Below are 144,179 nucleotides of genomic sequence, written 5' to 3' on the forward strand. Positions count from 1 at the left end.
GTTCTCCTTCTCTCCACTTTGTTTTGCTACCGTCTGTTGCATTGAAGCTTTACTTGCATCAAGGGTGACAAGTGAGTCCATAATTTGAGGACAAGCCCTTGCAAGACCTACATAAAGAAAACGATTAGATCAGAGAAGTAGAAAATGTAATGGGAGATATGACTTTGCAAGACTCATATCCTTCGAAAGACTACAGGAGTAAAAGTCATAAGAAATTGAAGGACGTTCATTGAAAACGAAGAGCAATCGTATTGCAGGAATGCAAAAGTGCGATACTCGATAGCACCAACTGGTTGCTTAAATAGGCAAAGCATATTTCACCATACAACGAGGCATGAAAGGTAAGATGAACCTTGAATTTCTGAACCAAATATTCGCAATTCAATACAGTATCTACGTGAAGAATCAACGACAACAATTCTGCTGCTAGCCTCTAATGAACGCCCTGGACCAGCAAATCCATCTTCATTCCTTCCAAGCTATGCTTAAATTCTCTATAGTCTATTGATCACCTTATTCTGAGCAAGAAAATTTACACAAATGTCTACAACCCCTTTCGCCACACGTTGCGTCTCTTACTTATTGCGTTACGATACACTTGGGGATTTGGCCCCTCAAGATTAACTATTTGTATGCAGTCGAAGAAGTCGTCAATTTGGATCATGCCTGCAGCTATAGTCTTTAGGAGTCACAAAAACAGTGTGCATAATCAATTTTCTACAAATTCAGAAACAGACTCACCCGCTATAGCTTGAAACACTTCGTTAAAACAGTTGAATCTCCAATCTTCACGGATCATGAAGACTCGCCAACTGTCGCTAGGATTGCACGTCAGAATCCAGTAAGGACTTCTGACGACTCAGGCCACAGACCCTGCAAACAAAGTAACGACAAATTGAACCGCATTTCCTCCATCGAATCTGACATGGGCTTGTTGCATGTAGGGAATAAATAGTCACAAAGAACAAAATGAGAGGCATCGACGTGGACAAACCAAACGTGGCATGCAAAAATGCCTTAAATAATTTGTTCACAATTAGGATTTTTGGCTTTGCCAAAACTCAAGGGTTGCATCATTTCATGTGTTTAAGAGGTGGGGACCTTGTGGGGACAAGGACACATGTCATCCTTCCATGTTTTTGTATCCCTAAAAAAGGGGAACCCATTCTGGCTGCCAAGGTCTAGAGGCCATGGGATAAAATAGGATGGGAATGGGAAAAGGTGGTCCCAAGTGGTCCCATGCATGTTTCTATCCTATTCCCATCCCACCATGTGCTAACAAAAAAAGAAATAGGGATGGGTTTAGGAGGAAGAGGACACATGGCATCATTTCATGTGTTTAAGAGGTGGGACCTTGTGGGGACAAGGACAAATGTCATCCTTTCATGTTCTTGAATCCCTAAAAAAGGGGAACCAAGGGTCTTGGTCCACTCCCATTCTAAATCCATCCTAGACCACTTGGTGTAGTAATGATGACAAAAATATTCCCATCCTAAACCCATGCTAGCCCCATCCATGTGCTAAGGCCCAAGAATATTGTATTCCCAAATGGGATACACAATCTCATCAACCTCTACCATGATGCCCAGAGGAGGGGTGGGACATGAACAGGAACCTTCATATACTTCTGCTTTTCATCTTGCACGGCTCTATCTCTGGAAGTCTTGTCCATCTATCCCGAGTTCTTGAAACTGCTATACACAGAGTAATTCACACGCAGCCTGGAATCTCCAATATCAGAGGAGGTAAACAGTAGTACCAGATAGCAGCAAAGAGGGCTTGCAAAACCCGCGTCAAGGCTCGAGGAGAACAAAAAAGTTTAAAACAAAAATAAAGATTTATAGATAGGCGAAACAGCAGCAGCAAACAAGGCTTATAAGCAGTCACTCGAGTATTTACACCAAGAAACAGAGAGTGACGAGTCTATCAGGGAGCGAACTAGAAGAACAAAACGGTGCAGATTCCAGCGAGGAAAAACCCTGAACTGCACTCACACACCCCTTGGGAAGAAGCAAGACATTTGCGAAATCGAGCAGCGTGAAGAGAGCATCACGTCAGGAGGATCTCGTGACTGAAAGCAGAGGTCAGCCGTACAACAAGCGGGAGCAAGGACAGCAGTCCGACTGAGGTAGGACCCTGAGCGCACACACAAATATGTATGTATATATTCATGTCTTGAAAGCTGTGTGGGAAGGTTTGTCACTGCTGGTGTCTTAGCCGATAACAATGTATTACTGGTCTGTTTGCATTTCTCTGATTTTCACTAAAATTTTTCAAGGGTTGACTTCTGTTTGCAGATAGCAATAGGCAGGTGGTGGGAAGATGTTTGCAAGGGTCAACTTCTGTTTGCAGGTAGAGAGGCCGTTGGAAAGTGGCAGCATGGATTGTTGAGCTGACTGATCCTGTTGGCTTCTGTTGATAGTGCTGCCAGTCAACCACAATTGAGCATCACTTTATTTTCACAAAATGAAGCTCCCTTACAGAAAGCCTATGTGATTGCAGAATGTGGCAAGTAATCAGGAAAAGGGAAATTGGTGGGATTGCCCCGCAGGCATCTATGAACGTCTTGCAAAAGAGAAGGGTCCAAAGCATTGAACTGTCTAGCCGCAAGGAGATTGTCAGTGCCCACAAGGGTGGTGTGAACAGTCTTCAGGTCTGGAATGTTTGAGACTTAGCATCTAATTGTGCACTTAAAATGCGAAATTCTATGTAAGAGAAAGTTAGTTGTCTGCAAAATGTACTTTCAATCCTGCTAAAAATACTTTAGAGATATTTAGTGGGGAATCAGATTCTTTTAGGGTTGATTTTCTGGCTTTTGCACACATACACAAAAGATGCAAGCTGGCAGAATTCATGATTATGTCATCTAATGAGAACAACTGCATTTTCCAAACATCTTTGACAGCCCTGCTTGAAAAGGGCTTTAAACTAAGGGCCTGCTGCATATGTTGGGTTTCCTTTAACGTAGTTTGTTTTCATTTGATGAAGGCTGAGTTCCTTGAAGGTGTTGTAGATTGAGCAACTGTGGTGTTTGGGGCCTGCCTTAGACTTCAAAGACTGAGACAGTAAGCATGTTGCTCCATGTTGATTGGACCCAACTTTTACAGCGCTTGATTCTCTAGACGGAACACTGAGTGAAGGCCTCCAAGCTTTGACTTTATTTTTGATAGAGAACTTTTGGGCTGCCAAAGGGCAGGGCGCTTCCAACACTTGTAGCAAAGCATTGGGTATCTGCTGGCTCCTCGTCGCATGCTGCTCCATGTCCCTAGACGGAGCATCGAGTCAAGGCCTCTAAGCTTTGACTTCATTGTGATAGAGAACTTTCGAGCTGCCTAAGGGCAGGGCACTTCTGACACTTATAGCAAGCATTGGAATTTGCTGGTTCCTTGTCATTGACAAGAGCGATAGCTACTAGAGTGAAAGCAGGAAATACAACTCTCCCCACAGCTGAAGACATCCATGCATCTGATTTCCAACTTTTACAATATATTATTAGATGTTGGGAAACAAAATGTTGTCCTTCCATCTTTCTTGACAAGGGAACATACCTACTCTTAAGTACCAATAATTCGAGTTCGTCAGGACCTTGGATTCTTGCACTGTTTGATGTTAAAGAGACAGATTCAGGAAAGGGTTCAGCTTTAGTAGGGGCAGCCATTGCTGCTCCTTGTGAAGATATGTACCTGTCAACGATGTTCCTGGCCAGGGAAGGGAACCCATCTACAACAGACGTGAGATGGATACGATTAAAAAACAGTGAAGATCACATAGTGAAGGAAACAAGACAGCACATCACTCTCTCTCTTTCACACACACACACACACACACACACACACACACACACGCATGCAGCTTATGTGAGGCACGAGGACAACTTATCAAAGTAAACAAAGACAGCATATCGTGCGTGCTCACGGACATACTTCTTCCTAGATAAAGAACCCCCGCCCCCCACCCCCAAAATCGGCCAGCCCCCTCCCCTCCCCGCCCTCTCCTTTCCCCTGCTTCCCCACAAAATTGAAAAAGTTATGCACATACATACATATATCAGTTTCTCATCTCTTTCATCCTCTCATTCACTAAAGGTTTATTTGTTGGAAGGTTTTATTGTTTATACTAGTAGTGATGATTCATCTTGGCATTATGATACACCATTGTTAAATGCTCGGCAACTACCATGGTGTATCATCTTGTCCTCTTCTTGTACCATGGTGTATCATCTTGTCCTCATCCTCTATTTCACTTGTTTGGGTTTGGAAATCTTGTTTTCTCTTGGCTTTAAACTGTGTATATTTGTTTCTAGTTCAAGATCATGCTAGGTGCTTTTTGTTTCAACTTGAAGATTACATAAGGTGCCCTTAGTCTTGCATACTAGATGCCTCTTTAATGTGGTCTCTTTGTCATAGATCAACATCCTTCTTATAGTGTACATATTCTCGTCTGGTCTATGTTATATCTTGCATACCATTTTTTGGTCCTTTGGGGGGGGGGGGGAGGGGGAGAGAGAGAGAGAGAGAGAGAGAGAGAGAGAGAGAGAGAGAGTTTATTAAAGTCTGCTAAAGGCTGATGGGTCTATGAGATTGATAGAAAACTTGATACAATGAGCAAAAGGGTGGAGCTACTAAGCAGCATCCTAGAGAAAACTGTGTAGACATAGTCAATGATATCATCATACATGTCATCATAGTTATATACATCCATCCTTGGCATCATCATCCTTATGGAAATGCAGTCTGATCCAATAAAATACGGTATAGTGCATAAGAAAACGTCAAGATACGCCCGATGACGGACTAGGCAGTGTAGGCAAGAAGCCCATGATAGATTGTTGTCTACTATCTGGATGAGTAGTCCGTTGTGCCCTCCTACTGGCAACTACTTGACCCCTGACGAGTAACCCGGTCGGCTGTACCCCAGGTCTAAAAAAAAAAGACATGTCAGTGAGTGTGATTTGTGTGTCTGTCCTCTGTCAAGTGTGCCGCATCTTGGTCTCTCCTGCCTTCTGTAGCCGGGGAGCAACATGCTCTGACTGGAATAACTCAGTGATCATACTCTAGGACATAGTTAGGTCCATACGTGTACATACGTTTTTTCCGTACTCCATCTGTACGTCATCCCGTATGGCCTTCCGCATGAGTTTTTTTTGGTTGGTTGGGTGGCTTTTTGTTGTTGTTGTTGTTGTTGTTTTGGTGGGGTTGTTGTTGTGGGTTTTTTGTGTGGGGGGAAGGGGATCGATTTTGTGCCTGGCCAAAACCTTGGAAAACACATTTTTTGGCACTATTCTAATCCGTATGCTGCTAATCCGTACTTCGTACACTATTGGCTGACTTTGGCTGTGGTTGGCCTCAAGGATGGTCTCAAGGAGGATGAGGAGGAGTAGGAGGATGGCACTGATGCAGATGATGATGATAAGGCTCAGCTTCATAACTACAGGGCAGGTTTACCACCTACAATCAGAGCCTTTGTCGCCATCCTGCCAAATACCAAAATATAGGGCTTTTTGAATTCAGCTTCGGCAGCAGTACTTATAGATATGAAGGATCCACCCTCTATCTCAAAGGCACAGGCAAAAACATATGAGAAGATAGCTTCGGTGCCACCTCGCTTGGAAAAGAAGAATTCAGCACCTCCACCTTTTCTACGGAACTTTCAACAAAAGAGGCCCGTGGGAGACCAAAAACCTCACAAGGGTAGAAGCTGCTTCTCACGTGAGCAGATTGAGAACTTCTGGAAGAAAGGCAAGAGTTTTCGATTTGGAAAAGAGGGGTATGTGGCTGCTAAGTGCCCAGAAAGGCCTACAGGTCCAAGGGAGCAGAGAAGACCACAAGAGCTGCCTTGGGGTATTTCCAAATGTCATGTGCATGGATCGTATTTGATGTGTGCTTAGGTGCACAGGCCTAGCTTTGATAGCCTAGAGAGGGCAAGCAATTCTCAGGTTGGGTTGCAAGGGCAACGGACGAGTTAGGGTTCCATCTATTTTTAGCGGCACTGGGCTAGAGCCTTTGTAAGGGGCCCAAGGGTTCAATTTTCATTCACACAAGTCAAAGCAAGTCTAGCTCTTCCTTGTTGGTCTGGATCCTAGATTGTGTTGCTGACGCGCACTTGCTTTCTAGCGTGGCGCGGATTCCCAACGCAGTCTTGAGGTCCTATGGGGGCCTTCTAAGTGGTATGGGATGCTAGGAGGTTGTGGACTGGTTGGATGTAGATGTTTGTGCTAGCAGCCCAACTTGTTGCTTGGGGGGATGATTGGAATCTACGGGTCCTAGACCTGTGAGCATCATGAGTGGGTGGTGAGCATGTCTGCGCCTCTCTTTGTGGCTCTATGATCAGTTAATTGTGCTTGTGTGCAGGTCCGGATTCCCAGGAGCGATTGTGGACGTGTCACCAATGTTTTCGGGAGAGTGGCCGATCCAGAAGCCAGAGAACTTTGCCTCTCTTGGGGTAAAGTGAGGGATGGGAATGTGTTGATTCTCTTTGATGCAGTGGCTACATATAATTTCATTTCTGAAGAGCTAGTCTAATGGCTTGGGATTAATAATAAGAGTTGGGAAGAGCTTTGGATGCAGATCAAATGTTTCAAGGAGGTGCCGTTCTTGTCACTCCTATCATTGGAAAGCTTCAAATCCATGCGCATGACTATGTAGATCAGGATAACTTCTATGTTTCACCCCTAAAGCAACATGATATAGTGTTGGATATTCCATGGTTTCACTGGAAGAGGGTGCATTATATGATGCCACAGAGAACTTTAGTGTTTACCCATAGGGATAGAGAGCATCGGATTGTTGCAAAAAGAAGAGGGGAGACTATTCCCGTTGTATCACATGCCTTTGTTGCTAAATCAAGAAAGTGTGCAATTTTTGCATACATGATTTTTATCAAGGATAAAGAAATAGATATAAATTCTGATTTGAGTTCTTTAGATAAGGATAAATTTCATTTCTTGAGGGTTTTGAAGACTTTTTGTGATATCCTTCCAGTGGAATCTCCACCTGAGCGACTAGAGGACCATATTATTGAACTCATTCAAGGGATTGAGCCACCTAAACAGGCCACCCTATAGAGTGAGTTGAACCTAGAGGGAGGAGATAATGATAGAGGTGCAGGATTTACCGTCGAAGGGGCTGATTCAGCCCAGTATGAAGTCCAACTCAGAATTGTGGACTACCAGCCTCAACCCGACCAGGTTTGTTGGCCTTATAAAACTGCAGACAACAAGCTATGGACAGAAACATGACCTGAGTAGCTACTCTAACCTCGATTATATTGTAGTGAAAGCAAGGTATATGCTCCAATTGACTCTCATCTGTGTGATGAACCTCGAACACCAGGTCCATGGCCTCAAAGAAGAAGTTTGCAACTGCCCTCCATGCTATTTTGTAGGAGCTTGCCACTGCTTGGATGCGCCACACAAGTATCTTGCCCATGCATGCAACAATTAGCAGGTAGAACCAATCTGATTGGACCAAGGCATGCAGCCAATGGTTCCCTTGTAGCTATGTTCTGGTCGCCAATAGAATTCGAGAGACTATCAGCCCCCCAAACCTTAGTCCCCATGAGGTCTTCTGCCAACAGCCCCATCAGCACTTTACGGGCACCTTCTTCGATGATATCATTGTTTTCTTTCACTTAATGGAAGAGCTTAAGCAGCATTTGGCCATTGTATTCCGGGAATTACGAAATCCCAAGCTCTATGCAAATAGTAAGAAGAGTGAATTCTTTCTGGAAGAGATCCACTATCTTGGTCGTATCATTTCTAAGAATGGGATACAAATGGATCGTGCTAAAATACAAGCCATTCGAGAGATTCATACATGAAGTATGGAGTTTTCCGGGACTTTGTCCCTACTACCTTTGATTTATCACTCCCTTTGCTGATATTGCTGCTCCGCTTCATGATTTGACCGAGAAGAATGCAGCCTTTAGATGGGGAGAGCGGCAAAAGACAGCATTAAACACTCTCAAGGGGAAGTGAACCACGGATCAGATACTTGTCGTCCCTGATGTGCATAAGCCCCTTGAATATGGACTGTGATGCATGTGGAGAGTATATTGAGGCTGCTCTTCATTAAGATGGTCACATGGTGGCCTTTGAAAGCCCAGAGATTGCGAGATGCAGAAAGGCATATGGGGATTTATGAGAGAATTACTAGCTGCAGCGCATGCCTTACCCACTTGGAAGCACTATCTTTTGGGAGCTGATTTTACAGTTAAGACAAATCATGAAATTCTCAAGTATTTCTTAACACAAAGTAAGCTCTCAGAGAAGCACATGAGATGGTCAGATTTGCTGTCCATGTTTCATTTTCAGATTGTTTATACACCCGGAGCTTAGAGTAGAGTGGCAGATGCCTTGTCCCAAAGACCTCAGCTCAATAATGTTACCATTGCCTATCTCCGGGAGGAGATGAAAGAGCAATATGCCAATGATCCAGACTTTGGAGACATAAGATAACACATGCAAGAGGGGCAGTCTACCAGTCAATACTCCATGAAAGATGGGTATTTGATGAGGGATGACTGCTTATGCATTACCAGAGACATGAGAGACATGAGAGAGAAAATCATGGAGGAAGGTCATGCATCTCCGTATGCAAGACATCGAGGTATTGCCTGCTACTACACAAGCTCTGAAAAGATATTTCTACTGGCCAGGCATATGTTGCGACATTCATAAATCTCCGTGACAGACAAAAGACACCATGTCTTTTGATGCCTCTTTTGATCTGCCAAGATCAAAGATAGGAAATGATGGGATATGGACTGTTATTGACAGATTCAGCAAACAGGCACATTTCATTCCTGTCCGGAAGACTATCAGAGCAGATCATATGACTAGGATATTTCTGGCACAAGTCTTCAAACACCATGGTTACCCAAATCCATAGTTGGTAATCAAGATCCCAAGATGGCCAGTGTATTCTGGAGAGCTTTAATTGACAACATGGGAACTCAGCTGAAATTTTCTTCTTCTTTTCAGCCCCAGACATAAGGGCAAAGTGAGATAGCTAACTAAAATATATTGAAATCGAGGTCCCTCGAAACCACATTATGCAAAACAGCTTGCACTTTGTATTGGACGACTCAATTTTCCTTATTGATAACTTATTCTACAAGTCAAAATTAGTAATTCATAAAAGATCAACCCATTTGATAGCATGTCAAAAAATGATCATATAAACTTTTTTGCTAATAATAAGAAGCTAGATGATAATGATCTAGGCATTTACAAGTTCAAAAGGTAAAATGTTATTGTCTGTGAGAATATTTGGAGCATTGAAAATGGCAAAACTTCTCAACTTGCGATCAACATTGATGATCAAGGAAAATGGTATGAGAAAGATGAAGGGACTGGCTGTTTCTTTGTGAATGTAGCCCCCACTGGGTGAACCACATATATCGGTGTCTCTCTTTCTCTTCCATTCTATGTGCATTTGCTTTTGTGTATTTATGCATTCTACTTCTCACATTGTTTCTCCGTTATCGTGTTGTTGCTAACACAACTGGTATCAAAGCATTTATTTGAGCAAAGTCCATTGACTAATTTGGAACAAGGTTCTTGGTTTGAGGGGGATAAATTACAGAAGAATGCAAGTCCAAAATCGAGAGTTCAATGACAAGAACTACCAGCATGAGAAGATGCAAGTTGAGGATTATTTTATACTGGAAGGATCTTTTTTTACCATTAGGGAGGATAGCAAAGAAGCTTGCAAGTATGGCAGCTAAAGACTAGGAGGTTCTTGATAGAAAGGTACTAGGAACGATATGACTGTGTTGGTAGCGCCAATGGCTTTCAACGTCCTTGATCAAAAGACAACAAACAACTTGATGAGCACTTTGGATACATTGTATGAAAAAACATCAGCTTCTAACAAGGTATTTCTTATAAAGCATTTATTTAATTTGAAGATGTCAAAAGGTGGGCTCGTAGCTCATCATTTGAATCGCTTCATTACAAATGCAAGCCAACTAAGGTTTGTAGGAGTGAACTTTGATAATGAGGTTTGAGCTCTCTTGATTTTGTGCCTCATTGCCAAAAAGGTGGGATGGCTTTGTCATGGCTGTGAAAAATTCTGTTTCTAGGTCAAACACTTTAAATTTTGATGGTAACTGTTTGTGTTCTCCTTAGCGAGGAAATGCGACAAAAAACCATAGGTGGAACATCAGGTAATACTTTGACAGGGGAAGACAGAGAGAGAGGAGAGAGCCCTGGAAATTATGACACGTTGAGAAGAAGCAGATCCAAATCCAAAAAGAATCTGGATTGCTAGCATTGTGGGTAGAAAGGACACCTGAAGAAAGATTATTGGGTGCAAAAGAAAAATGAAGGAGATGGAGAATACAGAGGAAGCAAACATAGCAGATACGGTGTGACAAGATACCTTAATTCTTTCATTGGATAATAGTATTGATGCATGGGTAGTAGACTCAGGGGTTTCATTTCATGCTATACCTCATAGGAAATATTTTTAAGACTATGTTCAAGCGATTTTGGTTAAGTTTATTTAGGTGATGATGAAGCATGTAAGGTTGTTGGAGTGGACAAGGTGCTGATTGAATTGCAAAATGGAAACCGATGGTTGGTGAAGGAGGTAAGGCATGTTCTTGATTTAAGAAGAAACTTAATTTTAGTAGAGCGATTGGATGATGAAGGTTGCACAACCACATTTACAGGAAACTTGTGGAAGTGCACTAAAGGATCAATGGTACTAGCAAAGGAGACAAGATAGGTATGCTGTACTTATATAATGGTAAGCTCACGCCTCTATTGCTTTAGCTTCTACATGAGCAGATACTTGGACATATGAGTGAGAAGGGGATGTAGATTCTTTACTCAAGAAAATTGTTGTCAAATTTAAAGCAGGTTGATTTGGATTTTTGTGAGAACTTTTTTTATGGAATACAAAAGAGAGTTAGATTTCTCAAGTTGGGAAACAAAAGAAGAGAGAAAAGTTAGAGCTTATGCACACAGATGTATGGGGTCCTGACTCCTACTGATGTATCATCTCTTGGTCATTCTCACTATTATGTTACTTTTATTAACAGTGCAACTACAAAAACTTGGGTTTGGTGGTTTTCACTTTTATGGTACTTTTATTGATGATGTAATTAGAAAAACTTGGGTTTATTGCAATTCAAAGAAAACCTTCTGTCTTTGAAATTTTTAAGAAATGGAAAGCTTTGGTTGAAAGAAAGAAAGAAAGAAAGAAAGTCTATTAACGTCCACTGGAGACCAAAAGGTCTATGGGACAGCAAGAAACCCTCTAGTACATCTGCTTTATGGAGGGCACATGGCAGCTCCCAAGCAGTGCAAAAAGCAACCCCATATTATTTAGAGTACCTACATGATAATTTGGTAGAGTAAACAGCCATACATCAGTTTAAGAATGAGAGTCTTTTGGTTTTGATTTAAACTCTTTGATTAGTGCTACACCTTCACGGTAAACTGCCCATTTTCCATCCTTTCTGACAGCCCTGACTTTAGCTAATTCAATTGCCTTAATCTTGAGTTGAGCTTGTGTAAGCTCCTCTGCTATCCATACTTTGGTGCCCTTCAACTTGTAAGATTGTTGAAGAAGCTTGATCCGCCTATCTTTTGACTTCAGAGTAAGGATTGCATGACCTCTATAGTACAAAATAGAAGCTGGCTTGGAGTCATCATCATCTTGCTCATCATCATTCACCCATTCAATGTTGGGCAAGCTTGCTTTGATCTTTGTCAATATTTCACTATATGTGTCCTCCTCTTTGTACCAATCTTCTGGGAGCCCCTCTATTCTAATCTTCAAAGCATTATCATATCTACCTTCGTGTTCTTTAATCTCTGCTTGAAGTTCAGACTTACTTGCTTTGTTGTCCACTTCCACAATCACTTCCTTCTTAGCAGTTTGTACTTCAGTGTGAACAAGATCTTTGACTGTAGAGACTAGTTGTGGGGTAGGGGGGGAATCCTTACAAGATTTTACAGCCTCATCAATTATTGTCTGCTTACCAGGCCCTTCCAGAATGTGAAGTCGGGCCTTTACTTCTGCCAGCTCCAATCGTTGTTAGAATTATAGATATAATTCAGCAGTGACCAATGTAATTTAATAAGCTAGTGAGGGGCACTTTTCCCTCTTTAAGAGGTTTTTCCCCCTAACCGCAGTTAGTCCACTAACTATGGTTAGTGACTACTAAGGTTTTGTCACTAGGACAAAACCTCTTTTTCAGTTGTACTCTTACACTCTTCTATTGCAACTAAGCTTTCAAGCTTTCAGCTCTCAGCTCACTCTCTTGCTCTCTCTCTCCCCAAATCTTACATTTGGTATCAGAGCGGGTTCAAGAGCTCCGTGCTCCCTGCTCCCTTTAGCTCTCTCTCTCTCTCCCTCCAGCTCCAGCCCAACATCTCCCTGCTCCAATCGCTCGTTGTCCGTACTGATCTGTCGTATCTGCGATGTCCGTACTGATTGTGATCGTTCGTACTTGTGTTGATCGTCCGTACCTGTTGCTACCGTACAGCTCATGCAGCACCTTCTGTACTATACATCGTCGTCTGTACGTTCGTCGTACATCTGTAACAGTAAAGCCGTACAGTAGGTCGTCGGCCGTACCGCACGTGTGGTCGCCATCCATACAATCTTGCGTCAGTTCCGTACAACCAATCGAAGCTACTTCGCACGACCGTACAGCTGTAGTGCCTGCCCCATACGTACCTGCATTGACGCCCGTACCAGCACACCTGCAGTCTCGTCGCCGTACAGCTGCCCTGTAGGGAACTCCCCTACAACGTACAGCTCCTGCAGCTAGTCCATATAGTTCGCCGTACGGTCCTGCTTCCATGCATTTCGCCATAAGTATCTGCACCGTACACCTCCACTACGCTGTACATCCTGGATCTGCTTGTCCGTACATCAGTACGTGCTCATCCGCACGTGTGGCAGATCTGTACCTGCTCATCCGTACTCTATCGTACAATCACCGTATCAACAGATCTGGTGGTATTTGTGTAGACATTTGCAGTCTTTTGCAGTCATTTGGGTATTTTCGGGTTCATAGTTGCTTGTGAACAGACATTGCAGGCAGATTCAGAGGTTTAGCCCAAAAATTTGGGGCTTTCTGCTGAATTTGCAAAATTTGGGGGTTTTGCTGCTTTTGCCCCTTTCCGGTTGCAATTTCAACCTCGAAACTTGGGGCTTTCAGTTTTGCAGTACAATTTCTTGCAGAAATTTGGGGATTTTGTGATTACACTGCAATTTCGCAGTGAAATGTGGGGCTTTTGCAGACAGAGTGCAATTCTTGCAACATTTGGGGCTTTTGATCAATTTGCCCCTTTCTGGTTGCAATTTCAGGCCTATTTTGGGGCTTTTGTGTTGGGAGAGCAATTTTGGAGATTTCAGTTCATACTGCCTTTCTTGAAGTGTTTTGCAGCACTTTTGGCAGATTCTGGAGAGTTTTTGATGCTTGGACAGATTTCTGACAGTGCAAGTGCAGAAATCTGAGTTGCATTTACAGCTAGTGCTTGGCTGTGTTTTTTGGGAGTTGTGCATTTCATTCCCAGTAAGGGAATTCAGTTTTGTATCTGCTAAAAACTCTTTCTCAGATATGGCCCAACAAAATTAGAATGATTTCCCGTTCGGTGGTCTTTCACAGGAAGACAAGTTGGATGGTACCAACTACTTCCTATGGAGTTTTATGGTATGCAATATTCTGATTTCTCGCAATTTATGGGATTATGTGAATGGGGATGAGATCCGACCAGCAGGTATGGCACCTAATACCCCTCCCCAGCAAGGAGGTGGAAGAGGTCGTGCACAGGGTGCAGCTGCAGGACAAGTTGTTGGTGCAGCTATAGCCGCTACTCCAGAGCAGAAGAGATGGGATTCACGGGATGCCTTAGCTTTGTCATGCATCTCTCTTTCAGTGAAAAGATTTATCATTCCGCATATCTGGTCGTGTAAGACCTCGAAGGCAGCGTGGGATATCTTAGAAAGCATGTATGCAGCCCGGAATGATGCAAGGGTATCTTTCTTGAAAAGAGAGTTAAGTAATACACATATGGAAGAGGGTGACTTGCAAATACATGCCTACAGTGATTCAAATTGGGCTGGTGATTATGACACTAGGCAGTCCACTAGTGGCAATTGTTTCTTTTTGGGTAAAGCTTGCATTTCCTGGCTGAGCAAGAAACAATCTATAGTGGCTACCTCATCATGTGAAGCTGAGTACAGGGCAGCTTTCACAGCAACAGTTGAATGTGTCTGGCTGCGTCGTCTATTTGCTGATCTTCATTTGTCATTGGAGGGTCCTTCTCCAATTCTCACTGATAGTCAGAGTGCCATTGCAGTGGCAAAGAATCCAGTGTTTCATGCTTGCACGAAGCACATTGAGGCTCACTATCATTACGTTAGAGAGAAGTTGCATGCAGGAGAGATCAGCATGATCTTTGTGTCCACACATGACAATGTTGCAGATATTTTCACCAAAGCACTTCCACGTGAAAAGTTCGAGGCATTTCACAGTGCCCTGAACTTATATCCGTTTGGTGATTAATCATCCTTGTACATGACATTGGCACTGCAGGGGGGTGTTAGAATTATAGATATAATTCAGCAGTGACCAATTTAATAAGCTAGTTAGGGGCACTTTTCCCTCTTTAAGAGGTTTTCCCCCCTAACCGCAGTTAGTCCACTAACTATGGTTAGTGACTACTAAGGTTTTGTCACTAGGAAAAAACCTTATCTCACTCTTTTTTAGTTGTACTCTTACACTCTTCTATTGCAACTAAGCTTTCAAGCTTTCAGCTCTCAGCTCACTCTCTTGCTCTCTCTCTCCCCAAATCTTACAATCGTAGCTCTCTCACTACCTGCTGTAGATAAAAAATTTGATCCTGCTGTCTGAGGATGGGTCGTTTTGAGCCTTCTTGTTGGTAATTTCGTGCATATGGAGAGGGTGTCATAGCTGCAATTGTAGAGTATTGAGTCCTGATGGATGTTGAAGGAGTTGAGGGCGATTTGGAGGAGAGGGTAGGCCAGTCCATAATTGGTTGTATGTTGAGCCCCCTAGCTTAACCTAACCCCCGGGTTGGGTTGGGGGTTTAGCCCAACACGAGGTTAGGAAGGACTAGGACTAGGTACGGACGGGACGAAGGTACAGATGGGTTGTACGGTACGGGGAGAGGCTGAGCGACTGTATGGAGAGGCTGAGCGGTTGGTTGTACGGACGTACGGATGGAGAAGCCGAGCGGTTGGTTGTACGGACGTACGGATGGAGAAGCCGAGCGGTTGTACGGAGGTACGGACCGAGAGGTTGAGCGGTACGGAGGTATAGATGTGATAGAGAGAGAGAGAGAGAGAGAGAGAGAGAGAGAGAGAGAGAGAGAGAGAGAGAGAGAGAGAGAGAGAGAGAGAGAGAGAGAGAGAGAGGCTGAGCGGGTGAGTGAGGGGGGGGCTGAGGTAGAGAGGCTGAGCAAAGGGGAGGCGGAGCGGGTGAGGGGTGGTTGAGGCGGAGAGGATGAGCAGAGGGGCTAGCGGGAGAGGCTGAGCGGAGGGGCTAGCGTAGGAGACACAGAGAGAGAGAGAGAGAGAGAGAGAGAGAGAGAGATATGAAAGAGTTGAAGGGTCTTAGGTAAAGGAGGCGAATTTTATAGTTACTATCCATACAATGAAATTCAGACAACTCCAAGAACACCACAAGTAAATCCGATGGTAGAGAGCGGATGAATAGAACAATTTGGAGCATGCAAGGGGCATGAGACTACACGCAGGTTTGCCCTTACAACATTGGGCTAAAGTAGTGAATATAGATGTTTACTTTTGATAAGGAAATGAGAACAAAGCTTGAGGCAAAATAGAAAAAGTGCGTCTTTATTGGATATGGAGGTAGTGATTTTGGTTATCATCTATGGGATTATGAAAGTAAAAAAATCATTAGGAACAAAGATGTTGTATTCAATGAAAACTATTATATATAAAGATCACTTGTAGAAAAGGAATAGAGATGTCGTATTCAATGAGACTGTTATGTATAAAGATCACTTGGAAAAAAGGAAGAAAGAAAATATAGACACAGAATACACAACTCTTGATGAAATCATAGGAGATGAAGTCCCAAAGGTTGTAAAAAATGAGAATGTGTAGAAGTAGTAGCAACAAGAACCTCAAACACCAAGTACACTTAGAAGGTCTACGAGGGTAAGTAGCCCACTTGAATAATTTTCTCCTTTTTTCAATTATGTTAAATTGACTAGATTCCAAAAAGGAGCAGGAGCGAGGCATGAAAGAGGAAATGAACTCTTTGCTATAAAACCTGTTGGAAAGGTCACCTCCCCATCTGTAAGCCCCCAAATGAGGAGAGCATTGGGGGGGTGAACCTAGGGTTTGAGTGTCTGTCACATGGGCATCTGATTGGATGCCATGTGGGCAAGAATCATAGAGATGGTGGGTACCTGGAGCTAGGATGGATCTGCAGTAGCAAAAGCCGAAGCAGTAGCCAGCACAAGGAACCCGTACGGCGCAGGACACGTGGCCGGGAAGAGGGCCTGGCAGAGGCACAGACATTGCAGGGAGTGCAGGCCCAGATCTGCAGCAGGAAAAGTGGCTTTCAGTGGGCAGGAAACAGGCCTTTTATAGGCTGGATGTATGCCTTGAAAGGAGGGCCAAAGGGCCCTGGAAGTTTGGGCCAGAAAGCCCTGGGTTGTGTGCCTTATAGGGCTGGACCAGCCACAGACTGGTCGGCCAGTCTGTACCAGGCTGGTCGGTTTTTATCAGCCCCCCCCTGGGGCCTATATAAAGAGGCCATTCAGGCCTCATTTCATCATCATCTGGAGCAGCAATTCCACCAGCAGAAGGAGCAGCAGCAGGGCTACCTTTGGGCCTACAGTCAGGAGGAGAAAGAAGTATCTTGTGCTGCAGACTTAGCTTGCAGGAAGCTGCCCACCTAGACTGGTTTCCAGACAGCAAGGTGGAGAAGATCATTCTAGACGGAAAGTCTACTCACGCTCGAGGTGGAGCACGCGGACTCTAGTCTAGAGATAGCCAGCAGATAGGAGAAGGACTTTGTGGTAAGATCAGAGGACCACACCATTGGTGGGACTCTGGATCTGTCTCTCTTGTATTGTGTCCATAGTTGTGGACGGAAATATATTATTTGGTGGTTTCTCTATCTAGTTTGGTTCATTGTCTATTGATGAGTCTGCACACCTATTGAATGCACATAAGTAAAGAAGTTTGTGATTCCACACCCACACCGCACACTGTGTGAGCTCTTGGGCATTATTTCCGCGCATTATTTCCGCTGCGTGTACCCTCTGTTGGGTCATTTCTAACAAAACCAAACTTGAGATTTGGTTCGCTTGCCTATGGGAAAAATAGCATTGCAAATTAAACGGGTTTCCAGGGTGAAGGAAGAAGATGGACAAGCCCCAAATTTTGAGCACTTCGAAAATCAGGGTTTCTCAGAGCCTACCATGTGGCAGCTCACAACAGAGAGCAGACGAAAATTTCTCTCTTGTTGTTAAAATGACTTCAATCAAAACTATATTGAGTCTTGTGGATATACATTACTTGCATCTTCAACAATTAGATGTGAGGATAGCTTTTCTTTATGGGGATTTGGAGGAAGAGACTTTTATGCAGCAGCCACATGGATATAAGGTCAAAAGTGCACTCTCACTAGCAATAGAGATTGTTAGAAAACATGGACCGAGATGCTCAAGGAAATAAAAGCCAATTGTTCACTAATAAAGTCACTTAGCTTTTCTAGCTTTTCATTTTCAGAAAAGTGTAAATCAAACAATTTGACTTTGAGCGCAATACAAGAGTGCTTGTCACATGCTCCATAGAGTCGATCGAAGTCATTCTAAGCTATCTTCGATGACATAACTCCCACCACCAAATGAATGAATTTGAGATGAAGGTTTAGAGAAATGATGGCCAATGCTTGCTTTCAATGTTTAGAGCAGCAACTCAGATGGTCTACTTGGGAAAGCAAACCACTAGCCAAATTTGGTTGTGTCTAAGTAGAGTCCTAGACATACTATCAAACTAGTTTGCTATAGAGATAAAGCTTGTGCCTTGAGCCAAGGCAAGTGTGTGAGGTTTTTTGCACCACCAACATGTTGCACAAGCACCTCTTTGAAGATGTGGCTGTTTTAAATGGGCACCAAGCCCTTTTCTCTATATTAATACAAGTGGTTGGTTATCTCATACATTGCTTGCTCTCATTTTGTCATTGTGCTTTCACCTCTCCATACGATGCTATCCATGTTTGTACAATCTTGTTTGTTTGACACTCATTTTTCTACATATTAGGCATCATTAGGAAATGTGTGCCAAGTAGACCCTGAGCACAAGAGAGGGCATCTTCATTAATCGAAAGAAAAGGTGAGATCTAGAATAGCTCTAAAGAATCATTGGATTCATCAACTACTTTGATTGATCCAACAATAGATTGATTGATGACCAGAAGCAATGACCAACTTTGATGGCCAAATTTGATACCCCAACTTTGATGAGAAGACTTTGGCCACTAGATGTCAAGCATCCAAGACTATAGCTACCAAATTAGGAGCATAGGTCCATGGAAATCCAAAGGGATCCGAGATTTGGTTGCCATGATCAAAGATAAGGAGCATATTCAAATGTTGTTGGTTTGCTATTTGTGTGAAGCCCAACTGCCAGCTTTGAATTTCTCATCTCATAAAATTTGGTTCTATAGCATTTGTTCACATGCCAAATGAGTTGCAAATAAGAGGAAAGTTTGATGCCAAGTAACAAAACCGATATTTATAGGATATAGTGATGAAAACAAACCCTATCAGCTTATCCACACAGCAAGAAGGCAGCAGCAGAAATCAGCAGCCTAGAAGAAGAGAGGAGTGAGGCTGCTCCCGCTGCCCCCCTCCCGATTCCTCCTCCTTCCCGCTCCCCCTCTCCACCTCTTCCCTCTACCTCCTCCGCTACCTCTCCGTTCCCCCCTCCCTGTCTCCCATCGCCTACCTTCCCCGTCTCCCCCCGCCTCGTCTTCCCGCGCTGCCCCCTCCGCCTCCCCTCTCTGCTTCCCCATTCCCCCCCCTCCCCCTCCCTGTTGCTTCTTCTGCCTCCCCCGCTGCCCCTCCCCGCCTCCTTCCGCCGCCTCTACCTCCTCCTCTTGCCGCTTCCCCCCACCTCTTCCGCCGCCTCCCCCCACCTCCCTGCTGCCCCTCCCCCCGTCGCCTCTATCTCCTCCCCCTGCCGCCTTCTCCCGCCTCCTTCCACCCCTACCTCCTCCCCCCTCGCCACCTTCCCCCCTTTCTCCACCTCTACCACCTCCCTTAGTTTTAGAAGATGATGGAGTCCCCAGGATCATAGTGGTGGTTGAGAGCCTAGAGTCCCTCCCAAAGTTGATCTTTCTCGAGACCCTTGAAGGGGGCACACTTCGGCAGAGGGTGGAGATTTTTGGATTACCAAACCAGTGTCTTTGGTGCAGACAGATGGGTCACCTTGCTAGAGATTGCCCTAGTGGCCTCCCTCGTGTGCCCCCTCCCCCCTCCGTAGAGTACATAGAGTCAGCAGGCTCGGGCCTAGCATTCTTAGGCAAGAGTAGCAGGAGTCTTAGACTCCTTGGGTTAACCCCTCAGAAGGGGATTGGACCCAAGTTAAAAAGAAAAAGAACCCAAGCAAGTAGGCCCGCAAGCGTCGCAGGCAAAGGGCCAATTGCAGAGAGAGGGATAGGATTGACTGAGAGGCCCCCGAAGGAGGAATAGCAGGAGCCACCTACTCCAACGGCAGGGGCCACCGCCCATTTAGATGGTCCTCCAGCTTCGGAGGTTTAGCCTCCGATTCCACCCTTGCAGCAGCAGTGAGTCCCAGGAGCTCCAGATGCAGCGATGGCGGAAGCCGCAGACGCTAGCCCGATGGGGGCCGCAGAGGAGCCGATCCAGAGTCCCGGCGAGCCTGACTAGCAGGGGGGCCCTGTGGTCCTTGTCCCTCCTCCTCCCCCTCCTCCCCCTCCCCCCCCAAACCCTTCCCCCTCTTCTTCTTCACTTCCCCCTCCCCCTTTAGGGTTTCCCCCATCCCGTCCCCCCCCCTCAGCCCCTCCTTCTTTAGTCACCGTCACCACCCGCCCCCCTCCCTCTATCCCCCCCGTCCCCACCACTCCCTCTCCTACTGTCGCCCTCCACTTCAGCAGCAGGTTCTTTCGCTTCGGCACCCCTAACCAGCTGGCAAGGGAACGATGACGCCCCCTTCTACCTCCTCATGGCAGCAGTAAGCCCGTTTAGGGAGGGATCTTGAGGGACGAGGCTCGTCTTCCCAGTCAGCGGCCCTTAACCTCCAGCCTGGGTATCCCTTACCACGGGACTTCTGGAGGTTAGGATCCTGGAACTACTTGGAGGTTCCAGACTCTTATCCTCTACCTTTGGAGGTAACGCTCATGGTCCTTCAGCCTCGAAAGGGGGGTTTGATCAGTGGAATGGGATCTCCAACACACCCCGTTTGGAGATTTCAGTTTGCCTCCACAGGGGTGGAGAAATGATCCTCGGAGGTGTTTGATGCTATTTTTGGGAATCATATTACACTCTTGATGGATGAGTGGATGGGGCCACATGGACTAGACCTTTGGTACGCCCATGGTGCGGAGGTGAACTTTCAGTTGAGCTTCACGTGCGAGGAGTCGGTGTGTGGTTTGGCGACTGGAGTTATCAGATTGTCGCTAGGGATAAAAGTGGAGCAGGCACACCTTTGGCCCCTTCAGAAGCGTGCGGAGCTGTTCGGGGTGGAAGCGTCCTTCATGATGAAGTGGGCACGGAAGATCGGTATTGAGCCGGTATCCACACTAGTATGACGACACACAGACACTGACTACTGGCCCTCTAAACCCCCGGCAAAATCACACAAAGCAGTCTTTCTGGGACTGGCACCCACTCACAGGAGAGCCTTGTTCCTGACTCCCCCGCCCTCATGAGTTGGACCATAGTGAGTTGGACTCCATGACCGTGTTCGTAGCCAGCCACAATATCTGATACTCCAGCAGGCGTTGCAAAGGGCAGTGATAGGACGGATAGTGGACATCCTTATGATTCAAGAACACATGTTTTCAGCTTCAGACATTAGACGACGCCATCACCTTCTCCCAGGGAGAGGTCTAGAGGAGTGGTCCCCTGCGGTAGGACGGAGTGGAGGGGTCTGCATTTGAGTCTCATAGACTCTGGTCCCAAAGGTCTACGACTAGGGCGAGCTCATTCCAGGATGGGCAGCTTGGATGGGAGTTCGGACGGGAGAGTCTAGGATCGGGATCTTGAACGTGTATGCCCCAGCATGCAGATAGCACCGCCCGGCCTTTTGAGGAGGCTGTCAGAGTGTCTTCCGGATGTGGACTCCTGGATTGTTGGAGGTGACTTCAACAACTTGGAGTTTGGGGAAGACAAGCAGGGTGGAGCCTCTTTTTGTGAGATGCCAGCAGTAGAGCGTAGCACGTGGAAGTAGTTCATTTTCATGGTTAGTGGCAGAGACCCGTGGGGAGAGCTAGATTTCAGCAGGACACCTTGCAGTCTTCTCTTCTTCTTTGGACAGAGGAGACATGATGGATTGCTAGAGAGACTACACCGTTTCTATGTTGGGGATTGGGCACTACACAGGGGCGGATCTACAGGGATTTTGGCAGGTACCATGATATCAGACCACTCTCCAGTGGTACTTCACTTGGATCAGTCCCGCCGAGGTCTCCCCCAGAAGGGGGTCCGCATTTCAGAGGACCTCCTGCAAGATGAGGAGATTCAACAGGTCATGGCAGGGATTTGGAAGCAGTCAGAGACGGCACCTTGTGAGGGTTGGGCTACGTGGGTGGCCGATGCGATTCAGAGGAGCAATGAGGAGCTGTAGGCTCATGCCCTTCGACGAAGCAGTATCCTTCAGGATCGAGAGCGGGCTTTGAGGAGAGACCTTGCCTTCATCGAGAGGCTTAGGGAGCAGGACCTAGTGTCTCAGTGGCTTAGTGACAGATTCGAGAGTGCTCATCTTGAGCTCCAAGACACGGAGATGCGGCGGGCTGAGTTCTGTCATCATTCCTCACGGGCCCGATGGGTGCAGCAGGGGGACAGGATGATGACGAAGTAGTTCTTTCAGACCACCGGGCCCCGATCGGTAGGCACACAGCTACAGCATCTTCGGGACTCTCAGGGCATCATGCACACTGACCTGCAGGAGAATCTGGACATGACCACAGGTTTCTACAGCCAGCTCTTTCAGATGGAGAGGATGACCCCAGTTGGTCTTGTGGCCTAAGAGCTAGTTTGGGATCACATTCCGCTAGTAGTCTCACAGACTTGAGGAGTCTTTCACAAATGAGGAGCTCTGGGAAGCCCTCAAGGCTCTCTCGACTCAAAAGTGCCCGGGTGAGGATGGCTTGACTCCGGCCTTCTTCTGGAACTTTTGGAGATTATCTCCACCCCTTTCCATCTAGCTTGGCAGGAGATTTTTGACACAGGCCTTCTCGCTCAGTCTTTGAGCAGGGGCTGGATTTGTTTAATCCCGAAAGGGGGAGATAGGTCAGACATCCGACAGTGGAGACTGATCACTCTGCTTGATACTGCATACAAGATCCTCGCCAAGGTCTTGAGTTTGCGGCTACAGCCCCACCTTACCGACATCATCCATGACACACAGACTGGGTTTGTCTACGAGCGTAGCATCCTAAACAACATCTTCACGTTCTGGGAGGCAGTGGATTGGTCCAGAGAGGAGTCATAGCCATTGGGCGTCCTTCTCTTGGACTTTGAGAAGGCCTACAACAGGGTGGAGTGGTCTTTCTTGGAGGGCACTATGAGGAGATTGGGTTTCTCAGACAGATGGGTCAAAGGAGTTTCAACGCTATATGCAAGGAGCTCTAGCCAGATGCTTATCGGAGGACACACAGGCGAGGCCTTTCCTCTCTCTCGCTCAGTCCGCCAGGGCTGCCCACTTGCTCCCTTCCTCTTCTTGTTTGTGGCGGAGGCTTTGGGCTACTATTTGAGATCACATGTGGCGGGTCTCACAGGGCTGAAGCTCCCAATCAGACATGAGGAGGAGCTACTTGACTCGGAGTTTGCAAACGACACGGCCTTGTATTTGAGGGCACCACAGCGAGTCTAGAGAGAGTTAGGGGTGCCTTGGCTATTTATTGTGAGGCCTCGGGGACATGGATCAACTGGCCGAATTCTTCACAGGCTTTGAGGAGAGGGGGAGTGACTTTGGCTTCAGATAGATATTGCGGGGCGGGATAGCAAGATACCTCGAATGCACATTACAGCAGAGCAGCAGATTGCCTCGGTCCTTGAGGGTGTTTGGCACAAGCTTCTCTATTGGAGCTCGGCCAAACTCTCCTTAGCAGGTTGCGCCTTAGTGGCAAACGAGGTCCTTCTTGCCACGGCCTGGTATATCGCCTCCTATTGGTGCTTTCACAGAGGTTGCATTGGGCAGCTCCGACAGTTGGTACGGAACCTCCTTTGGGCAAGTTCAGATGGCATGAGGAACACTAGGGCCCGAGTAGCTTGGCAGACAGTGATCATAGGCTTGGGTGTCATTGAACGGGAGATGCAGAGTAGGGCTCTTTTGGGCAAGTTGGTGGTTCGTGGCCTCACCCCAGGGGTAGAGCCTTGGAAGCTCCTCTTACAGCGAGGGCTTCTGAGGAACACCCCACGCACTGGGGACATTGGCAGCCTTCACATCGATGGATCTTCTCAAAGGCCCCCCTTACGGGGAAGGGCTCCCCCTGATGAGGAGTCCCCACATGGTATGGCAGAGACTGGCAGGGGGTCTCATCCGTGCTCTGCGCAGATGCAGAGAGGAGTTTGAGCGCCAGTCCCTTATGTGGCACCCAGAGATCAGAGATCAGGAGGGCCGTATGCTCGGACAACGGACTCACATTGGTTGGGCACAATGGGACAGTGGTCCAGCAGGGTCCTTAAGCCGCTGGAATAAACTACCTATGGAGACAGAGGCGAGGCTTGATGCCCTAGTGCATCTGCGAGGGGCAGGGCAGCGGATGGGCGAGATTGACTTAGCCATTTCGGAGTCCTGGTGGGAAGGACTTCACGTTTGGAGAGACAGCAGATGGTTGGGGTAGTTTTCCCGTACTAGTGTTCCCTTGAGGATGTTGATGCAGCGCGATAGCATGCACCCCGGCTTCTTCCGTGTAGGACCCGGAGGCTTACTTCAGCCACTCACTGAGAGTGACCCTGAGATGGATGGGAGTCTTGATGAGATACCACTGGCAGATGATCAGAGTGGTGGGCCGTTTGTGGAAGAAGTGGCACATTGACCCTCCCAGTATTTTAGAGCAGGATGCCTCTAGATGGCGCCTATGGCTATGGGAGGGTAGACCCCTGAGGGAGTCTTGATGAGATACCACTGGCAGATGATCAGAGTGGTGGGCCGTTTGTGGAAGAAGTGGCACATTGACCCTCCCAGTATTTTAGAGCAGGATGCCTCTAGATGGCACCTATGGCTATGGGAGGGTAGACCCCAGTGGGATCCGGGAGAGTGGTTCTGGCCCTCCAGGGATGGCCTAGCTGAGTAGGTGGATGAGGTGCCCTTCTTTTCCTACAGCATATGGATTGGCAGGAGGCTTCAGATGGACTTGTCGAGGTGGACCCCTTCGAGGGAGAGACATTGGGTGACCTAGAGAGTGCCCCGGGATGTGTGATCTAGGTTTTGGACACGGTTGTGGTCCAACTTGGGGCCGAGGAAGATCTCTTACTTCTTCTGGCTGGCCGCCCACGGAGGCTTGCCCATCGGACCGTGGTTGTAGCTGATGCGAGTGGACGGGCAGTGCCATTGTTGCTCCGATGGTGCCCTGGAGACTATCCCGCATTGCCTGTGGAGCTGTCGTAGCGCAGCGAGGATCTGGATGGGAGCCCTCAGGATCATGCCACGTATGCAGAGTCTTCATAGAGACTACACCTGGGGGATGGTGGCTTGGTTGATAGAGGGAGGACACGTGTTTCAAATTGATGGGATCTCCCCAGCCTACCGGATACAGGGTCAGAGCATCCAGAGGATCGCACTCCACAAGGACAGTCTAGCTCCTCCTCCTCCTAAGGAGGACAGTGTCTGAGAGGTGGTAGCCAGCATCACGGCTTGGAACATTTGGGTGGCTCGCTGCAGTCTTGTGATGGGTGAGCACCTGGTTCCACCCGCAGCTATCCTAGTTGCCATATGGCAGGATATCATTTACACTCTATGGTCCACCTGGGAGCGCGGGACTGCAGGCTCCAGGGCGACTATCGAGAGGCGTGCTTGTTTCTGCAAGGCTTGGCCTGCAGGTGTTTTCTACATCTTGACTCTGCGAGGGATTCACTGGCTGTATAGTCCCCCCACTTGGCTGTTAGCTCAGTTTCAGAGATCCCCTAGGCAGTGAGCTGGGTTTCTTTGGAACAGGTCGGTTTTTCTTTCAGCCTTTTCCCGGTTTTTTTCATACTCAGCACCTTCGGGGCTGTTGTCTTGTATGAAATTCTTTCAAGCATTAGTAGAAGGTTCCTTTCTTTGGGGGAAAAAAAACAAAACAAACCCTATCAGCTATGCAGTCCAAAGGCAGTTCATTATTTTTCATGATGTCATTATTGATGAGAATAGTTGTTATTATGATAAAACAAATGTTATCCAAATGCCTATTTAAAATCCTTAGAATCCTTTTGTGAGGTTTCATATGAGATGCCTACCATAGTGAGCAATCCATGATGACTCATCAACCACCAACTTATGCTCCAATTAGTCACATTCTAATACTTGCAATGAGACCAAAGAAAGGTAGATAATTATGCATATTGTTAAGGTTGATGTAGACTTTGCAGAGAGTCCTTCTAAAAAGCAATCAGCTAGTGAAAGGAGAGTCCCGAACATAAATGTTATGTGGCTACTATCATAAAATGGCTTGAATAACGTCAGTTTAAGATTGAGAGACTTTGGGTTTTGATTTCAAATCCCTAATCATGCTTGCCCATCCAGGGGTACACGGAATACAAAATCACAGGCCTCAAGAAGGAAATGCCACAGCTTGAATGGGATGAAATAATATAAACAATATCACTCAAAAGGGAACGCAAGTGCCGTTTAGTTCAGAGAGAGGGCAACAAGAGTTAAGATTCTCATACCAACACACGAGTTGAAGGGTACAAGGATTTGGATATTTGAGGAGCTCACTCCGACCTAGCTCAAACAAAGGAACTCCGAACTCGCTAAAGTCAAGGAAGTACGTAAAGCGGGTGAATGGGCGGTCTACTGTATACCTCTCATCCCCAAGGCAGCCATCTTGCAATCCCCCTCTGCGTAAGATCATCTTATTGTGTGATGTGGTTTCCTTCTCTTTGCGACATGTCTCAGATTTCTATGCTCTATTGATGTTGCTGCTAGCATTAGGAACTAGCAGCAATAGGAACTATTTCTTGCTCGATTGAGCTCACTTGATTGATGATCATATCCTTTCCATGGAGACAAGTATTGGTGCTAGTGGAGATGCATTACACATTTGTGTACGGCCTTTGCAATGATTTCTTGCTTTCCCTACTTTCCATATCCTGCACTTTTCTCCCAAGGGCTGCAAGCTGAAGCGTGAGCTCTTTGATTACTCGTTGCAAGTAGTAAATGTGTTCTTGTGGGTTTGTGTGTGTGTGTGTGTGAGAGAGAGAGAGAGAGAGAGAGAGAGAGAGAGAGAGAGAGAAGAAGAAGAAGAAGAAAGAAATTTATCAGAGTCTTCGAAAGACCGATGGGTCTATGAGACTGAAAGAAAACCTGATACAAATCACAGTAAGGGTGGAGCTACTAAAAGGAGCATCATCACCCGTGCTGAATCCTAATTCTGATCATACATAATCAAATACCTCTGAGTATGACAATGAACAGAAAAAAGACTGGAGCGGAACGGAATCCTCCGTATGTCATGTTGCCCTGGCTGGTGCATAGCTGGTGATGGGACGCTGGCATCCGTCAAGGGGTCCTGTGCATCTCGGTCTCCTGGAGGAGGCTCGACGCAAGACCAGAGCCACCGTGACTCCCGTGGGACGCATCCCGGGTCTAAACAATGACGGGAGGTCCCCCAGAGTGATTTGTGTGTCCCCTTGATGTCTCGTGTGTCGTGCTGCGGTCGTTGGGTCAGGGTCTCTGTCACGTCTACAGCTAGAGATTGGACGATCAATGTCACTTGCTGGGAAGAACTTTGTGATCCTGCTCTGAGAGGTGTCTGATGGTGTGGCCAAGCCCCGTCGCCTGAGTAAGTACTCTCTGTGTCTGACCCCCTCATGAATGAAGGCCGCGAGGCATCTCTGATCTGGGTAGGCGAGGAATTTGGAAAGGAGCCCGGAGCCGTCTCTAAAGAGACAGTGGTAGCAACCTCGGATCTCGTAGTACACTGGGCACTTGAAAATAAAATGCTCCTCCGACTCAACCTCTTGATAGTCGCACAATATGCATATGCGATGCTCCCTAGGGATCCCCTCTACTCTGTCGCTCTCTATGCGGAGGCGGTGTGATGATACCCAAAACTGTCTGATGGAGATCCGTAGTGAGTGAGGCACATGAAGCTCAGTGTACCCCGGTGGTGTGATGAATCCCTCCTCCGAAATATGAAGACAATAATCTCTGTAGAAACTCAGCTTCACTGGAAGCTCCCTTGGCTCGAACCAGGTCCTAAAGCTGTGTAGCTACAGGAGAGAGAGAGAGAGAAAGAAAGAAAGTTTATTGAAGTCTACTAAAGACCGATGGGTCTATGAGACTGATAGAAAACCTGATACAATGAGCAAAGGGGTGGAGCTACTAAGCGAGCATCCTAATCCATGCTAGAAAACTGTGTAGACATAGTCAATGCCATCATCATCCATATCGCCATAGTCATCATCATCATAACTGTAGGTCATCTTTTGGTGGTTCTAGTGATGCCCTATAGGCCATGGTATGTGCCTTGTAGGCATAAGTGTAGGCACTTATAGTGTTAGTGCCTTCTATGCCACATAGGACACCTAGTCCTATGTGACACCTAGGACACTTAGTCCTAGGCCTAGATACAAGTACTTTGTACTTGTGTTTAGGAACCTTATCTATCTATCTAAGTTTGACGTGACTTCTACATCGGCTTCGTCCTGTACCTGCTCTCTCTCTCTCTCTCTCTCTCTCTCTCTCTCTCTTCGTTCCGCATCTACATTGGTATCAGAGCAGGTTTTGCTCTAGCCTTCCAGCTCTCCTCAGCCCCGAGCCTCCATTGCTCATTGGAGATTTTTTGGCCCCGCTGGTCGACAAGCAGGCGTCGTACAGTCCGTTCCTTCCGTACAGATCTGAGTACCTTCCAGCCTGTTCGAGGCCCTTCAGCGCTATCTGCTCTGTACTCTGCGTAGTTGCTGTACTGCACGTCCGTGCACTTCGTCGTACCTGCGTCGTACCTACGCCGTACTGCACGTAGCCGTTGCATCGTTGTATTGAAGTCGTGCATTGCCGTACGATGTACTGAAATCGTACACCCGTACCCACCGTTCGCCGTACGTACGGTGCAGTGATAGATCCGTCGTACTTTCGTACCGCACGTCATTTCGTACCTTCGTCGTACAAGGTACCTACGCCGTACGACTGTACCTGCGTAGGAGTACAAGGTACTTTCACCGTACCTTTAGTCGTCAGTAGTTTGTACCAGCTTACCGTACTACGTATCTTCAGTGGTATTCCGTACAGCTTCATCTGGGTATTCCATACAGATTTACCACAGGTTCTGTACTTATTTTAGCATTGGCTGGAATCAGGTCCTTGGTCTCACTGCAGTCATCTACAGAGATTTGCAGATTTGGGGCTTTTGCAGGACATTGGAAAATTTGGGGTTTTCATTTGCTTTCACCTCCTTTAATTGCAATTTCTTGCAAGAAATTGGAGTTTTGGGATTTGTTGTGCAACACTTGTTTAGATTGCAGTACATTGGGTCAGATTGCAGGACATTCAGTTACATTTGCAGGACATTGAGTCAGATTTGCATACATTGGGTCACATTTGCAAAATTTCAGCAAAATTTGGGGCTTTTCTGAATTTGCCCTCTTTTTGGCCTATTTGCCCTCAATAAATTTGGGGCTTTTGCCAAATTTGCTGTCTTTGCAGTGAACATTGCCTGTCACAATCACATTTGGGTCAGATCTGCATTTGCCCTTTGATTTGGCTCAGAAATTTGCAGATATTTGCTGTCATTTTTGGGACAGCCAGCTTTTTGCAGTCTTTGCAGTGAACATTGCCTGTCACAATCACATTTGGGTCAGATCTGCATTTGCCCTTTGATTTGGCTCAGAAATTTGCAGATATTTGCTGTCATTTTTGGGACAGCCAGCTTTTTGCAGTGATAGCCTTGAGGCTTTTGGGTTTTCAGGTCTTTTACAGGTTATCACAGTTGCTATGGCTGGGAGCAATCAAGATTTATTTGGAGTTCTTCGTGAAGATGATAAGTTGGATGGCACCAACTATCCGATGTGGTCTTATCTCATGAAACATATTCTTGTTGCAAAGCATTTGTGGAATATTGTTTCTGGGGCTGATCTGAGGCCAGCCAATGCTACAATGGTTGTTTCTACTGCTGGTCCTTCTGCTGGTGGTACTCCTCCTGATGCCTCTTCCTCTAGCACTCTTGCTGCTGCTCTTCCAACTCAAGAACAGTCAAGATGGGATGCAAGAGATGCAAATGCACATTCATGCATTGCTTTATCATGCAAGAGAATCATTATTCCACACATCCGGTCTTGCAGGACAGCAAAGGATGCTTGGGATAAATTGGCTTCTCTATATCAGATTCGCAATGAAGCTCGTGTTGCATATTTGAGAAGGCAATTACAGGAAGTGAATATGAATGAAGGTGAGTCAATGGATGCATATTTGACAAAGGTCAAGGACCTCATGGAACAGCTTGCCAACATTGATGAGGTGGTGCTAAATTCACAGCTTGTCAGTACTACATTGAATGGACTACCAGATACATATCAAGGGTTTGCTACAACCCTTCGATTAGTGGCCATGGGTAATCCAGACCACTATTCTTTTGATCAGCTAGTTACTTTGCTTTTGCAGGAAGAGCAAAGTAGAGCTAACAGACAAGCCATTATTCCTGATCATGCATTTGCTTCACAGCAGACAGGAACAGGCAAGGCTTCCAAGCCTATGGGCAAGCCAAAATCTGCGCACAGCAGCTGCAACTCCTCCACGCATAGTAGCTGCAATTCCTCCCATGCATCTAAAAATACAGCAGATAAAGGAAAGAAGAAAAGATGCAACTATTGTCGCAAGCCTAGACATGACATTTCAGAATGTAGGAAGCGCATTGCTTCGGAGAAAAAGAAAGCAGGATTGACAGTTAATGCCTCACATGCCATTGAATCCCATGAGCCAGCAGATGCTTCACATGCACATGCTCTTCAAGATGATTGGGCATGGGCTGTCCATTGCTCATTTGATCCCTCCAAAGCTGATGCACTCTTTACTGCTAATGATGCTCAGTCTTGGTACTTTGATAGTGGTGCTTCCAAGCATGTCACATCTTGCAGACAGTTGTTTCATTCTCTAACTGATGCACCTCGAGGGGGGACTGTTCCATGTGCCAATAATGCTTCATATGCTGTAAAAGGAGTTGGAGATGTGCTGCTCACATCCATTTCCAGCCATCCTGTCACTCTGACAAATGTTCTTTTTGTGCCTGGCATTGAAGTCAACTTGATTTCAATTTCAGCAATTGCTACTTCAGGTTTCAGAGTAATTTTTGATGGCTACAGATGCCTAGTATATGATCTTCGTGATGACAATGCCATAGTTCTCATTGGCACTTTGCAAAAAGGGCTTTATCACCTTGATCATCATTCTACTGCACTTTCTACTGAAGCATTAGCTATTTCAGATTCACAGCTTGCTGAAACTCATCTTTGGCATGAGAGAATGGGCCATCTCAATTATAGAGCTCTTGCAAAGCTACATTTACAGCAGATGGCAAATGATGTACCTCAGACTCACACACTTTATAAACATGTGTGTGAGGGTTGTCTTTTGGGTAAGATGCATCGATTTCCTTTTCAAAAGAATTGTCCAAAACTCTCACAAAGGAAATTGCAGCTAGTACACAGTGATGTCTGTGGCCCAATAAGGACGAATGCCATTGGAGGATACAAGTATTTCATGACTCTCGTTGATGATTTCACAAGGTATTGCTTGGTATATCCTTTAAAGGCCAAATCTGAAGTTTTCTTATGCTTTCAGAGATGGCTGAATATGGTTGAGAATGAATCAGGATGCAAGCTTGTCACCCTCAACACAGATAGGGGGGGTGAGTATATGTCAAAGGAGTTTGATGCATTTCTATCCTCACGGGGCATTATTCACTCATGCACTACTCCTTACACTCCTCAGTAGAATCCTGTTTCTGAAAGGAAAAACAGGTCCACAATGGAGATGGCCAGATGCATGCTTAAGGCTTGGTTTTCAGAATAGTCCTATAGAACCCACTCTTTATTTCCGTGGGAGTGGATCAGATTTTTTAGTGCTGATTTTATATGTGGATGATATGCTTCTCACGGGCCCAGATACTCAGCAAATTGCAGCTTTCAAGGCTGATTTGGAGCAGATTTTTGACATGTCAGACATGGGACAGCTCCATTATTATTTGGGCATTCAGTTTGCTCATGTTGAGGGGGGTATCATGATGTCTCAATCCAAGTATATTGGACAGCTCCTTGATCGTTTTCAGTTTGAGGATTGCAAGCCAATCTCTACTCCAGTGGACCCTGGCTTCAAATTCTCAGCTCATGATGGGAGCCCACCATGTGATATCACTCTTTATCAGTAGGCTGTTGGATGCCTTATTTATTTATGTCACACCAGACCTGACTTGCAGTATGCAGTATCTCAGCTCAGCAGATTCATGCACATGCCCAGTTCACAACATTGGCAGGCAGTGAAGAGAGTCTTTAGATATCTCAGAGGCACTCAGGATTCAGGCCTCTTCTATGGTGATCAGGGTTCACTTACCATGCATGCTTACACGGATAGTGACTGGGCAGGATGTTCCGACACCAGAGTGTCACATACTAGCAAGAAGCAACCGACAGTTGCCACGTCTAGTTGTGAGGCTGAGTACAGGGCAGCCTTCACCGCTACAATAGAGTGTGTTTGGCTTCGACAGTTACTTACAGATCTTGGTATTACAGATGTAATAAGATCTGATACCATACAATACAATGCAGCACACATGTATTAACGTTTTGGGGAGGCCTTGTGGGCCTATAAGACAAGGTACAATGAAAGTAATTCATTCAAACCGCTATGGGCTGAGGCAAAGGGCTCGCTAAGGCCCTTGCTGAGTGCTACACTAAGAAACTCAAAACTAGTACTCAAAACACAAAAACTCGGCAATCCTAAGATGACAAGTGATGGGATCAGGTGTCATCTATCTCTGCATCTGGTGAGCCATATTGAGAGTGACACCTCGACTCTGGTGATCCCCTCAAAGTAATGCTGAGATGGGCTGGACCTTCATCGTGCATGCTGTAGTCATCCTCTCCATCGTATGTGGTCTCTGTGTCTTTGGCTCTGCAACTTCACGTCTTCTCTTCCCGTTGATCCACACTGCCCTCATATCAGCTAGCTCCTCCTCCACTCTGCCATGTCTTGGGGCTGACTCAAATGCGTAGAAATCTGTGACATATCACCGTGCTCGATCTATTTTGTGTGTGTGTGTGCGTGCGTGCGTGCAACAATCCTTCTTTGATTGCTTGCAGATGCGCTGCATAGATCATGATGTATATCTAGCATACACTGAGATTTTCAGCTGATGTAATTTTGGCTGCCTCGTTTTGAGGTTGCTACTCTTGTAATATAATCAATCAAAAGTTTTCACTTAAAAAAAATGTGTGTGAGAGAGAGAGAGAGAGAGAGAGAGAGAGAGAGAGAGGTCCCCCATGTTGTAGTGTTGGAATCTTTTGACAGGTGGATGCAATAGATTCAAGATATCTCCTGGCAGGAGCATCGGATGGTTCTGTTGCTGTTTATGATACTCAACAAGCCTCCTGCCATGAGCAGAGTTTGCAGACTTGGAAGCATGAAGCTCTGTTTTCAGTTGACAAAAGAGTGCAAGATGGGCATGCATATTCTGTCTCATGCGTGCACTGGTATCCCATTGATACTGGGATTTTTGTCACAGGCTCCTTTGATCACCTTGTAAATGTCTGGGACACAAACACCACAAAGGTGGATGTCTCTTTAAGACTTCTGTTGTGTCACTGCAGTGAAGTGACCTTTTAAGATTCCTATTGAGTTTTCTTTAATGGTATCGTAGTCTTTTCTGCTACTTTGCTGGCTCTAGGTCTTTAACCTAAGATAGATTCTGTCCAGGTTGAACTACAGTTTCATATGTCTCAGAAGGTTTATGCTATTGCAATGTCAGCAGTAGCAACCACACACATGTTAGTTGCAACTGGAACAGAGGATTTCAGGGTCAGATTGTGTGATATATCATCTGGGGCATTTACACATACACTCACAGGACATAGAGGTATGTCAGAAAGTGCCTTCAATTTTACACAGGGACCTCAACTGTGTACCTAGTATTTAAAATTGATATGAACCTGTTGGCAGATAGTGTGCGGGCTGTGCATTGGTCTGCTACAAACGAATGGGTTCTTGTTACTGGTGGCTGTGATGGAGCCATTCGCTTCTGGGATATCAGGAGAACAGGTTGTTACCGTGTATTGGATCAGCATAGCTCACAGATTGGTCGCCGTCCACCTGTCTTGAAGCGCAGCTCTGAAATTTTGGAAAGAGTTGAGTGTTCGATGCTAGATCTTCTCATTTTGCTGATCAGGCTTACCTCAACGCTTCACTGGCTCTAGCTTTCTTCTTTCCATGGCTATGCTACTTTTCCCTGTCTTCTCCTCATTTCTTTGTTTGTTCTGTCAAATTATTCTTTAATTTTCCTTTATAGTAGGAATACTGAGAGTTTGTTTCCTGCTGTACGCACATTTTTAGAGTTGATTAATAAAAGACACTTTCGTGCATTTCCCAAATGTGCACGCTACCTAAGTGCACACAGAACATTGACAATGTCAGAGTAAAGTTTCAACTGAAATAATCACAGAACCCAAAGGAATGTCTGGGGCGACAGAATATCATATTTTTTATGCACTGTAATACTGCAACTGCACAAATTCTGGTGTGTGTTATTGGTTTGTGGTTATAAATGTGAATGCATCACATGATGGACTTCTCTCAAAATCAGGTGACACTAGGGGGATATAGTCCCCTTGTTAGGAAATATAGGTTGGAAGCAGCCTGCTCCAGCCTCTCACCCCTCAAGGGCTCCCTATCATAAATCATTATAAATGAGATTATATTTGAGTGGAGATGGAGGGGAGAGCAAAAATGTGGAGCAATGCTGAATTGAATTTGCAAGAATGAAGCACAACTCGGAAGAATGAAGTCCCTGCTTTGCATGATGGAGTTTCTGGTTTCAACCTTATGAATGACTATCATGAGATTGAAACTGCACATTGTGTTGTGTTTTTAAAGATGACTTTGGGCATGTTCTTGGATTCGTCGACCAATGTCAACCCTCTTGATCTTAATTAAGGGCCTTGACCGACAGTCGAAGCGCCTTAATTATGGCCAAGTCTCTCCAACCGAAGTTGGCTACATCTTGGTTAACCGAGTTAACCCTCTTGGCATAAGCCAAGTCTCGTTGACCAAAGTCAACACTCTTTGACTGAAGTCACCGTTGTGGTTCTTTGGTTAACCGTAGTTAACCATCTTGGCCTAAGCCAAGTCTGGTTGGCTTAATGGGAGTTAAGTATCTTTGACTGTAGTCAATACTTTGACTATTAAAGATAACTTTTTGAACATAATCAAATAAATGAAGAACACTTTAATTATGATCAAATAATTGGTCAACTAGACTTTGACTTGGAGTATTTACAACCTGTTGACATCCCCTCGTGTATTTAGTTGACGTCAAGTGAAAAGCTTTCTTGTAAATATCCAAAAGCGGTGGATGATTAGACAACATGTCTTCATCCACCCACTTGGCATCCAATGCCGAATAGTTCTTGAATTTTACAAGGTACCTGTAAAATTCCTTGCCTTGGGGGCCTTTGCATGCAGTATGATACACAATTTGTTTTGGCCGAAGGACCTTCTCCAGCTCTGCACCTCCGGTGGATCCTCTGTTATTGTTTGTAGGCTCCGGTCCTTGATCTTTCTTTAGAAGACTCACAACCTCCAATGCACTGGCAATGCTAATCTCTATGCAACCTCATTAATCTCATCTGTAACCCTAAAAGGGCCATAATACCTGGGAGATAATTTTGCATACATTTTTTCTTTGCCGATTAGCTTGCGGAGCCTAGCTTTTTCGAACTTTAAAGACACCCAACCCCTCGCTTGAGATCTAATTGTCTCCCGTGCTTATGTGTTGCCTTCTTATGCTTTTCTTGAGACCTTTCTATAGCTGTCCGGACTTGGCTGAAAGCTGTCTGAAGGTCTTTGACAAACTGATCAACTGCAAAAATCTCATCTTTGGTCCTCAGGAGAGGTGGTAGAATCACCTTGCCATAGATGACCTCAAAAGGGGCTTCCTTGTGGAGTTGTGAACATCATTGTTATATGCAAACTTTACCAATGGTAGGTACTTTTCTCAGTTTGAGCTTTGGTTAGCCCCGTAGCATTTCAGTTAATCCAACACTGTAGAATTTGCTACTTCACTTTGACCACCGGTCTAGTGATGAAAAGAAGAAGAAAATTTCAGATTCGCCCCCATATTATCAAAAAGGGCTCTCTAGAATTGCTTGGTCATTCTGGGATCGTGGTCACTGACAATGGACCTAGGCATACTGAAACCGGCCTCTAATCACTCAAAGGGCAGTGGAACTAAACCTTTAATCACTTCAGCACTTATTTACAGCTCACAAAGCATATATCACAACCATTAACCATTGCATGATCACCATTTGGCATTTACCCATTTGTTCACAAACAAAATCACTGAAAAAGGAATGGAGGCTAGAATGCCTCTGCTCAACAAACATAGACAAGTGCACCCGATTGGCCCAAACACCGTGGCGCCCCCTTCGGTATTTCTTTATATTTCACAGTGAAATGATTACAAGTTGCATCTGGGAGACCTTCCCTGCAATTGAGCACGCAGCTCCAATTCACTGAGCCTTCGCAAGGCTTTCAAGCATAGAACACCATCACATAAGTGCGCTTAACCCATAGGCTCAATCGAAAGGCATTCTCTTTTCCGAGTGCAATTCCATTGGCTGTCCAGATGCAATCACACTTACTGCACCCCAGCTGCACTCTCTTTGAGTGGTTTCCAGATGGCATTCACAAAGCTTTTCAAAGCTCCAAAATAAAATCAGCAAAGTACCCAACCAAAGAATGACTCATGTAGCATTGCCTGGGCACCTGTGAACCAAGAAAGAGATGGCACATGAGGCCAACCAATAGCTTATGGCAAAAAGAAATTGCAGCAGCAAAATCACAACTCAACAAGCCTTGAAAACTTGAATCAAGTCCTCAATCGCCAAGAGGACATAGTAGCCAATGCCCAATTGCATTCTCAGCCAAAGAGGAGTGCAAAGGCATAAAGAAAGAGCATTTACAAGAGCCGACCAGCAAGAATTTCATTGAAAAATGCGAAAAGAAGCACTTCTATTGCGAAGAAGTGGGAGTTCTTGGGCTTAAAAGAAGCGTGCTTCAGAGAGGAATGCATTGAGAAGGTTTTGGAGAAGTTTCATCACCGTAAAGTCCTCCAAAACTGAGAAAAACCAGTCAACCAGTGCGTGGGACCACTCGAAATTCAACAGAAAGCTGTAGCTTTGCAAGAGGAGAGGCTCAGGAGGCTGTAGAAGCAAAAAGGTCTATAAAAAGCCACTTTTGCAAATTCGACCAGCAAAAGAAGTGCTCATCTCTACCCGTTCTACCAGACGCACGGAGGGAAAAGCATATCACTACGAAGGGGAGACAGAGGGGAAGCCATCGGGCAAAACGGAAGTCGAGGAATTCAAATGGGTGAGGAGTTATGAAGAAAAACGGAATTCCTGAAGGAGGCTAAAAAACCAGTCCAAAATCTCAACAAAGGGAGAAGATGAGAGAGAAAACCACACGTGAAGTTTAGAAGGCCCAGGAAGGTCCAGGAATGGCAAAGGAGCATGTAGAAGGCACTAGAGCCACCTGGAACTCTAGGGGGGCCACTGAAGGTACATGGCTCTCTAGGGGGCCCATTAAAATAAAAAATAAAGTCCATTGCAATACTTTCCCATGGCGCTTGGGGCACGGGAAGAGGCATAAGTAGGCCAGGTGCCTTCTTCCTGTCATATTTGACCTTTTGATAGATGAGGCATTCAGTAACAAACTGATGTATATCTTTTTGCATCACTGGCCAAAAGAAATACCTCTCTAAAGACTGATTGGTAGCTGCAATTCCTCTATGTCCAGCATATGGAGGTGCATGGCATTCCTCCAAAATCTTTTCTCTCATCTCTTGGGTAATGCATAAGTAGTTATCTTTCATTAGATACCGATCTTTCGGGAATAGTGACTGGTCGACTGCTCCTCTTGTACTTGCTGCAAAATCTAACCAAAAACCAAAATCTGCGTCAATTGCATATTGCTCTCTCATGTCTTCCAAACCCCTAGCTACATTGTTACCTGGGGTCTTCGAGACAGCATCTACCACTCTGTTTTGAGCTCCCGGAGTATGTACGATTTGGAAATGATACATTGACAACCATTTATTTCATGTGCTTCTCAGAGAGCTTAGTCTGAGTCAAGAAATATCTCAGACTTTGGTGATCAGTCTTTACTATAAAGTCTATACCCAAAAGATAATGCTTCCATATACATGAATCACAGCCAACAACTCTTTCTCGTAGATTCCCAAATATCTCTCGGCATCTCGAAGTCTCCGGCTCTTGTAAGCCACTACATGACCATTCTGGTGCAATGTAACTCTACATAGTCATCACAATCCACATCAAAGGGCTGATACAAATCAGAAACTATCAGAATTGACTCTGTGGTTAGCTTCTCTTTGAGTGTAATGAATGCTTTCTTCTGTGAAGTACTCCATCTGAAAGGTGCATTTTCCTTGGTTAAATCTTAAAGTGAAGCGGCTATATCCGCAAAGTGCTTGATAAATCTTCTGTAGTATGAACATAGGCCTAGGAAACTATGGACTTCATGCACAATTTTCAGCTCTGGCCATTCCTGAATGGCTTGGATCTAATCTTTACCGGATCCACCCGTATTCCATCTTTGAATATCATACTACCCCAAATAGTGGATCTCTTCTAGAAAGAATTCACTTTTTTTGCTGTTTGCATAGAGTTGGGGATTTCATAGCTCTTGGAAAACAGTGGCAAGATACTCTTTATGCTCTTCTTCGGACTTAGAGAAGACAATGATGTCATTGAAGAAGGTACGTGTGAATTGTCTATAAAGACGGAAGACAGGATCCATCATCTTGTTGAAGGTAGCCGGGGCATTCACTAACCCAAAAGGCATAACTAGATACTCGTACAGCCCAAAAGAGTGTGAAACGCTGTCTTGTGCACGTCCTGTGGCTGTATCTGGTGATAACCACTCTTTAAGTCTATCCTGCTGAAAACTGAGGCTCCAATAAGTTGGTCCAGCACATCATCGATGCACAGAATGGGGAATTTATTCTTGATGGTCATCTTGTTTAGTGCGTGATAGTCAATGCACATGCGAAATGAAACACCTTTCTTCTGCACAAGAAGCATAGGGGAGCAAAATGGAGAGGAACTGGGCTGAATCAACCCTTTGGACAAGGTGTCCTGCACTTGGACCATGATTTCTTCTTGTTGAGTTGTACTAACTTTGTATGGGGCCTATTAGGTGGCTCATTGTTGCTAGGAATAAGCTCTATGCGATGGTCTTCAGGTCTCCTAGGGGGTAACTCCCCTGGTAAAGCATCAGAAAAACAATCTTTAAAGTGTACAAGAACCTGAAATTTATCTTTATTTGCCTCATTCATTTCAGCATGAGTTTCAACATCTCTTTCTTTTATTAAAATTATATACTCTGAAATTGCATATTTTATTGCTTTTCCACTGAAATGCTAGATGCAATGGGGATGGTCTCCCCTGTATTCGTGGCAACCACACATTGCGTTTTCCCCCTATGTACAAACTCAAGCACTCTTTCAGGAAGGGTTAGCTCACTACCTTGCGATGAAAACAAGGCATTCCCAAAACTACATCATGATGTTTAAGTAGGGAGATGAAGAAATCCTCCTGATCCACATAGTTCTGTACATGAAGACAGAGCTTCCCTATCAAGGGAGTAACTGGCACAGGGTCTGTTGGAGGTCAACATCTCATGTCACCTTAGAGAGAGAGGGCCTTGATTGTGGGTGTGCCCGCCCAGTGAGTGAGGCTAGGGTAGAGAGTGAGGGCCTCTGTTGTGGGTGTGCCCATCCCCGTGAGAGTAGGTTAGTCTGGCCTTTGAGTGCCTCATGTGATGCCATGCAGGCCATGGAGGTACCCCGGGAGGGTGCAGGTTTGTGTGAGCAGGTGTGTCTCACCTTGCTGCCCTTAGGCGCCTTCTATGAGCCCCTATTTGTGGGCTGTAGAGCAGTGGGTGGGCCGACCTGCAGGTCGCCTGCAGGTCGGCCACCTTGGCTAGCTCTAGCCCTTGTTTTGGGGAGGTGTGTGCCCTCATTTAGGGCCTGGACAGCCCTATATAGCAGGCTGTAGGTGTCGGCCCCTAGGGCAGAGGGTCGGCCCTCATGAGCTGGCTGGTTGGTGCCCCGGGAGCACGAGGGAATGGATGACTGCTCCACTACCCTGCTCCTCAAGTGATGCTGTGGGCTGGCTCTGCACCTATGCTAGGCTCCACAAGATGCACTGTTGGAAGGAATGTTTGAGCTCCAGAAGATGGGAAATGAGGGGAGAGGGGAGGCACAATATATAGCCCAGCCCCCCCCCCCCCCCCCCCCCCAATCGGCCAGCATAGGCTGTTGAGCTGTATGTTCCGAGCTCTCGAGCAGCCCGTTGTTTCGGTGGTTTTCCCCGCAGTTGTAGCGGGGTTTTCTCCAGAGATCACTCGTAGTTCTCTTGTGCCTTTCTCTCTCCTTTCTCTCCTTCTATGTGTGTGTGTGTGTGTGTGTGTGTGTGTGTGTGTGTGAGGCGTGCTCTCTCTCTCTCTCTGTCTGTTTAGCTCATTTCCACTGCACTTCTCAGAGGGTCCTCACAGAACATGTGGTTAGCATCAAGGGATGTGCCCAGCTCTTCCATCTTTATCTCCAGCTTAGGGCTTCATCTTCCGAGATGAAGTTGTTTGTAGCCCCTAGATCAAACAATATGAGTGCTTGCTGGTCTCTTATCTTGCCCCAAGAAAGCAACAACTCTCTTTCCTCTGGATTTGTCATTTTGCCCAAAACATCTGGAATTCCTCCAGCCATTGGCTTTTGCTGTCTTGGTGGCTTTCTCTGTTCGTTAGAACCCGAAGGTTTCTCGGGGCATTAGGCAGCCACATGCCCTTCTTTTTCACACCTGAAACATTTCCCCTCGTGAAAAATGCTCGGGGGAAAACTGAGGTTTACCTTTGAAAGGTTTTGATGCTTAGTTTCTCCTCGGCTTCTAAGGCTGAGATTCCCTTTTTTGAGCCTTGGGAAACTTCTTTTTCTCAGACTCAGGTGTGGCTGGATTTTTTCTTATCTGCTGTCCCGGCAAGAAGAGAAGGCACTGTGGTGGGATTTTGCATACGCATTAAGCTTACCACAGTGGCTGCATGCATAATGTCTTGTATGCCCTTATGTTGCTGGGTATTAACCATATCCTGTATCTTTGGAGTGAGACCAGACCTGTATTTTCTTACCCAGGTCCTCTTTGAGACCTTCTTGAAGGGAGTAATCTGCAAGTATGCATCCCAAAATTTCTGATTATAGGCCTCTACTGTATCTCCTGCATTTATATGCAAACTGTCCCAGGCAACAAGGAAATGGTCCCTGAATTGCTTAGGCATGAACTATTTGTAAAAGGCTTTTTTGAAGCCTTTCCACTTCCTTGGAGCAGTACCAGCTGTGGTCTGTGTGCTCCACCATGCACTAGCGGTCGTTGTCAGTGTCAATTAACCATGCTCAGCTTGGAGGACTCAAAAAATCTTCATGTGCCAAAAGCTGCATCAAACTGCCTAATGAACTGCATGCCTAACCATACTGGCCAAGCAAACCTGACCGAATTCCCACCTCCTTTGAATTCCTTGGTCTTTGCTTTCTTAGATGACTTCTTCTTTTTCTTATGCTTAGGCTTCGATGACCTAGAAGAAGAAGACGATGATGAGGATGAAGAGGTAGAGCTGGAAGCAGCAGAAGAACTTGAAGAGCCATGGTAAGGTGCCTTTTTCTTCTTGGAAGGTGTACTCTCTTCCTAGCTACCTGCTTTCCTCTTTTTGCTGTCCTCATTTCAAGGTTTCTTACCCTTTTTGGAAATATCATCTGCAAGAAGAACATGAACTGTATTCAAGGTTTTCCCACCTTCTTTGAATTCCTTGGTCTTTGCTTTCTTAGATGACTTCTTCTTCTTCTTATGCATGGGCTTTGATGACCCAGAAGAAGAAGACAATGATGAGGATGAAGAGGTAGAGCTGGAAGAAGAAGAAGAACTTGAAGAACCATGGTAAGGTGCCTTTTTCTTCTTGGAAGGTGTACTCTTCCTAGCTACCTGCTTTCCTCTTTTTGCTGTCCTCATTTCAAGGTTTCTTACTCTTCTTGGAAATATCATCTGCAAGAAGAACATGAACTATATTCAAGGTTTTCTTTTTGGCTATCACTTTCTGGTTGGCTCCAGAAGATACTCTCTGCTGCTCTTCCTCTGCATGAGGATTTATGAGCCTGTGAAACAATGGATCCCTCCTAGCTTCCATAAGCTGTGCCAGTAATGTCTGTAGGTTGCCTCAGTCTTTGACTGCACACTCTGCTCTTGCATGACCTGGTCATCCCTGGCACTCTCCTCATGGGAGGGCATGGCATCCTGCTGTGAAGCCATTCTCTGCAAACTTAACCTGAAATTTTTAAATTCTCACACAGAGTGTATGTAACCAATTTACTCAGCCTGCCTTTTTAAAATGAAAAATACCTCAACAAGAGGTGTATTGCATTCACAACTTAGTCTAGACTGGTCACGCTATAACCTCAAAACTGTGTGCCCCTTTTCTAATAACACTTAGAATGCATCTGGTGCCTTTTTTTTTCTGCACAAGGCATGCATTTCCTTTACTTCTGCAAATCTTTGACTTACTGATGTCTTCGGCTGTTTTCTGACAGGCAGAAACTGTTTGTGAGAGGTAACCCCCTTTTTTTTTTGGGTGGGTGGGGTAATTGGCTGGCTAACTGGTTACAGTTTGGTTATGCTAACCAGATTGGTCTGGTTGAGCCAGACTAACTTGACCTTTAACACCAAGGTTAAGCACCCTTGCTACTTGTGGTAGAGGATTCCCATCGACGGGGAAGCTCCTATTATGCCAGCAACATACTGCCACGTGTACTATGCACTGCCATGTCATCAACTGTGTGTCAGGTCGCCATGTCATCTGCTAGCACAAGGAGTTCCATGGCTGTGCGACGTCTCTACATCCTGAAATTCATCGCTGTTGCCAAGATATTGACGTGTGATGCCCGTGCTCATGGTTGCATGTAATCACGCAGAATACAAGCCAAATACCCCATGAAGAAAAATTTTCACGCTTCGATTTGTAATCACGTCGTTGGTACTCTATTGCCCTTGTTCAGAGCATTGCCTGGCCAAAAGTGAATTCCCAGAGATTCTTCACGTATCTTGTGGTCAAATTGCCCACATAAGCGATTTCTTCAACGAGATGTTCCCTTCCTGGTCGGTTCACGTATGTTGAATCTTCGACCATCACTACGCTAGAAAGGTAGTGAGACCTAGGATTTGATACCAATGAAATTCTCTCTCGAGAAATTGAAACCATTACTCCACACACAACCTTCATAATTCAGCATATCATTTTTCATTTCAATCTCTCTCTCTCTCTCTCTCTCTCTCTCTCTCTCTCTCTCTCTCTCCCCCTTGGTTTGATGATGAGTGTGAGAGATGCAAGCCCACCTCACATGGGAGCGAGCCTTGGGTCAATTGACGTCATATGAGGCACAATGGATCTTTCAACGGTTGATACAGTGCAAGAGACAAGAGCCTTCCTCACACACAGGATGGATGAGATCATCAGATCATTTCGAGGAGGAGACTCGACCATTGGATGGGGACTTCTTTCGGAGGGGAAGCCACCCATTCCCATTACGGATCTGGGAGTATGGCACACTTATGCATGCTCCCTAAATGATGTCCCGAGGCAAACACCGCCAAACATGGCCTCTATGCCCAAGCCCACTACCTGCCATCTATTCACTACACAGAATGTGCGGGTTGCACTTCGCCGGCTCCACAACTTGAAAGCACAAGATCATGAGGGCCTACAGATAGAGCATTTCACACATTGGCAGGAGGGTCTAGCCCCGATTCTTGCACAGATGTTTAACCTTGTAGTTTGTCATGGCTTCCCACTAGCATGGAGCACCACCAGTATCGTACCGATACACAAAGAAGGAGACCTCATGGACACTTGGAACTACCGCACCCTCATGATTGGCCACACATTGGCCAAGATCTATGGATCGGTACTAGAGAGGGAGATCAGCAGTCATACAGAGGCATGGGCAGCGAGATCTAGGGCAGGCAGGATTCAGGATGCAGCACTCTACTCTAAACCACATTTTCACTCTGAGGGTTGTCATTAAGGAGGCGAGGTCCAGACATCAGAAAGTCTACACATGTTTCGTAGACTTTCTGAAGGGGGAGTGAAGGGGGAAGAAGAGCAAGAGAGTGAGAGTGAGAGAGAGACACTTAAGTGCGGGTGTGAAAGAATGATGAGCCACACCACAAACTCACTTGTGTTTTATTAGGATTAGGTTTACCCTATGACTGTCTTAAGACAGTCATAGGTGTCCTATCTTTTAATGAAGGGTTGGCAATGTGCCTTTACCCCAACAACCTCCCACCTAAAGGCCAATGTGCCTAAAGGGGAGAAAAGAATAAAAATTACAGCAATATACAGTTACTGTATACAAGACCATAAAGTAAGAATGGTCTCATCCTAATCCCATGATGTGGCGGCAATGTGCAAACCGCTCTGTAGGCAAGCTCTTAGTGAGCAAATCTGCAGGATTATCATCAGTATGCACTTTCACAAGCTCAAGTCGCTTGTCTTCCAGTACCTCCCTGATGAAATGATATTTCACTTCTATGTGCTTGGTCTTCTGATGAAAGACCGGATTCTTTGCCAACATGATAGCACTCTGACTATCACAATGCAAAACTGGCATATCTCCTGTAATGCCCAAATCTCCCACCAGCCGAGTAAGCCATATTGCTTCCTTGCAGGCCTCAGTGGCTGCAACATATTCAGCTTCTGTGGTTGACAGTGCAACGCATTTCTGCAACGGAGACACCCATGATATAGCACCTCCTGCAAATGTGAAAATATAACCGGTAGTAGACTTCCGGTTATCTGCATTTCCTGCATAGTCTGAATCTGTAAAACCATGCACCAATGCATCCTGCCTACCATAGCATATGCACAAGTCTTTGATACCTTTGAGATACCTCAAGACACCTTTCACTGCTTCCCAGTGCCGCTTGCCTGGATTTGCCATGTACCTGCTGATGACTCCCACCGCAAAAGCAATATCCGGACGAGTGGCAACCATGGCATACATCAAAGATCCAACTGCAGATGCATACGGAACCTTGGCCATTTCAGCCTTATCATCATCTGATCTGGGGCTGTCCTTACTACTGAGTTTTAAATGTGGAGGCAACGGGGTACTAATGGACTTCCCTCCCTCCATTTTAAACCTCTGCAGTACTTTGTCAATGTACTCTTTCTGTGACAGAAACAAAAGTCCCTTGGACCTGTCACGAGTAATACGCATGCCAAGAATATGATTTGCATCACCCAAGTCTTTCATGTCAAAAGACTTATGCAGTTGTTTCTTCAAAGCACTAATCTCATGCTGAGATTTACTGGCAATAAGCATGTCATCCACATATAGAATGAGCAGCATCAAACTGCCATCCTTTGCCCGTTTGGTGTACAAGCAATGATCGGTCTCACACCTATGATACCCTTGGGACTGCATGAAGGCATCAAACTTCTTGTACCATTCCCTTGGCGCCTGCTTGAGTCCATACAAGCTCCTCTTGAGCTTACACACAAGCTGCTCTTTCCCTTTAACAGCATATCCCTCTGGCTGACTCATATAGATCTCATCATGGAGATCTCCATGAAGAAAGGCTGTCTTCACATCCATCTGACATAAATCCATGTCGTCATGAGCAACAAGAGCCAACACTGCTCTCAAAGTAGTCATCTTGACTACAGGGGAAAAGATCTCATCAAAGTCAATGCCCTTCTCCTGCTTAAATCCCTTGGCAACCAATCTGGCCCTATACCTAGGTAAAGCATTTGAATCCACTTTGACTTTGTAAACCCACTTGCATGGCAAAACCTTTCTGCCTGCAGGTAACTGCACCAAGTCCCATGTATCATTCTGAAGTAGGGAGTCCATTTCTGACTGCATGGCTTTCTCCCACTTCTTTTTCTCTGTTCTTCCCATAGCTTCCTTGAAGCTGGAAGGCTCACCACAATCTGTCAGCATGATAAAATCAGCCACATTATTGGCTCCTGGAACAAACCTGGCAGGAGGCCGTTGTGCACGGGTGCTCCTCCTAACAAAATGTTCCGGATTAGGCTGCTGTCCAGCCTGTTCTTCATGCATGACGGGTGGCTGTACCACCATATCTGGCTGATCTACAGCCCCATCTGTTGGCATATCCAGTGGTGCATCATTGGCAAAATTATCTGGCTGATTTTCAGCCTGTATACCCTCTTGAACAGGGTTATCTGCAGCAGCCTGCTGCTGCATATAAATGGGCATTCTTTGCTGTCCAACATCATCATAAATAACCCTCCTGTATTCCACAGGTGCACGGGTTCCTTGTGTACACTATCTTCTTTAAAGATGACATCATTGCTGCGTATAATCTTCCGTTTAACGGGATCCCATAACCTGTACCCCATTTCACCTTCGTCACCATAACCCATAAAGATGCATCTGATAGACTTTGGATCCAGTTTGGTGCGTAGTTCTTTGCGTACATGAGCAAAGCACTTGCAGCCAAATACACGTAAGTGCTTATATGAAGATGGCTTGCCAGACCACACCTCCTCTGGCACTTTCAACTCCAAAGCCTTGTTTGGCGACCTGTTAATAATGTGAACTGCTGTTTGCACGGCTTCTGCCCAAAAGCCATGGGGTAATGCAGCATAAGACAACATACATCGAACCTTCTCCTGAATAGTTTGATTCATATGCTCACTTGCACCATTTTGAGATGCATTATGAGGGGCTGTGAGTTCCTGTTTGATGCCCTTAGCTTGGCAAAACTGCACAAAAGCATGTGACACATACTCACCCCCATTATCGGATCTGAGGCATTTCAGCCTGCGACCTGTCCGATTCTCAACCTGAACGACAAACTTCTTGAAAGCATCTAAGGCATCTCCCTTATGCTTCAAGAAATAGACCCACACCTTACGTGTGGCATCATCAATGAAAGTAATAAAATATTTTGCACCCCCTAGTGATAACTGTGGCATCTCACACAAATCAGTGTGCACTAGATCAAGTGGTGCTCTATTCTGGGGAGTTCTCCTCTTATGAGGAGTGACAGAGTGCTTGCCAAATATACAATGATCACAAGTAGGCAAATCTGAAAAAGAAAGAGGCGGCAGATAACCCAAACGTGACAGTTCTTGCATTCCTTTAACAGACATGTGTCCCAACCGGCTATGCCACAATGAAACCTTTGGCAGCTCGGTTATGGCAACAACATGATTACCCACACTGGAAACATAAAGAGGGTACAAGGTATCACTCTTAAACCCTCAGCCACTACAGTCTGGCCATCAGTAATCACCCATTTGGAATCCCCAAATGTGGTGTGGTAACCACTGTCATCCAATAAGCCAGTGCTAATCAGATTTTTCTTGATTTGCGGCACATGGCGAACACCATCAAGCATAAATGACCGTCCATCAGGAAATACTATCTGTATACTGCCAATCCCTGCAATCTGACATGCATAGTTGTTCCCAAGATGAACAACTCCATGAGTACCTGTGTAGGAAGTAAACCACTTCCTATGAGGAGTAACATGAAAAGAGGCACCTGAATCCAAGAGCCAGGTGTGCATGTCATGGCCATCAATAACCAAAGCATGTGCTATTACAGCAGAAGAGCATAAAACATCATGTATGTCACTGTCACTGTCCTCTGCTGCAACATTCACTGCATCCAAGTCATCTGCCTTGGCCTTGCCTTTGCCTTTGCTTGCATTTCCTGCATCCTTTGTTTCAGCCTTCTTGGCTTTCTGATCCCGTATGAACTTGAAGCACTTAGACTTCACATGTCCCTTCTTGCCACAATAAAAGCATTCAATGTCCTTTTTGCCACGGGACTGACTGCGGGATTTGGACTTACTAGCAGATCTCCCCTTCTGCTGAGTCCTGCCTCTGTCCTGTACCTGCAAAGCATTTGAAGACTTGCTGCCCGCATTATTCTTCCTGCTCATCTCCTCCATAAGGAGGGAGCTCTCTACATCAGCATAAATAAGAGTGGCATTCGAGTTTGACAGGGTGGTCTTGAAAGTGTCCCAACTCTCGGGGAGGGTACACAGCAAGAAAGTAGCCTTGAACTCCTCATCAAGGTTCAACCCCTGTGCAATCAGCTGTGTAAAGATGGCATTGAACTCACTCAAGTGTGAGGTCATAGCTGTACCTTCCTTCATGCGAAGATCGACCAGCTTCTTCAGCCAATAAATCTTACTGGCTGAGCTCTTTTGGGCATACAATTCTTCTAGTCTTTGCCATAGACCATAAGAGGTCTTTTCAGCCTGTACATTGAACACAAGAGTGTCTGAAATAGTGAGCATGATAGCTGCCCTCGCGGACAAATCAAGCTCTTCCCAGTCATCAGCTGCCATGCCAGATGGCTTGACACCCTTCACCCTTATGGGCTTAGCAATCTTCTTTAACAGAAGTACATTCAAGCACTGTTCTGCCCATAATGCATAGTTGTGTGCTCCTTCCAGTTTCTTTATGTTCAGAATTGAAGAATCACTTCCCCCTGATGCCATATCAGATGAGGAAAGTACCTGACTCCCTGGAAGTAAAAAGACTGAATAAAAATTCGGATTTCTCAGAAAAACCTGCTCTATTCAAGAGCCAGAAGCACTCTCAATGGTGCTGTTTTTACTGTCAGGAAAATCTGCAGCAAAACAGTAAATGACCCTGCAAATACTGTACCTTCTGACACACTGTACTGTGCTCAAAGAGGCATAAAAACAGTAATTTCAGACTGCTGCAGCTGCTCAACAAGTGCTTAACAGTGCATAATCATCTGACAAACCACAAACACTGCTGTAAACACTGCTGTACTGACTGTACTGATCACTTCTCCCACCTCAGATGAGGTATTGCACCGAGTTAAATTGCAGAAACCACTTGGCAAACTCCCAAAAAAAAATGACACTTCAGCCTGTCACAAAACCTGCAACAGTAAATGGGATAAATCCCAAGCAATCACCCTTATACCAAGGGGAGAAAATGCATCTGAAGATCTCTGTCGGTAACCCAAGTGCTATCAAACAAAGTCTGGGCAAAAGCCCCTTGATCTGACACCTGAATCAAGTGGAGAACACCTCAACACTGAGGTAGCATGCAATATGAGAATCTCTCTGACACTTTTACCTGACAATGTGCAATGCATAGACTGCCCCTGTGTACTCAGTAACAACACAAATCACAACGGATAAACACCAAGAAGAAAATCTTTTGAGCACTGTCAACGATGGGCAGTTAGGGACCGAGTAAACTCGATGCGCCCTGAACAAGCGTGGCTCAACTGAGATTTTCAAAGTGCGTACAAAGAATGTGACTTGCAACAAATGTCACCAAATGCACTGCGGAAACAAAGCAAATGTGTGCTCCCTGGCTACACACTGCCTCAAGGCATATACTGCAAACACGTCCAGGCAAAAGCCCTTTGAAATGGTCACCCAAAACTGAGAATTGCACTCAGTAAATGCATAGAAGCTTCTGCAAAACAAGCATCTAACCTTCCTGAAAGACAAGTAACTGCGCAAACACCACCACTGTGGCACAAGTCACCTCAAGCGTGAGTGACACGAGAGTACCTGCTGTACCTCAACAAATGCACAGTATACAGCTGAAATGCTTCAGGAATGCATTAGGAATGCTTCATGTACTGCGCGTACATGCATGTATCATGCACAAAACAGAGTGCTTCAGCACTATTCCTCTTCCAAAAAAAAATTTGTGTGCCTGCTGTACTTTTCTGTACCTGCAGAGTACCTGCTGTACTTTCTGTCCCTGCAGTAGGCACGCTTCCCCAAAAAAAGACTGTCGAGTCTTTTCAGCGAAAAAAAAATCGAATGCCCTGATGGAACTCCCTGCAGGTGTGGTGAAGGCGTCGTCCGTACAGTTGTACGGCAGTCCGTACGACTGTACGGCAGTCCGTACGACTGCCTTGAAGTAGCTGCGCCGCTGCGCGACGCTGCTTAGCAGCTATGCAGCTGCGCTGCAACTGTAGCAGCTGCTGTGCAGCTGATGCAGCTCCGCCCTGCTGCGTACAGCAGCTGATGTACAGCCGCGACTCGCGTCGTCGCCCGTGCCCACGCCACAGCCTGCGCCCACGCCCGCGCCCGTGACCACGCCCCAGCCCGCGCCTGCGCTGTCGCCCTGCAGCCCGCCTTCACCCTGATCTGCTGCGCCGCCTGCACACTGGTCTGCTGCCCTGCAGGCGAAATGCGCCGCCGCAGTCCGTCCGTACGACTGTACGGACGACGTACGGTCGTACGGCGCTGTCCGTACGTCCGTACGGAAAGGGTAGACTAGGGAGTTCAGGGAATGGGTAGACTAGGGAGTGGAGGGGAATGGCTCTAATACCAGTTGAAGGGGGAGTGAAGGGGGAAGAAGAGCAAGAGAGTGAGAGTGAGAGAGAGACACTCAAGTGCGGGTGTGAAAGAATGATGAGCCACACCACAAACTCACTTGTGTTTTATTAGGATTAGGTTTACCCTATGACTGTCTTAAGACAGTCATAGGTGTCCTATCTTTTAATGAAGGGTTGGCAATGTGCCTTTACCCCAACACTTTCGACACTGTCCCACGATCCCGTATGATCAGGAGAGTACAGGAGATGCCGATTCTAGAGATGCTGATCTGGGGTGTGATGAGCTTATATGAGTCAGTCAGAGGTAAGGTCCATGCTTCAGGCTGTCTATCGGATTGGGTTGAGAGCACAATTGGGGTGAAGCAGGGCTGCCTTCTCTTACCGACTCTCTTTGGACTCTATATCGATGAGATCACATCCTTCATAGATGGCTTGCGAGGGTTCATTACTGGGTGATCTCCTCATATAGATATTGTTATACGTTGATGATATAGTCCTTATATCCTCTTCAGCGGACGGGCTGCAGAGAGATCTGGAGGCCTTAGAGGTGTTCTACAGAGAGAGAGACCTGATGGTTAACCTTGGGAAAAGTAACAGTGATTCGCCGACTTAGTTTCACTTATTGTGGCAAGCCAATGGAGATAGTGCAGTCGTACACATATTTGGGAGCAGTCTTCATAGGACCCATCTTCACGATGACCCATGCAGCCCAGGCACGGCTCACATGAGGGCATAGTGCTTTGGTTGGACTAGACGACAGTGCTTCTAGGCGCACTTTCAGGATCCAGTGATGAAGGGTTGGCTTTTTGACACACTGGTGCGACCGACTGCCATGTATGTAGCACCCTTCTGGGGATGTGATCTCCTGAGGACAGACTGGAAGTGTTTCGAGCAGCTACAAGTGACGATGGGATCCAGGATGATCCGATGTAAGCCCTTAGTCCCACATGAGATAGTATAGGCAGAGTTCGCCATGACACTGCTCCAGGTTGATGCCATCTTTTAGACAGTGATTTTCATCCATAGAGTCTGGGACTTACCCCACTAGAGACTTCCAAGGTTGGTCCTAGAGTCATCTAGACGGCTAGTAGAGAGCTGGGCAGACACATGGTATGCATGCATATCTACATGGCTTGCCAGGCATGGTATCTAGATGGACAGGCTTCCCCCCTTTCAGTATAGCATGGATGTGCCTCTTGAGTCGATCCCACGAGATGAGATCAACCGTATCATACGGTTAGACCTCCTCCAGCTTCATTCATCCTGGACTTGGGGGGGGGGGGAGGGCCAAGAGCTCCCCACCAAGACCATTGAGGATTGCCATTGGTCAGATGCGGGTTTCGTCCCATCAATTGAGGATCGAGACAGGGAGAGCAGCAGGTATATCTAGAGAGCAGCGGGTTTGCATGCTATGTACGCCAGGGGCGGTTAATACAGAGGAGCATTTTCTTTGTGTTGCCGAACTTACTATGAGATCTGGGGGCGTTACCACTGTCTCTACCTGGAGGGGAATTGGTGTCAGCTCTTTATCATGAGTGATCCATTTTCTACCGCGACCACTTCTTGAGAGTATCAGAGGAGGGATTCATCATCAGATCCCAGTATCTCGACGACAGAGGAGTTTCCCATGCATTGAGGATTGCCATTGGTCAGATGCGGGTTTCGTCCCATCAATTGAGGATCGAGACAGGGAGAGCGGCAGGTATACCTAGAGAGCAGCGGGTTTGCATGCTATGTACGCCGGGGGCGGTTAATATAGAGGAGCATTTTCTTTGTGTTGCCGAATTTACTATGAGATCCGAGGGTGAGGAGAATGGCGTCGGCTCTCTATCACGAGTGATCCATTTTCATGACCAGATCTGTATCGGGCTCTTTCTGATGGAGATGCGTCGGCACAGGGAGACACTACTGCAACAGATCAGAGTGCAACAGGGGATGGCCAGACCACCATAGGACATAGAGGATGACCAGGCACAGCGACGCGTCACAGACTTCTGTACATTTGAGTTAGCAGGACACAATGGTGGACTGGAGGAGGAGCTAGTCGGCATGAGAGCAAGTCTGGATTAGCAGCCGACACGGTACCACTGAGAGAGGGACACAGAGACCACATGCGCGATAGAGAGTCACAATACACTCTAATGAGGTCTGACCTATCACAACTTTCCTAAGGAGGGACCGATAGAGATGAGGGGTCACTCTAGACATAGCTTAGAGAAAGAGGAGACCGTGTCCCCCACCGTAGTGTGAGACAGCTCGACAGACACAAATACGAGATATCTTCGCAACCCACCAAAGAGCCATCACTGTGCTAGGCTTCGGTTTTTGATTTTGTTTATGAGTCCCAGCTCCGAGTTTGACTTGTTTTTCAGGCTGTACCTAATATTGGATAGATTGCTCCGGTCCACTATGCTATTGCAGTTGACTATTTCTATTCATGATTATGATTTTGTTAGCATAGATTAGTACTTAGCAAGGGCCCTAGCGCGCGCTTTACTTCAGCCCACTGAGGCTTGTCTGAGTTCACTTTTCTATATACCTTTGTCCCATAGGCCCACGAGGTCTCCCATGGACATTAATACATCTCTCTCTCTCTCTCTCTCTCTCTCTCTCTCTCTCTCTCTCTCTCTCTGTGTCTCTCTCTGTCTTTGTCTCTATCTCTCTCTCTCACTCAAATCTGGTTTGATTATGCACGCACACTTTATGACATCCCAAATCAGCCAGTCCCTAACCTCTCACACATGCCTCATTCCACATCCTGCACCCTCTTCACTAGAGGAGGGGTATGGCTGAGCGAAGGATCATGAGGGGCTATGCACTGAGTTCATTGCATATGGGATTAGCCCACGAGGCCTCCCATGGACATTAATACATCTGTATGTGTGTGTGTGTGTGTGTCTCTCTCTCTCTCTCTCTCTGTCTTTGTCTCTATCTCTCTCTCTCACTCAAATCTGGTTTGATTATGCACGCACACTTTATGACATCCCAAATCAGCCAGTCCCTAACCTCTCACACATGCCTCGTCCCACATCCTACACCCTCTTCACTAGAGGAGGGGTAAAGGATGCCGTAATGAAACTTCATAATGGCCGATTGAAGGATCATGAGGGGCCATGCACTGAGTTCATTGCATATGGGATTAACCTCCTAGCCCCGATCTTAGCAAAGCTTTTTAATGAAGCGGTTTGTTTGGGATTTCCACACACTTGGACCATTAACACTATCTCACCTATCCACAAGGCAGGGGATCCCATGAGCCCAGAGAACTATAGGACCATTATGATTGGACGTGTCATGTCCAAGATTTATGCATTAGTACTTGACTCCGAGGTTAGCAGACTTGCAAAGTGTCAAGGACTTAGAGCAGCAGGACAGGCTGGATTCCGGCATGATCATGGAACCATGGACCACATTCTCACGCTCAGATGTATCATCGAGGAGGCGATGTCACGGAAACAGAGGGTTTATTGTTGCTTTGTTGATTTTCGCAAGGCATTTGACACGGTTCCAAGAGCCCGCCTCATAGGGCGCCTACAGGACTTGGGTTATGACCAGGAGATCATTTGGGCTGTCGTGGCACTTAACGAAAGAGTTTTTGGCAGAGTTCGGGCATGATCCGGGTGGACAGACGAGATCATGAGCACCATCGGGGTCAAACAAGGGTGTCCTTTGTCGCCTACCTTGTTTGGCCTCTACATTGATGAGCTTGAGACAGTGATGCAGACACAGGGGGGTGTAGGTTGCTCTCTTGCGGGCGCGCTGATCCAGATTTTGCTCTCTTGTCTTCCTCAGCAGAGGGGCTTCAAAGACACCTAGACGCACTATAGTCCTTTTGTAATCTCATGATTTGAAGGTCAACCTGGGTCATACCATGGTCATGATCTTCAATACATCTCGAGCCATCATGCGTCAGGAGCAGTTCACATTTGCGAGGTCATCGGTTGAGATAGTTTTATCATACACTTATCTTGGGGTTATCTTCTCTGGACCCAGCTTCACTATGAGACCTGTGATGCAGGCACGCTTGAGTAGAGGATATGCTTCATTGGCTAGACTAGAGAGAGAGTGCTTCCGCTGGCACTTTTAGGATCCACGCACCAAGGGGTTGCTTTTTGACTCCTTGGCTCGTCCAGCGGGGATGTACGGCAGTCCTTGTTGGAGGCGAGACTTGTCGGATACAGAGTGGGCCCGTGTGGAGCGGCTACAGGTTCTCTTGTTATCATGGATGATTCGTGGTAAGTCATCCATTTCTCACCAGATCATTCAGGCTAAGTTTGGATCACCCTCTTTACAGCTAGATGCTGCATTTCAGGTCATCACATATCTGTACCGAGTTAGGGAATATGGGGATTATACCTCGGGGCGTAGCAGGCTACCATGGATAGCTCTATCCTCTTCTATGGCACTTACGGCAAGAGGAGACCAGAGGTGCTGGTATGCACGTACAGACAGATGGTTTGAGCGATTGGGGCTTCACATGGATAGACTACCTTTCTTCTAGTATAGCATGGATGCTCCGTTGTCTCCCCTCTTATCACACGAGGTCAACCAGGTTATTGGTGAGGATCTTCTACAGCTACACACATTTCGGACCTGGTTGGGACCGAGTGAACTTTCAGTGAAGCTTAGCTTCTACAGAGATCACTTCTTACATATCACAGCGGAGGGTTTCATTGACCCACCAAGATACACACAGATTCACCTACCCCACTCGTTGAGGATCTCTCTTGGGCAGTTCCGGGTCTCTTCACACAGAGTCCGCATCGAGAGCGGCAGAGCAAAGCGACTACCTAGGGAGAGGGGCATATGCACACTGTGTGACATGCAGGAGGTTGAGACAGAGGAGCATTTCATCTTTAGGTGTCCTGTGTACTATGAGATCCGAGGACGTTTCCACTGCCTCTTCAGGGATAGTTACAAGATTTTGGCCTGTTTCCTCTCCTACCCAGACCAGCGGTGTTTGGCAGGTTTCATTCATGAGAAGGCACTTAGACACTGGGAGAGGATACTTCGAGCACGGAGACAGGAGGAGACTTCTTCCTCGGTTGATCCCTCTCAGAGCTCTATCACGGAGTTCTTTCAGATAGATCACATGGACCCCCACGAGATGAGGCCTTGACATTACCGTGACCCGGAGCCTGTGACCCGACAGCTTAGACAGCGGGTCGACACACATATCACACTCAGGGACATCCCCTCCTTTAGAGTCGGAGCCCGACCGACGGGGGTCACAGTAGCCCTGGTTAGACGCAGAGCTACGACTAAGAGACGTGCCAGGACCGCACCTTTGAGTGGCCGACAACACTCTATTTCTGACTTCATGCCTCCACTGCTCCATCCATGCTGATATCTTGCTGTTGTTGATGATGATGATGATACTGATGATGATGCTGAGACTGATATATAGTCGACCATCGACATGACTATGTTGTACTTAGGACTTGGTACTGTTATTCTGCATTTTTGCATTTTGCATTGGTATGGATGCCCGTTTAGTAGCTTCACTACCACAGCTTGTTGTATTAGGATTTTCACTGTCTCATAGACCAATTGGTCTTTCGAAGACTTTAATAAACTTTCTTTCTTTCTTTCTTTCTCTCGTAGTCGCCCATCCATTGCCGCTAGCCTGCAGCGCTGCCTAGCTCCCGCAACATGTCTAACAGTAGGGGGCGTCTTCCAACCCAGCCTCAAGTTGAGCTTGGTCACGCGGTTGATCTCCGGATCGCTCGCTGCGCTCCATAACGCTTGGGTTTTCGACCCCTCTTGATGCCCGCAACAATTAATTGAAGCGCATAACCATGGCACCCATTAATTGTTAGCGCTTTGCATGCAATTAATAATGTGTGGACTAATCCTAGTCATTGTGGGCGTCCCCACCAAGCAAACATGTGCACATAACATAGAACAATTTCTCTAGTCGACTGAGGTCAACCCTCTTGATCATAATTAAGGGACTTGACCGACAGTCGAAGCGCCTTAATTATGGCCAAGTCTCTCCAACTGAAGTTGGCACATCTTGGTTAACCGAGGTTAACCCTCTTGGTGTAGGCCAAGTCTAGTTGACCGAAGTCAACACTTTCTGATCGAAGTCAGTGCTATGGTTCTTTGGTTAATCGTAGTTAACCATCTTGGCCTAAGCCAAGTCTTCTTAATCAGGGTTAGTAGGCTTACTTAACTAGAGTTAAGTATCTTTGACCGTAGTCAATACTTTGACCAATAAAGATAACTTTTTGAACATAATTAAATAAATGAAGAACTCTTTAATTATGATAAAATAAATGGTCAACGGGAACTTTGACTTGGGAGTATCTACAACTTGGTGACAGCTACCTCATGCCTAGGAGCAAGTTTCATTGTTTATTTGCTGAGGTGGCAACCATTCTTTTCCCTCCCCCTCATCATTGCAGAGGTCATTGTCACTGCGTTATGCAAAGGATGCCAGGAAATGTTGAAGTTGTTTAGTCATCCCTTTGCTATTACAAGTACTTTTATAAAAGATGATTTGGTCTTCTTTTATGTTTCAAGTATATGTTTTTCACAATCTCATTTATCCTTCTAGTTCTTCAGCACATCACAGCTCTTTGGGTTTTTCATAACAGGAAATTTCTGCAAGAAAACAGAGTGTTCCAGAGCTAAATGAGCCAACGTTACAAAGGAGACCCCCTCCTACTGGTTTATTAAACCAATCATCATTGTCAAGCCACTCCATTGCGACAAAGCATAGAAGACCAAAGCAGGCAATGGGGACTTCCACAGTTCCAGATCTTAGGATTGCGCACTATGGGTCTGTGACAGGACTTCAAACAACATCAGATGGTTTTTATTTGCTGAGTGCAGGTATTTACTTGTGGGTCCTTCGTATCACTGAGTTCTGATAACCCCTGTGTCAATTAAGGCCAGTTGCCTTAAAAGATTAAAGATAACTAACACAGAAAAATGTTCTGCTCTGTAATAGAAGGACAATTACTATGTAGTAGTTTATTTCCATACTTTGTGGTTTTGCAGGAACTGATTCCAGGGTCCGGCTCTGGGATATGGAATCTGGTTGTAATACTCTCATAAATTACCCTTCAACACGCATCCGTGGAAACAAGGGCACACAAATGGCTCTGCCTCCTGATTCCTCCCTCCTTTTTGCGCCTTCAGGAAACATCATTGTGGTAAATTTAGGAACAATTCGTTGCTTCATGCTCCATATTGACACCTAGTTTGTTGCCGAAAATAATTTGAAACTTGTGTGGCATGTGAGATTCAAAGGTAATGATGGCTGGGTTGGTTTGCCTGAAGGTCTGCAGAGGATTGTGTTCTTTTGTTAGAAAATTTTATGGCTTATGACTGAGAAAGGGCATCTTGAATTCTGGCTCTGATGAAGTTTGTGCAAATTGCTTGTAGGTTTATGATGTTTGGACTGGGCAGTCTTTCTCACCATTGCGAGGCCACTATGATATAGTGAATTGCTGTGCTTTTCAGCCTCAAGGACAGGTAGTGTTGCATCTTTGAATTGGGATATGCTAAGTTGCTAGGAAGAATGTTATAATATTGAGTTTTTCCACACTACATCTCTTTGAAATACAACTTGGTTGATGCATCTGAAATGCAAACTCCATCGTTAACTGCAGCAGCAACTACATTCTCAAGTGCAAGTCTTTGTTTCTTTCAGGAACTCTATAGTGGAAGCAATGATAGGAAGATTTTGGTCTGGGATCCTAAATCCTATACAGATGCTGAAGAGCTGGTATACACCAAATGCTCTCTCTCGTCTTCTCTTGCATGAATTTATATTGTGGTTTACACACACATGCAATTTCAATTCTTCCTTTTTCCCAATGAAAGTCTTATATTAAGAGGGCAATCTCTCCATTCACGGGAAAAAATAGTCCTCCTAGAGTAGCAGCCTTGAAAGATCCCTGCATAATATAATCCAAAGCTTGCTCCTGCTCCTCCGAGCTGCTCCGAGCTCCCCCCTCCCCACCATAGCCCCCCCCTTGCCTCTGCTTCTCCCCCCGCCTGCGTTCCTTCTACCCCTCCTCTCCCGCCTTCACTCCTTCCCCCTGTCATACTTTCTCATTCTCACACCTTTCTTCCAGCTTCCCTCCTCGCGGGTCTGGCCACTCTATCGTCTGGCTGTGCTGGCGTTCTCAGCCTGCCTGGATGTGTGGTGGTGCCCAAGGCACTTGCTAATGCGTCTTAGGCCCCCAACAGACCTCTGCGCAGGCTCCCTGGTTTCCCCTCCTTGATCGCGACAGCTCGTGGATGCTGGTGGTTTTGCAGATTGGCCACGTCTCCTTCAGTTTGTTGAGTGCAGATTAGAGGCCGCTCTAGGGACGCATGGGTTGGATAGGCGGCTAAGGGTTGCCCATGCGCCTCTATGTAGCCGCTGATCTCCCTCTCCAAAACTGACCCATAAATCTTGGCCAATGTGTGGCCAATCATAAGGGTGTGGTAGTTCCTAGTGTCCATGGGATCTCTTGCTTTATGTATCAGCACAATGGTGGTAGTGCTCCAAGTAGGAGGGAAGCCATGGCATACAGTGTGGTTGAACATCCGTGCTAAAATCGGAGCTAGGACCTCCTGCCCATGTGCGAAGTGCTTAGTCCATAGTCCCTCATGATCCTGAGCTTTGCTAGTGTCCATGGGATCTCTTGCTTTATGTATCGGCACAATGGTGGTAGTGCTCCAAGTAGGTGGGAAGCCACAACATACATCGTGGTTGAACATCCGTGCTAAAACTGGAGCTAGGACCTCTTGCCCATGTGCGAAGTGCTTAGTCCGTAGTCCCTCGTGATCCTTAGCTTTTTGGTTACGAAGCCGACGGAGTGCAGCCTATACATTTGGTGCAGTGAACAAATGACAAGTAGTGGGCCTGGGCATAGAGGACATATTGGGTGGTGCTTGCATTCATAGAGTGAGCTCACATATGTGTGCCAGACATTTGGATCCATGATGGGAATAGGCGGCTTCCCCTCAGATAGAAGCCCCCATCCAATGACATGATCTCCCCCTTGAAACGATCGGATCACCTCATTCATCCTATGTGTGAGGAAAGCCCGCCTCTTATGTCACCACAATGTAAATATCCTAAGTCAAAGTACAGTTGATCATTTATTTGATCATAATTAAAGAGTTTTATATGTGTTAATTATGGTCAAAGAGTTCTTTTAATGGTCAAAGGATCACTACGGTCAAAGATACTTGACTCTAGTCAAGTAGACCTGACTTCGGTTGGGGAGACTTGGTTTATTACCAAGAGGGTTAACTGCGGTTGACCAGAGAACCACAGAGCTGACTACGGTCAGAGAGTGTTGACTTCGGTCAATGAGACTTGGCATGCGCGAAGAGGGTTAACCACGGTTAACCAAGATGTGTCAACTTCAGTTGGAGAGGCTTGGCTATAATTAAGGCACCTCGACCCTTGGTCAAAGCTCCTTAATTATGATCAAGAGTGTTGACTCCGGTCAACCAGAGAATAAATATATATTTTTATATTTATTAGGTGTGCACATGTATTTAGTGGGGATGCCCACCGTGGCTAGAATTAGTTCACAGTGTGTTATTTGCATGCAAAGCGCTAACAATTAATGGATGCCATGGTGGCGCGCTTTAATTAATTGTTGCAGGTACTAGGAAGAGTTATTTTTCCTAAGTGCTATGGAGCCTAACAAGCATCTAGGAGGCGGTTCGTGTGACCAAGTGCTTTGAAGACTCCAGAATGGCCCTCAGTGGCATGTAATAGGACTTAGTCTAGATTTTAGACAAGTGGCATGTTGCCAATTTGAAATGAGCTTGAAGCTCTTGTAAGGATTCATTCACGTTGGGATTTAATGTATTAGACAGCTCTACGTTGAACTCTTGTAACAGATTCTCTCTAAAAAAAAACCTGACAGGACGGGACCCCAGAGATCGTGTGTGATAAATGGTTTTTCCAGCACTTGAGGGAAACTCCTACGGGAGTCCACTTGACATGAACGGTGAAGGAAAGTCGAGGGCTTAGACAAAAAATTTATATAGAAGCAGTCAATCGGATTGACAGAGTCAGATAACGCAATGTGGCGATGGCCGGCGATGGGGAGCTCCAGCGTTGGGTGATCTTTACGCACAAATCCTGCGCTATATGACGAGCTAGCGACGCGTTCACGCACAGGTTCACTGTTTGACCGACGGTCTCGACTCTCCAGAAGGCTGGCTGATGGTCAAATTGAGGCGGTGCGACACGCGATGCACATCAGTCAGCCAAGGTTTGGAACCTTAGGCTGATGTGCCGCAGAAGGACACGTGGTAGAAGGATCTGACATGTGGCACTGATGTGGCAGCCAGCAGGTCCAGACGTGCGATGATGACGTGGTGCTGATGTGGCAGCCAGCAGGTCCACACGTGCGATGATGACGTTGCAGCGCATGCAGTTGATGTGGCCTTGACACGTGGTAGGTGCTGATGTGGCAGGGCTGACAGGAAGCTGATGTGGCAGCCAGTGCAGATGCTGACGTGGCACTAACATGTGGCAGACAAATGGCTAACCCGTGGTTAGTGTAACTCTGGTTAGTTGTTAAAGGTCTAGTTAGTTGGCCCAACCAAACCAGACCAGGTTTGACTAGCTAAGTGTGGGTGTAGTTAAACAGACTATAGCTGGTTAATCAGACCACAGTGGGTTAAGGCCGAGTTGGTAGCCAACCAAACCAGACCAGAACAGAACCAGTCTGGTCAGTTTGACCAGACAGTAACCATCCAGGCAGACTAGAGCCAGTTAGTCTGGTTAGAGTAACCAGTCAGTTACTTCATCTGGTTACTGTTCCCCAAAAAAAAAAAGGGACAGTTGCAGAGACTGTTTCTGCTAGCAGATTTCACCTGCCTGTGAGACTTTTACTGTTAGAAAAGCAGCAGAAAAGCAGAGAACAGAGATTTGCAGAAAAAGAGTATGCATGCCTTTGAGCAGTGAAAAGAGGAAAAAACAGATGCTTTTTAAAGTCATTTGCAGTAGCCAGAAAAGGGGCAATATAGTTGTTGATGCTTTGGCAACTGTGTGGGTATATGCCTTGAATTGACAGCCAGTACTGGCATAGATTGTGAATGCAAGACACCTCTTGTTGAGGTAAATTTTCTCTTCGAAAAGCGAAGGCAGTGTGCATCAGTTGCATACACAGTGTGTGTGTGAGAAATTTGCAGATCTCAGACGAGTTGTAAGAAAATGGCTCAATCACCTATCCAGTGGGATTCACAAGATAGGGATGCGCATCCAAATCAGAGAAGTGTGCAACAAAGTCAGCAAGAATTTGAGCAGATGGTACGCACTCGTATACAAGAGATGGAAAATCTCAGAAAGGATCCAAGGGCTAAGCATTTGTTTCAAGCAGAAGCTATGCCTAATGCAGTATATGACGTGCCAATGCCAGAGGCACACTCTCGTGTACAGCCAGAGAAAGAGAGATCTCATAGGGGACAGTCTCATAGCAGGAAGAGATCGAGGCATCATCATCAATCTCCTAGTCCATCACCGTCTACCTCGATCTCGACTTCTGTATCTTCTTCTTTATCAAATAAACCATCAAGGAAAAGAAGAAAACACAAGAAGTCTAGGAAGAGAAACTCTTCCAGAGAGACCAAGGAGAGGAAGGTAAATCTGTCAAGTTTATGACCTACAATGGATAGTATGGTCATATAGACAAAGCATTGCAGTTCATCAGGCAATTTGATACTGCATTCGGTACAGACAAGTTTTCAGAATCCTCCAAGTTAAGAATGGTCATTTTGCACTTGACACCGACATCTAGTGCATGGTGGAGTGCACAGACCACAGATGGGTCAGCCCCAAAGAAGTGGAAGGACTTCAAGAAAGCCTTCTACCAGCAGTTTATGCCTAAATAGTTTAGAGACCATGTTCTTCAAGATTGGGACAGTTTGCATATGGATCAGGAGATACAGTGGATGTGTACAACCAAAAGTTTTAGGATGCTTATTTGCAGGTTGCACCTTTCAAAAAGATCTCCAAAGGAACCCAAATGAGAAAGTACAGAGCAGGTCTCAGTCAAAGAATCCAGGCAGTAGTGAATGCTTTGGGGGCAAAGAACATTCAAGACCGTATGCATTCAGCTTCAGTAGCTAGTCTTGTGCCGTTACAAGATCCATCCATGGTACTATCCTTGCATGCAGGACGTGCCGAAAGAAAGAAAACTGATTTTTCAAAATCAGAAAAGAAAGAGTACCCCAAGGTTGAAAAGAAAGGGTTTTAGCCTTAGAAGCCGAGGGGTACTTAGTTTTCAAAGACTTATAAAGGCAAATCTCCATTCATCCTTGAATAGATAGCTGAATTCCGTAGAGATGGGAAATGCTTCAAGTGCGGCAAAGAGGGCATGTGGCTGCTCAGTGCCCGGAAAATCCTTCAACTTCGAAGGGAAAAGAGGCAGAGAAGCCACGAGGACCGCAAAAGCCAATGGCAGGAGGAATTCTTGACATATTGGGTCATGTTTCAAACCCTGAAGAACGAGAATTGCTGCTATCATGGGGCAAAGTCAGAGACCAGCAAGCGCTAATTTTATTCGATCCAGGGGCTATTGATAATTTCATATAAGAGGACCTAGCCCTGAGGCTGGGAATAAAGACGGAGGACTTGGGCAGGGCTTTGGATGCCGATCAGATGTTTTGTGGGAATCTTGTGCCAGTCTTTCTCTTGATAGGGAAGCTCCGTCTTCATGTACAGAGTTATGTGGATCAGGAAGACTTCTTCATTTCTCCACTAAAACATCATGATGTAGTCTTGGGAATGCCTTGGTTTCATGGCAAGGCAGTGAAGTTGACTCTTCCTAAAAGAGTGCTGGAGTTTGTGCATAGGGGGAAAAATCAGCGTTTAGTTGCTAGGAATAAAGGGGAGACTATCCCCATTGTATCTGATGTTACATGTGGTAAAGCAATAAAGTCTGCAATTTCTGCGTACATGGATATGCATGCTGAAATGAATGATGTAGACAAAAATAAGTTTCAGTTTCTTGTAAACTTTAAAGATTGCTTTTCCTATGCTTTGCCAGGGGAGTTATCCCCAGAGAGACCAGAAGATCATCAGATAGAGTTAATGCCTGGTAGTGAGCCACCCAATAGGCCCCCATACGGAGTTAGTGCGACTCAGAGAGAGGAGATTATGGCTCAGGTACAGGACTTGCTGTCCAAAGGGTTGATTTAGCCCAGCTCGTCTCCTTTTTGTTCGCCTGTATTGCTAGTACAAAAGAAAGATGGCTCATTCCGTATGTGCGTCAATTACCACGCACTGAACAAAATGACCATCAAGAATAGATCCCTATTCCGCGCATTGATGATGTGCTGGATCAGTTAAATGGAGCTTCAGTTTTCAACAGGATAGACTTAAAAAGTGGCTATCACCAAGTGAGGATACAGGAGCACAAGACATCGTTCCGCACTACATTCGGGTTGTATGGATACTTAATGATGCCTTTTGGGTTGACAAATGCTCCAGCCACATTCAATAGAATGATGGATCACATCTTCCGAAAGTACAAGCATTTCACGGGTACTTTCTTTGATGATATTTTAGTCTTTTCAAAGACAGAAGAAGAGCACAAGGAATATCTTGCTATAGTGTTTCAAGAGCTGAGAAATCATCAGCTCTATGCAAACAGCAAGAAAAGTGAATTCTTCCTGGAAGAAATTCATTATGTGGGGCATATAATATCCAAGAATGGGATACAGATGGATCCAGCAAAGATCCGTGCCATTTAGGAATGGCCAGAGCTGAAAACTGTGCGTGAAGTTCGAAGTTTCCTAGGCGTGTGTTCTTACTACAGAAGGTTTATCAAGCATTTTGCTGATATCGCAGCTCCATTACATGACCTTACTAAGAAAAATGCAGCCTTCACGTGGGGAATATCACAGAAGAAAGCATTCAATACACTCAAGGAGAAGTTGACTACAGAGCCTATTCTTGTAGTCCCGGATCTTTATCAACCTTTTGATGTTGATTGCGATGCTTGTGCAGAATGTGTTGGGGCTGCATTACATCAGAATGAACATGTAGTAGCTTACGAGAGCCGAAGATTGCGTGATGCTGATAGATATCTGGGAATCTATGAGAAAGAGTTATTGGCTGTAATTCATGCCATCCATACATGGAAGCACTATCTTTTGGGTGCAGATTTTACTGTTAAAACAGATCACCAAAGTCTGAGATACTTTTTGACTCAGACCAAGCTTTCCGAGAAGGATATGAAATGGGCAAACATGCTGTCAATGTATCATTTTCAGATTGTCCATACCCCAGGAATTCGGAACAGAGTGGCAAATGCCTTGTCCCGAAGACCCCAGGTCAATAATGTGACTATTGCTTATCATCAGGACCTAGAAGGCATGAGGGAGCAATATGCTAGTGATGCAGATTCTGGTGAGATTTTACAGCAAATGCAAGAGGGGCAATCCACTAGTCACTATTCCCTAAAAGTTGGGTATCTAATGAAAGATGATTGCCTATGCATCACCCAAGAGATGAGGAAAAAGATTTTGGAGGAATGCCATGCACCTCCCTATGCTGGACACAGAGGAATTACAGCCACAACTCTAGCACTAGAGAGGTATTTCTTTTGGCCAGGGATGCGGAAAGATATACATCAGTTTGTTACTGAATGCCTTACGTGTCAGAAAGTGAAGTATGATAGACGGAAGGCACCTGGCCTACTTATGCCTCTTCCCGTGCCTCAGGCACCATGGGAAAGTATTACAATGGACTTTATTTTTGATTTTCCAAGATCAAAGTCAAGAAATGATGGGATTTGGACTATCATTGATAGATTCAGCAAGCAAGGTTTGCAAAACCATAAAGGCAGATCATATGGCTAAGCTTTTCATGGCATAGATCTTTAAGCACCATGGTATGCCCGAGTCCATTGTTAGTGATCAAGATCCCAAAATGACCAGTTTATTCTGGACGGCTTTATTTGATAACATGGGGACGAATCTGAATTTTTCTTCTTCTTTCCATCCCCAGACAGATGGTCAAAGTGAAGTAGGAAATTCTACAGCATTAGATATGTTGAAATGCTATGTGGGTGACCAAGGTTCAGAGTGGGAAAAGTACCTACCATTGGTAGAGTTTGCTTACAATAATACAGTACACAGCTCTATAGGGAAAGCCCCCTTTGAGGTCATTTATGGAAAGGTGATTTTGCCACCTATATTGAGGGCCAAAGATGAAATATTTGCAGCTGATCAGTCCGGACAGCAATCGAAAGGTCTCAAAAGAAACATAAAAGAGCTGCAGATAAGCATAGGAGACAGTTAGATCTCAAGGAAGGGGATTGGGTACTTTTGAAGTTTGAAAAAGCTAGGCTCTACAAGTTGAAAGGCAAACAAAAAGTGTATGCAAAGTTATCTCCCAGATACTATGGCCCTTTCAGGGTTACAAAAAGAATAAATGAGGTTGCATACAGGTTAGCATTGCTAGGGCATTGGAGGATTCACAATGCATTCCATGTGAGTCGTCTAAAGAAATTCCAAGGATCAGAGCCTACAGAACCAGTATCAGAGGATCCACCAGAAGTGGATGAACTGGAGGAGGTCCTTCAGCCAGAATAGATTGTGTACCATACTGTATGCAAAGGCCCTCAGGGCAAGGAGTTTTACAGGTATCTTGTAAAATTCAAGAATTATACGGCATTAGATGCCAAGTGGATGGACGAAGACATGTTATCCGATCATCCACATCTTTTGGATGTTTACAAGGAAGCTTTTCAGTTGAGGTCAACTGAATAGAAGCCAAGGGGATGTCACCACAATGTAAATATCCTAAGTCAAAGTACAGTTGACCATTTATTTGATCATAATTAAAGAGTTTCATATGTGTTAATTATGGTCAAAGAGTTCTTTTAGTGGTCAAAGGATTGACTACGGTCAAAGATACTTGACTCTAGTCAAGTAAACCTGACTTCGATCGGGGAGACTTGGTTTATTATCAAGAGGGTTAACTGCGGTTAACCATGGTTTATTATCAAGAGGGTTAACTGCGGTTAACCAGAGAACCACAGAGCTGACTACGGTCAGAGAGTGTTGACTTCGGTCAACGAGACTTGGCATTCGCCAAGAGGGTTAACCACGGTTAACCAAGATGTGCCAACTTCGGTTGGAGAGACTTGGCTATAACTAAGGCGCCTCGACCCTTGGTCAAAGCTCCTTAATTATGATCAAGAGTGTTGACTCCGGTCAACCAGAGAATAAATATATATTTTTATATTTATTAGGTGTGCACATGTATTCAGTGGGGATGCCCACTGTGACTAGAATTAGTTCACAGTGTGTTATTTGCATGCAAAGCGCTAACAATTAATGGGTGCCATGGTGGTGCGCTTTAATTAATTGTTGCAGGTACTAGGAAGAGTCATTTTTCCTAAGCGCTATGGAGCCTAACAAGCATCTAGGAGGCAGTTCGTGTGACCAAGTGCTTTGAAGACTCCAGAATGGCCCTTAGTGGCATGTAATAGGACTTAGTCTAGATTTTAGACAAGTGGCATGTTGCCAATTTGAAATGAGCTTGAAGCTCTTGTAAGGATTCATTCACGTTGGGATTTTATGTATCAGACAGCTCTACGCTGAACTCTTGTAACAGATTCTCTCTTCAAAAAATAAAATACCTTCGGGGGGGTCCAGCCCGACATGTTGTCTTGGGCCCTAGCAGTGTTGAGAGAGAGAGAGAGAGAGCTCTACTGAGTATTTCTGCAGTAAATTTTGAGCGTGAGGATCTATAGAGAGAGAGAGCTAGTGAATTGCATCTTATGGCGTGTTAGTCGCTGTGAGATCTGCTACGCCACGTGTGTGGTCAAATGACCCAAGGCTCGCTCACATTTAAGGTGAGATCTCAACTCTCTACACTCGTGATCAAACCAATAAATTTTGATGCATCTTCCCAGCTGGGGCATGTGTTGAAGATCGGGTCGTAGGAAAGGTTTTGGTAGCAGCATCTTGTAGCACCGAAACAAGGGTGTTTGAGGCACGCGCAAGGTTTGCATCATCTCCAAGTAAATCCGGGAGCTCACGGGCGAAGTGGCTCACACAGACTGGTGGATCAAGAGCACGGTCAAAATGGATTTGGACATAGAATATTAACATCTATGAAAGACCGAGGGGTCTAAGAGACTGAAATAATCAGAGGGACCACTAAACAGGCACCCACGTCCAAGGCTGGTTTCTCATACGAGAAAATAAATACTTCTCGTTGTCGCTGCATGAAAGAGAACCCCAATGCAAAGGACGAAGACGGAGATCCTTGGCCATCAGCCACCTGATCAACTATCCATCCCAGTGATGGGACCTATGTATGGTCTCTGTGGGACCAAGTCCACTGGTCGGCTGAGCATAGACAAGATGAGTTCGTCTGACAGTGGCTCTAAAATTTGAGAGTTTGGCATTGTTAAGGAAGGAAATCAATAATGGAATGTTCTTGGTGCTCAGCACGACCGGTTTACTATCCATGTTCCTCCCTCCTATGTGATCGATGGGAGGTAGCTCGTAGTCTCACAAGTGCTAAGTGTGAAGGGATGTGTGGAAGTAGAACTGAAGTGTATTGCAGCAAGCCATACAACTAAAATGAAAGTACAAGCTTATGAAGGCTAGAGCAAGGGAGCAAAATTGTGACAACAAGAGAGTACAACTAAAGTGTATGGCAGCAAGCCGCAGAATTGAAGTGAAAGTAAAGCCGATGAAGGCAACCCTAAACCCTAGTCTAGTCAACTCATGTTGTAAGAGTTCACTTAGTTGAAAGTGAAATAATAATGACTAGAACTAACTACGATTAGCCTACAAAGTTATACCAACTAAACTTAACAAAGCCCCCTCCATGGTATGGGTGAAGTAGTCTAGAAACATTTCAGAGATACCTAGAATTAATGCCATGGTTGCACATGTTAATCCAAAAGGATATAGCAACCTCTAGAAGTACAAGGATGGCAGGATCATGTAACAAATGGAATCAAGTGTAAAGCTTGCCAAAAAGCTTCAAACTTGGGTCGTGGAAGTGCCTCGGTGAAGATATCTGCCAAATCAACTTGTGTCGGAACATAAGACAAGTGAATATCCCCTGCTGACAGTCTCTCTCTGACATAATGATAATGAAATGTCGATGTGCTTAGTGTGTGCATGAAACTAGATTGTACACAATCTGACTGTTAGTGTAGATAGTGGTGGGATATGTCTAACCATTATCAAGTTTCCGTAGCCAGATGCATTCCACCATGGCTGTAAAAGTTGTCCTGTACTCAGCTTCACAGCGAGAAGTAGCAACTTTAGGCTGGTTTTGCTGAACCAAGAGATGCATGAAACTTAAGCATTAAACATTTGCGACTATACGACACCCTAGTGTCATAGCCCAGTCACTACCTGTAACGGCATGTAGAGTAAGTGAAGTGTTGCCATCATAAAGAAGTTGTACATATGAATTTTTTATATACCCCTTGAAAGAGTCGGGATATTTTATCCAGGTTGTAGGTGATCTTGGGCACTGGGTATAGTACAAGATGTTTTGCAATGATATACTTGTTGACTAATTGCCATTATATTATGATAGAAGGATGTGACTTGCAAAGAGTATTGGAATGTCACATGTACCCTTGCACTAGGGTGCATTGTGACACACTAAGTTCATCATCAAGTGCTTCACGTTACACGTACAGCAGTAGATCCCTATTTGGGTGATTTTGTTATATGCCGTTGCCCCATTGTGAGGTAGGCCTAGCCCAGGGACAAGTCAGGCACTAGCTATGTAGGTCCATTCCGAGTCTTCGGTTTAGTCTAAGTTGTCTAGGGTGGCAGGCCTTTATGTCAGCCTTAGCTGACCATACTAGCTCGGACCAGGTCAGACCAGTTGGCCTGACCAGGTCGGCTGTTAGGCTGACCAACCTGGTCGGTTGAGCTGACCACCTGGCCAGGCCCTATAAAAGGGGCCTCAGCCCCCCATTCCATTCATTCAGTTCCTGGTCCCGCTCTCCAGCCAGCTGCCATTCCAGCCTTCTGCCACGTGATACCAGCCCTGCTTCTTGCTGCGAATCTCCATGTCCTTCGGTGCAATTTTGGACATCAGCAAGTGGAGGCCTTTAGTCAGTCCTTTAGGCATTTAGTCATGCAAGTCAGTCATTTAGGAAATTTTGCCAGCATTTGTAAATCATGAATAAAACATGTGTACAGTAGAGATCGTGTGTATCCTTGGTGCTTGAGTTCTCTATTTGCATACAGCTATTCAGTACGCTTTGGCACAGGGCAGTAGACAGTCTTGCTGTAAGTCCCCGCATGTTACATTGAACAAGGTAGGACAATCATAGAAGACATTCATCTATGTTTGGTTTTCATGGTACTTCTTAAACTTGTTACATGTGTGACAAGGATGCCTTTTGAAGAGCTGGATCAAAACGTTAAATGACCTATATGTAATAATAGAGGTATCATATGTTCAAGGTTTAAATCTATTTAGTTTGGCTGTACAAATGAAGATTGATTAGTGCAGGAAGTGGGTCATTGTGAGTGCCTTACCAGGTACTTTGATGTCGTCGTGATTGATGATCAATGTGACATAGATGAGGGTTGCCTATTTACGTTTTTTATTATATTGACATCTCATTCCTGACGCACACACATACAGGAAACTTGCCTACAAAACTAATTCATCCTTCATTTATCTATCCTTCTTTTCCTCAAGGACAACACAAAGGCATGCCTTCATGAGTGCCAGGGCCATACTAAAAAAGGTGGGTATTCTGAATTGGAAGGTTTCGATGCTGTGCTTATTTCAGGAAGGTGGAATTGAGGACCACAGTCTTCAGGCAGACGAAGATGCTTGGAGTGACTAGACAAAAGAAGAAGGTGAATCTTTGCTGTGGATTTCAGCATGTACAACCGATCAACGTGCACGCAGTGTAAATGATCCAGGAAGTCTCATGCTTGGTTCAGCTGTGTGCAGAACAGTCCTTTGAATTTGAGTATTTATATGCATCGGGTGGCTGCTTGTGACTCACGTCAGAAGGGTCATGGGGTGCCAGAGCAGCTGTATCAGGTGGCATCTCTCTCTTGTAAATTAAACACCTACAAAGAGCACCCCTTAAACATAAATCCTTTGTACTATGTGTATATCAGACCTCCAGACGTGGGGACAGGCTTGGTCATAATAAAGGGCAGAAGCTAAGGCAACGGCTAATAAAAAAGTGGTCTGTGCTGCCTTCATCCAAGCTGTATACAACTGCTTGAGAAGACGAGATCATTTGATTTTCATCGCTACGGAGTAACAGCTCAAGGTAAACAAATCTTAGACGGCGCAACACTCCGGTGAAATTAGGAACTGTTATCACAATATCAGCAGGCGGCAGCAGACAAACTCATAGCTGAACTTTAGACGCATTTGGGACAGCAAAACATTCCTCTTCATTGAATAAACTCTCTCTCTCTCTCTCTCTCTCTCTCTCTCTCTCTCTCAGGTGGATACTTCATAAGCCAAAGGTTTTCCAATGCTGATGATATCGAGAAAATGCTGTCATTCAATTCAGCATTGCACTGCATGGAAAGATGAAACCAGCAGTATTTCCTTTCCCTCAATACGGATAAGAATATTTTATAAAAGAAATGCTGTGCTCCATTATCTTAGTGATCTTCATAAGAAAAAAATATCAGTTATTAAGAGTGGCCTTTCGGAAAATTTGGATCCATGTATTCAATGGCCATATTTTGGATCAAGCCTATTCCTTGAAATTGTTTTGATTGAAACGAAGCCTCCATTCTTGTTACGTAATTGCTTGACCAAGTTGTGAAAGCTATACTTCATCTGTTTTGAACGCCTAATTTTTGTTGAGCTAGCTTGCCAACCAAAGGGCATGCATTTTTGGATAGGTGACTAAAGAACTGGCTCACATTCACTTCACTGATGCTCAAGGTATGATCACTTAGTGCAAGCCACGTAAAGGATTTTCCATCTAGAAATTGTATGATGGCAAACTGTATTTCCTGATCATACTTGTTGAGTAGAAGCGATCAAAATTGAAACGAGTGTAAAAAAGTTAAAATAGACTAACAGCCAAAGGAAAGGAATAAGGTGAAATAAGTATTAAACGAGTAAGATCACATTTAATCATAGTCAAGGCAACATGGGATTCAATAGGAGCTAAAATGATTATGGGAGGCGAATGAAGGTAGGAGATGATCATTGCAAGATGATGGCTGTGAATTTAGGGATTTTGTACATCCAATAGGTTAAGATTGCAAAAATCATTCTCCAATTGGTCATAGGACTTTTGGAGTGAGGGTCAAGAGGTCGCATTGTGAGGAAGGAGCTTGCTCCACACCAACATACGAGTGCCTAGGGTGGGATCGGTGGTGTGCATCTATTGGGGAGGATTTGGATGGGGTAGTTGGCAAGAGATAAAATGGATTTTGATCCAACTCCCATCCAATGGTGGGGTAGTTGGATGCACCATTTTTCTCTCGTACAATTTTTCTCGTATGTTCAAAAGCCTTGGTTTGCTGTTTAGTGGTGGTTTCTTTGAGCTATTAGATGAGGTGGCTTGATCTTTATTGCATGCAAATATCGTGTATAGGTTGCAAGAGGTAGAAGGGGTTGGAAGGAAATTGGGAATGTTTTAAGGGCTGGAAGGGAACCAAGAAGAAATGTTACTTATGTTGTGAGGAGCCTGTTAGCCAGAGTTTGGAAAGTTGGTTGGTGTGGTTTATTCGTTCTTTACGGAAGGGTCCCTTCGTCGTCGAGCTTAGGAGGTTGATTGAATATGAGTGCGAGTTGCCAGGAAGCAGTTAAGAGGTTTTTGGGGAAGGCTTTTTTGTTTGCTCGTGTGTTTCTCAAATGGTTCGGAATGCTTTGGTTGGGTTGTTCTTTCATGTTTGTGGTTTTGGTTATTCTGAGACATCTTTGTGGATGAGTGTTTTTTTCATGAGTGTTTTGTGTGGGTGGTGTTTCCAAAATTTCCCTTAATGGTTGGGAGATGCTATTGAGTACCTTGCATGCGCGTTGGGAAAGGTGCTCTTTGTACCTCCATTTGCGAGAACTCTTGTTGGCACTAAAAGAGCATGAATCCTCTAGATCGAGTGCAGGAGATGTGTGATCATTTGGATATTAAGTTGTCGGATGGCTTCAGTACTTGTTTTGTTTTATTTGCAAGGTGAAGGGCCATTTTGGCCAATTGCCCTTCGAGAGTGTGAAAGGACCTGGTTGAGGCTAATAACAAGTTGCATGTTGCCGAGAAGGGGTCTCAGGACGTTCAAGGAGTGGATGAAGCACAGATTCTGGAGTGGAAGGTGACAAGGTGGTGGAGAAGATGGAGGTTGAAGCTCCTATCCAAAAGTGCAAAACAAGTTGGTCAAGGGACATTGGAGATCGTGTCTAGGGAGGAAAAGTGGTGTTACTGGAGCCTGATCCTTCCAAGGTTAGGTTTCTTGTGAGGGTAGGGATAATGTTGCTTTGGGGATGTAGGTTTGGCTTGGGACCAAAGGGTGGGGTTGGTACTAAGGGTCTACTTCCAAGTATTTGTGTGTCTAGGGTTGGGGTTGATGAAGGCTACTAGAAGCTTACCATAGGAAGTGCAAGAAAGAAGCCGTTTGGGGAGGGAGGGAACGCTCCTAAAGGGTAACGTGCTGCAAGGATTGTGCCTAAACACATGCAACAGGGAATATTGGGGGTGGAAAGGTTCCAATTTTTGCATGATGCTTATAATGTCCTATCACAATAGAAGTGCGGTTTGTGGGGGTGGGGCTAGTAGGTTGCAAGAGTTGTCGGTGGCTATTCTTTCGTGGAATTTGAGGGGTAGTTGTGATAAGGAGAAATAGAGAGGATGCTTGAAGGTGATCTGTGAAGCTAATGTGAAGGTGGCATTGTCGCACGAGATTGAATTTGGGCAAGCGAATTTTTTTGGACAGATGGTGCAATATTTGGGTTTTGTGGTGTTTGTAAATTGGCTTAGTAGGGGTAAAGGTGGTACTATGATCTTGATGAAGCAATAGCTCCAGGTGTGCAGGAGATGTTTAGGGATCTGGAGGGGCATGTCTTGGTAGTTGAGGTTGCTTGTTTGAATGTGGTATGCAATGTGAGATGTTTGTATGCTCGGAATGGTGGATTGGATGTTGGAAGTTGTTTAGGGAGGAGATGGTGTGGCAAAATTTTTTTTGGGGGGGGTGGATTGGGAGAGGTTTTCAAACAAGTCCCATTTGCGAAGAGAGTTTTGAGAGTGGGACGATTTATTCATGTCCTGGTAAGTAGGGACTGTACGGAGGTTGATCTTGAGGGCTTTGAGGGGATTTCCATGGAGCAATAAGTAGATGGGTCAAAATTTTTGGGCTGGTAGGATTGACAGGTTTTACATGTTGGGTGAGGGCTGGTGGATGAATGGGGGGTTGCTATTTGTTCAATTCTGAACTATCGGATCATTTGCATGTAAATTTGTGCTTTTCTCTTCCTATGCCCTTGGGTAGATCTCGAGACAAGGGTTGGTGGATAGGGGGTTGCTATTTGTTCAATTCTGAGCTATCGAATTATTTGTATGTGAATTGGTGCTTTTCTTTTCCTATGCTCTCAGGTAGATCTCGGGACATTTTGATCAAATTTGATGATAGGCATTTGTTAAATGAGGAGTATTGTGCTTGTGTTGTTAAAACACGGGGTGATTATTGTTTGTTGGTGCATGGTCCCTATTTGATATGGATCAGCTCTATTAGGGGGTTATGTAGTGTGCGATGAATTGGGATAGGGAGTGCAAGTGTGCAAGATGGTTGGAAGTGGGGAATTAGGTTGTGATCAAAGAAAATGCGCCCTCATTGTAAGTTTAAAGGACCCAATTTCAAGACCTTTAGTTGTGGAATTAGAGGCGGCTTTGAAGGTGTGGGAGTGTGAGAAGGTTGAAGGAGCTAGATTGAAGAGTAGGCTAACTTGGATGGCTCAAGGTGGATGTTCATCTCATTTCTTTTTTCAAGCAATTAAGAGGAGACATGCTACAGAACTAGTGGATTGGGTGTAGGATAAGAATTGTCATCTGCTTACTAAGTTCTTGCATATTGCTTGTGTGTTTAAGAGGGAGTTGGGGAAATTTGTAAGGGAGTTGGCAGTGGTGGGCGATGACTGGGATTGTAAGGAGTGATTTTGAATGTTGACTACAAGGTGTCGCGGTTGTAATATGTGGGTTTGGCTAAGCATTTTTCTATGAAAGAGTTGTGGGAGGCTTTAAGTTCGAAGGAGAAGGAGTTGTCTTTGTGTCCTGATGGTCTAACAATTGAAAATTTTGTGGCTTCTAAGATTGTGTGAAACAAAATCTATTGGACATGGCTATTGAGGTTGTTCGAAGGGGCTCTTCTTCAAAGATGTTGGCTATTGAAGGTCTTTCCCACAAAATGGTGAAGTAGGTTGAAGGTGGGGCACTAACGGCCAATAACAATGCTTAATACTTTGTATAAGATTGTGGCTAAGGCCATGCCCTTGAGGACCTAAGAAAATTGCATTTTGATGGTAGGTAGGGAGCAGAAAGTTTTGTAAAAGATAGGTATATTTTTTAGAACATCTTAAATACATCAATTGCAGTGGATTATGCACGTTATTCAGGCCAAAAACATGTCTTGTTTATGTTAGATTTGGATAAAGCGCATGGTAGAAATCATTGTGATTATATCTGTAGGGTTTTGATGCATTTGGGCTTTGGGTTTGCATTTAGTAGAATGGTGAAGATGCTTTTGGTAATAATCCCTTAGTGCTACTAGGTTTGAATGGGCGTATAGTGGGGAAATTTTTACTTAGAAGCTCCATTAGGTAGGGGTACCCATTACTATTTGCTCTTAGTATACTTCCATTGATTAGGATGTTAAAAAAGGACCATGTGAAGGTAGAATTGAATGACTGAATTTGTTTTTATGTAAGCAATTCTATTCACAGTGGCTTGCAAATGATATTGTTTCCTTTTAGGGTGCATCTCGCAGTAACGTGGATAATTTGGTTGGGTTGTTGTAGTCATTTGGTGAGGTCTCAGGTTCTATGTGCAGCTTGGAAAAACATTTGCTTTATGGATCGGTGCATTAGAGAAGGAGGACTAGGCATGAGAGAATTCATGTTCAATGGATCAAGAGAGGAGAAACATTGGGTGCTCCATAGGGGTTGGGCCTGATTGTGAGGCAATGGTTTGACTAGTCGTGATAAGGTGAGGGAAGCTCCATGGATGTCATGGTTAGTGTTTGGCATAGAATGCTTGTCTTCTTATTAGTCAGCATATGTTGAGTTCCACAACTACTTATGTAGCTTCTACGTAGGGATTTAAGAGGCCTCGTAGTTGGAAACCGAAAGGATGTTCGAGAAACTTTTGTGGCAGAGGAGGGTGAGAGAAGGAAGATGCATTCCATTCCATAGGATGCCCTAAAGGTGGTTAAAAGTAGGGGGCGGGGTGGGTCTAGGTGATGGTGATGTGAGGAATTTATCCTTGTTAAGCAAGTGGTTGCCAAAGAGTCTAAGTGTAATGCTCATTGGATGGATATTATGAAGTAGTATATTGGAAATGGTAAGGGTGTGTGCATGGGTGCATCGAGATATATGGGCTAATATGATAAGTTGATGTCATCCTTCCTTCAAAGTTGTTGCTTCTGATTTGAATACTGGAATTTGAGTTAAACTATTCGTTATTTTTTGCAATGGAAGGGTAGGAAAGGCATTACTGGGTGATGGGAGCTTATTGGAGAGTATATGGTGGAGCAAGACGATATCTTGGGAAGGTTATCCTTTGGCAATGCTTGTTTTGGATAAAGTTGAAAGATGTAGAGGAAAGGTTTAATCTCATGAGGGCAACTTTGGGATGGAGGTAAGGTGGATTAGAAGCCTTTGGAGCCTGCAAGGGTTCATTATGGGCTCAATCAAGGGGAAATGGCGGTCTTAGTGGAGGCTTTGAGTTGTGTCTCATATATGTGCCATACTAACTATGTGGTGAGATCAAATTGGTTGGTGATTAGTGGTTATTAGGAGAGGAATGTGTGTTGAGGAAGATGTCTATGAAGGTGGTGTATAAAATTGCTTTGATGGGTAGGTCATTGGTTGCGAGGTTGAATCAAAAGTGATGAATGAGACATGGAGTTAGCTAGTGGAGAAGGAGATTGGAGGCTGTGTGGAAATAAGCAGTAAGAAGCAACGCCCCATGGATGAAACACAAATGTTACAAATTTCAAGTAATCTTCATTGTCAATAGAGTGAGACTCCACTCCAATGCAACTCAAAATACTATAAACACAAGGGAGAAGAAGAGGTTTCATATGTACAAGAGGGAGCGAAAGCTCCAAGACTACTCATAGAGAGAGAATGAACTAGAGAGAGATGGACTCAAGAGTCTACATAAGAGAATATCTACAAGAGGGAGAGAAGGCTCATGGAAGAGGGTTGAGGAGACTAGAGCTACAACAACATGAGGCCTGATGGTGGAAGAGATGATGAACAAGGGATAGGAGGGCTCCTTTTATAGAGATTTTGTCACCCTCCTTCACCCATTTACAATTGCTCCTGTAGATTCCTTTCCCCATCAATCACATAAGCTCGTATGTCACCATCCATGTCCTTTTTGGCTACTCTTGCCATGTATCCCATCAAAATAAGCTCAAGACTCTTAAAATATTGAGAAAAGCAAGAGTCTCCCCACATAGAGCCTATAGGGATCCTCTCTTTTCCCTATGTCCACATCCTCCTTATTCCACATAGGAATTCTAGAAGGATCCCTATTGACTCCACACTCCTCCACATGCCATTCTTGGGATGTGGCCTCTCTTATATTATTGGAACACATGGACATGAACCCACCTCTTTATATGACTCTCTTCCTATTTTCTAAAAACCCCATAATATTCCATACACAAATAACTCTCATCCCATACCAAGGTATTTATCATTCATACACATGGTATTTACAATGATCCATTCCACTCATCCTCTCAATCCGATACAATATCTTAGATAATAGAAATAAGTGAGAACCACTAGGCTATCACTTGATACTCAAACTCTTATCAAACATAGAGAAAAACAATACCAATGCCAAATAAAAAATATCAATTTTTGGCGTCACATTTTCCCCCCCTCAGCAGATCCTCTCTAGTAATAGAGAGGGTCTGCTGGCCCTCAAGGTGGTTGAGCATAGAAGAATTTAAAGCGATACTCATTGGTGCATCCACTTATCACCATGCCTTGGCCTCTCCCCACCGAGTCGCATAATCTATGGCCACCAATATATAATGCTTGCCCTGATATGAGTGAGGGAGTGGTCCCACAAAGTCCAACCCCCACCTCTCAAATGGTCCATATACTGGAATAGGCTTCAAGGGACTAGGAATTAATTATCGCCTAATTTTGGCATACTTTACAACTTTGACACCATTCATATACATCCTTATGGAGGCGTGGCCAAAAGTAACCTGCATTAAGAATTCTCCTAGCTGTGCTCGCTGAAGCAAAATGACCAGAGCATTCATCACACATTTCTAGGATTCTCCTAGTCTCCATGGGATGGACCACCCGATGGAGCACCTTACCTTTTTCCAATTTATAAAGAATGTCATCAACAATAGTATAGGGCAAGCCTTCCTTACCATCTCTGCTTCTGTTGTGGAGTTAACCCTTAAGGAAACATGCTTTCTTCCACATATTGTTGAACATCTTGCAATTCTTGCCATCTAGTGTCTACCAAAGAAACCACCCCCGGTCTTGTACTACAATGGCTTGAGTAGCCAACTCATTTGCCCTTTGATTTTCTATTCTGTTTATGTGAACAAACTTGCAAAAATCAAACTGATTACATAGTGCCATAGCCTTTTGATTAAGCTCCTTCAAATGAGGACTTCTTGTCGTGTAATGCCCTTGCATTTGCTTTATAATAAGCTGATAATCTCCTCTTACTTCCAATTCTTTAACTTGACTTCGAAGACAACCCTCCAAACCAAGAATCAAACCATTATACTTAGCTACATTGTTAGTTGTGATACCTTGAAGCTCTGGTCTTCTAGCCCATACTTTTTGAGCTTCAAAATTCATCAAGACTATCCCCCCGGCTCCTTGTTGGGGTGAAGGACTAAAAACCCCATCAAAATACAAGACAAAAGCTATTAGTGGTGTCTCCCTTTCATCATTAATGTCCTCCTTATATTTCTTTTCTTCTCTTAGATCCTGTCGTCCTGTGAGCAAATCTACCATAGTGGACGTAGTGGTATTTTTAGTGACAAGAGAAAGAGAACTCTTGAAGCTTTGACAACCATTTTGCAAATCTCTCCCCAGGATTAGGCTTGTGAGCTAGATATGCTAATACAGACTGAGAGGTAAGGAGGAAAAATGGCTGAGGTAATAAATAGGAGCGAAACATTCCGACTGAAAACACTAAAGAGAGGGCTTGCTGCTCCATTTTTTCATACCTTGTTTCCACCTCTGTAAGTTGTCGGCTGGCATAATAGATGGGTTGCATTCTACTTGTCTCTCCTTTTTGTAGCAATATAGCACCAACTGAATGTAAAGATACACTTGGATTTACATAAAAGTTTTGAGACCAATCAGGGGGCTTCAATATTGGGCCCTTACTCATGGCCTCCTTAAGTTGCTAAAAAGACTCTTGTTACTCCACATCCTATTGGAAAGAAACTCCTTTTCTTGTCAACAAGTTCATGGGATGCACTATGTCTGTGAAATCATCACAAAAGCATTGATAATACTTGCTCTTTCCTAGAATTCCGCGAACACTAGTGACACTCTCAAGACTTGGCAATGCCATGATTGCTTGAACCTTGTCAGGATCCATTTGCAAGCCTTCTTCAGACACAATATGCCCCAATAAGACTACTTTTGTTTGAGCCAAATGACACTTGCTAGGATTTAGACACCCTTTTGCTTCATCAATCCTAGCTAAGGTCATCTTTAACTTCTCCATGTGATCTATGCGCTGAGAATAAATGCAAAAATTATCAAAAAACACCCTTATGAACTTTCCCAAGTAAGGCTTGAGCACTTGACTCATGAACCTTTGAAATGTAGCTGGTGCATTGGTCAACCCAAAAGGCATCACTCTGTAAGCAAAAACTCCCCAAGGTGTGACAAATGATGTTTTCCTTTGCTCTTCCTCCTGAATATGTATTTGAAAGTACCCAGAATACCCATCACATATAGAATACATCTCATGCCCTGCTACTTGGTCTAGTATTTCATCTTGGAATGGCAAAGAAAAATGACCCCTCTTAGTGCATGCATTCAAAGGACGAAAGTCCACACAATTCCACCACTTATTTCCTTTCTTTGGTTGACAACTAGAGGAGATATCCATTCTCAATCATCAACAAGAAAGATGAATCCCGCCTCAAGTAGTTGTGTTACCTCTTTCTTTAGTGCCTCAGCTTGGATCACTCCCAATCGCCTTAAGCGTTGCACAACTGGCTTGCTTTTTGGCTTCAACTCAATCTTGTGCTCCATAAGAGAGACTGGTCGAACCTAAGAGTAGCTTGTTGCAAAGAGACATGGAAAATCATCTAACATATCCAAGTACTGGAGCTTCTCACTACCTGATAGAGAATCACCAAGAAGCTCTTCATTGCATTGGTGTCGTTTAGTGTGCCCCACATCCTCCACACAAAGTGTCTCTACAGGATCTTCTTGTACCACCACCTTGTTCCCTCCTGACTCATCCCGATCAACACTAAGACAAAGACCAAAGGCCACTCCTTCCACCTCACCCTTTGAGCTGGACTCCTCGGAGCTACACCCTATCTCTTCTTCTTTATCGGTTAAGTCAGAGCTCAAACTCTCTGATGTTGAATATTCCTCCTTGACAACTTCCTTTTTGCAACTTCTAATGTTGTAGCGCACCTTATCATTTCCCTGCAAAATCAATTCTCCCTAGTATCCCACTTTTGAATAGCCTTCACCTTGCGTAGCCAAGGCCTTCCCAAAATCAATGGATAGGCATGTGCATTTAGCTTGGTAGGGATCACCTGAAAAGTAGTCGGCACAGAAATTCCACATACATCCACTTCTAGATTCTTCACAATTCCCAAGGTCTTTACCCTAGTGTTGTCACTAGCCAATTTGATGCGATAAGGAGAGGTAGTACTAGAGTATTTTAAATCAGCATCTATCATGGTCTTTTCACTCATGACATTAATCGATGCACCTCCATCAATGTAAACATTAGAAATCACTTGACCATAAGTGATCACATCAACCACAGGTACATCATCACCAACATCTATATCTACCTTTTGAACAACAGGAATGGTACTTTTCTTCTTTTTCTTCTTTGACACTCTTGTTCTTGCTAGCTTTCCCCATTCTTTCTATAGTTTTGGAGACAAAGCAAGTAATTGACCAAAGGTGATATGAGCTTCCTTTTTGTTAAGGTTGGACAACAAGTCATAGCTTCCAATGCCTTGTCCTAAAGGAAAGTCTGACAGGCCAATTTTGCTTCGAGGTGCCCTCTTTTTCTTAATACGGCATTCCTCTTCTTGATGTTCCTCATCTACATCTTCCTTGCTTTCTTCTTCTTCTTTTGCTTTACCATGCCCCTGTTTAGCCATCATTACCTCTCTTTCCTCATCCCCTGAAGAAGCTTCTAATAAGGATACTCGTTTTTCTTCTTTCTTTCTTAATCTAGGACACTCAAGGCGATAGTGACCTTTTTCATTACATTCATGGCAAGTGACCCCACTTTTATCTCGAGGCCTATCCTCACTCTTTGGTGCTCTAGGTTGTCGTGCATTAACCAAGTGCAATTTAAAATTAGCAAACTCTGCCACCATCAATTGGGAGATATTATGATCTAACTTAGAGGACTTTGGTACCTGAGGAGTGCCCATTACCTCCACCTTAGAAGTTGAAGCTGTTGAAGACACAAAAGAGGATTCGATCTTTAGAGAAGCTTCTTTCTCGATCGCAATGCGAAGTGCCTCCACATATGTTGTTGGATCTTTACTCATTACTTTCAAGTGAAGATGAGGCTCTAAAGCCATAACAAATTTGCTCATCTTTAAGTGCTCCATCCCTACGAGACTTTGAGGGGCCAATGATGCAGATGCCACAGCTCACAAAGATGTCCTTTCATACTTTGTCCATAAAGTTTCATATTAGATTGCCAACGCAGAGACCATCTCACCCTCTCCTTGATAGAACCAGTCCAACTGCAACATCAAAGCATTTGGCGACTCCACTACTCCAAATATTTGCTTCATTATAGCCACCACTTGGTCCCAATCCTCCTTGGTAGAGTTCGGCAAAGCCTCATGCCAACTCAAGGCTACACCTTCAAGAAAATTAGGCAAAATCTCCACCCGATCCTTCATGGACCATCTAGAACGCCAGCATCCTTGAACAAAATCTCGAAGATAAGCCTCCGGGTCTTCCCCTTGGGTCCCTTGAAACACTGAAATCTTTGTAATGATGAAACACAAAAAGGAAACACCAAGATCCAAATATTATACCAAACAAGATCCAAACAAGATCCCACAAAGCCTTAGTATACCAAGACCAACTTATTATGCATAACCACTTGTTGAAAACCCTCCACAATGTGATCCTCAACAAAATCTTCAAAAATAAGTGACCAACCACTACCATGAAAACATTGTGTATACATGGATTCAAGAATCACCCTTGTCACAATTGGAAGTACACATAACAGCTTCAAGGTATTGTACTCTTCATCATTTGCATAGAAAAAGAAGTTGAAAGAATTGAGAATCACCACTCCACTGTTATAGCCAAAAACTACCCAAAGACTCAACTCTTCTTCACACCAAGCTGCTAGTGCATGAAACAATCCCCAATCTATGATTGTGTCTACTGCCGGCATTGTCGATTCACCAACATATTCAAGAGTGCAAACATAAAGGATATGATTATGATGACCGTGCAAATAGCTTGAACATCACCTTCACAATCTTCTAGTTCTCTTAAACGGGCTGTAATCTCTTCTAACGGAGTTCTTCCAGGCATCTTCTTTATCACATCAAAAAACACATGCCTATACTAGGCATAACATGTGACCGAGACCATTTAGTAAGGTGGGATGAATCCCATATAAAAGGTACTCGGCATCTCCACCAAAAGATGTGACATGAAGTTGGGGGTGATAAACTTCACGCACCTCTTCACTTCCTACTGCTTTTGAACTAAGTGACAAAGATATTATCACTGAGAAAGGGACATTAAAAAGAAGCTTTTATGCCAAGATACCACACCATACTTTCCTCCCTTAGATGAGAATGAAGATGGTAACATCCCAAGTGATGTTGTACTCAAGCATAGGGAGAAGGAAAGGATCAGTAGAGGCCATAATCTCAGCAAGCTAGTCTACGTGCCAAAGAGAAGAGCGATATGTTGTTCAAAAAAGATCTTGTAGCTCAACATGACATGAAATGATATATATTGAGGAGTTTGAAGGGGCTGATTGGGTCAGATGGGTAGGTTCTGAGGAACACTGCACCTCCTTCATAGATACCTTTACAATTAGCTCAAAACACTTTGCAAACTGTCCTTCGACACAGAGGCCTATAACTTTCAATAGAGACATGATATCAAAGATTCAAACACATATAGAGATGCGCCTGGAGATGGGCTTTGTGTTGATAAACATTTCGTAAGAAAGAAATAAGTGGATAGAAAGTTATGGGTGGTTTACTAGATGGGGGTAAAAAATATCATGAAAACAGATTGTCAAATAGAGAGACTCATAACTTTTTGCTGTAGTATTTGATTCAAGGTTTAGTCAATAGATAAATGCACCTTTAAGAAAACTTCGTGTGGATATGAATTTCATCAAAATCGGACTACAAAGCAGAAAGCTATGATCAAAACACTAACAGGGGGTCAAACTATCATAAAAACTACCCTCCACCCATGCTAATTTCGCTTGAGCAGGATGCTCCCTCAAGACTCCACCTTCATCAACGATCCACCACTCATAGATTTTGCCTAGGAGAGGGTAAGTAACTCCCTTGGTGGCTTGGGAAATGGATGGACCATGTGTGTGCAATGAGCGGCCGAATAGAAAGAACTTTCAAGGCTTTGAAAGAAAGAAAAGGGAAGAGAGACTGAAGAGAGGAAATACGAAGTGGTCTTCATTGTCAATAGAGTGAGACTCCACTCTAATGCAACTCAAAATACTACAAACACAAGGGAGAAGAAGAGGTTTCATACATACACTAGGGAGCGGAAGCTCTAAGACTACTCATAGAGAGAGAATAAACTAGAAAGAGGTGGACTCAAGAGTCTACATAAGAGAATATCTACAAGAGGGAGAGAAGGCTCATGGAAGAGGGTTGAGGAGACTAGAGCTACAGAAACATGAGGCCTAATGGTGGAAGAGATGATGAACAAGGGAGAGGAGGGCTCCTTTTATAGAGATTTTGTCACCCTCCACCCATTTACAATTGTTGCCTATAGATTCCTTTCCCCATCAATCACATAAGTATGTCACCATCCATGTCATTTTTGGCTACTCTTGCCATGTGTCCCATCAAAAGATGCTCAAGACTCTTAAAATATTGAGAAAGTCAAGAGTCTCCCCACATGGAGATTGCTAGTAGCAGCAAATGAAAGCTCTTTGACCACAAGGCCAATAGAGAGCGTGGGATCCATTCAGAAACATAGGCCTAGATGGCTATAGAAGTGCACGCCCTTGTGTTCCAAACTATCTACCATGGTCAGAAGATCAAGGACGAGAATCCATATTGTGTGAACTTTTTGAGTGGATGTAATAAGCAGTTCTATCCAAATCTTCCTGATTTTTTTTGGGATGTAAGACTAAGCTCTCAATGCTTGTAGATATTAATATGCAATGCAAATAAAATAAGTGAAAAGGTTTTTGAATATGTTGGGTCAATTGCCAACTCAATTTCGTTGATTTTTTTTGCTTTTTCAATTGAGGGAGATGTTGAATAGTAGCATGTGATAAGAGAAGGCTACAACAGATTGATATGTCACGGTTCTTGTCAATCATGAGAGTTTGATCATGAGAGTCATCCCCTATTTTGGAAATGCTAGGAGGTAGGGAACATTGCATGTCGATTGTAGCCACTTGTTGGTGGAAAAATTAACGAGTTAATTAAGTTAATGGTTTTTAGTTATCTTAGGTTAATTCATGATGGTATTTTGAGACAGAAAATAATTAATGAGTTTACATTAAAGGAGAAATTAGTTGGCAAAAGTTCTAGTTGGCAAAAGTTCTCTTTCATAACTATGCACACAAGTTGCACTCGAAACAACAAGATGACCCTAACTCCCTAGCCTTTATGACATTACATATATAAGACTTTTGATACTGCATGGTGGGTCCTAGAAACTTGCATTTAACCATTTGCACCTAAGAGTAGGTGCCATTACTTGGATTGTGAAACAACCTTAACACTCCTAACACCCTACTTTTGAATCTTTGAATAGTTGTAACATCCACCATCTTGCATTATCATTTTTAGAAATGGATATATTGGATTTAGCTCAATGAAGACGATGTTGAATCATGGAAAGGGGTCTTCTCTTGCTTCACCTTGTCCTTCACCCTTTGCTTCACTTGAACCAATACTTTGCTCCTCTACTTACCATTCATTGTTTCTCCTCTGTCCCTTTATCATTGGTGCTCTACTTTTTCCTTTTGGAGTGCCGCTTCTTTTTGTTGTAGCTTGGTCAATGGTATTGGTCTAGAATAGCACCATCTTCCACCCCATGAAAATTTCCTAGCACCTTTGAAGAAATTTTCATGCGGCGGCTGTTAAGCTTGTGATGGACTCCATGAAGGCCACCTTCTTTTACTTGTCTTGGGTGTCTCCTATCAATAAATTTTGATATCCCATGACATAAGTGTAGGCACTAGAGGTGTAGAATTCCATAGCCTATTGATATATATTGGGACGAAATTGTCCCTGGCTATTGAGAATGTGGCAAGGAGTTGGGCTCTTGTTGCTCCTAGGTGATATCTATTATCTCCTCCCCTTGGCCGATGGGCCTTTTGAGCTGATGCTCTCATGGTGGAGCCGTTCAGCATTGTCAGTGGCTTTCTTTTGAGCTTCCTTTGCACATAGCCTTGCCAATTCCTCTTGTTGCAGAAGGAGGTCTTGGCACTACTTCAAGGCTGAGTCATTGGGCCTCGATCTCTTCTTGTAGTCTTTTTGTAGCTTCTTCGTCTTGTTGCCTCTTAGTAGCAACTTCTTCTAAGGCTTCTTGGCTCTGTTCCTCCCTACTGCATTTGGGCAAGGGCTTTGTGGGCATAGATCCTATGGAGGGGGATGTGAGCAATTTAACTTTTCTTGCTGCATCACCATACGCTTTTGAAATAGGGTCATTGGATAGGTGATGGATGATGGGCATGAGGAACATGGAGTTGTGGACTTTGTCTCCACATGTGCAAATGCCAATGATTTCTTAATAGAAGTCGTCCTCCTAGCTCGTCTCTTTGGGTTTGTGGAGGCAGGCTAGGAAGTTAGGTAGCACCACATTGTGATGCTCCATTAGTTGGATTTGTGCAAGAAGAGTGAAAGCCCAAGCTGCTTTGGCCAGTGCCACATTTCGGATGAGGTTAATAGGGACACCACTCCTATGCATCTTAGTGTTGTACTTAACAAACTGTGGCTAATCTTTTCTCCATGGTAAAAAACTTTGCAAATGGCTAGGAGATGGTGGGAAGATTGAAGGTCTATCGAATTGTATCTACCATGAGCTGGTAATAATGGTACTCCCCATTTGCATGTATCTTGCTAGTTGTTCTTGTTGCCTAATTGTACATGTCAATGAATTCCACTACCCGGTGGAGATTGAGGTGCCACGGAGATCTATTGGTGACCATGTGTAGTTAGAGAACAGTTCTACCTTAGGGTCTTGGAGAGACATGACATTGTAGTAGTACAATTTGTAGTCCTTGGTATTATACATGAGCTAGGAATGGATGAAAACCCCTCGGAGCTACTCAGCCAGTCTTGTCTAAGGGGTGAAAACCGTGTAACTTGTACCGCATGTTCATAAAAGTTTTGCACATCCATGGAATCCAATTTGCATAGTTTACAAAGCATATGGGTGGTAGACTGGACTTTGGATCAAGGGTGGCCTATTGTGTAGAGGGCTCCTATTCCATCTGATTGGGAAGTGAAATAGAGATTGTGCATGAAGAAGAAGTAGTAGTAGAGTGGGGAAGTGCTGAAGAAGATTCATTAGTGAGTATTTCAAAGGGGAAGAGGCGTGGACACTGATGGACTACAAGGAGGTTGTGGACGTGAAGCGAGAATAGTAGGGAGATTGATTTGGTAGTGTTTGGAGGCTATGAAAATTTGTTAAATATTTTGACAGAGTTTTGGTACAATGCCAAGTGAGATCCTAAAGAATGAGGTTGGTTGTTTATGTAGGGGACCTGATAAAGCAACGGGTTAACTTTAGCATTAGCACAGTGAGTGGCATTAGCAAGGATTAAAGCAATGACTTAGCGTTAATAAAGCATCAAGTCAGCATTATTATAGGATTGATTAGCGTTAGCATGATAGTGTCTCACTATGTTAGGAGTCAGGGAATTAGCATTAAAGCAGCAGGTGGCATTACTGTAGCAGTGATGACTAACATTAGTTTTAGTGTAGCAGGTTGTGACTCATCGCATTAAGCATATAGCAATGCTTGAGTTAGTCATCATCACATTATTAGTCGCACTGCATTATTAGTTGCACTACGTTATCCTTATTGCAATGACTCACTTTTATGGGCCTTGTTGAGGAATTTGACCGATTGACTAATTGACCTAGACTTCATAAGTTGTGCAAGTGCATGTGAAGTGGTGTGGATGATGCAATGGTGAAAATTGAAAGTATTACAATGTAACTTTGCCCACGCGCTGGTGATTGAGTGACATGGTGAATGGAATGCAGTTAACACATGGACTCTAATTACCTAGTTGGGAAATGAACCTTTGTGGAGTGGAGGACTTTTCAATGGATGGCGAGGACTCCCTTACATTGAAAGATGAAGTGGACTTGACCATACCCTATTTTCACCTATGACGTCAACTCCCTATTCTCACCTAGACCGAGTGCATGGACAAAAGGGTGGGAACTTTAAGACTTAGAGTACTTGGCATCTCACCAGGCTACATACTTTCTCAATGCACCTATAAAGAGCATCCTTGAAGCCTGGAGTAGCGGTCTTGCAAGTTTGTTGGTATCAAATTGCTTCAGTTGAGTGCCTTCTTCAACTGATTGTAGAACCGCTTGATGCTCAACATAAACTTGTTGGAATCTAGTGACTTCCTGTGGTTCTTGCAAGGGGATCGAAACTTTCCTCAGATGTTTGTGGTGCAAAAGCAATGGTAGGTTCTTGTGGGTCCTCTCCTTTCTAGGGATAGGTTCTTGTGGATCTATTGTGTTTGTTGCTAGTACCAAAGTCAAGGTTGATGCTAAGTGTGATGAAGGGTACTTTGGAACCCAATGAGCCTCACCCTTCCCTTTGAGTGCAACATGTTCTTGTGGGTTTGTCCCCTTTTTAGGAATAGGTTCTTGTGGAGTTGTTGCTGTGACTCGTGTGGTTGATCCTTGTAGCATAATTACTCGAGGGCACAAGGGAGTTTCTTGTAGTCACCTTTTAGTCGTACTTTTTGTGAAGACTCAATAGTAGGTTCTTGTGCATCTACCTCATTTTTGAGGTAAGTTCTTGTGGTACTACTGTGTCCCTTGCTATAGTCTAGGTGGACTTGCGAGCCTTAGGCACCCATACGAGGCTATTGCCCTGGTAAAATCCTTGAGCTTCCAGCAATTTCTTGGGGATCCACCTAGAGTAGTGCTTCTGTTGACCTTTTGTCAGCTTGAGCAAGGATTACGTTCACATTTTCAAGATTGTGTTAATGGGTTATTAGCGTTCGTTATTAATTATGCTTTAAAATAGCGTGAAAATAACATGATCACATTGTTTATTAAAAAAAATCATTGGGAAACTAGATAAAACTACCACTAGTAGTACTCATATAACCAACAATAATAAGCACATTACCAGTGGCAATAATATTAATTCTACCATCGGTTTATATTGTCGCCAGTATTTAAACCGGCCATAATATTATATTACTGGAAGTATTAGCTACATTACCGCCAGTAGTATCTTAAGTATCGATGGTATTGTGGGTTGCAGATTCACAATTTGCCATGCAGCCCGATGCTATATATTGATGGAAATGGCAATAGAGGCTCTTCGTTTGATCTGATTGTGGTTCATATTCTGATAAACCCTTTGGTAAGTTGGGAAAGAGAGTGAACCATGATTTGGATCTGAATAGTGATAAGGCTAAGTGGGTGAGGGTGAGTTAGCATTCATTATACTTGTGGGTGTGGATCGCTCCTCCAATTCCTTGTGGCTTGGGGAAATTGTAGACCATGAATATGAGGGCTAGTGGATGCGCATTTTTGTTGTGTGTTCTTGAAGGTGGTCTATATGAGGTCTATACTCCCACTCCTTATGTTTTGGGGAGCTTGTGGACCATGATCATGAGTGCCAATGAATGCAATTGTTAGTGAGGAATCTTAAGCTAAGGCATTGAAAGAAGAGGGAGACGAGATGGCAATGATTTGAGTAGAAATAGGGCACATGTTGTGACTACTAATGCCAAATAAAAAATGCCTAAAACTACAAATTCTCATCCACAATCTTCAAGACGACTAGGCAAAATGTGGATGCATCGAGTCATGCCCATGCCAGTATTCATATGCCTGATAATGTTCTCAGGGTTGAACAAGGAGTTGCATAAGAGAACCTCATTGCCAAAATAGGCACTAACCCAATGCTTGATCCACCCTATGAGGTTGTTAACCAAGATACAGGGAGAGGATTTATGCAGGTATCACAATCCGCTGAAAGAGGTATTTCATGTGCACAGGGGGAAAAACATAAGTCACATGGTCCGGAATGGGACTTTGTCATTAATGTTCATGACTAAGTTGAGTGGAAATGCAATTATTGTGGAATACAAAAATCTAGGGGAGCACCTCGCATAAGGGGTCACTTGCTTGGTGACTCAAGAAAGAGCTTTCAACATTGTGTGGCCCCAGGAGCTAGTGCAGTAACTCGCACCTTGACAAAGAAGTTGCAATCTGAAGAAGATCAATTTGGAAAAATCCAAAGAAGATCAATTTGGGAAAGTCAACGTGTAAGTGGAGTAGAGTATGTAAGCATACATGGTGATAGAAGTACAAGTGTTGTAGGATCCCATGCCAGAACTCCTTGTGTCTCTATAGATCTTGATTTTGCAAGTATGATTGGATCTTTTCTAGAGAGGATTTTGGCTATCCTCATCCTTTAAGGTTTATCATACTATCTTTTAGGCTCAAGATATTATAAGCGGAGCTTTGCTGCTACTCTACACACAAAATGCTCTCATAGTTGTTGTCCTAGACTGCACTTCTGGCCCTTGTTGCCACAGGGTTAACACTATTAGAAGATTGCAAGCTATACATCCTTATTCTCCCCTTTTCAAAAGATTGTGAGCTATACATCCTTGTGCTCTCTTCCTCAGACTCCCAGGTATCCATTCCATTTTAGTTTTTCTTATCTTTCTTGTGCTTCTAGCATATTATTGAGAAGGCATCATGGTTCACTTTTATCTCTTGTGAGCTATCCACTATCTCATTTAGCTATCAACACAATGTGAGCTATACATCCTTGTTCACCCCTCGTGAGAATCCCAGGTATCCATGCCACTTTAAATTTTCTTGTCCTTCTTACTTCTAGTATATTTTCAGGAAGGCATCATGGTTCTTCAATCTGATCCCTTCTCGCAACACGATGGTGGTTTGTTGATGGCTTGAGAAAGTAGGAATTACAAAATTGCATGGAAATAAATGTTGATGCATACCTCACGATAAAGTATTATGTAGTAGTTGACATTGTGGTGGAAAGGCATTGCTACACACACATCGTATAGCTTATAAGCTAAAAGTTAGCATTGCCATTGGATTGCACGAATGAGGTACAAATTTTTGATGCCACTATGATGCTCCCCTTATTTGAATAAATTGTTGCAAATATTTAGGCTTGGGGAATCATGAGGATGCCAATAAGGTGGCATGATATTTAGGCTTGGGGAATCATGAGGATGCCAATAAGGTGGCAAATATTTAGGCTTGGGGAATCATAAGGATGTCAATGAGGTGGCATGATATCTATTCGTTTTGGAGGTGGTATGGCTCCAAAACAAGATGATTAACATCTCAACCCAAGAAATGTCCTAGATGTTGAAGGCACAAAGAGGGGGACTATAGTGTTGGGTATAGTGTGTGCATAGGTGTTTGTGGTGCACTTCAAAATAGAGATTGCTAGATTGGTCCATACCTAGCTAGGATAGTTGTTCACCATGTTATTTTCTAGGGGGCTCAGGTGTTATTTTCTAGAGGGCACCATTAGAGGAGGCTTGATAGAAGGTGGATGTAGGACACCTTGGCTTTGTATGTAGGGAGTGCCAACTAGATGCTTATCAGAGGTCACATGAGAGAAGCCTTTTACTTCTCCAATTAGTATGATAGGACTACCCCCTTTCTCCCTTCCTCTTTCTCTTTGTTGTTGCAAAGTATCTGGGACATTTTCTAGAGTCTCAATTAGTAGATGCCTCATAAGGTTGCAACTCTTGACTCATGAGGAGGAGGAGCTATGAGACTTAGAGTTTGGAGATGGTATGAAACACTTTGTGGAGGGCATGGTGGAGAGCCTAGAGGGAGTCTGGGGATCCCTAGAGAGATACTTCTTGGCCTCTAGGGCTAAGGTCCAATGGACCAAACTAGTCGACTTCCTCATAGTGGATGAGCACCTCAAGGAGATCTTGAATTGGGGGCTTATGCTTGACATTGTGTGGGCATATATTGAGATATTTCCTCATGCTTGAGAGCATGCACCATAAGTTTTTGTACTAGATCTCAACCAAACTCTCTATTATAGCAAAGACCCTCATGGACAACTAGGTCCTCCAAGTTATGGCATGATATATAGCCTCATGCTAGTGGTTTTACAAAGGTGCCTATTGTGTAATCTCCTATGGGTGGGTTTGAATGGCATGAGGAACATGATGGCATGAGAAACACTAGAGGTAGGGTTGCTTAGTAGTTGGTGATCCTACCTTAGGAAGACCAAGGGAGGACTTGGAATCATTGAACCTAAGGTGTAGAGCAAATCACTTTTGGGAAGCCTCAAGAACACACCTCACACTAGAGGAAAGTGGTAATAGTCTCATGGGTGGATCTTTTTAGAGGCTCCCCCTACTTCACAAGGTCTGGTAGTGATTGTTTGGAGGTATCATTTGGACTAGACCATAGGGCTATGAGGAGTTTGAGCAACAACCCTTATCCAAAGGTTTGAGATTATGGGGTTCTCATGTTGGGGCAGAGGACATCTATCAAACGGGCATAATAGCTGAGCCAGTTCTTTCAAGGCATGAAGTCACGTTCCCTTAGAGGCAGAGGCACGAGTTTGAGCTCTTTCACATCGGAAGGGGGAAAGAATTTAGAATATAGATATTGACTCTACAATCCTAGAGTCATGGTAGGAGGGGCTACATGAGCCTTGGCCCCCACATTGGTACAACTAGTTTTTTAGGACTAGGCTTCCCCTTTGAGTCCAATTTTTGCAAAGATCCCTCATTTCCTACCATTCTAGACTACAATTTGGGGCTTGAAGCCCTTAGTGCCTCATGTCATACATGTTTTTTTACACTTGATTTGGACCCATCTTGCACCTCTTTTGATATCCTTCCAATGATAGCCACTAGGATCTGCCCACTCGAAGATGCATTGGTTAATGTCTCACAAAATGTTGAAGAGGTGCAATGGCAATTCCTTGCATGCAATTAAAGTGTGCACATATTTCATGGACATGCTCTTGTTCTTCTTGAGACACCTCTCATGTAATCAATCTCTTCCTTGCTCCTCTTTGTGTAAGTGGCTTATTTCGGCTTTCTAGTTTGATCATCTTGATGTGGCTCATCTCCTAACATTTTCAAGGGTGCTATGTGAAGATAGAGGCAGGTGCAAGCAAGGTATTTTGAATGCATACTATTGCAAGCACATGGATAAATTTAATATCAATGCATGGAGTATGCAACATTTCACAATTCAAGTACATGTAACATTTAATGAGTGCATGCAACATGATGATGCTACATGATATGATCCATGATGGTGCTACATGATATGATGCATCACAATGCTACATGATTTGTATAAGAAAATTGTACCACAACTGATGAATGTAGCATGCAATGCATGCAACATGGTGTGAGTGCATCCAACATGATATAGATTGCATGCATTATTTGTTTTATTTTATTTGAGCTAAGCTATTGGGTTGGTAAGTTAGTTTATGTAGGCTCCAAGGAAACTACATTTGCATGCGGCTAGATGCATACTGAGGTATGTGGAGTCCACATCGTAGTATGGACTATTTTATGAGACTGGGGTTCAGATACAGTTGCATGGATGAGGCATGGATACACTGATGCTGATTGGGCTCGTAGTATTTCTGATAGATGATCTACCAGTGGATATGTGTTCTCTTTTGGGAGTGCTGCAGTCACTTGGACTAGCAAGAAACATCCTACAGTTGCCTTGTCGAGCACAGAGGCTGAGTACAGGGGTGCAGCAATGGCAGCATGTAAGGTAGCTTGGTTGCGTAAGCTACTTTATGATATGCATCAGTCTACAGATGGGCCAGTTGTCATTTATTGTGACAACATGAGCAGTATACACTTGGCAAATAACCCAGTCTATCATGCTAGAACAAAGCACATTGAGGTGCATTATCACTATGTGCGGGAGAAGGTTCTAGTAGGTTTTATTGATCTAGTTTATGTCAGCACAGAGGATCAGGTAGCTGACATATTCATGAAGGCATTGGGCGTAGAGAAGCTACGAAAGTTTAGAGACCTACTTGGTGTGCATGAATTGGGATTGAGCTTGAGGGGGAGTGTTGAGATATCGAGCTCCAGTCATGATATGCCAGGGCGACCATTGTGCATTTATGTCACTGACTTGTTAGCTGCAGATGCGGTTGGTACACTGCCCATGAATAATAGCTGGATGACAACTATCTTTATGTACTCTAGTTAGTGGCTGAGTTAGTATGCCACCTAGGTTAGCTGAGTTTGGTTTGAGACCCACATATAGGGTTCACCTATTCCTTTTGTACTAAGAGAGAGTTCTTTTGGCTTTCACAACTAAGAAGTTTAGCCTCCATCTTTGTGCATATTCCCCCATTGTGTATGTGAGAAAGCTGCAAGTGAGACTCCTTACTTCTCTCCCACTCTCTTCACACTCACAAGAAGGCCAAGCCTGAGCCTGACTACGAGGAAAAGGAGTCTGAAGGGAGGAACCAACCCCCTTTAAAAAAGGAGCAAGAAGGGCCTAGCCTTCAACCAGGAAGCTCAAATCAAGGAAAGAGGAAGCGACATGAAGGGAGGGGATGGGTCCTTGAAGGAAGGAAGCAGCCCCCTTTGGGAAAGGAGCAACAAGTGAGCCTACAATCAAGGAGATAAAAAAGGTGACCTACTCAAAGCAATGTGGAACCAGCCCCCTGAAGGAGGGGTTCCTTGAGATGTAATCTGAAGGGAAGGAGTCTTTGAGAAGTAATCTATGTAATCTGTGTGTAATATATTGAATTATTAAATTTCTCCAAAGTTTACTTATGCAATGTATCTATTTTAGGATAACACCAGCATGGTGGTTTGCTTCTATTATTACATGGGTCAACGTTTGCTTGTGTACAACCAATCGCTACACCCAAAAATTAACTACCACCAATGCAGTGGTTTGCTTCTATTATTACAATGGTATTAACTTAATTGCCACCAATGCGAAGGTTGGCCAGCACGGTGGTTGGTTGCACACTAGGAATATAACTGCACCAGTCAAGGTAAGAAATAAGGAGGGAAAAATGTTATGACAGTGTAGGTCAATGGGCAAATCTTTCCCCATATAGAGTTATAAATATTAGCCCTACTACCACATTTAGGGTGAATTTATCAAATTTGAGGCTCTAAAAATTAGCCCACCTTTATTTTTGGGCTAATTTATCAAATTTAAAGCTCTAAATATTAGCCCAACCAACTTGGGAAAACCTCTAAATTAGCCCTTGGGCTAAAATTCACCCCTAATTTTTTCCATGGCACCAGTGTGGTGGTTTGCTTCTATTATTATTATTATAAGACAAGATGAATGGTATACAATTCATTCATTTAGGAATTGTGGATTAGTTATGGAATTTCATATTTCTCACTTTGTAAGTGCAATTGTGAGTTTTCCTTGAGGGCATGTTAAGTGGTGTTTAAACAGAGCTTGCTTAATAACAACACCACATCCATCATGTTCACCCTTGCCATGGCTAGATCCAAAGAAATTCCACATCATTTCTAGACCTTGGTCAGGGATTTGAACCTTGAGACAAAGTGGAATCCATGGGATGATTTAAATTGAGAGGCACCACCATCTGACCACACCCGATATTTTCCTTTTTCAGCCATTCCCAATGCAATAGAAAAGCATGTTGTACAAATAAGGTCTCATGTTCCCTATCATCTGAAATGTAGAAATGGTATGTGCATTACACTAACCTGGATTCCCATGAGTCAGCACAACAAGAAAATTGGCATCAGGCATGGAAGAATTAAGCAAATGACTGTACGTGATATGCACAAGAATTATTATTTGCTTGTTGTACTAGTGAGCACTTTGTATCTCATCTTGTTCTTGAAATGAATAAATTTTAGCAAAATCTATAATAGAGATAATAATGTCATGAGGAAAATTGGCAAGGCATGTCCTAAACTGCTTATCTTGGTGGTTGGCCATGAGATTGTGAAGCACATATTTTGGGATGGATTGAACCACATGACCTATAAGCTCCCTTGGATGAGTGCTCTTATATGACAATAGCCATCTCTTTTTGTCAGATCCTTCAACATTGACATTTTCAAATCTCCTCCATTTTAGAGCAACATGGTTGTCTTCCCTCATTTCATTTGGACAGACATGAAATGTCTTCTTCTTTAGCATCAAACTGCAATGCTTGCATGTGCCACAAATGCATTCAATGCGGTGCCACTCACGGTCTCCCTTTGGACAAACCACTGGCTCCCATAGAGACCTTAGGCTACAAAACCTACTCTCCCTTGCAACATATGATGAGGATCTAGGTGGCCTACAGACTACGCATTCATCGAGAATGCATGGGCATTGGTCCCCATGGAGCAATGCTCCAACATGACTAGGTCTCAAGTCATTAATAGCTTGCCGGGCCAAGTCAATGTCTATGTGTGTTTTGCAACAACAAACATTCCTGTCTTTGAGTTTCTTGATGTACCAAGGCTTTACAATGCTCAAAGCTCCTCTGCCCAATTGAAATGTCCAGAGTCTGATCCATAAACTTGAGATACAACTCTGTCCCCTGACCCAACATGCGGGAACAACATAACATTAAGCCCCCTTTTTGCACTACTAAAACAAGACATAACACAGTATAATTAAAGTATATAATGAAGCAAAACAAATTTCAACCACTGCGTTGGTTTAGGATAGTCACAATTTCAACTACTAGGTTGGTTTAGGATAATCACAATTTCAATCATTGGGCTGGTTTAGGATAATCACAATTTCAACCACTGCGTTGGTTTAGGATAGTCACAATTTCAACTACTAGGTTGGTTTAGGATAATCACAATTTCAATCATTGCAAGAAAGTGCATGGAAAAAGAAACAATTCAAAATTGTAAACAGTGTTGGATTTATTAAAAGATCTTTGCACATGGACAAATTACACTTTTTCATTTTCTTCCATTTTAGGGTGAATCTAGATACCAATACCAACAACTATCAATGTTTTAAGACCACCATGTAGTAGTCCCACTAGTTGGGATTCCAAATTTTCAATCCATTTTGGTTTTCAACAAATCAAAAAAAAGTTATAGAGCGTGGCCTCAAATGGGTGTGCATCACTTTAGCACACCATTGGAAATCCCGTGACTCCATGCCTAATGTTCTCATTTAGGTGTTTCCTTGGGTTGAGGAGAACCTCACATAGTTACTTTTGAATAATTACTTGGTTGCATGTATGTACAGAACAAAATTTTGATGTTTTTGAATAAATTGCTATATCCTATAGTCTTCAGGATGCATGCTTCACATGCAACATAGCATTTGTAATGCTTTAATGATCTCGTTTCAAATCCTTATTTGGTCTCATATTCAAGTTTGGAATGTGTACTACAACATGAAGACAAAGTTTGCCGAATTCCATTGAGCAATGCATAAGTTATGGGTTATGCAAGATATCTATATATAGAAAATTCGTTGAACCTCACCAAAAATGGCTATGGCTACACCCAAGGAAGGAGATAAATAAGGTGTAGGAAAATCTAGTCTTAACACCCAAAACCCTATCTTCCCCTCCCCATCATATGCACAGTACACGCCAGATGTTACCCCCTTCCCCCTAACATATGGTGCAGCCACATGTTTTCCATCATAACCTTCAGTAGGACTATCAAAATAAGGTCATGTTTGGTGTCAAAGCAAATAAAAAAGAGCAATTAGTTTATTTTTGATGTCACTATGCTCTTCCCCATACACATCTCTTTTTTTGTTTTTATAGGCCATTGTTGTGTGGAGCTAACCTATGTAATGTTCTAAAAACAACCATTTTTGAGTGTATTAAGTGGAGGTGATGGCTTTGGCAAAAACGTCCAAAATAAGAGAAAAATCCAAAAAGTGTGAAAGGGTGGTCCTAAAAAGTGAACCTTTTATAAAGTCAAGGTGCCCTTAAATTGTCTCCACCTAAAGTAAGACAATCTCTAAAGAGCAGCCATCTAGGCCAACCTATCTATGGTCTTAGAGGGTAGTTTTAGGATGTGCTATGAAACCATAATTCTCAAGGTGACATATGTTGGGGTAAAGGGTAGTGTGCCTACCCACTTGTACAGTGCCCATGTATACTCATATATATATGATAGAGGAATAAGCTGGAGTAGCTTTTGCTCCACCACTTTTGGTGTCTCCTTATCCCTTTGTGTGTGCTCTCCTCTCCCACAACTAGTATCAGAGCCCATGGCGTTCGATCTATGAGGAGCTTGGTGAGAGGAGAATGGGCACTACTTTGAGAGATCTACTGGGAGTTTTGGAGAGCTCGATTCTCTCATTCATGGAGAGATTTTGGGTAGACATCATCCAGATCTATTTGCTCTACAATGTAGCTGCAAGAATCACTTTGGGTTATCTTCCAGCGCTCTAGTGCTCCAGCAACCTACAGAACCCATCCATGGGCATTGCTGGTTGGAAGATAGAGCTTTGGAGCTCAGAGGAAACTTGGCTCGTGAGCACTATCTTTGTTGATGTGCTGCTACTATGCAGGAGCTCAGAGATGTTGTCGTTGGTGGCTGTAGTTTAGTGTAAGAATTCTACATTGTGTCTAGAGTTGTGTCTAGAGGTAATGGGAGCTCACTGTGAGCTCATATATGATTGCAAGCAACAGTTTTTTTTAACCAGGATCTACTCTTTGGAAAAGGCTATTGAGGCCATAAGCCTCAAAATTGAGCAAGAGGGAGGAAATCAAGCATCTGTGCTAGGCGCCTTTGCTGGTTAAAAGAGTGTCAGTTTTGCTTGTTGCAATTCGAACAGTCCTCCGATTATGATTCCGTCGAGGCCAAGCTTCCTCATAAAATTACAATTGTGCTACGTATCACCTCACATCGAGGTTTCCTCCCGGCAGATTTGGGTCTTATTTTGGCGCCATAGCCATTCTTAGCACTTGCAAGTTCCAGTCTTGGCGTAGTTCTTTGCCATTGTCTCTAGCTCATCTGGGAGTTGTTGGGGAGCCTCTGGATTGCATGTTTGATGCAGTTGTATGCCTGGGAGAGCCGGTGTTGCATTTGAGGTCTTGGAGCTGAGCATTGGCCGATTTTGGTCTCTTTGCGGGACATTTTGCAGAAGTACGCCTTGTGGACATTGTGTGGGATATGTGCTTGTGCAGTATGCAACTTCTTTCAGTTGTAGTTGAGCTTTGTTAGTTCATGTTTTCCCGTGCATTTGGGTCCTGTTGGACATAATTTGCTGCATCTTGTCCATGCTGGGCATTAGACAGCGTCAGTTTCTTTCAGTTGGTCTTAGCTTAGCTCGGGGATAGGTGTAGGTCTCCCCGAGTGACAATAGGCTAACAAAGACTCAGGTTAGGAGTTCTCTTATCAGAGGCCATTGCAGATACTTTTGTCGACTGGTGACACATGCTTTGACAGTGGTACATGCCTGGTTGAGATGCATTGAGAGTTCGTTGGATGCATGGTTATTTGCCTATGTTGGATACATACGGTGGTATGGTGATGTATTGAGATCCTGTCAGATTAGCATTGTTTGGAGCTGTTTCAGGGCTGGTTTGTCAGCATTTGGGGCTGATTTGTTACCATATTGGGGCTGATTTTATGGCATTGTGTTTGCCATTGGTCAGGACATTACAATTACTGCTGTTGCTGCTTTTTATGACAAAATAGTCATTTTCAGGACTGAATATCTCTTTCTTGGTGTGGAATTGCACTTTGTGCCGAACTGGAAAGTTGTAGTTCACAGAATATACTACAACTTTGCTTTTGAAAGCAAGTTGATCCGGTATAAGCTGTAGGAGTTACAACCTCTGCAAAACCACAAAAAGTTGCAGTCTACTGTCTATGTGACCAATGTGCAAGAAGCTGTTTTTTAGGTGAGAATATCTGAGAATCCACAAGGATTTGGCTCTTGAAGTCAACTGATAAGTTGTAGATCTTTCTACACTACAACTTTACCGTTTAGAGCTTTGGCATCCGGTCTTTCAGTGAAAAGATATCACTGTTCAAAGACAGGGACAGTGTGTTATTTTGCCCAAAGTGGCTGTGAGGTATTGTTGTAGGAATTTCTCTTGCACAACAGTGAATTGGGAACTCATAGTAAATTACAGAAAGTGATTGGGATCTCACTTCAGTCCAAGGGCATTATTGGCATTTTGACAAGTCACTTTGGCACATTTGGCAAGTGGTGAATGCTTGATTTTGTTGCCAAAGGATTGCACACTAAGGTGATGCAGTAAATGCCATTTCGATGCATTATGGATTTGCATTGGTGGATGCCGCACTGATGTTTATGGATAGTTGAGTTGGGCTCTTATTGCCATTGGTTGAGTAGGCATTGCTCATTTGGTTTAGTGCATTTCTTACTTGGATTGCCAGGCATTGGTAGGTTACTGGGCTGCATATATTCTTGTTTATGCCACTTTATGACTGAGTGCTTTTGAGCATTGGATCAGCCAGTTTATTTGGAGACCTAATTGGTCTGGACAACATTATATTTTTTGGTCATTTGGGTTGCCTATTGCACTATACTGCTCTTTGGTTGTGAGCTATTGTGCCACAGATATGGCATCTACAACTGGTAGTGCCCTCTTTGATATTGAGAGGTTGGATGGATCAAATTTTCAATACTAGAAAGAGCAGATTTACGATGTGTTAGTGCAGAAGAGGCAGCATAAGCCCATTCAATGCAAAGGTGTCAAGCCTAATAGCATTAAACAGAGTGATTGGGATGACATGGATGAGCAAGCATGCTCTATCATTCAGTCATCACTCTTGAAGTCAGTCTACTTGCAAGTACAGGATGGTGTATAGGGTGTAGACTGCCATGCATATGAGTTCTATACTCGTATATGCCGGATGTATGACCATGATAGTGTTATATTATCGCATGATGGGTTGAAATGCCCTGATGTGTTGAAATACAGCCTTGATATGCACTCCAGAGGTAGATCAATTGGTAGAAATAGGTCATGTTCAAGGGGGAATTCCAAGAGCAAGTCTAGCTCTCGGACTTGTGTTAGATGTTTTTATTGTGGAAAGTATGGCCACATGAAAAAGTATTGCTGGAAATGGCTAAGAAAATGCAAGAAGAAGAGCAAGGTTAAGAATGACAAGAAGAAGGAGAAGAAGCATGTTGAGCTTCAAGGCGTGGATGCCAGGTTTCCACTGACAGTAGCAGTGATGAAGGCATTCTTTTGTCTATGTCTGACACCTCCTTGGCCACTGATGTACCCATTCTCAATGATTGGATATTAGATCCATGTGCTTCATGTCATATGACCCCTCATAGGTCATGGTTCAGTGCATATTAGGAATGCATTGTGGCGAGTGGTTTGATGGCCATTGATCATTCTATGGATGTCTATGGTTATGGGGATAGCCACCTTGTTATGCCTAGTGGCTCTATTCTTGTTCTACAGAGGGTTAGACATATACCAGGACTTGCTACGAGCAAGATCAGTACTGGACAGTTGGTTGAGGCAGGTTATCATGTCTCTTTGGGTCATCATGCATGGAAGATTGCTAAAGGCAATCTGGTTATAGCTAGGGGATCACGGGTTGGATTCTCTTATGCATTGCATGTATCAGGTGTCCAGGATAAGATGCTTATGATTAGTAAGCAGCCATCAATTAGTTTATGGTATGCTAGACTTGGGCATATGTCTATTGCAGGTATGGAAGCCCTTACAACATTGAGATACATTCATGTTATGAAAGTCTCTCAAATTTTATGTCATGATTGTGATGATGATCAGCAGTCAGGATCCTCTTTTGTGAGAAAGACAGTCAGTGAGAGGTATGTTGAGCCATTGCAGTTGGTTCATAGTGTAGTTTGTGGGCCTATGCCTACCGTTTCACTAGGTGTTGCCTCTTACTTTGTGACATTTATTGATGCTGCTACAAAGTACATATGGGTATATCCGATTCGGTAGAAGCATGATGTATATGATACATTTCAGCGCTTCTTGGGTAATGTTGAAAATCAGTTAGGAAAGAAGCTATTGAGCTTGATGACTGATGGTGATGTAGAGTTTACCTCTTCTAGATTTCAGCATCTATGTGATACACTTGGTATCAGGAGGGTGTTGACCACTCCTCATCTTTTTGCTCATGATGCCTTGGCAGAAGGCATAAATCGGATTCTATTGGACAGGATTGGTAGCATGCTATGATATGTAGGTCTTACCGAATGCTATTGGGCTGAGGCATGTAAGGCAGCTGCATACTTGCTTAATAGAGTGCCATTTGACTTCTTGACAGGCAAGGCACCATGTTATGAGCATTTACGTGTGTTTGGCTGCGAGCTTATGCTCATGGTTCCCGATTGGTTCCCGATCGAGGAGGTGTATTTTCCTTGGATACAGTGAGTCCAGTATGGACTATAGGTTATGGGATTCTTTAACTAGAGAGTTGATACACAGCCATAATGTCTATTTCAGAGAGGATGCTATGCTTAGATAGCCCAAGACTGTGGAGAACAGGAGAGTGGTGTGGGAGGTTTTTCCCATAGTGAGCAGGTTATAAAGTTGGGACAGCCACGATTACTTCCTGATTTTTGTCAGAGACGGTTAGATGTCTCGAGTATTCCACAGGTTTATACTACTATGGAGATTGTTGATGCATCTTCTATGGACAGTTACAATTTACTCCTAGGATGCAGAGTGCCTCTTGCAGATAAGGATGAGGCTATGCATGGTGAGGAGGATACCTTGGTTAATGATGCTCGGTATGATCCATTGGCTAGTTATGCCAGGACAGATGTGGTTTCTGCAGTTGTTAACTCGAGTCATATTGCACATGGGCAGGAATCATTGATATGTTTGCTTCGTAAGTGCCTCCATGGCTAGAAGCAATCCCCTCGAGCTTGGCTTCATAGGTTTGATACCGTTATGAGAGCTTAGGATGTGATGCGCAGTGAGATAGTTTATGGTCTCAGTATTCAAGAGGTTGCTATCCTTCTGAGGTTACTTGCCATATGGTTCCTTATGGACAGGGATGCTTTGCAGTGGGAGCTGCATGGTCTTGATGATGTTTGTCAGATACTGGGTTGTTTCAGTATGGAGAGGGGGAAGTTACTGAGTACTCCATTGCCTGTATTGGCTCCATACTTGAAACACAGCAGGTTTGACGATCACAGATTAGTTGAGTAGCAAGTTATGGTTGATATGGCAGCCATAGTACTTCATGCATCCATGACTGTGTTGAGACTTGGTTCTCACATGTTTGCCATTGGGGCTACACTTCCGGTTCTTGCTTCCGTTGTAGTGGGAGTTGGTAGCATGATTATGGCAGATTTCGGCAGTAGGGAAGCGGTTGCGGAGATAAGGTCCTTATGCTTCTAGGAGCAGCATGTAGGTGATGCAGGTTGGGTAGACCAGCAGAGGTCTATTGTAGGTCATGTGCTTATGGTCACAGGTGGTACAGAGACATTTTCTTTTGCACAATGATAGTTTGGGTGCTATGGACTTAGCACAAGAGCACGTGGTGGTGAGAGTTCACTCTCCCAGTGAGATCTGTCATGAGATCTTGGTTGATAGGCATCTACAGCTTGTCATTTTCTATCCTACAAACCTGATGTCTGCTAGCAGCTTATCCTCTATGCATTTTGCACATTGTAAAGTGCCGATGGGCATAGGATAACGGTCTGGTCATCTTGTTTTTCAGCCTATGGCTGATTGTATTATATGTGTACTCTTCAATGACACATAGCCTATTAGCACCTTCTTGCGTAACATATTTGGAAAGTGTTATTTGGATTAGGTAGCTATCCCTCACCATGCACAATGTCTTTTCATCCCAAACAATGGTCAAGATTATGAAACAATTTTAATCCCTTTTCCTTTTGGCTAAACATGTATGGTATTAAGTTATCATATGACCTCCATTGTTGTACGATATTTCATTTTAAGAAAATCTTCATACCTTATCTAATTTGGAAAAATTAATGCTTCCTTAAATCTTAACTCAACTAATTGGGTGCATGTTACCACTTTAAAATTCACATAATACCTACACCATATTAGTTTTTTATAGAGGGATGCTAGCTTCTAAGTAACATATGTCTTTTGAGAATATGAGTAGGAAAGATGGGAAATTTGGAGAGATTGGGATGTTTAGTAATTTGAAGTTGTGTTTGATAATTGTAATACATAAGTTAACATACATCTACATGTTGTAAAACTTCAAATTCTATAAAAGATCAAATGAATGTTATTATTGCCCTTCATCTTATAAATCATAAAATAACATAGAATGTAGTTTGTCAAAAAATAGATCTAAACTTTCAACGGAGAAAATGTGACTCACTTATTAGGAGGTTTAGAATTAACCATCAAGCTAGATTGTCCTCAAATGTGGTCTTGATTATTAAAAGCATTGTGTCATTTTGTAGGTTGGACTTGCAAAAAGGAGTGTTGGAAAAGTAATTGAGTGAGCATCTTCTAGCTCAAGTGGTTATTAATGCACAACCATTAAGTCAAATTTGCCCATTCAAAGGGTAGGATTGATAGGACGTTGCAAGACTTTGGTGGATTATTGAAAGGTTGATATTACTTATGCATCATGATAATGTAGAAATGTAGGAGTGTGGCTTTGGTGCATTGAAAGATGTGGTTGATAATGGAGAAGTGATGAGAGCATTATGAAAAGGTCCTCCCAAATGATGAGTGAGTTAATGCTAGGACAACATGGTGAGCGTTATTGGGACATATGTAAGGTGCACATGTAGCTATCGACCATGTGGTGTATGCATCCAAGAGTTGTTTATTTGTGAGAAATTGTTAGGTTGCTCCCCAAAACAAAAGTCTTATTTTCGTTCAACATTGTTGTTCTGATGTGAAATAGGTGTGAAATCCATAGAAAGACAAGGTGGCAAAACCACTATGGCCCTACTTTTAATGAAAGTAAGCTATCACTATGGCAAAATCACTACGGCCCTCGTTTTAATGAAAGTAAGCTACCACTTCAATGCTTAAAAAGGGTTAACACTTAACATATCATTATTCATTGACCACTTTTAAAGTGGATTAGCTTGAACAAAAGCAAAGGAAAAGAGGGCATTAGCCTAAATTAGTGAAAAAATCACTCAATTCCCATAGACCCTTTGCACGGCTAAGGCATAGTAATTTTTGGAAAAGAGGGCATCAATTGACTAAGGCGAGGTTCATTGTTGTCTTGACGGAACAAGGGATGCAGAAGCATTTGTTTGATGTGCCAAGATGGCACAGACGACATTGCCAATTCTCGTTTGAGGGTATGGTGCCTGGTGCCGCCTGCTGTTGTGGCATCCACTAATTGATTGTTTGCATTCAAAGCACTTCCTTATTTAACTTTTGCTCTACTTCTTGTTCCCTCTCCACCTCTCCATCTTCCCATTTGTCTATTCTCCGTCCGTCGGCGATTTTGATCCATCTCTCCATCCATCTTGATGTCCTTCCTCCTTGAACCTTCTGGGTCGCTTTCTCTGTCCCCAGCTTACGCTTCTTGCGCACCAGCTACATACGCCTTCTCGATGTTTCTCTTATCACCCCTCCTCAAGTTTTCTCAACCTTCTTATAGCTCAATTGATCGCCAACCCTCCTTCGGCAACTTCTTTGTCCATCAGCGGATAAACAACTTCTCCCTCTTTGTCGCAGAATGACCGCGTACTGCAGCTACCCGTTTTGCGACGTGGTTTTGGTCTTGTGAAATATCTTCATTTTGCTCATATATGAATATATTGTAAGCCCCGTCCTCAACGCATTATTGATGGTTCTGTGATAAAATATCTTTTCTGTTATTCCTGCTTCAGTGAAGCAATTCTTTGTCGGTGGGTTTGTGCTGAAGCATCTTCATCTTGCCTTCATCTTTGTCGTAGTTGCGCGTGTAGCCTCTGCTTAGATTTCCCTGCTCGGACAGATTGATGCCACTGAATCAGCAACGAGTTGTGGGTGGCTTGTGATGAAATATGTTCACTTTTCTCACAAATGATCGGTGCTGAGACAACGTGAGCAGTATTGGGCTTTCCGCAGGGACTCTGGTGTTCATCAAGCTAAGCCGCTTTGATCGAGCCGGGTTCTAGCAGGAGTCATGAAAGGGGACCTCGCTTATGCGGCTCTTGTGCCCTGGCACCTCACCGAAAAAGAATACATGTGCCTTCATGATGTCAAATGGAACTATCACAGCCATTCAGTCCTTCCTCATCAGTGCGGATCGATTATAGTTCAACGTGTAACTGCCCCTGTTAGCCTTGTGTGGTCCGTAGTTCGCAGGTTTGACAAGCCTCAGTCTTACAAACGTTTCATTCGGAGCTGCCATATGAAGGGAGATGGGAACGTGGGAAGCATTCGAGAGGTCATTGTTGTCTCAGGGCTCCCTGCCAGGAACAGCACCGAGCGTCTAGAAATTCTGGATGATGATAAGCATGTGCTGAGCTTTCGTGTGTTGGGAGGGGAGCACAGGCTAAAAAATTATCGGTCTATTACATCCTTGCACGAGTTTGTATCAGAGGGCCGAACGTCGACTCTCGTGATTGAATCCTACGTAGTAGATATTCCCCAGGGCAACACGGAGGAAGAAACTAGGATTTTCGTTGATACAGTGGTCAACTGCAACCTGCAGTCTCTTGCCCTTCTATCTGAGCGCTTAGCACACAGCGAGAAGAGCGACGACCATTTCCTCTGGCCTGAAGGATAGCCAAAAATTTCGCTCTTGATCTGTTCTGGAGTGGAGAAGTACATAGAGTTTTCTCTATTTGTACTGACGTTGTAAAGGTATAGGCATCACCATTTCCACTTTACAGTTCTTCAATGTAACAGGATGAAATTTTAACTCTTGAGGATCAGATCCTTCAAATCTCGAGTACCCGATGAAATGTAAAATTTCGCTCCAAGGATTGGTACTCATACGCAGACTCTGCTGTTCCTTGGTTTTCTTTGAGTCTTTGGAGATTTTTGGCCCTCCATAGGGTCCATGGAAAGATGGAAACTTTCTTCCCTAATCTATCGACTTCCTAAATGTTACTTTAGTGTTGGTTAATGCTAGGTTAGAGTTAGTTGATTGTTTCTTAATCGTTCGTTATTGGCTTGTATGTTGGTTCATCTTAGGTTAGAGTTAGTTGAATTTTTCTTAATCATTTTGGTTATTAGAGTTAGTTGATTGTTTCTTAATCGTTGATTATTGGCCATGCACAATTAGAATGCTAGGGTCTTGACTTCTTTTTTGTATTTTAGCACCACCTTTATTAAAAGTATGAGAAGGGTGTCTACGGGGACACATGTCCCCGCTCTTCTTTCACCTCTCTCCTCTTCTCTCTTTTACCTTTCTCGTTTCCAATTGGGTCTTCCAATATACACATTTTCTTTCCCCTTTACAACTTATTGAAAATTTTTATTGTCATATTTATTAAAGCTACTTTACATTTTTTCTAAATGGGGAGTTAGTGGTTGTGCCACCGTTTTATTAGAATTATTGCTAAGCATTTAATTAATGGTAACTTATTAAGTCTTACTTTCATTAAAGTAGGGCCATCCATAGTGGTTTGCCACCTTGTTTTCTTATATTATGTATTTCATTAATTTTGGACTATTTTTTCCTATTTAGACTTTGCTAAAAAATCCTTCTCAAATGAAAAGTTTACTTTTTGAAAATATCCCTCCCACATCAATAGTTTATTTTATGGAACTACCCTTTCCACATAAAAAGTTTATTTACTCATATAATCATTTTGTACTAACAACGGGAAAAATAGAAAATATAATTCGCTCTTACTGTAGTATAAATGTTTATCTTTTATTTAAAAACCTAGCTTTTTATGAACATATTAAAAATTTAATTAATTAAAAAAATTTAAGTGCATGAAAAAATGTGTTTTTGTGTGTGTGTGTGTGTGCGCACGTGTGCACATGCGTGTATTGTTAAGGCCAATGCATGACATTAATTTACCATAAGAGTCCTCTAAAATTGCGAAGATATCATAACAATGTTACTAATGACCGCTTTTGAGGGTTTCAGAACTCTAAAATTTGGTAGATATGGCATCATAGGGACGTTGCACATGCACGCATGGTACGAACATGCCCATGGTTCATTGATGGGAGGCCATTAGTATATATGGCATCATGGGTGTGATACACTTACACGCATCTGATGGACATCCCGTAGGCCTTTTAGTTCATCAGTGTTGGCATGTGATTCACACTGCGACTGTTGATGGAGGGGAGGGGAGAGAGAGAGAGAGAGAGAGAGAGAGAGAGAGAGAGAGAGAGAAAAGGGGAAGGGATGGGAAGGGGTATGATTGTGAAGTCATGGCTAACTTCACACAAGATAGTCGAGCAAGTGCTTCGGATACCAATCTTCTCTCCTGAGGGAGGAGTGTAGGAGAGGAGGGGGAAAGGAGAGGGGAAGAGAGAGGGAATCTAAGAAGATATCTAAGACATCATCCCTAATACTAGGAAACCTCTAGAATTCATCATATGAAAGACCTTGGGATATGGTAGTGAGGAGATTAGTGCGTGTCCAATCCTCTAAGCATGACGTACTACCTAAAGTACGTAATGATGCAAGCATGGAATCTAGGTCTGAAACAAGATGGAGGAAAGCAGGGATATCATGTGCCCTACCACGAATACTCAATAGCTCGCTCTCAATAGATGATATAACATCAGTTAGGGACATCGAACCAGCCATGGCAAAGGGAATCGTGAAAAAAAGGGCCAAAATGCTATAAGGAAATGCTAGAGACTAAGGCAACTAATGCTAAGTACCAAAAGAGAATAGCAAATACTAAGCACCAAAAGAGAAGAATAAGGTATGATGACTGAGCAAGAATATGGAGGACTCCTTTGGCTTCTTTTGTGAGGAATAGAGAGGATTCCTTTGGCTTCTTTCGTGGGGAAAGGACTTGAGGATGGAGTGAGGGAAGACAAGGAGGATGAGGGAGTGGGGCCTTTTAGGTTGGTGGGGGTGATATTTTGAAACTGTGCTTATGGGATTTTTAATGCCACGTGGCATCCATACCTCGATCGAGGTGATTGATCCCTTATTTGAAAGGGTCAATATTAACCTATTGAAAGGGCATATTGACCTATTGAAAGGGCTATCATTGTGGTGAGCCATACCTTGTTTGAGCTATTACATGCTTTGTTACATGCAAAGTATGCATACATGGCCATGCAAATACCTCGATCGAGGTATTTACATGGCCATGCATGCATTGCATGAGCATCCATTACCCCATTGCATGAATGCCACATAAGTGACATAACCCGTGGCATTTGAATCTATTATCTTGTTCGAGATATGCCACATAAGTGACATAACCCACCACCTATACATACATTACCTTATTCGAGGTATGCCACATAAGTGACATAACCCGCCACCTCTACATGCATTACCTCATTCGAGGTATTGTGGGGCTTGCCACTTGGATGCCATGTATTGCATGTGTGTGACATAACCCGCTAACTCACGCCACCTAGCTCATTCGAGGTATTCTGGGGCTTGCCACCTTGGCTACCATGTCATATGCAAATGCCTCGATCGAGGTATCCCTTGCCAAGTCACATTGCCAACGAGGTGCCATGTCATAGTGCCACGAGGTGCACATACCTCAATTGAGGTATTTAGTTGCTGAGGTGTCAGTACCTTGATTGAGGTATTTGAGTCCCCGAACCTCCAATGGAAGACATTTGGCAGAATTGGATTGCTTGAATTACCTTGATTGAGGTATGCTGCCCGTTGCCCGCCCTTTGTATTTTTTGGGACGTGGGTGCCACACTCTGTCCAAAGTGGTCAAAAGGTGGACACCCTTACCTTGCAACCACCCTTTTATATGAATTGTTCATTTTTCAACATTGTAATGGGATGCCAATCATTCGGAGAAAGCCTGTTTTGACGTTTAGGGGAAAGCTTAATCAAGCTGGCATTGACATCCATGGAGAGAAACCCTTTGTCAACTGCAGCATTGGCCCATCTCATTTTTCATTGATCTGAGAGCCTCTCATAATTTATCGAGTGTAAAAGGCATTCCCAATCTCACCATTTGCGAGTCTAAAACACTAGCATCAATGCCCATCAACATGCTAGAAATTCCATCCCTCCACTCAGCATCTTGCACAATTGGAGCACCCACCAGGCCAATTAAGTGGTATTTGAAAGTATCTAAAATATGCCAATAATTAGTTTTGATTGAACCATCAAGCCTCATGATTTTGTCAATCACATCTCGCTGTTTCTTTCTTTTAGTGGCTCGGAGTAGAATTCGGTGCTACAGTCCTTGAGTTCTATCTAGGTTTGCCTCCTATATAGTCTGGCTTGAACAAAATCCTCCAATTCCTTACTCTTGTTCAACTTTAGTCTCATAAGTAAAGTAGTCACATAGGGATCAGAGGGCATCGAGCTTACCACCTGCCTTAGAGACTCTTTGATAAGCACAAGATCTACTCTCTTCCACTATTGGATTTATCTATTTTGGCCCAAGAGATGGCAATGTGCAAGATTGCCCTGATTGTTGCATCCCATCTGTCACAAGGATCATAAAATTGGCAACTCATTTGGATCCAAGTGGACCTGGCCCAAGAGATGGTAATGTGTAAGACTACCATGATTGCTGCGTCCCATCTATCACAAGGATCAGCAAATTGGCAACTCGTTTGGATCCAAGTGGACCTGATTTGATCACAAAACAAATGATATTGCAAGAACATCTTGTTAAATTTGAGTGGCATATCCCGCAATCTGCATGACGCCATAGGAATACTCAAGGACCATATCAGAGGCAAATGATCATAAATTGCCAAATTTACCAAATAGAATCCCCTCATAAGGGACTCCATCCACCACCCTTCATAGATTCAATCGAGCCTACCTGACCAAAAAGTAGATATGCTTTGCATAGTCAGGTATGCATTATACCTTGTTTTTCACCACCCATATATCATGCACAAGGGTAAAAAAACACGCTTCGGGGTGCACTATTAGAACATGCGAGTCTAAGATGAGCTTGATACTTTGCACACTGATAAATCACACCCACTTTAAGGTGCATGAAAATTAATTGAAAAGTACCATGCCCATTGGATATAGCTTTCATGGTTAGGGATGCATTACACCATGTTGTTCCCCACCCATCATGCATAAGGGTAAAAAAAACACTTCGGGGTAACTTATTCAAACATGCGCATCTTTGATGGGCATGATACTTTGCACACACATCATTTTCAATAAAATTAAGACATGTGCAAAGCTTCATTCCCATTAGATGTGGTTTGCATGGTCGGGGATGCATATACCATGTTTTTCACCAAGTATCATGCACAACAGTCAAAATACAAGCGTTGGGGTCTCCTATTTGATCGTGTGAGTCTCAGATGGACATGATGCTTTGCAAGTGCCTCATTTTTCCCACCTTAAGGCTTTTGCAAATTATTGTGCCCATCATATATGGTTTATATGGTATGGGGTGCATTATACCATGTTTTTTACGGCCCCTCATGCACAATGATAAAACAAATATGCATGGGGGTATCTTATTCAAACGTACAAGTCTCCGATCGGAATGAGACTTTTCATGCACCTCAATCTCACCCACATTAAGGCAAATTAAAAGCATCCTACGCATTGGATATGGTTTGTGTCATTGGGGGCATAATATACCACGTTTTTCACCACCTGTCATGCACAAGGGCCAAAAAATATTCATTTGGGTGTCTTATTCAAATGTGCAGATCTCCGATGAACACGATAATTTGCACACACTGTATTTGAACCCACCTTAATGCATGTGCAAAGTATCTTGCACATCGAATATGATTTGCATGGTTCGAGCATAATGTATAGGGATTACAGTTTAGGCTATAGTGGTTAGGGTATAGAGTTCAGGGTCTAGATTATAGTATAGAATCTAGGATATAGGATTTAAGCATGGTAAATGTATTTGAAAAGTTTCATGAGAATGCCTTATATATAATCCACAAAAGGGTTTGGAAAAAAAGAGTGATCATAATCCAAGTCCACCGCACAAGGATTTATTTATTTTTTTGTTTGAAAAAAATAAATTAAAAAAGGTGGCCACGATTGCAGGAGGGTAGGGGAAAAAGGGAATGGATGGAATGGTGGGAAGGGGAATAGAAGAGAAGGGGGAGGAAGGAAAGGGAAGGAAAGCTAGGGGAGGGGAGCGGGCGGAGGGAAGGGAAAAGGTAAGGGAGGGAAGAGAGGGGTGGGGAGGGGGAGAGGGAAGGGAACGGAAGGGAGGGGAGGGGAGGAGAGGGGATGGGAGGGGGGCAAGAAGTTAAAATTCTAGGGAAGGGAGGGGAGAGGAGGGGGAGGAGGGAGAGTGGGAAGTTTGAATTCTAGGGAGAGAGAGGGACAAGAAGAAGAGCGGGAAATTTGAATTCTTTTAGGGTTTTGTGTCCTTTATATTGACTCACACCCCTCCCATAACCCAAATGAGGCTCTCCTCTTTCCCCTCCCCCTCCCCCTCCCTGCCCTTTCCACTTCCTCTCCCTTTGTATTCCCCTCGGGAGGGGAAGGAAGGGAGGGAGGGAGGGGAGGGCGGAGTGTGCGGCCACGGTGCCCCCCCGCTCTCTCTCTCTCTCTCTCTCTCTTGGCCCCCCTCTCTCTGTCTCTCTCCCCCCCCATCTCTCTCCCTCTATCTCTCTTTGCTGACCCCCTCTCTCTCCCCCTCCCCCCCCCCCTTTGTCTCTCTCTCTGTTGTGTGACCGTGGCTGTGCGAGAGGGGAGGGGGAGAGATAGGGAAAAGAACGGGGGGTCTATGGCGGCTTTAGGCCCCCCCTCACCTCTCTCCCTTCCCCTCTCTCTCCTTCTCCCCCTTCTCTCTCTCTTACCTTCTCCTCTCCCCCTCCCCTCCTCTTCTCCCTCCCCTCCCCTCTCCTCCCCTTTCCCGTTCCTCACCCTCCCCTTGCCTTCCCTTCCCCCTTACTTCCCTTCCCCTTCCCCTTCCCTGCTCCCTCCCCTTCCCTCCCCTCCCCACCCTTTCCTTCACTTTCGCTTCCCTTTCCCCTCGCCCTCCCCTCCCCTCCCCTTCCCCCTTCCTTTTCTCTGTCTCCCCCTCCCCCTCCCTGTTCTTCTCCTCCCCTTCCCCTTCCCTTCCCTTCCCGTCCCCCTCCCCTCCCCTTCCCCCTGCCCCTCCCCTTCCCCCTTCCTTCCCCTCTCTCTCATCCCCCCCTTCCCCTCTCTTTCCCCGTCCCCTCCCCTCCAACAATAGTCGAAGCATGAATCCTGTGCTGACACATATGAACATAATTGCACCTTAGATGTATTAATGTGAAGACACAATTGGACAAGAGCAGACATAGGGATGGAACATGAACCATCTACACATGCTCGGGAAGATGACATACATTGCACATGAAACCATCTACACCTCTAATGGCACATGCTTGAGAAGATGACATAGAGCTTCACATGAAAACATCTATAGATGTTGGAGCTTCAGTTCCAAATTCACACAAATGGTGCCATAGCATCCAATGATGGCAACATCTCACCTCCACCCACATACTAGACTTGAAGGATGGCCAACACTCTAGGTTGGCACTAAATCATGCTTCAAAGGGGAAATAGAGAGTGATGATGTCAACATCATTGCTGATATCAAAACATAGACATTGCAACCAAGTCGGGTCATTATAATCATCCTCTTAGGAGAGTTCTTGCTAGGAGCCTTGTGACAAAATATGAAGAGGGGAGAGGAGAAGAGTGGAGATGAGGAGAGAGGGCACAACTAGAGAGCACACCACAAATGACTAAATGTACACTAGATTTAATTGAAAATAATATATACAAACCCATTTAGGGTTAGGGTTAAGGGATCTAACCCTTTCCTTTATAGCACTCTATTGGGTTAATGCTATGCACATATATGATCACATGATGGTGCTATGCACACGTGATCACATGATGTTGAGTGTGAACTCTCAACACCTTCCGTCAAGATCAACATCATGAAGTAGGCCTTCCATCAAGATGATGATTCTGGGGAATCAAAGAAGGATTGAGCATTACATTCCATCACACCCCTTTAATGGGAGTGTCCTTCCTCTGTGTCAAACCAAGAGCTAGTCAGTGTTTCTCAAAAAGCTCTTTATCGAATGGTTTGGTAAAAATGTATGCAACATTCTCTTTGCTATCAGAATGCTGCAGTGTGATGTCACCAAGTAACACTCTTTCTCTGATGAAGTGCTCTATGACATCAACATCAATGTGCTTTGTCTTGGAGTGATATAGTGGATTCTTGGCCAATGCTTGAGCCGATTGATTATCATAGTATATTGTTGTTGGCTTTGACTGGCTTTGACTCATCAAAGTAATCTATTTTTGACAATAGTCTTCTGAGCCATATAGCCTCACATGCACCTGTAGTGAGTGCTCTATATTCTGCTTCAGTCGAAGACAAAGAAATAGTTGGTTGTTTGTTGGACAACCATGATATAGCACCTTGACCAAGGAAAAATGTATATCCCTGTGTTGATCTCCTGGTCTCATGATCTCTGGCATAGTCATTGTCACAGTATCCACGCAACCGTGGATGACTTTCTCTTTATTCTATTCCAAACTGTCTTGTACCTTTGATGTATCTCAAGACTCTTTTGGCTGCATTCCAGTGAGACTGTTTTGGATTTGCCATAAACTGTGCTAGTGAGCTTACTGCATAACAAATATCTGGCTGTGTGATAGTCAGATATATAAGAGATCCAATGAGCTGCTTGTAGTACCTGTCATTGACTGTAGGCTTTTTTGAATCTTTAGTAAGTTTCAAACTCTGTTCCATGGGAGTGGCTACAATCTTGCAATCTGCCATATGACATCGAGCTGGTACACATTCCATCTGCTGAGTGTCGCTAGTGATATCAAGAACTGTATGGAATCCATCTTTGCTACTGGAGCATAAGTCTCATCATAGTCTTGACCATATTGTTGTGCAAATCCTTTTGCAACTAGTTTGGCTTTGTATCTTTGAATACTTCCATCAGGATTGTACTTCACTTTGTATACCCATTTGTTTGCTATGGCCTTCTTTCCTGGTGGAAGGTCGCATAATTCCCAAGTATTTTTCTTATACAAAGCATCCATTTCTTCATTCATAGCAGTTTGCCATTTTGGCTTGTCTACTACATCTTTGAAGTACACTGGCTCTTCTGTAGCCATGATGGTAGTCACAAGAGCATAGTTGGACATTTCAACCTGAATTGCTTTGCCTTTCTGAGCATATGTCAAACTGGCTAGTGGTTTGCTTTCCTTAGTAGACCATCTAAGTTTTTGTGGCTTCTGCCTAGGGTGTTGCTGGCAATTCTTGCTCTTCTTCATTAACCTGTTCTATAGATGACTGTGAAGTTGATGCTTCTATCTCCTATGTGTTTGAGGTTTTCCACTCTGATTCCTCATCAAAGATTACATCTCTCGAGATAATGACTTTGCGATTGATGGGATCATACAATTTGTATGCTTTGGTTTCTTCACTGTAGCCAACCATGATGCATTTGCATGACTTCGCATACAATTTCCTGCGATGATCATCATGTATGTAATGTGGCTTGTGTCCAGTGAATGCTTCATAAGGAGTCATACCTTGTATTGGTTTGGTAGGAAGCCGATTAAGCAAGTAGTTTGCAGTGGCTATTGCTTTTGCCCAATACTGATTCGGAAGATGCTTTTCACTAAGCATTGCTCTAGCAATGTCTGCTAAAGTCCCATTCTTCCTTTTAGCTCTTGCCTTATGCTAAGGAGTATCTGCACAAGTGAATTGTCTTTCAAATGCTGTGACTTCTGCAAAAGTTCATGAATGCTGAAGACATGTATTCACCTCCTCTATCTGATCTCATGACTTTGATCTTTTTGCATGTCAGGTTTTCTACCATGGCTTTGAATTCTTGAAATCTGGAAAACACTTCAGATTTCTCTTTCAGAAAGTAGACCCAACAATATCGGCTGTAGTCGTCTATGAAAGTCAAGTAGTAAAGTGAACCATTTATGTTGCGGGCATAACCCCATACATTTGTATGTATCAAATCAAGAATGCCTCGTGCACAAGAGGTACTTCTGCCGAAATGGGTTCGCTTTTGTTTGCCGAAGTAGCATGCTTCGCAAACTTGTCCAAGAAATTGTAGCTTAGGAGTGCCAATTTCCATATTCTGATTCATGAGATCTAACAAGTACTTGAAATTGACATGACCATATCTCTTGTGCCATTTTGCAGATAGTGGCATTTGTTGCGGTTGAGCTGACATGGCATGCTTATCTGGTACTGTAGCTAGCATTCGGTACAAGCGTCCTTCCTCGACACCTTTTGCTACTAGCTGACATCGTTTGGATTTGTCTCTCATAGTGCATTCATCTCTATTGAAGATGACTCAGTAGTTGTGTTCCGTCATTTGACCTACTGACAAAAGGTTCTTGCTGAGCTTCGGAATATAGAGCACATCTTTCACCAATTATTTTGTACCAGTGAAATTGTTCATAGGGATAACACCTGTCCCTTGAGCTGGATTTGGTGTATTATGTGATGTGTAGATGACATTTTACTGACCTTCTAATGGCTTCATTTCTCTGAACCATTCCTGATGATTTTGTCATGTGAGATGATGCACCGTTGTCGATATACCAAGGATCCTGTTCTGCTTGGTGGACTTGATAGCTGAAATCCTCTTTGGGATTGCAATGAGTGTCTAGGTACACTGTATCAATTTGCTGCATTCCCTCGCTTACAAGAAACATATTCCCATGTTCATTTGCAAAATGATTGTGACTAGCATGTCCACCATGATGATTTCCTGTCCCTCGAAAATTCCATCGATTACTGCTGGATTGACCGCCTTAGTCGTACTACTTCTTGCGGCAATCTCTTTCATAGTGTCCAAACTTGTGACAATAGTTGCATTGAATGTTTGACACATTGGTGGATGCATTCCCTCCATCTTCCTCGATTGGAATGATTTCCTCTTTGCTGATTCTGATGTTGCTGAGGATGATGCTGATACTGAATCTGATTCTGACTTTGCTGATGATGTCCACTTTTCTGGAATGATTTGCCTCTACCTCTGCTTTTGTTTGAAGCTTTGAATGCTTGATCATTAGAATGACCTTTACGTGCTTGAATGGCCTACCTCTTGAGTTCGTCATTAAGTAGGACTGACTGAAGTTCTTCCAGTGTCAAAATTTGCCATTGGATGGCAATACTCTGGACTAGATTCTTGTATCCCTCTCCTTGTCCATTCAGGATGTCTTAAACCATTTCTGCTGGTTCATGGTCTCTCCTGCTGTTGCAAGTTGATTGTTGTAGTCTTTTATTCAGAGTACATAAGCATGACTGGTTTCATACTGTTGCGAAAACTTTGGTTGATTTGGTTTCTCAGTGTGAGAATCTTGGATGTTCTTGGACTCGTAGAGAGCTGCGAACATATCCCATGCTTCTTTCGATGTCTTGACTGTGTTGAGCTGTCCTAGCATGACATCTTGCACATTCTGCTTGATCAAATGATAGGCGTACTTGTCTTTCTTATCCCATTTTGCCTGAGCTCAGGCAATGACAGGATCTACTACAGGTGTGAAAACTATTTGTGTAGCTGTAGATCTCATTGTTGGTGTTGTGACAACAGGTGGAGTAGAGCTGGCTGGATCGTCCAATGGTCTAGGTGTAGATCCATCGACATACTCCCATTTGTCTTGAAGTACTAGAATGGTCTCCATTTGGTATTTCCATGTACCATAATTGGAGTTGTCTAGCTTAGCATATGCCTCCAGATTGAGGTTGCTAGTCGTAGACATGGTGCAAGAAATGTACTCAGAGTGTCGTAAATATCTATGTATCAATCAATTGCAAAACATTGATGGTGGCAAGTGAAATCTGTAATTTGTCGATGAAGATAAAATCCAAACTATGTTACAAGGCTTGTGGCAAATGATGTCGGGAATAGCCAAGAGGCTTTACAACGCTGAAATGATGTGCACAATGTCATGAAATAGCAAAATAGGGTTTACAATGGTGACATGTGTGTGTGAAATCAAATCTTGTGCTATCTGCCCACTGAGCAATTGGAAATGCCTCTGAAAAACTCTGAAGTCTACTCACTGAACTGATGAACATCAAGTTTCAGGTAATGTGATGATGTGAACCCGTATGTGAGCGTATTGTGACTGACTTCGAGTAGGTACTAGTCGGGAATTTCGGGCATGGCTTAGATTAGCAATTGGGGAGATTCAAAGTGTCCCCTCTATGGCAACCTAGTATACTGTGATCTAGATCTATACCAACTGTCAATCGATGAAAGAACTACAAATAATTGCTTTTCTTTTGTTCTTTTTAAGTGTTGGGTCAGATGCATCGATGTAGAGGCGGATGTGTGTGTAGGAAGTGGTTTTGATGGTGAGGCTAAAATGTGAGTGATACTTGCACCAAAATGTGTGTGTGATGTGACGAGTGCGTAGAGCACAAAAAAATGAGCGACTTTCCTTTCTGGAGCGCTGTCAAATTCTTCCTGGATCAAGAGATACGACTTGATCTAGGTGGAGGGGCAAAAGGAGCACAAATGGTGCTCAATGATGATGTGTCACTATGGGTCACATGTAGTGATGATGTGGCTCGATTGCAGGGAGCCTAGGAGGCTGTGATGTCTGCTGCTCAGTTGCTGTGTGTGTAAATCAAAGCTCTTTTGAGCTTGCTGGCTGGCTAGTAGATGGTGTCGTGGGTCAAGCTTATGCTACTTTAGAGGCAATGACACGGAGGATGCAGTAGGCTGGTGGAGTAGTTGGGCTACTACTATCTATGGAGTGGAAGCTGTCAATGGCTTTGTTGCTTGGGTGGATGCTGGATGCTGAAAGTGTTGGCGACGGCTACGTGATGGAGTGTTGGAAGCTGCTGGGAGCCGTGCAGGGCTTGTTGTCAGCCGTTTAGGCTTGCTGGAGTAGGAGTGCTGGGTAGACGGGCGCTAGGTGCCAAATTATGTTGGCCGTTCTCTGTGAGGTCACCTTGGAGTCGAAGCAGCCATTGGAGAAGGAGCTGTGGAGCAGACTACTTGTTGGAGTCGGCAACGCTTGTGGATGGAGGCGATGCTGGGCATGTTGGCAGTGCTGCTGAAGAGCTGTTGGAGAGGCCACGTGAACCTTGGCCCCTATAGATCTTGGAGGCATAGTTTGGTGGAAGGTGTCGTGCTGGAGAGCCCGTTGCTACAGTTCTGTTGGAGCCGCGAGTGCTGGTGGGGCTGGAGCTATGCTGTGTCGTTGCTGTAGTAGAAGCGTAGGTGAGGCTTGGTAGTAGGTCGCAATGTTGGAAGTCTGTTGGAGCTATGTTGCTTTAGTATCTAGCTTAGAGATAGGCTTAGAAGTCAACTATAGTGGGCTTTGAGAGTGCGGGCTTGCACCTTTGGAGCTGTGTAGGTAGGTCGTTGCAATTGAACTACTGCTACTTGGAGCTCTTAACTGAGCTGTGCTCTTAGACCTTACAGAATTCCCAATACCTTAAGGAATGCATAGAGAATCTCTCAGAAAAATAGAGAACAGAGTCTCTTTCTCATTGAATACTCAAGGAAACCAACGAATCTTCTCAACACCATATCTTGAGCTCTAGATATCAGATCTGGAAGCTTTCTAAAGCAAAATGAAGGTGGAGAAGAGCTCTACGATGAGAGCTGAAGATGCCAAGGTCTTGGACTCTCTCTCAACGAAAATATTTCAAAGGAAATGGAAGGTGGTCTCTTACCGGAAATGGACTCTCACGGAGAACACTCAAGAGAACACTCAATCTCACAATCTCTCTTGCACTCTCATAAGGAGGATGGTGCCTCAACGGAAGGCAGAACCATGCTTTGATACCATGACGAAATATGAAGAGGGGAGAGGAGAAGAGTGGAGATGAGGAGACCAGGGCATAGCTAGAGAGCACACCACAAATTTGACTAACTGTACACTAGATTTAGTTGAAAATGTAGAATATATAAAAACCCATTTAGGGTTAGGGCTAGGGGATCTAACCCTTTCCTTTATAGCACTCTATTGGGTTAGTGCTATGCACATATGATCACATGATGGTGCTATGCACACGTGATTAGAGCGTGATCACATGATGTTGAGCGTGAACTTTCAACACCTTGATAGCCACATGTCATGATGGCAATGGTAAACATAAGCATAGAGTAGAAAAGTTGCTTTTAAAAACGTTTCCACTAAGTTTTGATCTATAAAATCTTGGGTCCGCATCGCATTGGGTTTTTCCAATAATCAGCTCGTTCCCAGCTTAATTCTATTAGGAGAGCTCAACACTAACAGTTTAATTCTATCAAGAGAGCTCAGCACTAGCAGCACCCATTGCCGGATTTGATCATGCGCTACTAGTTTTAAAAAGGGATATTTCATAGTTTCAAGTCAAGCAGGGAATTTGATATTCACTCTTGCAAACATGCTCTTTGTTGCCTTAATCGCATGTCAAGCTTAATATGACACTTTCAATGTTGTGATGGCAGAAGGTGTGAGGTAATAGTCATCAAGATGAATTGCCCTAAAGTAGATTTAAAGTATTCACAAGGAGACTTTGGGAGTGTAACGAGAGGACTGCTGATAGAGGCTTGTAATAGGTGTCATGCTCATAGAGGAAATCAATAGTTTCTAGTAGTTGAGATTTTTTGGTGCCATCCTTGTGAATTTGGTTAGTGCATGCTTGAACTAAAGTTCATCGAGCATGTGCAAGGTAGATGGTTTAATCTACCTACTGTATGTCATCTTCTCATGCAATCTTATGAGGTCTCTCATAACAATACTATCTGGTTCAGTAGAAGCTTTATTAAAAAAAGCTTCTCCAAAATGTTTTCTATCAGGGCTCTCTGGAATGTTTGTTGTCTAGGCTCTCAATTGTTGGTCCCTACAAGGTTATATAATTCCAAATAGGGCCAATGGAATCCAATGTGACTGAGCTGACTTGCAGATAATTTGATGCTATTCAAAATTCCTCTAGCATTACGCTATTCCCATGACCTTGAAAAGGCTCTTGGAATCATTAACAAGTATAGGATTGGGTTGCTACTAAGATAGACAGAATTGATATGTATGTCTTCCCTTATTATCCCCTTGAATTTTAAAGGCTCAATAATTGAGTCTAGAGAGAGACAGGGGGCCATATATTAGGGTGATGGGCATGTCTGTGCCATGCTTGCAAGTGCAATACAACCGTGTCACCATATGTACAAATGGTGTTCCATTGATAAACCATGGGCATGTCTGTGCCATGGATGTGTGTGCGGTGCCCATGTGATGCCATATCTACCCATGACCTACTATCGGCAAACCACACCCACACTAAAATATGAACAAATGATGCTTCACTTGCTAATGTCTTAAAATCTAACAGTTGCATGGCGTTTATTGGCACCAATATAAAGTCCTTTGAGATTTTACCAACTGTTTCTTTTTGAAACTCTGAAAGGTGTTTATTGGCACCATTATTGAGCCTTGGGTATTTTAGAATTTTGAAACTCTCAAAAGGTGGTTATTAACACCATTATGATATCTTGGAGATTTTAGAGGACTCTAATGGTGGTATATTAATATCCTGCATGGGCCTTGATAATACATACTTACATATACATGCAATGCTTTTGATATAACTCTTCCTTTGATGTAATATCATAGTATTCACTTTTAACATAATGTCATGCTATTCTTAGAGGATATGAAAGTCTTAGTCTCTATAAGATGTTACATTAAAGTTTACAAAATTTCATTTTTTGCACTTCCCAAAACTTACTAAATTTACTTTTTTGTTTTGATTTGTTTTTTAAAGAAAGGATTTTAAAAATAAAATTTATCTTAAAGTACTCCAAATGTATGTCTAAAAATGAATTTGGAGAGTTCACTTTCTAAAACTACTTTATAAAAATGAATTTGGAGAGTGCACCAATCCAGAATTAATGGAATACATGTTTTATTGCTGCACATGTGATGATACAATGTTAGCATCTTTCTATCTGTGTATTGTGGGCTGTTTGGATAAGCCATGAAGTACCCACGAAAGACATTCTAAAGTTTAGGAATGTGCTACTTGGTAGGTACATGCTCAAAAAATTTTTTTTTTTGGGGGGGGGTTCATTCTCTCGTGCACACTTTTATCATAGCCCACCATGTGAGGTAAGATCTTAAGGTTTAGGGAATTGGTGTGGGTGGATTGCTATGTGAGGAAACTGATCAAACTAATGAATTGGCCATTATCTATTTTTGACACATTCTAATGGCTACTTGAGCAAACAACATGTGGAGGAGCTATCATATCTGAGAGCTTTTGGTTATTGATGTAGGAGTAATGTAACTAATACAAGAGATGTGCAAATTTTTAGATAGGTTTCCCATTATGAGAGAGTCTTGATCCAACTATGAAGATCAAAACTCTGGCAATTATAGCCGTTGAGGGTGGAATGGATTCAATTGGGATAATAGTGAGGTTGCTTAGGATAATGGAAGGGATATAAATTTTGAAATAAACGACAATATTGAGGGAATTTGAATGCCCTTTTTCATTGTTTTCAGTTAAAAAAAAAAAGGTCAATGATAAGATGGTGACAATTAAACCTCCAATGACCAAGGACATTTAGATATACTTAATCCTTGAGCTTTAGGGACTTTTAATTGTTTCCCATAATAGGAACCTTGGACTTTCATGTTTGGGATTGATGAGGGGTCCATTTGCTTTGCTACCTCACCTGATAATAACTAGGAGATTTTGCTATTTCTCCTTGTCGAGTGGATACAAATATCCAAATTGCCAATTTGATGCCATGCCCTTGTTGATTTATGAATTTGCATAACCAATTAGGATTTTTAAAGTTTCATTGGTTAGATCCTAAAGGGAAAACTTTATGCTTATCAATGAAATTGTTTTGTCTTTGTTTGAATGACTTTTGTCTATGGTTGTTGGTTGTTTAAAGGTATGCTTGAATGATTCTTGTTTGTGGTCATTTCTTATTCCTAGATATGCTTTAAGAGGTATCATATGTGTATGTGTAAAAGTATTTCAATCTTGCCATGCTAGGTTTCATGTTTCATTAGCTTCGTTCATGTTCTTTCAATATCCCTAGTTACATTTTAACATAACCAATGGGATCATTTGTGGTACACTACTATCTTGAGTAGCCTTTGTTCAAATCTATTTATTTTATATGAGTTTCTTCAAAATTAAGCTCAATTGGGTGTTGATATTTATTGCTTCTGGTACTAACATATTGTAAGGACTTTGAGAAATTGGTTGAGCTAGTAATACAAAATCAATAGGATGATCAATTTCTATTTTTGGAGGTAACTCTGTCAGTTACTCTAGAAATAAATCATCATACTAATAAATCCACTCTAGAAAGTTTGGGTCGATTTTCCCTTCCACGGGATTTAATTGGATTTTAAAAAAGTTCATTTTTTTAAATCTTATAGAAAATCCCTTCTTTGTTAGATATACGGGGTCTGCTGAGTAGATTTAATTATGAAATCTTTATCTTCTCCCCCTCCTCCCTTGAGAGTATGAATTGTTTTACAACTCCTCTTTGAACCAAATATTTGAACTTCATGGAAATAAGCCAATTTGTTCCTAGGATAGCATCATAGTTTGCTAGGGGAGATGCTTGAAAAGTAGCTTTGAAATTTTTAGAGTAGTCAAGACTAAATGAAATCTCTTTCACACTTGTAGTGGTCACACTTATCATAGGGTTTTAAATCTAAAAAGTGAAAGAAACTTTTAGAATGTGTCTTTCACACATGTCTTTCAACCTTTAGTGTCCAAGGGGTTATGAAGGAATGAGTACTGCCTATATCAATTGACAAATCCAAAGGGAAAGTTGAGATTATACCTTGCACCTATCACCGAGGCTTGTTGGGGTACCTTTTTGGTGCTCAACTATAGCATAATGAGGATTGTATTTCTTGACAATAAAACATATTTGAGTGTGCTCCTCCATTTACTCCCCTTGGCTGATGGTATTTGAATTTTTCTATGTCCTCCTTTGTGCCCTTTCTGCCTTAGTCCATGGTGGTTTGTAGATTGAAACTCATGGCATCTTGCTTCAAGGAACCTTAAAGAAAAGACCTATTTTAAAGCTTTACTTTCGTATTCATTAGAGATCCACCTTGCATTGGATTGTTCTTTTTTTGATTTCCCTAACTTTGATCTTGAGTTATCAGAAACCTTTTCATGCAAAGTCCTTCATGATTTCCTAGGCTATCTCCCCTTTGGTCAGTCCATTAGTGAGACCTAAAATCATCTGCCACCTTTTTGCTCCACCAATGAGGTGTAAATTTGAAACTTTTGGTTTCATGTTCTCATTGTTATGGGCCATCAAAAGTATTTTTCTAAATGTTCTATCCATTCTTTAGTATCTTCTCCAGATATTTAATTGCCTTCAAAGTCTTGAATTAAATTTTTTTTTTGCGCGGTCACCTAATATCTGCTTCTTCACCTTTGTCTACCTCATCCCTTACGTTGTCATGTTGGAATCTTTCTACTCACCTGAGGGTGGACCTTAGAAGTGCACTTTCTTTGTTCACTTTTATAATGGATTTGGTTGAGACCTAGTTCCCATTCATGTCAACATATACCTAGGGTGTGGTAGGCATTTTGTGTTCTTTATTTCTTTGTTTACTTTGCCTATTCATAAAGAAAAGAGGGCTCTTTGTCTTAATAATAGAATTTCAAAAAAGGCTAAAGAAATGTGCTCTGTTTTTATCCTGTTTTTTTGAAAAGAAAATAACCAATAAAAACATGTAGATTTTATTTACTATATAAAAAGAAGTTTACTTATAGGAAAACTTTATACAAGCTTCAATTCTAGAATCCTTATGTTGTCTCTGTGCCAACATGGACTTAGGTAGCATAGAATGTGTGTGTAGAGTAGCGGAAAAGCTCCACTAGTACTTGCATAAGGCTAGGAATAACCTCTCTTAGGAATCCTCAACATGCAAGTTCTACTTGCAACGCCTACATGCATGTTCTACATGCGAGTTCTACATGCATCTCCAACATGCAAGTTCTACTTGAAACTCCTAATGCATGCTCTACATGCGAGTTCTACATGCAAATCCTACATGCAAGCTCTACTTGCAACTCCTACATGCAACATGCAACTCCTAATGCAACTTGAAACTCCTACGTGCAATGTCTAGATGCAAGTTCTACATGTAGAGAGAGAATGCTTACAATTCTTACATGTAGGAGAAAAGCTCTCCAACTTGTATAAATACCCCATAATGGAATGAAGCCCACACTCTTTGGGGAATTGTGTTGAGTTCTACTTTGGTATTCCAAGAAATTGTCTCCAAGTTTCCATGCTTCCTTGCACTCCACGTCCAAAAGCATGTCCTAACCTTGCAACTCCTCCTCCCCTCTCCTCCAACCTTGCAAACCACCCTCTCCCTCTCCTCCTCCTCCCTCCTCCTCCTCCTCCTCCTCCTCCTCCTCCCTTCTCCTCCCTCCTCCTCCTCCCTCCTCCTCCCTTCTCCACTCTCTCCTCCTCCCTTCTACTCCCTCCTTCTCCTCCCTTCTCCTCTCTCCTCCTCACTCCTCCACCCACTCCTCCTCCCTTCTCTCCCCTCCTCCTCCTTCCTTTCTCCACCCTCTCCTCTTCCCTCTCATCCTCCCTTCAGCTCTTACACCTTATTCCTCTCCCACTCCTATGCTCCCCCTAAACCCTTAGTCCCTCAACCCTTGACCTCCATGATCTATGAGGGAGACGAGTTCTTTGCCATGTACTCTACCCTAAACCTTGGATCCTCCTTCTGAACCTTGAACCTCTTCTAAACCCTGCAACCTCCTTCTAAACCTTGGAACCTCCTTTTGAACCCTAAATCTCCCTCTAGCCCTTAAACTCCTCCTAAGCCCTTCAAGCCCCAATGAAGGCAAAAACCTTCATTACCCCAATCATGTAGATGCACGTTCCTTTCACACATGCTTGCACTATGTTTGCTTACCACACTTAAGCCTACTTCTCTCACCGGAATATGACTCGAGGACCTAAGCTACATTTATACTACAAATGATGACACCGATATATCTGTAGCTAACAAAAAGGCTCGGAACCATGCATACTGATGAGAATACCCTGCTCTTCTTGCAGAAGTTGTGGGAAAGAGCTAACATTTGGCACCACTTCTGGGGAGACTAGCGTCTCAAGTAATGAGTAAACATACACAAGTATGTGTAAAAAACAAACTACCATGAACTGTCACAAACATATCATTGAAGGGCAAGGAGAGTTAAAGTTTTTCCAACTCTAGCTAAAAATATAAACCCCAAGTATCAACCTTGGGTTACTACCTTAACAAATTTTATTTATTTCTTAAAAATAAGCAACTTGAAGAAAAAATTAGGGTATGTAATGGACACCAATGCATAGAGCTCACAATTTCAAACATTTCACCTTTTTGAAGAAGAGCAATCTGAGCTAACCATGAAAAGTTATGGCCCGGGAAGAGTTTAGGGTTTAACCCTAGCCCTAAACCCATTCTTATAAAAACCCACTCCACCCCCTCATTCTTCTTCTTCCACATCTAGCCTCCATCCTCTTCCCCATTTGGAGCCTTATGCAAGACCCTCCTCCCTCTCCATTGACCACCACTCTACTCCCATCCTCACACAGTGAGTTATTTTGAGTCCTTCTTGCAGCGATAACCTAGCCATCCACCCACTATCCATTCACCCTCAACAATCCTATTACATTGAGAAAGACTTGGGAGAGCGTTGTAGGTAACCATCTCCTCCTCCCTTTGAATTTCCGTCCGTCAAGTTTCCATCACCACCTCCCCCCCCCCCCCCCCCCCCCCCCTTCATCACCCCCCCTCCACCCCTTCCCTCTCCACCCTCCCCGCTCTCATCCCCTCCCCCTCCCCCCCCCTCGTCCCCCCCCCCCCTTTTCCCCCAACCCCTCTCCACCCCTCTGACAAAATATGTGTGCCTCAGGATCCATGGAGTGCTCTAAGGTGGATGGAACCTATGTGGAGACATGATGAAGAGAATGCTCATGACATGTACCTCAAGTTAATTAGGTTCCAAGATAGATTAGCTTGGACTCATAAACAAAATCTTGAGTGAATGTGCATTCTTTTTCTATTCAACAATACATGATAGGCCTCTTATATAGAGAGTGCCCTTAGAATAGTCAACACTTGTGGGATCCTCTCATCCACATCTCTCCTTGTGGATATCCTTGATCCACATCTCCACATCATGTAGTCCACATCCTAGGATGGCTACTTTAATTCTTTACTATACCATACCTTAGCCTTTAATCTATGTGCTCATGGCACCATATCTCAACACCTCCCCTTGGTGCCATGATCCATTGGCTACTACAAGGTGATCAGATGTGAGTTACAAATCCATCACCTCCCCTTAGTGCATACATTGCTACTTAAGGTGGTCAAGTGTGGCTTTTACATGTCAATACCTCCCCTGGGTGCTTTCATAGCTACTCTCAGGTGGTCAGGTTTGATTTACAAACGTGTGGGTTGAAGGTGGCAAGGTTGTTGCTTCTCAATGCTTGATGTCAATGGCATTCTCTTCTTTGCTTGATGGAGCATGATGCATGATGCTTTGTTCTCCCTGTTCTTTTAATGCTTTATGTGTGGATGCCATGTTCTGGGCTATGGTCATGTCATGCACTTGTGCTTTTGGCATGCTTATGATAGCGATGTGAGCATTCATGCTTTGATTTGTCATTTGTTGCAAAGGTCTTACCATTTGATTTCTTTCAATATTGGTAGTGTCTCATTGCTAACAATGATTATGACTTGACAAGCGCGTAGAGCTCAAAAAGGCGATTACTTTTCCTTTTTGGAGCGCATGGAGATTCTTCCTGGATTGTAAGTTATGGATTGTCGAAGTTTTGATCGAGAAATGGCCCTTGATGATGTGGCACAAGGATTCACATGCAGAATTCAAACTGTGTGCTTAGCAAGCAATTGTGTGCTTAGATGGAACTTAGTGATGTGGCACAACTTCGACCAAACTGAAACTCAACCAAGCTGTAATTGAACCAAACCATGTGTAACCTAACCAAACTTTTAAAGCTCAAGGTTAGCTAATTTGGACCACTATGTTAACCAGGGTTAGAATCTATCTACCACGTGGCAAGAAACTCACCAAGCCTTTGAACCATGGGTTAAATTCACCTAACCATGGTAAAGGTCCTATCTGCCACATGTCATTTTGTGGAGAACCTTAGACTTTGAAGAAAACTCTATGTGATTGATGTCAAAGCGGTGATGCGGTGGAGGCGGATTTGCTAGTCTAGGTCCTGCCCATTTGGATAGAGTGCAAGTCGAGTGATAGAAGATCTGTTGGAGCCTGTGCGTAGAATGGCTCATTGGATGAGGCACACTGACAGAAGGAGCACAGTCAGAGCTGAAGATGTGCCAAGTTGATGCTCCTGCATTAGCAACAGAAGATGAAAAAGAGTCGGGATCCATCAAATTCTATGGAGGAGGACGAAGAGCAGCAACAACAACATCAAGGCATCAAGGTGGAGGAGCAGAGCGTATCGTCAGCATACGTTGAAGCCACCTACGTGGTTGGCTGCTGTTGGTGGCACTTCTTTGGCTATGTGGCATCGAGGAGCGCTGCTTTGGAGTAGCCGTCTGAGTGCATGGGGCTATGGAAGCTCTTGAGGTCATTTGAGAGAGTTGTTGGCTAAGTCAAAGTCATTGCTCTGGAGGCGTTGAAGCACTTGGAGCCTTTGCATGGGCGCTTTTAGTTGTATGCATGATGGAGGTCCAGGCAGCCTGGTTGTTGGTCCAAGATGGAGGGCATATGTAGAAGCACTTGGAGATGGCCGTTTGTGACTATGTAGGAGGGCGCTGTCTTTGTAGATGCTCGTCGGTGAGCTTTTGGTAGACTTGTAGTGAGCAGTGGTGTCTCAAGAGAATATTGTGGGGAGCCTTAGGTGTGGGCTATAGGCCATCCGAGAAGAACTGGCTGTGAGGCTGGAGTCGCTTTGCAGTTGGTTGCCTGTATTGCTTGCCTTGCTTGTGAGTAGCAAGGTGACTGTTCCTTGAAGTGGCGTATGATCGTTAAGAGGAGCACTTCGAAGATGGAGCAGTACCTAGAGGCTATAGTTGTTCATTGCACTATGGCTCTCAGTGAGCCAAGGAAGCCGAGGTGGAATTTTCTTGTTGATGAAGCCTTAGCTGCTTGTTGGAGCCTATTGATAAGGCTTGAGTAGTCGTTTAGGCCATAGAAGCTGGGAGCTAAAGTATGGTCCTTTGAACATTTGAAACTCTCTCAAAGAACAGAAGTTTCTCTCCCTCACAATGAAATCTCACAAGGCAAAGAAAGCATCGGGCTTTCTCACAAATCTAGTGAAGAGTCACTCCCTATCTCTCAAGGCTCAATCTCTCAAAGAACTCTCTCACAAAATGAATGGACATAATTTTCTAACAAGTGAATGGAAATCTTTCAATCATGTAAGAAAATAGTACGCAGCGGAAGATAACAACAAAACGCAAGTACACGATGGAAAGCTGGAGAGAAAACAAAAAATTCTGATATACCAAACTGCTGATACAACTGATGGTTGGCTGTCCACCCGTGCGCTCTACAGACAGAGCTTCGATGGTGATCTAGACAGATGCTGGACGGAGGACTATGAGCGTGAAGAACTGGTGATCTGATGATAGGGGGTGGCCACTTATATAGTGTAAGTGGTTGACGGTCGGCCCTGTAATAGGCAGTCGGCCTAATAGACAGTCGGCCTGGAAGACCACCGACCCTTCAGAAAACATGCCGTCAGACCCCCACCGGGGGCCTGCGCCCCCCGGACCCCCTGCTATCGGGGGGGCTATCGCCCCCCCGAACCCCCCCTTTGTGCAGACGGGTATCTACTCTTGGCTCCTAAGCCGTCTCATAACCATCTGGTCTACTCTAAGACCCCTTCCAGTGTCTAAACTGGGGATCCCTCCCAATATCTGATACCCATCATGGCTTCTCCTCATATGGGGGCCTTACAACATTGGGTACACAGAATATTGGTGGGTTACATGAGAGGTGGACATTTGAGCTAACTCTAACACCCCCCCTCAATGTTCACCCGAAGATGAACTATGTGATCGGACCAATGCCGAGTCGATGTAGATGCCGCAACAATAAATCACTCCCAAGAGCCTTCGTGAAGATGTCTGCGCAATTATCCTCTGTGGGACAATACTCCAGCTCTATGACTCCATCCTCGATGAGCTCTCGTACGTAGTGATACTGGATCTCTATGTGCTTTGTACGAGCATGGAACACAGGATTCTTTGCAATGGCCATGCAACTCTGATTGTCGCATTTCAGAACCGTCGCATCTTCGATTGGAACTCCTATGTCTTGCAGGATCCTCCTTAGCCAAACTGCTTCACAAGCAGCAATGCATGCTGCCTTGTACTCAGCTTCCGTCGAAGATAGTGCCACTGTTGGTTGCTTCTTGCTAATCCAAGAGAACACTCCTGAACCAAGTGAGAAACAATATCCAGAAACTGACTTTCTAGAATCACAATCTCCCGCCCAATCTGAGTCACAGTAACCCGCCAAGGTCTTCCCTGCTCTGTAGGTAATGCCATACTCCAGTGTACCTTTCACGTACTTTAGCACACGCATCCCTGCTTTCCAATGGTTCTCTCGAGGTTGATTTGAGAACCTACTAAGTACACCAACTGCAAAGCTGATATCAGGTCTAGTGTTGCACAGAAAAATGAGACTCCCCACAAGTTTCCTATACTCCTTGATGTCGACAAGTGGTGATGCATCCTCCACTGAGAGCTTACCATTCACCTCCATGGGAGAGACCACGTCCTTACACTCGGTCATATCGAATGCCTTCAAGATCTCGCGAGCATATCTCTGCTGAGAGATGAAAATCCTGCCAGGTTTTTGCCAAACCTCAATGCCGAGGCAAAAGTGCATGAGCCCCAAATCTGTCATCTCAAACTCGGAACTCAACGACTCCCTCAACTTTTGCAGCATCTTCTCATGATCTCCTGTGATGATCAAGTCATCCACGTAAAGGACTATTACCACATACTTGCCATCCTGCTTACAAACATACAGGTTAGCATCAGAAGCACTTTTTGAGAAACCAATAGATATGAGAAAGCTATCAATCCGTTGGTACCATGCCCTTGGGGCCTGTTTCAGCCCGTACAATGCCTTCTTTAGTCTGCAAACCTTGTTCTCTGAATTGGGCACCTCAAATCCTGGTGGCTGGAACACATATACCTCCTCCTTGAGATGTCCATTCAAGAACGCAGATTTCTCGTCCATTTGAAACACCGGCCACTGCTTATGAGCAGCCAAGGCAAGTACCACCCGAATAGTTGTCATCCTTGCTGTAGGAGCAAAGGAATCCTCAAAATCAAAGCCTTCAACTTGAGAGTATCCTTGTGCAACAAGCCTAGCCTTGTACTTTTCCAAAGATCCATTAGATTTGTACTTGGCCTTCCATACCCATTTGGTACCAATGATCTTCCTTTTTTCTGGACGATCAACCAAGTCCCAAGTCTGATTCTTCATGATGCTGTCATACTCCTCTTGCATGGCAGCTTTCCAATTTGGATCCGCCATTGCCTCATCCAAATTCGTAGGCTCTTGAACTTTCATAATCTCAGCCATCAAGGCCATATTGACTATGTGTTCAGAAGCCCTTTTCTGCTCCTCTATCCTCTTTGATCGTCGAAGTCCATCTGCAGATGACTCCGCCAAGTCTGGAACCGGATTTTTCTCATCAAAGAGCTGCCTTGCCCACTTTGGAAGTGGCTTACCTTGTGGAGCCAAGGCATGTTGTGGTGTTGGTGGAGTCTGTTCCTCGAAGTACTCCTCCTCATTCTGCAACTCTGCTTTAGATACGGGCACAAGGTGAGTTACTTTTACGGCTGATGATAAAGTGGAAGGGCATACCTCCTCCTCCACTGTATGTGGCTGTTCCCAAAACACCACATCACGACTGACCACGATCTTCTTTGCCTCTGGATCATATAGCCGGTACGCCTTTGACTCCTGGCTATAGCCCATGAAGATACACTTTCTGCTCTTTGGATCTAATTTCTTTCTGGTGCTATCTGGAACATGAACAAAACACTCACATCCAAATGTTCTGAAATGAGAAGCGGAAGGCTTTTTACCTGAGTAAGCCTCCAAAGGTGTTTTTCCCGTCAAGGCCTTTGTGAAGCTTCGATTGAGGATGTAGACTGCTGTATTGACTGCCTCAGCCCAAAAAGACTTAGGCAATCCTTTACCTAGTGCCATGCATCGTGCCATCTCCATGGTAGTACGATTGCGACGCTCTACAACACCATTTTGTTGCGGAGTATGTGCAGTCGTGGCGCTTAATGCCATTCTCGTGCAAGTATGTGTCGAACTCTTTTGACAGGAACTCTCCTCCTCGATCCGTGCGAAGCTTCTTTACCTTCAGCCCGCTTTCGTTTTCCACCATCTTTTGCCACTGTTTGAATTTTCCAAGAGCTTCAGCCTTATCTCGTAAAAAATACACCCACATGTATCTACTGTAGTCGTCGACGATAAGCATATAGTAGTTACATCCCCCCAAAGCTTGAGTCGGAGCTTTCCCACTGAGATCAGCATGAACCAATTCTAGAGGAGCCTTTGCCCGATAGCCGCTCTCATGTGGAAAAGCCTTCCTTTGTTGCTTGCCCATCATACAAGCTTCACAAGGTTCCTGCACCTTTGAGAGTGCAGGCAAGTGTGCAACCATCCCTGTTTTCTGCATTTCCAAAAGAATAGGATAACTAAGATGACCAAATCTTTCATGCCATACCTTACTGATGCCCACTCCTGAAGAGACTGTTAGTGCCGTCAGCTCGTAGAGATTGTTCTTCCTTACTGCCTTGCCGACCACCTTGCCCGCTGCATTAAGGATTTCTGCTCCGGTCCTCTTGAAACGCACCTCCAAGTTGCGATCAGTTATCGCAGCAACCGAAAGCAAGTTCTTCTTTAGCTGAGGAACTAGTAATACATCAGAAAGCTCTTTAGTTTCACCCTCTTGAATGGAAAGAGAGATAGTACCTGTACCTTCCACAGGGCATTTTGCATTATTACCGACCGTCACGTTCATGGGCTCTTGTAGAGGCTTGAAAGAGCTATACGAGTCCTTCTTTCTGGTCATGTGACGGGACGCTCCACTATCAAGGAGCCACGAATCATTCGTTGTTGAAACTTCTGTTGAGGAGCATATTTCTTCAATTGCAACCCATAGCTCCAACTCAGTCTCAACTGTGTTGGCAGATTCCTTGCCTTTCGAAGAAGACTGTGTAGTGCCATTCTTTTCGTCCTGCTGCTTCTTTCTGCAATCCTTGATCATGTGACCGCTTTTGTTGCAGTAGTGGCACTTACCTGAAAACTTCTTCTTCTTACCATTCTTCTTCTCTCCACCCTTCCCTTTGGATGTGGTTGAGAATGCTGCATCACTTCCGCCATCGCGGGTCTTCATTCGCATCTCCTCCTCTAGAAGCATCGCGCTGAACTCTTCAAAAGTGAGGGGTGGATTTCTTACCTGCGTGTTGAGTGTCGTGACCAACGCATCGTACTTTTGTGGAAGGATCCGAATGCACCTTCTGGCCAACTCTTCGCTGGTCTTTGTAATCCCAACCGTCGCCATCTGATCACGTAGATTCTTGATCCGTGTGATGAATGTCTCAGCTGATTCTCCATCAGAGCACCTCTCTGCAGCAAGCATATTCTCCAGATTTTGAATTCTGGTCTGATTCCGCGTTTCATACTGACCTTTCAGTATGTTCCAAGCCTCACTTGCCTTGTCTGTGTGCTGAATCAGAGTCAAAACAGAATCACTTGAACTGGTAACAAGAGCGCAGAGTGCATCTGCGTTCCTTCGTTTCCATGCCCGAAGAAGATCTGCATTTGGTGGCGTTATGACGTTGGGGTTGTTTGGATTCGGTGATCCAACCGGTTCTGGATCCAATCCCAGAACAGTATCCAGAAGCTCATATGAATCCAAGATCGCGCTGATCTTGAATTTCCACAAAGTATAATTCGTCCCATCGAGCTTGCCTTCATTGAAGGCAGGTGGACGAATTCGCAACGGGGTTGGTGCAGCCATCACTCCTAGTAGCCTTTGCTAACAAAGCTCGTTGAACTTGCAATAAAGTCGTTACTCAGATAGCCTGAGCTCTGATACCATGTAAGAAAATAGTACGCAGCGGAAGATAACAACAAAACGCAAGTACACGATGGAAAGCTGGAGAGAAAACAAAAAATTCTGATATACCAAACTGCTGATACAACTGATGGTTGGCTGTCCACCCGTGCGCTCTACAGACAGAGCTTCGATGGTGATCTAGACAGATGCTGGACGGAGGACTATGAGCGTGAAGAACTGGTGATCTGATGATAGGGGGTGGCCACTTATATAGTGTAAGTGGTTGACGGTCGGCCCTGTAATAGGCAGTCGGCCTAATAGACAGTCGGCCTGGAAGACCACCGACCCTTCAGAAAACATGCCGTCAGACCCCCACCGGGGGCCTGCGCCCCCCGGACCCCCTGCTATCGGGGGGGCTATCGCCCCCCCGAACCCCCCCTTTGTGCAGACGGGTATCTACTCTTGGCTCCTAAGCCGTCTCATAACCATCTGGTCTACTCTAAGACCCCTTCCAGTGTCTAAACTGGGGATCCCTCCCAATATCTGATACCCATCATGGCTTCTCCTCATATGGGGGCCTTACAACATTGGGTACACAGAATATTGGTGGGTTACATGAGAGGTGGACATTTGAGCTAACTCTAACACCCCCCCTCAATGTTCACCCGAAGATGAACTATGTGATCGGACCAATGCCGAGTCGATGTAGATGCCGCAACAATAAATCACTCCCAAGAGCCTTCGTGAAGATGTCTGCGCAATTATCCTCTGTGGGACAATACTCCAGCTCTATGACTCCATCCTCGATGAGCTCTCGTACGTAGTGATACTGGATCTCTATGTGCTTTGTACGAGCATGGAACACAGGATTCTTTGCAATGGCCATGCAACTCTGATTGTCGCATTTCAGAACCGTCGCATCTTCGATTGGAACTCCTATGTCTTGCAGGATCCTCCTTAGCCAAACTGCTTCACAAGCAGCAATGCATGCTGCCTTGTACTCAGCTTCCGTCGAAGATAGTGCCACTGTTGGTTGCTTCTTGCTAATCCAAGAGAACACTCCTGAACCAAGTGAGAAACAATATCCAGAAACTGACTTTCTAGAATCACAATCTCCCGCCCAATCTGAGTCACAGTAACCCGCCAAGGTCTTCCCTGCTCTGTAGGTAATGCCATACTCCAGTGTACCTTTCACGTACTTTAGCACACGCATCCCTGCTTTCCAATGGTTCTCTCGAGGTTGATTTGAGAACCTACTAAGTACACCAACTGCAAAGCTGATATCAGGTCTAGTGTTGCACAGAAAAATGAGACTCCCCACAAGTTTCCTATACTCCTTGATGTCGACAAGTGGTGATGCATCCTCCACTGAGAGCTTACCATTCACCTCCATGGGAGAGACCACGTCCTTACACTCGGTCATATCGAATGCCTTCAAGATCTCGCGAGCATATCTCTGCTGAGAGATGAAAATCCTGCCAGGTTTTTGCCAAACCTCAATGCCGAGGCAAAAGTGCATGAGCCCCAAATCTGTCATCTCAAACTCGGAACTCAACGACTCCCTCAACTTTTGCAGCATCTTCTCATGATCTCCTGTGATGATCAAGTCATCCACGTAAAGGACTATTACCACATACTTGCCATCCTGCTTACAAACATACAGGTTAGCATCAGAAGCACTTTTTGAGAAACCAATAGATATGAGAAAGCTATCAATCCGTTGGTACCATGCCCTTGGGGCCTGTTTCAGCCCGTACAATGCCTTCTTTAGTCTGCAAACCTTGTTCTCTGAATTGGGCACCTCAAATCCTGGTGGCTGGAACACATATACCTCCTCCTTGAGATGTCCATTCAAGAACGCAGATTTCTCGTCCATTTGAAACACCGGCCACTGCTTATGAGCAGCCAAGGCAAGTACCACCCGAATAGTTGTCATCCTTGCTGTAGGAGCAAAGGAATCCTCAAAATCAAAGCCTTCAACTTGAGAGTATCCTTGTGCAACAAGCCTAGCCTTGTACTTTTCCAAAGATCCATTAGATTTGTACTTGGCCTTCCATACCCATTTGGTACCAATGATCTTCCTTTTTTCTGGACGATCAACCAAGTCCCAAGTCTGATTCTTCATGATGCTGTCATACTCCTCTTGCATGGCAGCTTTCCAATTTGGATCCGCCATTGCCTCATCCAAATTCGTAGGCTCTTGAACTTTCATAATCTCAGCCATCAAGGCCATATTGACTATGTGTTCAGAAGCCCTTTTCTGCTCCTCTATCCTCTTTGATCGTCGAAGTCCATCTGCAGATGACTCCGCCAAGTCTGGAACCGGATTTTTCTCATCAAAGAGCTGCCTTGCCCACTTTGGAAGTGGCTTACCTTGTGGAGCCAAGGCATGTTGTGGTGTTGGTGGAGTCTGTTCCTCGAAGTACTCCTCCTCATTCTGCAACTCTGCTTTAGATACGGGCACAAGGTGAGTTACTTTTACGGCTGATGATAAAGTGGAAGGGCATACCTCCTCCTCCACTGTATGTGGCTGTTCCCAAAACACCACATCACGACTGACCACGATCTTCTTTGCCTCTGGATCATATAGCCGGTACGCCTTTGACTCCTGGCTATAGCCCATGAAGATACACTTTCTGCTCTTTGGATCTAATTTCTTTCTGGTGCTATCTGGAACATGAACAAAACACTCACATCCAAATGTTCTGAAATGAGAAGCGGAAGGCTTTTTACCTGAGTAAGCCTCCAAAGGTGTTTTTCCCGTCAAGGCCTTTGTGAAGCTTCGATTGAGGATGTAGACTGCTGTATTGACTGCCTCAGCCCAAAAAGACTTAGGCAATCCTTTACCTAGTGCCATGCATCGTGCCATCTCCATGGTAGTACGATTGCGACGCTCTACAACACCATTTTGTTGCGGAGTATGTGCAGTCGTGGCGCTTAATGCCATTCTCGTGCAAGTATGTGTCGAACTCTTTTGACAGGAACTCTCCTCCTCGATCCGTGCGAAGCTTCTTTACCTTCAGCCCGCTTTCGTTTTCCACCATCTTTTGCCACTGTTTGAATTTTCCAAGAGCTTCAGCCTTATCTCGTAAAAAATACACCCACATGTATCTACTGTAGTCGTCGACGATAAGCATATAGTAGTTACATCCCCCCAAAGCTTGAGTCGGAGCTTTCCCACTGAGATCAGCATGAACCAATTCTAGAGGAGCCTTTGCCCGATAGCCGCTCTCATGTGGAAAAGCCTTCCTTTGTTGCTTGCCCATCATACAAGCTTCACAAGGTTCCTGCACCTTTGAGAGTGCAGGCAAGTGTGCAACCATCCCTGTTTTCTGCATTTCCAAAAGAATAGGATAACTAAGATGACCAAATCTTTCATGCCATACCTTACTGATGCCCACTCCTGAAGAGACTGTTAGTGCCGTCAGCTCGTAGAGATTGTTCTTCCTTACTGCCTTGCCGACCACCTTGCCCGCTGCATTAAGGATTTCTGCTCCGGTCCTCTTGAAACGCACCTCCAAGTTGCGATCAGTTATCGCAGCAACCGAAAGCAAGTTCTTCTTTAGCTGAGGAACTAGTAATACATCAGAAAGCTCTTTAGTTTCACCCTCTTGAATGGAAAGAGAGATAGTACCTGTACCTTCCACAGGGCATTTTGCATTATTACCGACCGTCACGTTCATGGGCTCTTGTAGAGGCTTGAAAGAGCTATACGAGTCCTTCTTTCTGGTCATGTGACGGGACGCTCCACTATCAAGGAGCCACGAATCATTCGTTGTTGAAACTTCTGTTGAGGAGCATATTTCTTCAATTGCAACCCATAGCTCCAACTCAGTCTCAACTGTGTTGGCAGATTCCTTGCCTTTCGAAGAAGACTGTGTAGTGCCATTCTTTTCGTCCTGCTGCTTCTTTCTGCAATCCTTGATCATGTGACCGCTTTTGTTGCAGTAGTGGCACTTACCTGAAAACTTCTTCTTCTTACCATTCTTCTTCTCTCCACCCTTCCCTTTGGATGTGGTTGAGAATGCTGCATCACTTCCGCCATCGCGGGTCTTCATTCGCATCTCCTCCTCTAGAAGCATCGCGCTGAACTCTTCAAAAGTGAGGGGTGGATTTCTTACCTGCGTGTTGAGTGTCGTGACCAACGCATCGTACTTTTGTGGAAGGATCCGAATGCACCTTCTGGCCAACTCTTCGCTGGTCTTTGTAATCCCAACCGTCGCCATCTGATCACGTAGATTCTTGATCCGTGTGATGAATGTCTCAGCTGATTCTCCATCAGAGCACCTCTCTGCAGCAAGCATATTCTCCAGATTTTGAATTCTGGTCTGATTCCGCGTTTCATACTGACCTTTCAGTATGTTCCAAGCCTCACTTGCCTTGTCTGTGTGCTGAATCAGAGTCAAAACAGAATCACTTGAACTGGTAACAAGAGCGCAGAGTGCATCTGCGTTCCTTCGTTTCCATGCCCGAAGAAGATCTGCATTTGGTGGCGTTATGACGTTGGGGTTGTTTGGATTCGGTGATCCAACCGGTTCTGGATCCAATCCCAGAACAGTATCCAGAAGCTCATATGAATCCAAGATCGCGCTGATCTTGAATTTCCACAAAGTATAATTCGTCCCATCGAGCTTGCCTTCATTGAAGGCAGGTGGACGAATTCGCAACGGGGTTGGTGCAGCCATCACTCCTAGTAGCCTTTGCTAACAAAGCTCGTTGAACTTGCAATAAAGTCGTTACTCAGATAGCCTGAGCTCTGATACCATGTAAGAAAATAGTACGCAGCGGAAGATAACAACAAAACGCAAGTACACGATGGAAAGCTGGAGAGAAAACAAAAAATTCTGATATACCAAACTGCTGATACAACTGATGGTTGGCTGTCCACCCGTGCGCTCTACAGACAGAGCTTCGATGGTGATCTAGACAGATGCTGGACGGAGGACTATGAGCGTGAAGAACTGGTGATCTGATGATAGGGGGTGGCCACTTATATAGTGTAAGTGGTTGACGGTCGGCCCTGTAATAGGCAGTCGGCCTAATAGACAGTCGGCCTGGAAGACCACCGACCCTTCAGAAAACATGCCGTCAGACCCCCACCGGGGGCCTGCGCCCCCCGGACCCCCTGCTATCGGGGGGGCTATCGCCCCCCCGAACCCCCCCTTTGTGCAGACGGGTATCTACTCTTGGCTCCTAAGCCGTCTCATAACCATCTGGTCTACTCTAAGACCCCTTCCAGTGTCTAAACTGGGGATCCCTCCCAATATCTGATACCCATCATGGCTTCTCCTCATATGGGGGCCTTACAACATTGGGTACACAGAATATTGGTGGGTTACATGAGAGGTGGACATTTGAGCTAACTCTAACACCCCCCCTCAATGTTCACCCGAAGATGAACTATGTGATCGGACCAATGCCGAGTCGATGTAGATGCCGCAACAATAAATCACTCCCAAGAGCCTTCGTGAAGATGTCTGCGCAATTATCCTCTGTGGGACAATACTCCAGCTCTATGACTCCATCCTCGATGAGCTCTCGTACGTAGTGATACTGGATCTCTATGTGCTTTGTACGAGCATGGAACACAGGATTCTTTGCAATGGCCATGCAACTCTGATTGTCGCATTTCAGAACCGTCGCATCTTCGATTGGAACTCCTATGTCTTGCAGGATCCTCCTTAGCCAAACTGCTTCACAAGCAGCAATGCATGCTGCCTTGTACTCAGCTTCCGTCGAAGATAGTGCCACTGTTGGTTGCTTCTTGCTAATCCAAGAGAACACTCCTGAACCAAGTGAGAAACAATATCCAGAAACTGACTTTCTAGAATCACAATCTCCCGCCCAATCTGAGTCACAGTAACCCGCCAAGGTCTTCCCTGCTCTGTAGGTAATGCCATACTCCAGTGTACCTTTCACGTACTTTAGCACACGCATCCCTGCTTTCCAATGGTTCTCTCGAGGTTGATTTGAGAACCTACTAAGTACACCAACTGCAAAGCTGATATCAGGTCTAGTGTTGCACAGAAAAATGAGACTCCCCACAAGTTTCCTATACTCCTTGATGTCGACAAGTGGTGATGCATCCTCCACTGAGAGCTTACCATTCACCTCCATGGGAGAGACCACGTCCTTACACTCGGTCATATCGAATGCCTTCAAGATCTCGCGAGCATATCTCTGCTGAGAGATGAAAATCCTGCCAGGTTTTTGCCAAACCTCAATGCCGAGGCAAAAGTGCATGAGCCCCAAATCTGTCATCTCAAACTCGGAACTCAACGACTCCCTCAACTTTTGCAGCATCTTCTCATGATCTCCTGTGATGATCAAGTCATCCACGTAAAGGACTATTACCACATACTTGCCATCCTGCTTACAAACATACAGGTTAGCATCAGAAGCACTTTTTGAGAAACCAATAGATATGAGAAAGCTATCAATCCGTTGGTACCATGCCCTTGGGGCCTGTTTCAGCCCGTACAATGCCTTCTTTAGTCTGCAAACCTTGTTCTCTGAATTGGGCACCTCAAATCCTGGTGGCTGGAACACATATACCTCCTCCTTGAGATGTCCATTCAAGAACGCAGATTTCTCGTCCATTTGAAACACCGGCCACTGCTTATGAGCAGCCAAGGCAAGTACCACCCGAATAGTTGTCATCCTTGCTGTAGGAGCAAAGGAATCCTCAAAATCAAAGCCTTCAACTTGAGAGTATCCTTGTGCAACAAGCCTAGCCTTGTACTTTTCCAAAGATCCATTAGATTTGTACTTGGCCTTCCATACCCATTTGGTACCAATGATCTTCCTTTTTTCTGGACGATCAACCAAGTCCCAAGTCTGATTCTTCATGATGCTGTCATACTCCTCTTGCATGGCAGCTTTCCAATTTGGATCCGCCATTGCCTCATCCAAATTCGTAGGCTCTTGAACTTTCATAATCTCAGCCATCAAGGCCATATTGACTATGTGTTCAGAAGCCCTTTTCTGCTCCTCTATCCTCTTTGATCGTCGAAGTCCATCTGCAGATGACTCCGCCAAGTCTGGAACCGGATTTTTCTCATCAAAGAGCTGCCTTGCCCACTTTGGAAGTGGCTTACCTTGTGGAGCCAAGGCATGTTGTGGTGTTGGTGGAGTCTGTTCCTCGAAGTACTCCTCCTCATTCTGCAACTCTGCTTTAGATACGGGCACAAGGTGAGTTACTTTTACGGCTGATGATAAAGTGGAAGGGCATACCTCCTCCTCCACTGTATGTGGCTGTTCCCAAAACACCACATCACGACTGACCACGATCTTCTTTGCCTCTGGATCATATAGCCGGTACGCCTTTGACTCCTGGCTATAGCCCATGAAGATACACTTTCTGCTCTTTGGATCTAATTTCTTTCTGGTGCTATCTGGAACATGAACAAAACACTCACATCCAAATGTTCTGAAATGAGAAGCGGAAGGCTTTTTACCTGAGTAAGCCTCCAAAGGTGTTTTTCCCGTCAAGGCCTTTGTGAAGCTTCGATTGAGGATGTAGACTGCTGTATTGACTGCCTCAGCCCAAAAAGACTTAGGCAATCCTTTACCTAGTGCCATGCATCGTGCCATCTCCATGGTAGTACGATTGCGACGCTCTACAACACCATTTTGTTGCGGAGTATGTGCAGTCGTGGCGCTTAATGCCATTCTCGTGCAAGTATGTGTCGAACTCTTTTGACAGGAACTCTCCTCCTCGATCCGTGCGAAGCTTCTTTACCTTCAGCCCGCTTTCGTTTTCCACCATCTTTTGCCACTGTTTGAATTTTCCAAGAGCTTCAGCCTTATCTCGTAAAAAATACACCCACATGTATCTACTGTAGTCGTCGACGATAAGCATATAGTAGTTACATCCCCCCAAAGCTTGAGTCGGAGCTTTCCCACTGAGATCAGCATGAACCAATTCTAGAGGAGCCTTTGCCCGATAGCCGCTCTCATGTGGAAAAGCCTTCCTTTGTTGCTTGCCCATCATACAAGCTTCACAAGGTTCCTGCACCTTTGAGAGTGCAGGCAAGTGTGCAACCATCCCTGTTTTCTGCATTTCCAAAAGAATAGGATAACTAAGATGACCAAATCTTTCATGCCATACCTTACTGATGCCCACTCCTGAAGAGACTGTTAGTGCCGTCAGCTCGTAGAGATTGTTCTTCCTTACTGCCTTGCCGACCACCTTGCCCGCTGCATTAAGGATTTCTGCTCCGGTCCTCTTGAAACGCACCTCCAAGTTGCGATCAGTTATCGCAGCAACCGAAAGCAAGTTCTTCTTTAGCTGAGGAACTAGTAATACATCAGAAAGCTCTTTAGTTTCACCCTCTTGAATGGAAAGAGAGATAGTACCTGTACCTTCCACAGGGCATTTTGCATTATTACCGACCGTCACGTTCATGGGCTCTTGTAGAGGCTTGAAAGAGCTATACGAGTCCTTCTTTCTGGTCATGTGACGGGACGCTCCACTATCAAGGAGCCACGAATCATTCGTTGTTGAAACTTCTGTTGAGGAGCATATTTCTTCAATTGCAACCCATAGCTCCAACTCAGTCTCAACTGTGTTGGCAGATTCCTTGCCTTTCGAAGAAGACTGTGTAGTGCCATTCTTTTCGTCCTGCTGCTTCTTTCTGCAATCCTTGATCATGTGACCGCTTTTGTTGCAGTAGTGGCACTTACCTGAAAACTTCTTCTTCTTACCATTCTTCTTCTCTCCACCCTTCCCTTTGGATGTGGTTGAGAATGCTGCATCACTTCCGCCATCGCGGGTCTTCATTCGCATCTCCTCCTCTAGAAGCATCGCGCTGAACTCTTCAAAAGTGAGGGGTGGATTTCTTACCTGCGTGTTGAGTGTCGTGACCAACGCATCGTACTTTTGTGGAAGGATCCGAATGCACCTTCTGGCCAACTCTTCGCTGGTCTTTGTAATCCCAACCGTCGCCATCTGATCACGTAGATTCTTGATCCGTGTGATGAATGTCTCAGCTGATTCTCCATCAGAGCACCTCTCTGCAGCAAGCATATTCTCCAGATTTTGAATTCTGGTCTGATTCCGCGTTTCATACTGACCTTTCAGTATGTTCCAAGCCTCACTTGCCTTGTCTGTGTGCTGAATCAGAGTCAAAACAGAATCACTTGAACTGGTAACAAGAGCGCAGAGTGCATCTGCGTTCCTTCGTTTCCATGCCCGAAGAAGATCTGCATTTGGTGGCGTTATGACGTTGGGGTTGTTTGGATTCGGTGATCCAACCGGTTCTGGATCCAATCCCAGAACAGTATCCAGAAGCTCATATGAATCCAAGATCGCGCTGATCTTGAATTTCCACAAAGTATAATTCGTCCCATCGAGCTTGCCTTCATTGAAGGCAGGTGGACGAATTCGCAACGGGGTTGGTGCAGCCATCACTCCTAGTAGCCTTTGCTAACAAAGCTCGTTGAACTTGCAATAAAGTCGTTACTCAGATAGCCTGAGCTCTGATACCATGTAAGAAAATAGTACGCAGCGGAAGATAACAACAAAACGCAAGTACACGATGGAAAGCTGGAGAGAAAACAAAAAATTCTGATATACCAAACTGCTGATACAACTGATGGTTGGCTGTCCACCCGTGCGCTCTACAGACAGAGCTTCGATGGTGATCTAGACAGATGCTGGACGGAGGACTATGAGCGTGAAGAACTGGTGATCTGATGATAGGGGGTGGCCACTTATATAGTGTAAGTGGTTGACGGTCGGCCCTGTAATAGGCAGTCGGCCTAATAGACAGTCGGCCTGGAAGACCACCGACCCTTCAGAAAACATGCCGTCAGACCCCCACCGGGGGCCTGCGCCCCCCGGACCCCCTGCTATCGGGGGGGCTATCGCCCCCCCGAACCCCCCCTTTGTGCAGACGGGTATCTACTCTTGGCTCCTAAGCCGTCTCATAACCATCTGGTCTACTCTAAGACCCCTTCCAGTGTCTAAACTGGGGATCCCTCCCAATATCTGATACCCATCATGGCTTCTCCTCATATGGGGGCCTTACAACATTGGGTACACAGAATATTGGTGGGTTACATGAGAGGTGGACATTTGAGCTAACTCTAACACCCCCCCTCAATGTTCACCCGAAGATGAACTATGTGATCGGACCAATGCCGAGTCGATGTAGATGCCGCAACAATAAATCACTCCCAAGAGCCTTCGTGAAGATGTCTGCGCAATTATCCTCTGTGGGACAATACTCCAGCTCTATGACTCCATCCTCGATGAGCTCTCGTACGTAGTGATACTGGATCTCTATGTGCTTTGTACGAGCATGGAACACAGGATTCTTTGCAATGGCCATGCAACTCTGATTGTCGCATTTCAGAACCGTCGCATCTTCGATTGGAACTCCTATGTCTTGCAGGATCCTCCTTAGCCAAACTGCTTCACAAGCAGCAATGCATGCTGCCTTGTACTCAGCTTCCGTCGAAGATAGTGCCACTGTTGGTTGCTTCTTGCTAATCCAAGAGAACACTCCTGAACCAAGTGAGAAACAATATCCAGAAACTGACTTTCTAGAATCACAATCTCCCGCCCAATCTGAGTCACAGTAACCCGCCAAGGTCTTCCCTGCTCTGTAGGTAATGCCATACTCCAGTGTACCTTTCACGTACTTTAGCACACGCATCCCTGCTTTCCAATGGTTCTCTCGAGGTTGATTTGAGAACCTACTAAGTACACCAACTGCAAAGCTGATATCAGGTCTAGTGTTGCACAGAAAAATGAGACTCCCCACAAGTTTCCTATACTCCTTGATGTCGACAAGTGGTGATGCATCCTCCACTGAGAGCTTACCATTCACCTCCATGGGAGAGACCACGTCCTTACACTCGGTCATATCGAATGCCTTCAAGATCTCGCGAGCATATCTCTGCTGAGAGATGAAAATCCTGCCAGGTTTTTGCCAAACCTCAATGCCGAGGCAAAAGTGCATGAGCCCCAAATCTGTCATCTCAAACTCGGAACTCAACGACTCCCTCAACTTTTGCAGCATCTTCTCATGATCTCCTGTGATGATCAAGTCATCCACGTAAAGGACTATTACCACATACTTGCCATCCTGCTTACAAACATACAGGTTAGCATCAGAAGCACTTTTTGAGAAACCAATAGATATGAGAAAGCTATCAATCCGTTGGTACCATGCCCTTGGGGCCTGTTTCAGCCCGTACAATGCCT

General features: G+C 44.3%; 2 protein-coding genes across 8 annotated transcripts; both read left to right on the forward strand.

Annotated features, from left to right (window-relative positions):
- Positions 1 to 1,534: 1,534 nt before the first annotated feature.
- ATCSA-1 (Transducin/WD40 repeat-like superfamily protein) lies at positions 1,535 to 70,786 on the forward strand. Of its 6 annotated transcripts, none has more exons than XM_087381562.1 (12): positions 1,535 to 2,128; positions 2,298 to 2,352; positions 2,503 to 2,653; positions 32,916 to 33,176; positions 33,321 to 33,480; positions 33,564 to 33,748; positions 56,658 to 56,895; positions 57,064 to 57,218; positions 57,451 to 57,540; positions 57,719 to 57,793; positions 69,825 to 69,894; positions 69,982 to 70,786. In XM_087381562.1, the coding sequence occupies exons 3-11, from the start codon at positions 2,504 to 2,506 to the stop codon at positions 69,879 to 69,881; spliced, it is 1,371 nt and encodes a 456-aa protein (XP_087237688.1). In that variant the 5' UTR covers positions 1,535 to 2,128; positions 2,298 to 2,352; position 2,503; the 3' UTR covers positions 69,882 to 69,894; positions 69,982 to 70,786. The 6 variants fall into 6 exon arrangements, with proteins under 6 accessions (XP_087237688.1, XP_087237687.1, XP_087237689.1 ...); XM_087381561.1 differs by having other exon boundaries at positions 69,992 to 70,786; XM_087381563.1 differs by having other exon boundaries at positions 69,997 to 70,786.
- A 33,654-nt stretch (positions 70,787 to 104,440) lies between these two features.
- LOC147897015 (abscisic acid receptor PYL11-like) lies at positions 104,441 to 105,773 on the forward strand. Of its 2 annotated transcripts, none has more exons than XM_087381318.1 (2): positions 104,441 to 104,588; positions 104,725 to 105,773. In XM_087381318.1, exon 2 carries the CDS (start codon positions 104,937 to 104,939, stop codon positions 105,540 to 105,542), a length of 606 nt encoding a protein of 201 aa, XP_087237444.1. In that variant the 5' UTR covers positions 104,441 to 104,588; positions 104,725 to 104,936; the 3' UTR covers positions 105,543 to 105,773. The 2 variants fall into 2 exon arrangements, with proteins under 2 accessions (XP_087237444.1, XP_087237445.1); XM_087381319.1 differs by having other exon boundaries at positions 104,862 to 105,773.
- The last annotated feature ends 38,406 nt before the right edge of the window (positions 105,774 to 144,179 follow it).

Source organism: Dipteris shenzhenensis, chromosome 11 (genome assembly GCF_047967505.1).
Source record: "Dipteris shenzhenensis isolate YYH24624 ecotype China chromosome 11, Dip_SZ_1.0, whole genome shotgun sequence".
Lineage (NCBI taxonomy): Eukaryota > Viridiplantae > Streptophyta > Polypodiopsida > Gleicheniales > Dipteridaceae > Dipteris > Dipteris shenzhenensis.

Excerpts from the sequence above, each read along its gene's own strand:
- LOC147897015 (XM_087381318.1), top strand. The coding sequence starts at position 104,937 with ATGAAAGGGGACCTCGCTTATGCGGCTCTTGTGCCCTGGCACCTCACC.
- ATCSA-1 (XM_087381564.1), top strand. The coding sequence starts at position 2,504 with ATGTGGCAAGTAATCAGGAAAAGGGAAATTGGTGGGATTGCCCCGCAG. Across the intron at positions 2,654-32,915 it reads GTGGTGTGAACAGTCTTCAG|GTGGATGCAATAGATTCAAG; the intron begins GTCTGGAATGTT and ends ATCTTTTGACAG. Across the intron at positions 33,749-56,657 it reads GCTCTGAAATTTTGGAAAGA|GAAATTTCTGCAAGAAAACA; the intron begins GTTGAGTGTTCG and ends TTTTCATAACAG.